General features: G+C 46.8%; 2 protein-coding genes and 1 pseudogene across 6 annotated transcripts; 1 reads left to right on the forward strand and 2 right to left on the reverse strand.

Moving 5' to 3' along the window:
* Positions 1–3,740: 3,740 nt before the first annotated feature.
* Positions 3,741–33,159, reverse strand: AMHR2 (anti-Mullerian hormone receptor type 2). 2 transcript variants are annotated; one of them, XM_081848943.1, is made up of 10 exons: positions 32,583–33,159; positions 25,813–25,962; positions 20,303–20,383; positions 17,581–17,720; positions 16,640–16,867; positions 15,883–15,997; positions 14,432–14,592; positions 12,603–12,750; positions 7,164–7,300; positions 3,741–5,088 (listed from the first exon to the last, which is right to left on the reverse strand). In XM_081848943.1, the coding sequence occupies exons 1-10, from the start codon at positions 32,836–32,838 to the stop codon at positions 4,960–4,962; spliced, it is 1,545 nt and encodes a 514-aa protein (XP_081705069.1). In that variant the 5' UTR covers positions 32,839–33,159; the 3' UTR covers positions 3,741–4,959. The 2 variants fall into 2 exon arrangements, with proteins under 2 accessions (XP_081705069.1, XP_081705070.1); XM_081848944.1 differs by having other exon boundaries at positions 25,876–25,962; positions 32,583–33,158.
* Positions 33,160–36,519: 3,360 nt separating this feature from the next.
* SP1 (Sp1 transcription factor) lies at positions 36,520–65,252 on the reverse strand. 3 transcript variants are annotated; one of them, XM_081848604.1, is made up of 6 exons: positions 65,121–65,252; positions 62,520–62,608; positions 60,252–61,689; positions 47,123–47,291; positions 45,441–45,640; positions 36,520–43,816 (listed from the first exon to the last, which is right to left on the reverse strand). In XM_081848604.1, exons 1-6 carry the CDS (start codon positions 65,125–65,127, stop codon positions 43,503–43,505), a joined length of 2,217 nt encoding a protein of 738 aa, XP_081704730.1. In that variant the 5' UTR covers positions 65,128–65,252; the 3' UTR covers positions 36,520–43,502. The 3 variants fall into 3 exon arrangements, with proteins under 3 accessions (XP_081704730.1, XP_081704731.1, XP_081704729.1); XM_081848605.1 differs by lacking the exon at positions 65,121–65,252 and adding an exon at positions 64,551–64,727; XM_081848603.1 differs by lacking the exon at positions 65,121–65,252 and adding an exon at positions 63,876–64,421.
* Positions 65,253–135,988: 70,736 nt separating this feature from the next.
* On the forward strand, positions 135,989–140,243 carry LOC309336373 (small ribosomal subunit protein eS21 pseudogene; annotated as a pseudogene). Its single transcript has 2 exons — positions 135,989–136,088; positions 139,937–140,243. The product of its transcript is annotated as a small ribosomal subunit protein eS21 pseudogene (transcript).
* Positions 140,244–143,821: the final 3,578 nt, after the last annotated feature.

The raw sequence follows: 143,821 nt of genomic DNA on the forward strand, positions 1-143,821 counted from the left end.
ACTGGTCCTACTAACTAGGGATCATGGGAGTTGTAGGCCAAAAATATCTGGAGGGCCGAGATTGAGGAAGCCTGGCCTAAACAAAACTCCACTGTACCTCTGGCCTTTTGGGGGTTTCCTCTGCCCTCACTGATGTCCTCTTCAGGCTCCTAGAAGGGTCTTCTCATGAACCATGAGAACTCCCCAACTCTTTCTTGCCGTTTCCTGGTTTGAATTTAATTAATTCCCAGCACCAAGCGTATACGCAATCGCACACCAGTTGATCACATGTAAGTTGGGCGGGGGCAGGGAGAGGCCTGTAATAATAATGCAAAGGTGGCTCCCATGTTAGGAGAGGACTCAAAAGTGGGTCCCAAGTCTGAAAAAGTGTGACAGGGTGCTGCAGGAAAGGTAACTCCAGGACAATCTTCCCCTTCCTCTATTTGTAATGACATGACATCATCACACTGTCCCAATTCCTTGTGGCCCACTAGGGCTGGGCGATATATCAATATATCGTCTAAAACCAGTTTGAAGTCCATATTGTGGTATCAGTTTCATAATTTTTGACCTGGCAATACACCACAAATCATGGTTGGTGTGTGTGTGTGTGTGTGTGTGTGTGTGTGTGTGTGCGCGCGCGCGCGCTATGCAAAAATGACAATGTGGGGAAAACCATAAAGCCAGCCAATGCTTCCCTCGATTCCTGCAGCCCCCATTAGCTCTGCCGACTTAGCTCTTCCCTGCCTCCTGCAGGGGCCAGTGAATCACAAGAGCAGGTGCTGGCAAAAATCACAAAGCAGGGAAAAACATGAAGCCACCCATGCCTCTTCTTGTTGTTTAGTCGTTTAGTCGTGTCTGACTCTTCGTGACCCCCTGGACAAGAGCACGCCAGGCCCTCCTGTCTTCCACTGCCTCCCGCATTTTGGTCAAACTCATGCTAGTAGTTTCGAGAACACTGTCCAGCCACCTCGTCCTCTGTCGTCCCCTTCTCCTTGTGCCCTCCATCTTTCCCAGCATCAGGGTCTTTTCTAGGGAGTCTTCTCTTCTCATGAGGTGGCCAAAGTATTGGAGCCACAGCTTCAGGATCTGTCCTTCCAGTGAGCACTCAGGGCTTCAGAATGGATAGGTTTGATCTTCTTGCAGTCCATGGGACTCTCAAGAGTCTCCTCCAGCACCATAATTCAAAAGCATCAATTCTTTGGCGATCAGCCTTCTGTATGGTCCAGCTCTCACTTCCATACATCATTACTGGGAAAACCATAGCTTTAACTATACGGACCTTTGTCAGCAAGGTGATGTCTCTGCTTTTTTAAAAAAATTAAAATAGATTTTTTATTGGAATAATTCAACATTGATAGATTTATACATACATATTATGGATATACAAACAGACATACATTTCATACAATCCTTAAAAATATTCACACATACCCATATACAATCCCGCACATACTTCTTTTTCCCACCACCGTCCCTGACCCCTCACCCCACCCTGTGCTTGACTTCCAATCTACTCAGTTGCAATTTCTTTCCATTTCTATTGCTTCCTTTCACACACTATTAAACCGACTTTCTACTTCTTTTTCTGTTACACATTTTTATCCATATTATTTGATATTTCAGTATTTATAGTGGAACTTGTTTATTCTAATAGTTCTGGTTTTTCAATATGATTTTGCAAATATTATTTGAACACAAGATGTCTCTGCTTTTTAAGATGCTGTCTAGGTTTGCCATCGCTTTTCTCCCAAGAAGCAATGCCTCTACATAGCTTCATCTTTATTTCAGACATTGTAATATATTGGTATATCACAACCTTTATCTGGTGATATATCACAATCTTGAGAACCAGATATCGCTCAGCCCTCCTCCACATCATCAGCTGCAGAACCAGGTTGGGGGGAAAGAAATGGGTGACATAATGATGCCAAGTCGCATGTTTCCCTAAGTTCAGAACATGAGGAGAACATGACACAGGGCTGCCATTTTTAGTAGCAACCTTATGTTCGTTCGTCATTGCGTCTAGTTATGCCCTTAGAATATGCCCTCTACATCACTCTCGATCAACTTCCTGAACATTTAAAAAAAATTCCATATACAACCTTTAAATAGTGTTTGCCAAACATCGTCCCAAATAGCAACCATTGGGGGTGGGGAAATCACTGTGTCGAAAAGGCTCTAAGTCAAGTTTCGTTTAAAAAGTGACTAATCGACCTTCCCAGCTATAAATAAGACGCCAGGCTCCAGTGTGCAGAGCCCAGCCTGTGTGTGCAAGTGAGCACCTGTGCCAAGGACACAGGCCATGCACTTCTGACAGATTCTGGCATGCAGCCAAGCAGCTCGGTGCATAATGTAGGAAAAAGCCACCCTTTCTCTTCTGATGAGGCTGCAGGAATGCAATTCCGCTTGACAGCTGAATGTCAAAAGGAGAACATCGCTGAGCAGCAGAAGCTTCTGCTCTCTTTATTTCAAGCGCTTGAAGGAGATCACAAACAGATCCTTTATTTGATTCCATTTGTACCCCCATCCTCCCACCAAGGACACACTTTTATTTGCACAACAACCCTGAGAGTCAGATTTATTGCAGATATTAATATTGCACACTTTGATGCATGAAAACAGACTCGTTTTGGGGAAATAAAACATTGTCAAGGCCCATAAGTTTAATTAAAGCTTTATTTGCAGAACATTCTTCATAACATAACAGAAACATCCAAATACCTCCCTAAGACATATGCCAGTCCAAGGCATAAACTCAACAACTTCTTACAAAATATGAAATAATTCCAACAGACCTAGAAGCAGAGGTCTGTCTCTCCCCACAGCCTGCACCTTGACTTAGGCTGTTTACCTGGAGAGCTTCATTTTCACCCACACTCTCACAGTCTGGGAACCAAGAACTCCTTCCAAAATGGCGAATTTGTAATTTAATACCTTTCATGTGATCTAAAGTTAAAACACCACGTCATAGCTACCTGAGAACAATAATAGTTAAGTATCAACCCATCAATGAGTTCAGAGACTCCTTTTTGTTCTTAATTTAGCTGCAATGGAATCTTCCAGTTAAACTCTTTCACCGATATACATAGCCATTCCCATTTCAGTGTGAATTAAACCAGTTATACTTACCAAGATTACGTTGACCTTCCCAAAGCTACTCCAGTGTGGTTCTTGAATGAGTGAGGATTCGAACCCAATTATTTCCTTTGCAAGTTTAAAACTCAATCCAGCACACCAGCTTTTACCCTGCCTTGTGTATGGACACAGGCAAAACAGATCCACTTCCATTAGAGTCCATCTTGAAAGCAACTGAATTTCCATGTAACAGGGCTGTCTTTGGGGAAATGTTTATTATATTTGGCCCACTTACTATGTTTATTGCAATTACTGTATGGAATAGTCTTGTACAAGTGCCGCAGCCACTTATTGGCTAGTGCCTGTAACATCAACATGACAAGTTAGCACATGCCCACACCATTTTACGTAGTGTCTTAAAAGTGTATTGTCATTGTGAATGTAGTATAGTGGTCGTGAGACTGAACTATGAACCAGTTCCAGGCTCACCTCTCTCACGAACCCATGAGCAGGCATTAGTCTCTCTGTCACAATCTGTATTATGGGGATAATAGCACCGACCAACCTACAGTACAACGCAAGGAATGCGTTGTAATTTCATTACTTAATTTCATTCAGGGAACATAAGCTACTATCTGGCCATAATATATATATACTTAAATAATTAAGATGATGCATGTGAATGACTTTGTATATTTAATATTTTATTGATTTTGTTTTAAAAAGTGCAAACATTACAAAAAGAGAGAGAAAACAAAGAATAAAAAATGTAAACCATAAAACGTCACAGCCAGGAGGGTCAAAAGCATAAAGATACAGCTCAGCTTCTGAGGGATAATAACAAAGTACTGACTCATAGAACGATTCCCTTTACAAGATATATAAAAATAGAAGTATTCTCCACCTGGGAGTTCCATCCTTATTAAGAATAAAGATTCCACAAAGTCTCAGATGAGCCAGGCATTTTGCATATACCAGTGATACTGGGGGACAATGTGCCTCAATATTTGTGTATGAAATAAAATCATGCCTTATAGCAAAAAATGGTCATTCAAGCTCTGCCCTTTGGACATTTTTAGTTTACGAGATACCTGTTCAAAGAGGCCAATTTGCCAAATCTTTGAGTACCAGCAATATGTGAAGGACTCTGAAGTCATGGCAGCAGTTATCTGGGGTATCAGGCCAAATGCCTTGTATAAACTTACTTTGTTTGTGGCAAATGTGCATATATTTGTTTTATTGCTGCTGGACAAAGAGCGGCAAGAAGCTCCACTGAGCACTGAAGCCCACCCATCAGCCCTCCCTTAACTAGCCATTGCACATATCCTTTTAAGCCTATTTTTACTGCATGAAAGGATAGGGACTTGTATTTTGCTTGACAGAAAAACAGACATTATTAGGATACTGAATTTTGTGCCCAGTACCAGTTTGGCATCTTACACGGCAGTCCTATGTAAATCTACTAAGAAGTTAAGTCCCAGTGATCGTTACTCCTAGGAAAATATGCCTGGGTTCCCAGCCCAAATCATAGTATATAAATGGCTTTTGCAGTGCTGCAGGAAGTGATGTAGGAATGGGAAGATTCAAGTGATGGAAAGCCCAAGAATGGCTGGATGAAACGAGAGGAAGGTGCAGGTTGGGACCCACTGGTAAACAAGTGCAATTCAAGTTGACTAAGTGGACAGAGCTCATTGAGTTGATTAAGTGGACAAGGTTTATAAAAACAAAGGAAACGAAACACACCTATTCCACTCTGATGAGGTCCAAAAGCATGGTGAGAAGCCATGCTTGGTGGGACTTTCCTTCATGGCCGCTCATTCTTGACAAAAGGCAAAAGAACTATTTAAGCAAGGGCTGATGTCTAGGTAAACAGACGGTGAAGCATGATGTGTTTCAGCCTCGTCATAACTCTTTCACAAGGCCCTCAGCATACAGCTTCTGCAGCCTCTGATGGGCACATTCAGCTTGCAAGCGAGCCTCTGGTTCAGGATCCCAGCAGTCCTCGAGGAGCTCCTGTAGACAGGCAGCAGCCTAGGGAGAAACACAGAGAAGCGGCAATGGGTGTCAGGAGACACAGAGAACTGGAAGATTCATTAGAGTGGGAAGGCATAGCAGGGGCAGATGTTTGGGACTGTATGTGCTCCAGAAGATGAAATGTTGCCTTTAAAACAGGCCTGCAAAAGCAAACAACCCACTTGCCTGCAAGTGAGATGGGCCTCTTCTCATCCCTCCACTGGCTTTCTTCCTCCTCTTGCCTCCAGCTCTACAGTCCTTGCTTTTGCCTTCAAGGTTTTCCTCAGGCTTGCCCCACCCTCCTCCCATTCTTATCTCCTTACATATCCCTGCCTTAGACCTTCTCTCCCAGATCTCTGCCATCTTCAGCTTCCGAAAGGTCTCTGGCTGTCTTAAAACGAATGCTCTTATTCTCTTTTTGCTGACCTCAAGCTGACTCCAAGGTTTTGTGTTGGTCCCCCTGCCAGGCAAAAGGCTGGAACAGGAGATCGCTGAAATGTCTGGGGAAATCTGGACATATGGCAACCGATGTCAGAAGTCTAGATGTCTAGGCTTTGGCGGATTTCGAGTTTTGCTCAACAACTTTGTGTCCGGATTTTCACTTTTTGAAATATGACAACCCTCCTTTAATGGCTAGCAAGCAGGCTTCTAAGTAACACAGTGACTGCCATTTTATATATTTAAAAAGACTGGCAGCCATTTTGTCACCCCCTTTGCAGTACCATAAATGACTGACATACTTCCGTGTGGGCAGACAATGTTTTCATTTCAATCATCTGCTAATATCGGTAGGCTGATTCGCAAAGTTGCTATAAACTGCGAAAGATTACGCGTCTTTCTCCCTCCATATTAAAAACACTTCCCTCCCTCCTCTCCCACCCGCAGTTCGAGTTTTCATTATCATTCCTTAACCAAGAATGACTCTGCAGCACTGTGGAAAGATTTGTTGCCCTAGAATGGCAGAGCTCTTTGAATCCACTTTAATTGTGCAAACCCAAAGTTCTGGTTGCTGACTGAATCGCTCCCACAAAATACTGTACTGACGTTTTGCAGGTGCCCCAAGATTTCAAAACCCTTAGCAGATTCTCAAGCAGGACCCTTTGGGAGAGTGTTGTAAACAAAAATTGCCCTTTCCCCTTATGGGGTATCCAAGAGCCCATATAGAGTCCTTACATAGGTTCCCTATTGGTAGGAGAAGATAACAGAGGCCAACCAGAGAATATTGAGAAGCAAAGCAGCTAGTAAGCTTGATCTTTATTGATCTGTTGCAACAGAGGAACCCAGAGAAATGGAGCGCAAGGCCTTATAAAGACTTTTAAAATTGCCACCCTGTAAATCAAGACCACCCCCAGAAACATCATACATACATAACAGAAGGGGTGTAACCTAAGACCACCCCTCAGATACCTGCATTACATCATACCTACATTACAGAAAAGGCGGTCTTAAAACAGAAATTTGAATGTTGTTTTTCTCCTGTCGTTGTTTATCTCCTGTCTGGCAGGTTACTTGATTGGATTGCCTGGGGAGCCTGGCCAGTCTTTTGTAATGATAAATACTGTATTTTTTGCTCTATAAGACTCACATTTTCCCTCCTAAAAAGTAAGGGGGAATGTGTGTGCGTCTTATGGAGCGAATGCAGGCTGCGCAGCTATCCCAGAAGCCAGAACAGCAAGAGGGATTGCTGCTTTCACTGCGCAACGATCCCTCTTGCTGTTCTGGCTTCTGAGATTCAGAATATTTTTTTTTTTCTTGTTTTCCTCCTCCAAAAACTAGGTGCATCTTGTGGTCTGTTGCATCTTATAGAGCGAAAAATACGGTACTCAATTCCTGGGCCAGGTCACAGGCTCACACCCTATTCATATCTTAAATGTGCCCTTAAGACAGGATTTGTGAGGAAAGAGACAATGGGAGGTTTCCCACTTTGACCTTGCAGAGAAAACATTTGCTCAGTATAGGAATCAAAATGGTTCCAGGTCAGTCTTCCTGTGCTGATCTATGTACGTGCTTGGCTGGTACGCTTATGAACATTTAACATATATCTAAGATCTCAAAATTCCTATCACAAGAGCAAAGACCTTTCTTCACCTTACCTGCCCAATTCTCCTCCAAGCAGCTGGAATGGCCGGTCGATCCCTTTCCACCACAGCCAGACCCCGCAGTTGACTATATGTAGGGTTGCTGCCCAGTTCTGCTTCATAGGCCAGCTGGAAGTCAGGGACCCTGTTTTCTGGAGAGAGGCAGAAGCCGGTGAGGTTGAAGATGGGGGATTTCCATCTTGTCAGCACAACAGGCTCACTGCACTACCAGCACCCCACAATCTAGAACCTGTTCATACTTCAGAGTCCCCGTTCAGAGACTGCTAAATATTATTTCCGCATGGCAGCTGTAATGTCTGAAACGGCTTTCAGTGAGCTCAGCCTAGTTGTGTGAGGGCGAGTGAGTGTCCATGCCAGCATCTCTCAGCCCTGCTGTGAGTTAGGTCAAATCACAGAGGTTATCCAGTGTTATAGTTACTGTGTTGAGTGCCACCAAGTGGAAAGGATTTTTTTTTTTTAAGCTTTCATGCAGGAGCTCCATAAAGATTTGGAGGCTTAATCACTCTGCTAATCCAAACAGCAGTGGTAGGTACAGGGCCGGATTTAGGTTTGATGAGGCCCTAAAGCTACTGAAGGTAATGGGGCCATTTATATGTCCAGCTGTCCTTTGTCAACAACAAATTGTGTTGAATATATGCTATATGGTAATTTATGGACCTAATAGGTATCTAGAGCCATTTGCACACAAAAAATAATGTGTATTTGTAATTGTTGAACTGAAATACAATTGGAAATGTGCATCCAGTTTCTTTTCCTTAATTTTTTGGGGGGTCCCCACGAGAGTGGGGCCCTAAGCTATAGCTTGTTTAGCTTATATGTAAGTCCGGCACTGGGTAGGTAGACCCAAAAAACAGGCATCCCCTCACAGAAGCATTTCAGCTTGGAGGATACGGCATGTTCCCAGCATTCAAGCTCCAACATATTGGAGGGGGGGGGGGTTGGGGAGTCCTTCTTTGTCCAACTAGTGGAGCTGCTGTGTATTGCGGTTCCTGTCTTGAATATCCTTGGTGAGTGTCATGAACAAACATTGGATGGTACCTTTGATAGTTGTGGCCTGAAGCAGGGTGGTGTTGCTTACTGCTGGTAACCAAGAGGCAAGGAATCCAGTGCGGTGTGGACACAGCAGCAGACCCAACTAGGTACTCCTGCCACTGCGCTCACACCACACAGACACCCCAACCGCCACTGCTTTGGGCCCTGATCCCTCTTAGCTACTGGCAGCAACTTGAACATGGGGAAGCTTGATGAGCACTACCATACGACTGGCCTTTGACATCACTGATGGCATCCCTGGCCCTCCTGGCTACACACTCTGGGCCAGCTCCAGTTTTGAGAGGACAAAGTGCTCTCTTGGGATCCCTCTGCTTTGCCAGTGAGCAGGCCCAATGGCAGGCTTACCTGGTGGGCAGCAGCTCATCAATGAGAACCAGGTAGTGTGGAGCTGCCATTTACATCTGCTGCAATGCCCTTCCCATAGCAATCATTCTGGGTCATTGTAGGAAATTTAAGAGACCTGCAGATATAGGGCAGTATAGAAATTTAATAAATAATAAATACATTTAAATGGTGGCTCCACGCTTCCTGGTGCTCCCTGTGTGGGATGGGTTTTCATGGGCAGAAGAGGATCTATTAATTGCAACTTATCCCTTCAGGCACCTATATGTGTGGGTTGAATAGTTTCAAAATCCCATCCTTGGCAGCAAAATTAAAAGCACGGGAATTGTTTTGAGCACGTGAAGCTAAGAAAGTAATCTGGTTTCCTTCCCCCTTCTCACCCTGCTTAACAAAGAATCAGGCAAAAACTTGGAGGGACTGGATAATCAATTTGGAATTAATTAGAAAGGCATTATACAATGTATAGACTAGATACAAAGATCTCTTAGTAAGAAAAACACCAAAATGGATTTCACCAATGGAAGCACAGGCCCCAAAAAAGTTAAATATGGAAAACAAATGGTTGAGGTATTCAGATTTGTTGTTAGAGAATCAGGAAGGTTTTAAATTAAAACCATTTGAACAAATTAAAGATAAAGTGAATTGGTTGCAATATTATCAAATTAACGAATTATATAAGATGGATAAGAGAAATGGTTTTGCAACAGAAAAAACCAAATTGGATATGGAGTTGTTAGATACTAATGATAAGGATATGTCTAAAATGTACAGTTTGTTGTTGGAGTGGCATACAAAGGATGAACAAGTTAAATCGGTCATGATTGATTGGGCAAGGGATGTGGGACATAATATAATGATGGAGGACTGGGAGAGGCTATGGAGGAAAGGGGTTAAGTTCACTGCATGTACGATGTTAAAGGAAAATATTATGAAGATGATGTATGGATGGTACTTGACCCCTGTAAAATTAGCAAAGATTTATCACAAAAGTGATCATCTTTGTTGGAAATGTAAAGAAAAAGAAGGTACTTTTTTCCATATGTGGTGGACTTGTCCCAAGGTGAAATACTTCTGGGAGAAGATTTATAATGAACTGAAAAAAAATGTTGAAATATACATTTATTAAGAAACCAGAGGCTTTTCTCCTTGGAATAACAGGTTTAGAATTGCCCAAGAAAGATGTTAAATTATTTTTGTATGCCACAACGGCCGCTCGAATATTACTTGCTAAAAATTGGAAAATACAAGAACTACCAACAGTGGAAGATTGGCAGATGAAGATGATGGACTTTTCGGAGCTAGCTGACCTGACTGGAAGAATCCGCAACCAGAAAGAAGAGGAGTTTCAAGAGGACTGGAGGAAATTCAAGGACTATTTGAACAAATATTGTAATATAAAAAAATAGAAATTACTTGAAAGAACCAAATAGGCCTAGGACAAATTAAGTTATAATTAAATAAATGGGATTCAGAATGTCAAGAAAAGTGAATAAGATGACTATAATTGGAAATTGTTTTAGTTTAATAATGATATTGGAAAGCTGTTACTTTTAAATTACAAGGAAACTCAGAAGGGAGGGATTTAAAAAGTTGGATTTGTGAAGAATTACCGTATTTTTCGTCCTATAGGGCGCACCAGCCCATAGGATGCACCTCGTTTTTTGGGGGGGGAAATGAATAAAAAAAAATTATTTCCCCCCCCCCCCAGCCGCGGCTGCCGCCCCAAGCCTTGTGCACACCTGCCCGAAGCACGGGGCACCCTCCAGAGGGCTCCGCTTGCTTCGGGCTGCAGGCTGCTGCCCCAAGCCTTGCGCGCCCGGCGGGACCTCCCGCCGGGCGCACAAGGCTTGCAGACACTTGCCCGAAGCACGGGGAGCCCTCCAGAGGGCTCAGCGTGCTTCGGGCGGCAGGCTGCCGCCCCAAGCCTTGCGCGCTCGGCGGGACCTCCCGCTGGGCGCACATCGCTTGCAGACACTCGTCGGGGCTGCAGGCTGCTGCCCGCAAGCCTTGTGAGCCCGCGGGAACTCCCGCCGGGCTTGCAAGGCTTGCGGATAGCTTCCTGAAGCCTGGAGAGCGAGAGGGGTCGGTGCGCACCGATGCCTCTCGCTCTCCAGGCTTCAGCGAAAGCCTGCATTCGCCCCATAGGACGCACACACATTTCCCCTTCATTTTTGGAGGGGAAAAAGTGCATCCTATGGGGCGAAAAATACGGTAAGTTTGTTATTATTGTTTATTTGTTTATTGTTCCTCCCTTTTCTTTTCTTTTCTTTCTTCTTCTTCTTTTTTTCCCTTTTCTGTTTCTGTGTATTATTCTGCTTTGTGGCTTGTGTTATTATGGTGGAAAATTTTAATAAAAAATTTCCGATTTCCGCCTGGACACTGTTTCCAGCTATGTCCAGGAAATTCTGGGCATATGGCAACCCTCCCAAGATACCCTCATGCCAGGAGCTCAATCCCACCCCAAAAGCTCAGTGTGTGAGCAGAAAACGCTTCTTTTTCATCAACAGCATGCCATGCCCTGGAACTGTCACCAGGTGGTAGCACAATCCACACCATCACCCTCACTTCAGAAGCCATCCTGTTTCCCTGCATCTGGGAGTGGGACCTTGAGGTGGAAGTTGAGGCCACTGTCACAAGGCGGGAGCATCTGCAAACCAGGTGGCATCTGCAAACCACAGGGAGCAGAACCACCTCCTAACAGTGCCAGTGGATCAAATAGCTATAGATCAGGAATGAGGAATCTGTGGCCCTCCGAGTGTTGCTGGAGCCCATCATTCCTGCCCATTGGCTCTGCTGGCTGGGGCTGATGGGATAAGGAGCCCAACAGCATCCGGAGACAGGGCCGGCTCTAGCTGGAGGCAGAGTGCGGCAGCTGCCTCAGGTGGCAAATTTTGAGGGGTGGAAAGTCTCTAGAAAGGTGCATCATTGTGGTCTGCCCTGCAGCCCCTAAGCTAGCTTGCTGCCCTGGCATGGCCAGTGCACCAATGAAGCAACCCTCCTCGGGCTGCATACTGCTCTCACCCCACCAGGGCGTGGGCCCAGATCTTGGGGGCACCAAAAGGTCTCAGGCCGGCCCTGTCTGGAGAGCACACAGCCTTGTCACTGACGCTGCTGACGGCCAGTGTGTAAGAGAGCCAGACCACTCTGCAGCCATGGGCCAGGGCTTTAGGAGTTAAAAGAGCACTTGTCCCATGAGAGCTTTTTGAACTCCCCAAGGTGGAGCAGGAGGGGAGTGAGCCAGAAGCTGCCAAAACTGCAATGCTCTATGTTCAGCCTCACCATTTGTTGGCTTGTTGCATTTGTGAAAAGCTAAAAACATTTTTTGTGGAATGACAGAGGCTGCTTCCAGATGACCTGTTCATTGGGCCTTCACCCAGACTTGTTTGTCGGGAGATTAGACAACAGTCAGCTATTGGATTTATTTGCAGTGAGGTTAGACGATGTGTTATCCTCCTTATTGCAAAATGTCTAGTGTTTTGGTGGCTCTGTTGTGACATACCCTCCTCCCCAACTCTAACTGCACAACCCAAAATAGAGACAGCCTGGAAGCGCCCAGAAAGGAATAATGTTGATAAAAAGATGCATGGGGTGATGAAAAAAGGACCCCTGGACGGTTAAGTCCCGTCAAAGGTGACTATGCGGTTGCAAGGCTTTCAGGGTGAGGGAGCCAGTGTTTGTCCCCAGACAGCTTTCCAGGTCATGTGGCCAGCATGACTAAACCTCTTCTGGCGCAACGGGACACCATGACGGAAACCAAAGCACACAGAAATGCCATTTACCTTCCCACCACAGTGGTACCTATTTATCTACTTGCACTGGTGTGCTTTCGAACTGCTAGGTTAGCAGGCGCTGGGACAGAGCAACGGGAGCTCACCCTGACATGCAGATTCGAACCGCCAACCTTCTGATTGGCAAGCCCAAGAGGCTCAGTGGTTTAGACCACAGCGCCACCCGTGTCCTGTAATGGGGTGATGACCTTTGGGGCTGTGGATGAGCAGTGCTAGGCTGCCTCTCTCATCCTCTCTCTCGTTTGCTCACCTGGGAAGAGTGCAGAGCATCTCATCAGGCTTTCCCACAGCACCAGTGCCATGGAGTAGACGTCAGCCTGCCTCAGCGCCGAGCCCAAGTCTTGCAGGTTCAAGCTCTCGTCCAGAATTTCAGGAGCCATGTAGCGTGGAGCCCCTGCCTAGGGAGAATGTGGGTGAATTATGACACCAGCTGCTTAATGCAAACTTTGGATAGGAAATGGTTATGCTCAGAGTGGGCACATCCTGCCTTTGTACACCCTGGGCCAAAGCTAAATGGAAGGAATTGAGGGGATGCTCATCAAATTTGCAGGTGACACCTAACTGGGAGGGGTAGTTAATGCTGCAGAAGACAGAATTAGAATTCAAAATGACCTTAACAGATGGGAGAACTGGGCGCAAGCTAACAAAATGAATTTCAATAGGGACAAATGTCAGGTTCTGCACATGGGCAGGAAGAAGCAGATGCACAAATATAGAGTGGGGGATCCCTGGCTTGCTAGCAGTACATGTGAAAAGCATCTAGGGGGTTTGGTGGACCACAAGCTGAACATGAGTCAACAGTGTGATGCAGCAGCAAAAAAGGCTAATGCTATTCTAGGCTGCATCAACAGAAGGATTGTGCCCAGATCAAGGGAAGTAATAGTACCGCTCTATTCTGCCTTAGTCAGACCACACTAGAAATACTGTGTCTAATTCTGGGCACCACAGTTTAAGAAGGATGCTGACAAGCTGGAACGTGTGCAGAGGAGGGCAACCAAGATGATAAAGGCATCATGTTTTAGAGTTCTGTCTTCCAGCCAGAGAGAGACTTGACTTCAAACCCCTGCTGAAATGAATCACATGGTGATGATGGGCCTGTTCTGCTCTCTCAGCCTAAACTACCTCACAGGGTTGTTGTTGTTGCTGTTATCACTACAATTTATTACCTGCCCTTCACCCTAAAGTCCCTGGGCAGGTTGCAGCAATTAAAATACAACAGGAGAGAAAACTGAGTGGCTTGGAGGAAAGTTGGGGTGTAAATGTGAAAAGGAAATACATTCTGTGAACTGAATAAAGGAAGCAGACTTTGCATATTTTGAGCAATTTCCTTAGCCAGAGCAGCAGGCAGTACGTTTTGCAAAGCACTGAGGACTCCCTTACCCTACGCAGCCCAGTTCCAAGGCAGCTTATAGAATCAATATTTATGTCACGTGGCACCAGCGGCGTAGCGTGGGTTGTCAGCACCCGGGGCAAGGCAAGTAATTTGCGCCCCCTAACCCAGGGCAAGGCAAGTAATTTGCGCCCCTAACCCCTAACCTGCCGCCGCTGCCAGCTTCTTCTTGCTGCTGCCTGGGCTGGTTGGGTGTGGTTCTCTCCCGCGCTCAGCGCTGCGCTGGGCGGCCGCTGCACTGTCCCTTCCCCCAGATAGTCCCTCCCTCGCTCTCTCTCCGCTCCGCACCGCAACGCACGCCTGGCACCCTCCCCCTCCACAGTGGGCGGCGACCCGGCAGCTCGGATCGGATTTGCACAGCCAGCACTGCAGTGAGAGAGAGTGAGTGAGCCAGGTAGGGGCAGAGAGCTGCGAGCGCGCCCCCCCAAATGTTGCGCCCGGTGCGGATGGCACCCCCTGCACCCCCCACGCTACGCCACTGCGTGGCACATAGCTGTGTCCTCTATCGCTCTGCTGCTGCTACGTCCCCACAACATCTCCCACATGAAGCAGCTCCCTCTGTCTAATGGTTGAGCAGCCCTGCAATTGCCATCCCCACTATCTTCTTGTGCCCCGATATTGCCAAGCCTTGATGCTACCCCTCTCCAAACTGCTTCTCGTTCTGTTCAATCCCTTAGCGATGCAGGTACCTTGCGGACAATGCCTTCTGTGGGACCCTCTCTCCACGCCTCGTGGCGCGCAGGCAGAGTCATGGCGAGGCCGAAATCTGTGATGACGCAGGTCCTGTCCTCCCGCACCAGCACATTCTGGCTGCTCAGGTCTCGGTGTGCCACCCCAGGTTTATACAGGCCTGGTACCAAGAGGAAGAGCATTAGCTGTGGCATGGCTGACCCAAAGCTCAGGCTTCATCCACCATGAACTTATCAAGACAATGAGCAGCGGGGAGAAAGCAGAGAGAGGAAGAAACAGAGCACAGGGTTGCATGGGAAAAGGTTTGACCCCCAAGCAGATCTCAGGTGGCAGGAGAGGGGAATTTTCTTTCTCCTAGGTGGGCTACTTTCCCAGGTTGACGAGTCCCATCTGACTGTTGTAAGAATTTTAAGGTCCCAAATATAGAATATTCATAAATGCACACATATCTAAATATATGAACCATGTTTTTGAAATAGCATGGGAGAGCAATCCTGAAGCCATTTTGACTCTCCCAATGACCTCAAATATTCCTTTGCAGTAAGGGAGGCAAATGGGGAAAGCCTTCCCATTGTCTTTTTTGCTTTTGTTTTAAGGGCGTATTTGCGTATGAATAAGGTGAGTCTGTGACCTGGATTCAGAAGCTAAAGTATTAGACATCACAAAAGAATGGCCAGTCAGCCCAGGCAATGCAATCAGTGACCATTATCAGGTATCTTGGCAAGCAGGATTTCTGCTGTAGACCGCCTCCTGTGATGGATTTCTGCTGTAGACCACCTCCTTCTGTGATGTATGTATGATATTTAGGGGTGGTGGTCTTGGGCTACAGAGTGGGCAATTTCAAAAGTCTATATAAGGGCTTGCGCACCATAGTTCAGGGTTCTCCTCCCTCCTGCGTGTGGTGAGTGGGGACCCTGTTGCAACAGTTCCTTTAATAGAGATCAAGCTTACTAGCTGCTTTGCTTCTTGGTATATTCTGGTTGGCCTCTGTTATTTTCTCCTACCGATAGGGAACCTACGGTACTTAAGAACTCTATATGGGCTCCAGAATACCCCATAAGGGAAAAGGAGCAGTTTTTCTTATAACATGACCCTCTACAGCTTGTGCAGAAAACGCCTTCTTGTCCATTGGGCCCACTATTGGTCTCGCCCGCTCCTTCCACTGGAACCTGTCCTTGCATGCAGGGGAAGTCCCTGACTCACTGTTTAAGACCCATCAGCTGCCCTCACCTGGTTTAGCCAGCTAGTCACAGATGTTCCCACAGGGTGGCTGCTGTCGCTCACAACTTCTTGGAGCCACAGATTAGAGCAATGAGAACATTGGTGGACGAATTACCCAGAAGGAGCACAACATGTTCCCCACCAGAGGTACCACCCCTTCCCATACATCTAAGGAACAATAAAACACATAATGATGATGATGAGCACCCCTGGGCCCACTGCCTCTTACCTTCCTTCCACAGCTCCTTGTGTAAGAAAGCAAGGCCCCTGGCAAGTGAGGACCCTAGCTTGAGAGTGACATCCCAGGAACAAACATGTTGCATGAGGAAATGCCGTAGAGACCCCTGTGAAGAAAGCACTATGCAACTCAATGCACATAAACTAGAGCAGTCTGACAACTGCAAGTGTGTGAGAATTGCAGAACTGAGAAGACTGCTGAGAGAATAAGGTCTTAGCTGTGGAGTACTGTACTCCTTTAGAGAGATGCAGGTGGCGCTGTGGTCTAAACCACAGAGCCTAGGGCTTGCTGATCGGAAGGTCGGTGGTTTGAATCCCCAAGACGGGGTGAGCTCCCGTTGTTCAGTCCCTGCTGCTGCCCACCTAGCAGTTCGAAAGCACCTCAAAGTGCAAGTAGATAAATAGGTACCGCTCTGGTGGGAAGGTAAACAGCGTTTCCGTGCGCTGCTCTGGTTCGCCAGAAGCGGCTTAGTCATGCTGGCCACATGACCCGGAAGCTGTACGCCGGCTCCCTTGGCCAATAAAGCGAGATGAGCGCCGCAACCCCAGAGTCATTCCAACTTATAGAGCAAGAAGGTAAGCACATAAAATGCACCGTGCTGTGCTTGTAATCAGGCAAATAATGTTTGTGCATTATTATATGCAGGCAAATATTTGCTCCAGACACACACGTATAAATTACCACTTGTGTGCACCATTGCCTGGGCACAACCTGAATCATATCACTAGTTCCTGCGCATGGCACTCACCAGAGGGTACAGCGTCAGCACCAGGAGGCCCCCCTGTTCCTTGTGTGGTCCTCCACACCCGGCAGCCAGAAACTGCACAACGTTGTCATGGCTCATCAGCGGGAGGTTGTGCACAGCCCACTCGGATGCAAATTGTCGGTAGCACAACGCAGGGAAGGCTTTGATGGCCACAGGCTGCTGGCGGAATGTTCCTTGCCACAGCTTGGAGAACTGCCCCTCATGAAGAACCTGTGGGGCAAAAAGAATTTGGGTGAAAAAGCCTTCCCCAACCCGGCACCCTTCAGATGCTTTGGAATACAATTCCCACCACCCTGGCATGAGCAATAGTAAGAACCGACCCGGACCTTGCGATCATCATCGGAGGCCCTTCTTTGTGTGCCTCCTCCATGAGAGGTCCATAGGGCAGCAACAAGAGAATGGGCCTTTTCTGTGGTGGCTCCCTGGTTGTGGAATGCTCTCTCCAAGGAGCTTCACTCGGTGCCTTTGTTAGATATTTTTAGGTGCCTGGCAAAAATATTCCTCTTGAAGCAGTTAGGATTGTAAGGAGAAGGCAAAAACAACACAGGTGTGTGAGAGAGATGTAGCAAGGTCAGATGCCAAAGAGAACCAGGGCCTGCCCACCTATGAAGCAAAGTGAGGCAACTGCCTCAGGCGGCAAGATCCACATGAGCAGCAGATCTGGCCTCCCAGAAATGCATTATTTGCGCTGCCATGGTGCCAGCAACAGCTGCAATGCACTCCTTGGAGGCTGGATCTGCCGTCTCCTCAGTAGTGCTCCCTCCTTTTGGAAAAGAGGAGATGCTACTGAGCGCCATTTTGTGTTTCGCCTCAGGTGCCCAAATGCATTGGGCTGCCTCCGAAACCAGGTTGGCGTTTCCCACGGATAAAGCAAGCAAACTAGGGTGACTCTTAGTGGGCCCAGGGTCCCCCACAACTGATACCTGAAGGAACTGGAGATCTGGAAGTTCCTGTGTGGGCAGTTTCCTCTCAGTTTTTGGCTCCGAGCTCGTAGTGACCTTGGTGAGCTCACCGCTTTCTTCTGGGCTCAGGAGCACAGCAAGGACTTTCCACTGCCTTAGAACTACAAGGAAAGAAAAATGTATTTGCCCCTGCAGCAAGACACACGTCCCAAAATTATCAAACTTCTGCACAAATTACGCAGGTGTTCATGTGTTTGCCTAATTTGTACTGCTGGTGATGGGGAGGGACGAGGGCAATGAAGAGCCATGATCCCTGGCCACTAGAAATCCTGCTCAGCCTTTCCTCACCCAAACTTGAAATTTCAGTGAGGTATATAGTGGTTTCGGGACACGGGTGGCGCTGTGGGTTAAACCACAGAGCCTCGGACTTGCCAATCAGAAGGTCGGTGGTTCGATTCCCCGCAACAGGGTGAGCTCCCGTTGCTCAGTCCCTGCACCTGCCAACCTAGCAGTTTGAAAGCACATCAAAGTGCAAGCAAATAAATAGGTACCGCTCTAGCGGGAAGGTAAACAGCTTTTCTGTGCACTGCTCTGGTTCGCCAGAAGCGGCTCAGTCATGCTGGCCACATGACCCGGAAGCTGTATGCTGGCTCCCTCGGCCAATAAAGCGAGATGAGCGCCGCAACCCCAGAGTCGGCCACGACTGGACCTAATGGTCAGGGGTTCCTTTACCTTTATGTAGTGTCAGACTAGGACCTGGGAGAAGCCAAGGTTCAAATCTTCACTTGACCATGAAGCTCACTTGGTGGCTTTAGGCCAGTCACTGCCTCTCAGCATAACCTACCTCACATGGTTTGTTATGTACTAAGCTTAGATCCTAGAACAATAGGCAAGTAGGATCCTAGAATGCAACAACAGATTGCGTTTTTGAGGCTTTTTCGGTTAATTTGTTTTTGTGACTTTATGGAACCCAGTTCAGCTACTGATTGATTGATTGTGTGACTGCAGAAATGGATAAAAAGCCCCCCTCCCCCATCCAAACAATGATTATCATCAGTGCAGGTAATAAAAAAGTTTGTTTTTAATTTTTATCATCTACAATACTGTCTTATTTATTTTATAGTACAGTACTTTGATTATTGCTTTTATTTGATGGCTCAGTGGTCTTGCTAGATAGTAAAATGCATGTTAAATTGCTGTTTTAGGGGTTGTTTTTAAAAGCCTGGAATGGATTAATCCGTTTTGTATTATTTTCTATGGGAAAGTGCGCCTTGGTTTGGGAACGCTTTGGTTTTGGAATGGACTTCCGGAACAGATTGAGAACCAAGGTACCACTGTATTCAGAAGCATTGCTGCCTCCCATAGACTTCTCTTCCATGCATTTGCCTAATTCTCTTTTAAATCCATTCAAGTTGGGAGTCATCACTGCCTCTCCTGTGGGTGGGAGTTCCATAGTTAAGCCATGTGTTGTGTGATAGGAATTTTGAGGTCTTAGATATATGGTAATGTTCATAAGCGTACCAACCAAGCACGTACATAGATCAGCACAGGAAGACCAACCTGGAACCATTCTGATTCCTAAAGTGAGCAAATGTTTTCTCTGCAAGGTCGAAGTGGGAAACCTCCCATTGTCTCTTTCCTCACAAATCCTGTCTTAAGGGCACATTTAAGATATGAATAGGGTGTGAGCCTGTGACCTGGCCCAGGAACTAAGTATTTATCCTTACAAAAGACTGGCCAGGTTCCCCAGGCAATCCAATCAAGTAACCTGCCAGACAGGAGATAAACAACATTCAAATTTCTGTTTTAAGACCGCCTTTTCTGTGATGTAGGTATGATATATCTGAGGGGTGGTCTTAGGTTACACCCCTTTTGTGATGTATGTGTGATGTTTCTGGGGGTGGTCTTGATGTAGAGGGTGGCAATTTCAAAAGTCTTTATAAGGCCTTGCACGCCATTTTTCTGGGTTCCGCCTCTCTCCTGTGAGTGAGGGGAGCACCCTGTTGCAACAGATCAATAAAGATCAAGCTTTCTAGCTGCTTTGCTTCTCAATATTCTCTGGTTGGCCTCTGTTATTCTCTCCTACCAATAGGGAACCTGCCTTATTTTTCGCTCTATAGGACGCACCAGACCACAAGACGCACCTAGTTTTTGGAGGAGGAAAACAAGAAAAAAAAAATTCTGAATCGCAGAAGCCAGAACAGCAAGAGGGATTGCTGTGCAGTGAAAGCAGCAATCCCTCTTGCTGTTCTGGCTTCTGTGATAGCTGTGCAGCCTGCATTCGCCCCATAAGACGCACACACATTTCCCCTTACTTTTTAGGAGGGAAAAAGAGAGTATTATAGAGCAAAAAATACGGTATGTAAGGACTCTATATGGGCTTTTATCCAGTTCATATCACTAGCCCAATTTGCATTGCTACGCAGGAGCAAAGCCGAAGTCACTGTTTACATGCTTGGAGAGAGCTGGCAGGAGGAAGTGCAAGGCCAATGGGTTTGGGGGGTCATCATCGGAGCCCCTGCTGAGTTTTGGGCATCGGCTGGTGCCCAGCAATGCTGACTCCTGGCGCCCGTTCTGTGTGTTTGGGTTTTCTATGCAAGGCCAGCAGAGAGTCTCCTGTCGCCATTCTCTGAGCAGCCTGTAGATGTGCTACCTTCTTCCCTCGCTTCTAGCTGAATGATGCCGTGTAGCAACCCTTTTTGCAAATGCCTTGCCCCCACCCCCACCCCCAAAGTCACAATACCTAGAAACGCCAGACAGCCCAGGAAGAGCAGAAGAATGCAGGAGGTAATGATCCAGATGTTCCCGCTGGGCAGTGACGCAGCTGCAGAGATAAGAGGGGAAGGTGATCACAAACATCTCCACTGCGGTGGGAGAATCGGTTCAGCGCGTTCCACGTTTCGGAGGAGGAGGAAGGAGAACAATCTCTTGCAAACCCCTTTCCCAGGGTGTGCACTCCCAAGCCTCTTGGCTCCAAGCCTTGGGCTTGGATTCCACCAGCCACTCCTCCCTCCCTCCAGGTGCTCGCGGGCCTCTGGCGTGTCCTTCTCCAAGACCTCTCTGCCCAACCCTGGCATCAGCTTCCCTCCATCTCCACGGCACTTTCCTCTGATGTTTTAATTAAAATTAAAATTGGGCGGGGGGGGGAGGACATCTCCCACTCCATAGGCAGCCCCCTTCTCATCTCGACAGCCAACATTCCTGCATCCTCCCCGTTGCCTTCCCACGTTTGAAGGCCTTGCTGTGGTAACTGCAGTGCTCTGGCGGGGGGCAGCGGGGAGAACCGGGAAAGGCAGTCGCTGCAACACTTTGTGCAAACTTGTGCCAAAGAAGCAACAGTGCAAGGCCCTTACACATTCTCTCTGGGGCTGGCGGGAGTTGCGCCAGAAAGAGTGCTTCAGGTTGAGAACTTTGCTTCAGGATGAGAACAGAAATCGTGCTCCGGCGGCACGGCGGCAGCAGGAGGCCCCATTAGCTAAAGTGGTGCTTCAGGTTAAGAACAGTTTCAGGTTAAGTATGGACCTCCGGAATGAATTAAGTACTTAACCTGAGGTACCACTGTATTTTGGAGAGAAAAAAATTAACGAATTCCTATGCCCCACAAATAACCCAGAGATGCATTTTAAATAAAAGGACACATTCTACTCATGTAAAAACACACTGATTCCCAGACTGCCTGCGGGCCGGATTTAGAAGGCGATTGGGCCGGATCCGGCCCCTGGGCCTTAGTTTGCCTACCCATGATGTACACTGTATAAAATAAAATGCAGCCTGGGTTGCACTCGCTGCAAAGCTATCTTCAGTTTCGCAAAGCAATGCTTAGCTTGTTTCCTTTCTTTATCTCACCAAGGCCTTGTGTAGCACTTGTGAGGGGAAAAGAGTGCCCTGTGTAGTCTAGTTTCTCTGAGGGAACATGGCTGTTTCCTTTTCTCATTCTTTTGTCTCTGGGGATGTTTGCAAAACAGATTGCTTTCAGCAGAGCTATACTGCCAAGACGAGAGAGCCAGGTTCAGTTTGTCCCTCAGCCATGACACTCAGAGGATGGTTTGGGGTCAAATCTCAGCCTAAGCCAGGAGTGAGCAAATTGTCGATCTCCTGCTCACAGATTTCAGGGTGATTCGTGGTCAGTGCTTTTTTTCTATGAAAAAAATGTTTAGGAGTACTCTCATTTTGACTCAAGAAAACCACCACTTTATAGTTCAAATTGGGGGACATAAATACAGTAAATGGACAAAAGTACAAAGATTCACAAAATGTTTAGGGGTATGCATACCCCTGCGTACCCCCAGGAAAAAAAGCACCGTTCGTAGTCGTAACTGTTTCTGCACTCCCAATTGTTTAACAATAGCAACAACGAAAAGATTGTCCCCCCCCCCCCGGGATTAGTTGGCTGAAAAGCAGAAAAAATGGGAAGTGGAGAGGGGGAAGCAGGAGTGGTTTGTGTGTGAAAGGGCTGGGAGGTCATGTCTGGTTGCAAAAATAAATTCCTGGGCTGAGCATGTGTTGTGAGACACCCTGAATTCTAAGCATGCAGAGCTCCCCCTGTTCCATCGTTTTGCTTCTGTGACTGGTTAGTGGGTTTAAGAGTTTTAGTAAAACAAAAACAAAATGTAGGTACGTCAAGCCTGAAATCTGCCTACTCCTGGCTGAACCCACCTCACAAGGTTGTTGTGAGGATAACCATCCACCTGCTTTGTATCCTGGATACACTTCACCTTGCCTCATGGCTGGGCCGACCCAACCATGGTTCTAGGTTCTAGGACTCAGGCTTAGAATGTGTGCTTTTGTTGTGCTTACCCATAGACACCCCTGTGCTTCCAGCGCTAGAAAACCAGAGAATTAGAGCCAGTTCTGCCCTCCCAAGTTCCATGTGAACCCCCATATGGGTTCAGGACATTTCTTGGAGGAGATGTTTTGGAAGGGAGCCCTAGTCCTGCAATCTGATGGTTCCCATCGGAGCAAGCAGCTCCTGCTTCTCCAAACTGTACTTATCAGTCTGACTCAGAAATGTGGTGTGTTCCCTCCCTGCGAGACTCTCAAGGTCTTTGCTGAGTGAGTGGGTCACCCCCACCCCTGATATGCAGGAGTGCACCTGTGGGTGGGATGTGGGAGAGGAGACACAACTTGGAGAAAGCCTGGGCAGGAAACAGCAGCGAAAAGAAAAGAGAACTGTGAGGGAGGAAGAAAAGACATGGGAAGGGAATACAGTGGTCCCTCGGGTTACATACGCTTCAGGTTATGGACTCCCACTAACCCAGAAATAGTACCTCGGGTTAAGAACTTTGCTTCAGGATGAGAACAGAAATTGGCACAGCAGCAGTGGGAGGCCCCATTAGCTAAAGTGATGCTTCAGGTTAAGAACAGTTTCAGGTTAAGTACGGACCGCCGGAACGAATTAAGTTTTTAACCCGAGGTACCACTGTATTAGGGACGCGGATGGAGCTGTGGGTTAAACCACAGAGCCTAGGACTTGCTGATCAGAAGGTCGGCGGTTCGAATCCCCGCGACGGGGTGAGCTCCCGTTGCTCGGTCCCTGCTCCTGCCAACCTAGCAGTTCGAAAGCACGTCAAAGTGCAAGTAGATAAATAGGTACCGCTCCAGCGGGAAGGTAAACGGCGTTTCTGTGTGCTGCTCTGGTTCGCCAGAAGCGGCTTAGTCTTGCTGGCCACATGACCCGGAAGCTGTACTCTGGCTCCCTTGGCCAATAAAGCGAGATGAGTGCCGCAACCCCAGAGTCGGCCACGACTGGACCTAATGGCCAGGGGTCCGTTACTTCACCACAGTATTAGAATTACACCCCTATGGTTGCAATCCTAACTTCTCCAAAAGACTTCTGGGAACTGTAGCTACAATGTCAAGCATCCTTAAGAAAGTATGTTGCCTGGATTTTTGTATAGGGTACACAATGTGCTTTAATGCATGTGGTTAGGATTGTGCTGTTAAGTATCTATTCTAGGGTTGCCATATGTCCGGAATTTAAATGATGGAAGTAGTATTTGCAGGGGGGCGGGACTGGGAAAATATCTGAATTTCCCTCCCCCCCCAAAAAAGCTCAGCAACTTCCCCCCAAAAAAGCTTCTTTTGTGCCCGGATTTCTCTCACTTTAATGGTCCTAACATTTGCCCATCAGGGGACTTCCGGGATAGCGCGAACGGGTAATGGCGGACTCCCTCTGAGCTCCGGAGGGAGTCGGCTCCGCTAAGGACGGGTCTTGCCGTGCCGGCGACACGGGGACCCTTAGAAACCGCAGGCGCGGAAGCCTGCGGACATGGTGACTCGGTGGGCACCTTAAGCGCCCTCCCTGACCCGCGAAGAGCCTTTTTAAAGGCTACGGAGTGGACCGGAGAGTGGCGTGGTGCTGAGAGTCGATCGCTGCCTTGGCGGAGCGAAGCCGCGAGCCATGACCGGAGAGCGCTGTCTTTCTTCTTAAAATTTGGACTGAAAATGTAACCCGTGAGTAAAAGGAAATTTCGGCACTAAAAGTTTCTTATTTACGAATTCGAGTATGATCGGGGGGACGTGTTAAAAAGGAAGTCCGCACTCCCCCTCCCCACCAAAAGATTTAAAGCAAAGAGATAGCACCAGGTCGGAAAGACTTTGGTGCTTAAACGGAGAACTTTCACAAACTGAATTAAGAAGTAATTTGAGCAGGAGTGGAAGAAAGAGGAATTCCGGGGGTTTTGCTTTTTAAGTTGACCCCCCCAGACCCGGGTAGCGCCCAGTGTGGGAGCCCGAGAAACAGAATAAGGAGTTTGACAGCTGTCAAAAAGAGCTGTCAAACGACTAGCCGAAATGTGGAACTGTGTTATAACTGCTTTTCTGGATTAAATGCTACATTGAAACTGAATTGATTGAACTGATTGGAAACAAAATAATTCTTAACAACAAAGTAACTGACTGTTGGGTGAGATTCATGATGGAGATCCCTCTGGAGGGAACGGATGACATTGCAATGGCTGCTGAAGGAAAATTACTGGCAGAGATACAAAAAATGTTTTGTCTGGTGGGAACCTTGCAAAAACAGAACACAATTATGACTGAACAGTTGATGACCTTCAGTCTTAAACTTAACGACTCTGTCAATGGAACTAAACAAGTGGAAAAAAAATTTGCAGCTGCAGAAGGAGAGATAACCCTATGGGGGGAAGGAGAAAAAGAAAGAGTTCAACAAGAATGCAAACAGAAACCTGTAACTTTTGGGAATCAAAGAAACAAGGAGGATGACTATGGGATTGCAGATCTGCAGGGCCAGAGGAAGAGAGAAGCCCCTGGAATAATCAGAATATTGAATCAACAAAGAATGAACAAGTTCAATGGGGACTTCTTTCTGGGGCTGGACTTTGGGAGATTTGTTGTCTTTGGTCAAAAACTGTCTTTGTTTGATTTGGAAGAAAGAAAATATGAGGAGCTGCTGACAGAACTTCATGGAGAAGGGAAGACCAACAAAGAGGACTATAAACAAAATCGGCGGAGAGAGGCTAACTGGGGCCTGAAGGCCTCGGATGTCAGAAATCCAGGCTAAAACTGTTGTTTATCTATTTGGGTAGGGGCAAAGCGGGGGCAGGGGGGAGGGGAATTTGGGGTGGTAAAAACCTGGGATTTGGAACTGAAATATTATGATTTTAGATTTAATATTAAAAAAAAAAAAGAAAAAAAAAAAAGGATGAATTTGTGGGAGAGAAATTACGCCGACCTTGGAGAATAGATCCAATATGGGAAAGGGAACATGTAAAATTATGATAAGTTAAAAAGGGGGAAAAGATAAATTGGAAGGAAAGAATTGAATAATTTTTAAGAGACCTAATAAATAATTTGCTGAGCTATGTAGTGAAAATGGAAGGTGGGCAGGGGAGTGCGGGGAAGTCATTGAAAGAAGGAGATGAAAATTTGGTTGTGTTTTGTTTTGTTTTGTGTTTGTTTTACTTTTGTTTTGACTTTTTTTTATGTAAGTTTGTTTTGTCTTTAAAACTGAAAATTGAATAAAAATTATTTAAAAAAAAAAAAACATTTGCCCATCAGTTGCGATCCATGCCCTGCCTCCTTCTCCTCCTCCTCTCGACTTTCTATCCCAGGCATCCCCAAACTCCGCCCTCCAGTTGTTTTGGGACTACAATTCCCATCATCCCTGACCACTGGTCCTGTTAGCTAGGGATTATGGGAGTTGTAGCCCAAAACAGCTGGAGGGGCAAGTTTGGGGGTGCCTGTTCTATCCTGTAACTCCCCACTGACCACTGACCCCATAGACCTCCTTACCCTTCCTCTTTCCAGGCCCAACATGGTTGATGTTAGCATTACACAAATCAGATCTGCACCTACAGGACAAAGTAACCGTTTTGGCATCCTCAGAAGATCGAGACTCACAGGCTGCAGAATCGCAGGCATCTTTTTCACTGATCCAGCAACCTGGATGGGCAGAAGACAGGGATGGGGGACAGGGAAAGGGGGAGTTCAGATAAACAGTTTAATCAGGGGAACATCGCATCTCCGTAACCTTGAGAGCTAGATTCCAGGCACACCCTCCTTGTGTGCCAGTTTTATCTGCTTTGTTTGCATAGTTTAAATGTTATTTTGTTTTTCTGCTTTTCACGGATTTGCAAGTGCCCCAGACAGCTATAAATTTAACAGATAAACATGGAAAGGGGGAAAAAACAACATTAGAAGCAGCAGCCTACAAATGCAGAGAACAATGAGCAGGAAAAGAGGCTTTAAATTCAGCCTGCAGGTCCTTCAGTGTCTTAAAAATATATGTGGCACTATGAAATTAACACCGTAGTAAATAGGAAAGGGACCAAGAGAGAACAGTTTCTTCAAGGCTATCCCAGGAAGTCCATCATCATGCTGGGGTTTGAATTCAGGATCTGATTTCCACCGTTCCTCCCATTTTCCCCAGCCAGCCCTCACTTAGTCCTTGTGGGACCTGGGGTCCTCCCCCCACATATTTTGTAGGGACTAGAATTCAAATATGATGATAAATTGATTTTTTGCGTCTTGGTCCTGTATACCTGAAGGAGTGTCTCCACCCCCATCGTTCAGCCCGGACACTGAGATCCAACGACGAGGGCCTTCTGGCGGTTCCCTCATTGCGAGAAGTGAGGTTACAGGAAACCAGGCACAGGGCCTTCTCGGTAGCGGCACCCGCCCTGTGGAACACCCTCCCTTCAGATGTGAAGGAAATAAGCAGCTATCCTATATTTAAAAGACATCTGAAGGCAGCCCTGTTCAGGGAAAACAAAACAAATTCCTTCCAGTAGCACCTTAAAGACCAACTAAGTTAGTTCTTGGTATAAGCTTTCGTGTGCATGCACACTTCTTCAGATACCATGCACACGAAAGCTCATACCAAGAACTGACTTAGTTGGTCTTTAAGGTGCTACTGGAAGGAATTTGTTTTGTTTTGACTATGGCAGACCAACACGGTTACCTATCTGTAACTGTTCAGGGAAGTTTTTAATATTTAACGCTGTACTGTTTTTAACACTTGATTGGGAGCTGCCCAGAGTGGCTGGGGAAATTCAGCCAGATGGGTGGGGTATAAATAATAAATTATTATTATTATTATTATTAACCATTGGCCCATATCCTGATTCTCACCCTGCATTTGGACACTGCATTGTGGGCATGCGTCTGTCATCTCCAAGAGTCCACACTGGTTTGCCCTGAATTAGTGCCCAGCCCACACTAAGAATCACGAGAGAAGCCTCTGACTTGAAAGAACCCATAGCAGCATTCTATGGAAACCAACAGCCCAGGGCCAAAGAGCTGGGTGCAAAGTTGTGCTCAATATCGGTCTCCCCTGAGCTACTGTTCCACCTTCCTTGGGTTGCTGCCAGGGCCTTGCAGAGCCAGGCAGAGGCCCAGGCCAGGTAGATAATTTTTTTACCCTGGGGATAACTGAAGACTTATAAATAAAAACAAAATAAAAAATTCCTTCCAGTAGCACCTTAAAGACCAACTAAGTTAGTTCTTGGTATAAGCTTTCGTGTGCATGCACACTTCTTCAGATACCATGCACACAAAAGCTCATACCAAGAACTAACTTAGTTGGTCTTTAAGGTGCTACTGGAAGGAATTTTTTTATTTTGTTTTGACTATGGCAGACCAACACGGCTACCTATCTGTAACTGGACTTATAAATAAGTAAGTACAGTGGTACCTTGGGTTACATACGCTTCAGGTTACACACTCCACTAAGCCAGAAATAGTGCTTCAGGTTAAGAGCTTTGCTTCAGGATAAGAACACAAATCGTGCTCCAACAGCACGGCAGCAGCGGGAGGCCTCATTAGCTAAAGTGGTGCTTCAGGTTAAGAACAGTTTCAGGTTAAGAACAGACTTCTGGAACGTTAAGTACTTAACCCGAGGTACCACTGTATATAAATAATTTTCACAAAAGTTATGCTGACCAATACCGTATTTTTTGCTCTATAAGACTCACTTTTTCCCTCCTAAAAAGTAAGGGGAAATGTATGTGCGTCTTATGGAGCGAATGCAGGCTGCGCAGCTATCCCAGAAGCCAGAACAGCAAGAGGGATTGCTGCTTTCACTGCGCAGCGATCCCTCTTGCTGTTCTGGCTTCTGGGATTCAGAATATTATTTTTCCTTGTTTTCCTCCTCCAAAAACTAGGTGCGTCTTATAGAGCGAAAAATACAGTAATTTTATTTAATGGCTTGAACCGTATCTGCATATAAAATGGAAAATATAGATATACAATAGGGCTTTTTAAAAATACATAGGGAAAAAGATTATTTTAAGTATTTACATTTAAAAATGCTTTCCTAGCTTTCTTTTCTGCGAATTCTTGAATTATGCAGGAAAAATCAAACAACTTCGCCTTGAATATGCTGACCGAGGCCCCCTTTGGAATCGGAGGCCTGGGCCAAGTGGCCCATATGCCCCCTCCCCCCTGCCTGGGCCTGGTTGCTGCTGGCCCACAGCCTGCAAAATCTGCCTGTACTTTTAAAATGTGTTGGGAAGGGGGGGGGGATAATTGGGTGGTTCTTGTTCCTATTATGCATTTTGTGTTTTAATCTTGTGATTTTATCTTGTGAACCGCCCTGAGATCTGTGGGTATAGGATGGTATACAAATTAAATCAATCAATCAATCAATCAATCAATCAATTATAGCAATAGTAATAATAATACTTTCACTACTGCCTGCCCCCAATGGATGCTAACAAATAACAAAACTAATAAAAGCTCAACAACTTTGGTGCCCCCTAAAAAGAACAAAAATCCTGGCTACACCCATGTTCTTCACTGGCCCTATTTTGCATTCTGCATATTTTTGCTTGGCTGGAATGTGCCCTTGAACTCTGATAGTGCCTTTTGCTTCTCTGGATGGAGGAGGGATGGAGGAAGAGAAGAGAGACAGAAAGTAGTACAGTGGTACCTCAGGTTAAGTACTTGATTTGTTCCAGAGGTCCGTTCTTAACCTGAAACTGTTCTTAACCTGAAGTACCACTTTGGCTAATGGGGCCTCCCACTGCCGCCGCACGATTTCTGTTCTCATCCTGAAGCAAAGTTCTTAACCTGAGGTACTATTTCTGGGTTAGTGGAGTCTGTAACCTGAAGCATCTGTAACCCGAGGTACCACTGTAGTAGTCTACTGAAAAAAGATATAGAGTGGTACCTCAGTTTAAGAACAGTCCAGTTTAAGAGCAATTTGGTTTAGAAACTCCGCAAAACCGGAAATAGTGTCCCGGTTTGAGAACTTTACCTCAGTCTAAGAACAGAATCCGAACAGTGTAAGGGCACTGGCGGCAGGAGGCCTCATTAGGGAAAAGTGCACCTCGGTTTAAGAACGGACTTCCGGAATGGATTAAGTTGGTAAACCGAGGTACCACTGTAATTCGCACCTAGTGCTTTGCCCACCGATTGCCTCTGGCCCCACTCACTACTGGCATGTGGCCCTTGGAAGGCTGCCTAGCAAGAAATGTGGCCCTCAGTTACCCAGCCCTGACGCAAGGTTTTCCTTCAGGCCTGCTCTCCCTCACCTGCCATCAGTTTGAGGGAGATGCCCCTCTTTCCTAGCAGCGGCTCTCAACCTGTGGGTCCCCAGATGTTGTTGGACTACAACTCCCATCATCCCTAGCTAGCGAGGCCAGAGCTCAGGGATGATGGGAGTTGTAGTCCAACAACGTCTGGGGACCCACAGGTTGAGAACCGCTGCGAGTCACATGCTCTCCTTAACATCCTTGGGAAGCCTGGGGTTGTGGGGTTTTTTTTTTTTGCAGAGTTGAGCAAGAGAACATCACAGCGTAACTAGCCAAGGAGTGGAAGCGGGTGAGATTCTGTGGTGAGGAAGGGAATGCCAGGCTTCCAGCGGGGAAGTCCGCGACTGGTGAGCTCCCACTCTGAGCCACAGGTAGTTGCACGTGTGGCAACGAAAAGGTTCCTCTCCCGGCCAAACTGCAGGAGGAAAGGTGGGAGTTGCTGCTTTTTTGGTACACGCTTGCGCAAGGTGCACTCTGACCTCATCTTCCTCGTCTCTCCCCATAGCAACCGCCAGCTCCTCAGCCCTCTTTGGAAGGGAGGGAAGAAGGGTCAGCGTGTGTGAGAACGCTGGCCGGGAGCTTTCTCTTCGCCTTTTAAAACTTCGTTTTTATCTTTTCAAACAGCTACAATGAGGGACTAAAGTCTTGCAGCGATACATTTAATAAGCTGGGGTCTGATATATGTTGGCTGGGAGCGATTTCTAAGGCAAACACCCCCCAGCTATCTGTTCTCCACTAGTTTTTTTCTCTCTCATATTCTGAGGAAGGAAGGAAGTGTGGCATAGTGGTTAAAGTGCTGGACTACAGCAGAGGAGAACCCAACTTCAAATTCTCACTCAGCCCTGAAGCTCAGTGGGTAACCTTCAGCCAGTCACTGTCTCTTAGCCCATAACAGAGTTGTTGTGAGGATAAAACGGGGTAGCTGAAGAAAAATGATGTTCTTGGAAAATAATGGGATGGAAAATGCAATAAATAAATAAATGAGGGCTCCAAGTGATCATTGGGCAGATCCACACCACACTTTTAAGGCTCCATTCAAAGCTTGTGACTTCCCACAAATATTCGTGGGAACTGTAGTTTCCCCTCCCCCTCCCCAGCACCCTTAACAAACTACAGTTCACAAGATGTTTGGGGGGAAGCCACATGCTTTAAATGTGCGTTGAATGTGCATTAAATGTGTGGTGAAGTGCAACTCTTTCTGAGCATGACGTGGTTCAAGCACAGTTTGTTTTAGGAAGCCTAGGTACCAAGATCACCACACAATGTAAAACTGAATACGCAGGAAATGTTTGGCATGCTTATAAGGTAAAGGTAAAGGGACCCCTGACCATTAGGTCCAGTCGTGACCGACTCTGGGGTTGCAGCGCTCATCTTGCTTTATTGGCTGAGGGAGCCGGCGTACAGCTTCCGGGTCATGTGGCCAGCAGGACTAAGCCGCTTCTGGCGAACCAGAGCAGCGCACAGAAACACCGTTTATCTTTCCGCCGGAGCGGTACCTATTTATCTACTTGCACTTTGATGTGCTTTTGAACTGCTAGGTTGGCAGGAGCAGGGACCAAGCAACGGGAGCTCACCCCGTCGCGGGGATTCGAACCGCCGACCTTCTGATCGGCAAGCCCTAGGCTCTGTGGTTTAACCCACAGCGCCACCCACGTCCCTGTTCATGGAAGCCTAGGTACCAAAATCACCACACAATGTAAAACTGAATACACAGGAAACGTTTGGCATGCTTGTAACCTGTCATATGTCAGGGTGGGTGAGTCCAGACAAGCATGTATACAAATTGAAAAAAGCCTTTTCACAATTTTAGTTAATCTGAAGGCTCTGCCTTAGCCCCTCAGCTGTGATCAGTTGCACCAACAAGCCATTATGTGACAGTTGCACTCATTTGTACATTGGACTAGATGATCCATGAGATCCCTTCCAACTCTACAGTTCTATGATTTCATATCTTCTCACTTATTATCAAGCAGATAATCACTTCGACCGGGTGGTGGTGGAAGCAATTCACTCATTCAGCAGCAAATCATCCAGCGATGAGACATCGGATGATGAATGTGCTTGCAAATCAGCCAGTAGAATCTACTACGTACACACAGAAACAGGCTCCGTACACACCATACATTTGAAGTGCATTCCCTGACCCAAGACACCTGGAAATTGTAGTTTACCCCCCAAGCTACAGTTCCCAGCACCCAGCCAGAGAGCTATGGTGTGGAGCTGTTCCTCCACTAGCCCCTCAAACCCTTCTCCAACAAATCAACCTGGGAAATCCATCAAACCGGATTATCCCAGAAGCAGAAGGCAGCACACCCCTCTGAAGTCACTGTAAAAACTCTCAGATCTTTTGCGCTACAATCCATGCTGCAAGGAATCACTTTTGATGAATCTCCATGCCTTTTAATTTGGAAGAAATCAACAGCAGCGAGTAGAGGCTGCTGCTCAGTTTCTCCCTTTCTCATGGTGCTAATTTCCCAGGCTTCATTTCCACCCCGGTGCCGATATATTTCTGCTTGAACATTCAGTCTAGCACAGTAGTTTTTAAGGGATGGCGGGGAAGAGATCCTGCATTAGGGACACTCAGGTAAACTTTATGACCCTTTGATCTCTCTCTTGCAGGCTTATGGATCTAGAGATGAAATGCGTGCATCCCTGGGGAAGGCTGTAGCAGAAGGTCCTGGGTTCAATTTCCAGGTAAGACTGGGAGAGAACCGTGTCTGAAATCATGTAGAGCTTCTGCCAAGCAGTATAGACAATACTGAACCAAATGGACCCATAACCGGACATGGCATAAAGGAAACCCCTTTGTTCTAAGCTTGTAGAGTCACCATCATCTCATTCCCATGCAGCAGAGTCCTTGTCTCTAAAATCTACGTGCTCTAAAATCCCACCTCCCTTTGGATCCGAAATCATGTGAGCTTTGGGCGTTCCGTCTTCCTGCCAAACCACCACATACCATCCTGCCTCCTTTCCCACCTGACCCCCTAAGGAAGAATTGTAGCAGCTCCTCCGTCCACCTTTAGTCCTCACCTTGCAACTTGGCTTGGAGATGTCCTTGGGTCAGGTTCCAGATACCAAAGCAGCACTGGTTGTGAGGGCACTGGATGGTTCTGTTGTGGCCGTCCTCCGAAATTAAGCCCTTGAGATGCTCCATACCTTCCATCAGGGCATTAGATCCATAGGAGACGCAGCTGCGGTTTTTACTCAGGGCACTGGTGCTCATCGCTTGGCATCTCAGTAGTATTAGCCAGGCAGACAGTCTCCAAAGCAGCCTGCAGGGCCCCATCTACTCTCCAAGAGCACCTGAACTGGATATGCAAACCTAGCTTGCCCGCCTAGGAGTTCCTCCTCCGGGCCCAGGTGGGAAGGACTTGGCTGGCTTCAGCGTGTGGGATGGGGCTGGTTGCTGTCAGCGAGTGACCGCAAGCTCTGATGCAGGGGTGGGAGGCAGCACATCTAGGCAAGGAGGGACAAGACAGATTTCCAGTGGGTCTGCCCTCATGCCTAAGCAGATTGGGTCTAACAGCTTCCAATGCCACCATACAAAAACACCTCCCACGAGACAGCAAAACAACTCCCTGCAAACTCAAGATCTTAGATGCCCTAGCCTGGGGTGCCCACCCCCCCAGGCAGCTCAAGGACAGAGTTTCAGATTTAAAGAATATTGTTATGGGAGGAGGGGAGGGGGAGAGACAAGGAGGTTTTCAGTGGGTGGAACAAGATTCTCAGCAATATTCATTCAAGGTCCATTCAAATGGGTATGTTCAACATCAAACTGAATACAGTATGTGCAAAAGCACTCAGCACTGCATGTCAAGATACTGTTGGGGTCATTTTTGTGCTTTGTTAAAAAAACACAGAAATCAGATCACATCAACACCCTCCTCCCCCACTCCAAGGAAAGGGATCTGTGCTATAGGCATTAATATATAGTGTGGGCAGGTGGGTAGAGGTGGTTAATTGGCAGAACTGTGTCCTTGCATCCCATTGAATTTCCAAGAGGACAAAAACTTTAAAAAAGAATGGGGGAAATTATATTTTATTTAAAGAGACCACTGCAAGCAGATGAAAACATTAGCAGGATTTTAATCTCACTTGTAATGTAACAAAATTATGGGCAATATGGATTAATATAAAATATAGACTATGGAATAAAATGCAATTGTAAATGTTGACAACAGGACCCATGAAGGGGATGGGGGGTCCCAAGATTCAGAGTAATCTCTGTATATGGATATGCATTTGGATTGTTATAAAATTCTATTTGTAAAATCAAATAAAAATGATTTTTTAAAAAAAGAATTTCCTTTTTTTGGAGGGGTGGACATATCAGCATCCTTGAAGCCTTCCTTCCAGATGTTCAGGAGAGGGTTTACTTTTCATTTGCAATGGTATGACAGTGCTAGGACAGAGCGCATGCTTTGCACCCAAAGTTCAATCCTCAGCATCTGGAGTTCAAGGATCTCAGGCAGTAAACCAGGAAAAGATCTTGAGAACTTATGAGAACTGCTACATGTCTGAATCAACAGTCTGACTCAGCAAATCACAGCTTCATATGATCACAACACAACCCACTTGTAAATGCAACCCAATGAATGAGTGGACTAAACTTTTGTGGGCTAAGGGACCCAGGGGGCAGTGGGGTGGGGGACTCACATGGGGCCCAGTAGATGGAAGCTTACATCTCATGCAAAGTGTCTTGCCCTCTATGTCACCACCCCTGGGCTGGCTGTAGGCTGCTGTTTTGTTCAGAAAACCACCTTAAAACATACTGGTGTCTCCACCAGACTAAATATCGAGCAGATGAAATGATAAAAGCTTCTGTTTTGACGGCATAGATTAACAATCATTTTGCCAACTTTCTCACCCGGGGCAGAGCAATTAGAATATGCAAAAGCTCCTCAGCCTTCTGCTTGAATTTAGCTCAGTTGGTAGGGCATGAGACTCTTAATCTCAGGGCTGTGGGTTTGAGCCCCCCTTGGGCAAAATATTTCTGAATTTCAGGGGGTTGGACAAGATGAACCCTCATGGTCCCTTCCAACTCTAATGTTCTTATGATTCTATATTTAATTACCACCGGTACATGTGAGCAGCACTGGCAGTACTTGGTTGCATACGGTAGACAGTTCTGCTGGTGCCATTGAGACCGCCAGCACCACCGCCAGGACTGCGGCTGACAACTTCAGCCTTGTTTTCAACAACCAGGCTGATAAAGGACTCTCTCTGTAGACATAGCAAAGTCCACTTCCTGGTTGCCTTTTATCTGCTCAGAAACAAGAGATGTCAAGTAGGTACAGCAGATATAGGCTAGACTCTCCCCCTTCCAATCTTCATAGTCCATGACTGTGCTGTAAATTTCAAGCAGGAGTGTAGACTCAATATCTTTGGTCACAGATTATCTATGCTTTAGCTCTTAAGTGACCTTGCCTGTGCATTCTTGCTTAAAAGCATTAGCACCATGCTCATGGATACGAAGACATCTCACATATTATTATTATTATTATTATTATTATTATTACCCAGCCCAGCTGGCTGGGTTTCCCACTCTGGGCAGCTCCCAACAGAACACTAAAAACAGAATAAAACTTCAAACATTAAAAACTTTCCTAAACAGGGCTGCCTTCAGGTGTCATCTAACACTCAGATACGGTAGTACCTTGGGTTAAGAACTTAATTTGTTCCGGAGGTCCATTCTTAACCTGAAACTGTTCTTAACCTGAAGCACCACTTTAGCTAATGGGGCCTCTTGCTGCTGCCGCGCTGCCAGAGCAAGATTTCTGTTCTCATCATGAAGCAAAGTTCTTAACCCAAGGCACTAATTCTGGGTTAGTGGAGTCTGTAACCTGAAGCGTATGTAACCCGAGGTACCACTGTAGTTGTTTATTTCCTTGACATCTGATGGGAGGGCGTTCCATAGGGCAGGTGCCACTACAGAGAAGGCCCTCTGCCTGGTTCTCTGTAACCTCACTTCTCGCAGTGAGGGAAACGCCAGAAAGCCCTTGGAGCTGCACCTCAGTGTCTGGGCAGAACAATGGGGGTGGAGACGCTCCTTCAGGTATACTGGGCCGAAGCAGTTTAGGGCTTTAAAGGTCAGCACCAACACTTTGAATTGTGCTTGGAAACGTACTAGGTCTTTAAGGACCGATGTAATATGGTCTCGGTGGCCACTCCAGTCACCAGTCTGGCTTCCGCATTGACGCTCAAATATTCAAACACGCTTTTGGGAACTAACGGCTTTTAATGGAACAGCTAAGTGGCTTGTTTTTATTGTAATTATTTATATAGTTTTATTAGTTTTTTGTGTATGTGTGTGTGGTTTTAATTCTATCAATGTTTAATTGTTCTTTAATGATCCCCCCCATGTTCTTATTTTTATTTGTAAGCTGCCTTGTGTCCCTGTCAGGAAAAAGGTGAGGTATAATTAGGGTTGCCATATTTTAAGAATTGAAAATCCAGACAAAAAAGTTGATCTTTTTAAAAATAGTAATAATAAAATGCTGCCCTTTTCAGTTAATAAGAATGCAGAGAAGCAGGAGGAATGCAGAGAACACAAAAGGGTCCACAGATACGGATACATTGTTGAATGCAGAAGGCCAGGCTGCAGCAATGGTCGGAAGTGATTTACGTCAACTTTGTTTTGCAAGAAGGTCACAATCCGTCCACTCTCTCCCTGGATTTTCACTAGTCCTTTTAACACTACATGGGTCTTACAGGAGGAACATCAAAGGGCAAGGATGGAGCTAAAAGGACAGAGAGTCCTGCTGTCAACATGGATCCTGACCTAACATGTGAGGACTGGAAAAACAGGGCTAAAGAAGCCTAAGAAAAAGGTTAGAAACCAGAGTTATTCAAGGCGGAAAGTTTGGGGGCTAAGCACGCATACCATAAAATATTAAAGGAAGGCACATGTTTATGTTTGTGTGTGCAATATATACTGCTCGTGTGGCTAGGCAGATTAAAAACAAACTCTGTAAATACTTGTTTTATTCCTTTCATTTTAAAAAATTGTAATCAGTATACAAAGGAGCCAAACTACTTTAATCTTTGTACAAAAATAGCACTTTTAAAAAGTGTTTCAGACATCATTACATCGGGAATTGGATTTTTTTTTTTAAAAAAAGAAGCACATACATTATTACAAGATAAAACAAACAGTCTTTTACACAGCTAGACAAGAATTATTTTATTGCCAGTGTTACAGGTTGGCTTTAAGTGTCTGCAGAACTGTGCTGTTAAGCACCAAAGACGACTTAGATCGCTACCCACCTTCCCCCTTCCTGGGAGAGGTGATAGAGGCAGCCAGGTTACTGCAGAAGAGGATTACAAGTCACTGAACATAATGAAAAACGTTTATGAAACGTTAGCGGAACCTGGGAATGGCAACTGGGCAGATACTCTCATTCCCCTCCACAACCGCCCCTTTCCATTGCAGAGCATGCAAAAAGTCAGCCCTCTCGTCCTTTTACCTTTGGACCGGGGTGGGTCAGTGGGTGGGGGAATAAGTTAACTGCTGAACTCCAGCTGCCCATTTAGACTGGACTGTGACAAGATTAAAGCTAGACAAAGCTGTTCGAAGGCACAGAATGCGACAGAAGAGCCACTGAAGGCTGATGGCACTGGCTTGGCTATATAGAACCCTTGTATATAAAGGAAAAGGCACGTCTGATTCCAGAAAGAACATTGTAAGTTATTTTAAGAAAATATAAAATAATAATAATATACAGTCGTCCCCCCTCTCCTTTCGCTTTGCACGTTTTGGATTTTGGGCCACTTTACACAAATCAGAGGAATCAAATAGTAAAGCTTTTCCTAGATCCACTTTGCAGTTGCATCTCTGAATGATTCTCCATGAATAAAGCCACCCGAACCTAAAATTTATTTAAAGTAACAAACAAAAAGCCACAAATGATCCAGCATGTCAGGTGTGGATTCCTCTCCTGGACATGCTAATTTCCTAAAGACATGGATCTTCCTCCGCCCTCAATTGGGGGAGCAATCAATAAGGCAATTCTCCAACACACCCAAACCCCATCAGCAGCCTGAAGAGGTAGCCCAGGGGAAAAAACCAACCACTTGTGACTTGTTTCGAGTCTTTTGTTTTCAGTGTGCGTACAGCAAAGGATGCTTCTATCTCAAGTATGCCATCAGACAGTGTGTGCATGGGCTCAAGGAGTGACAAGTCATGAGAGACCCTCACAACTGGCACAGACAGGCAAGAGTCATGGTGCCATTCTGGCATAGGTCATAATCCTGCACTAGCCATGAAGTAGACACATGTGCCCATTTGGACTGGCGTTCTCCAGCCTTGAGGTCCCTAGATGATGTGGGGACTGCAACTTCCATCATCCCTGAGCGTTGGGCTACGCTTGTCTGGGGATGGTGGGGAGTTACAGTCCACTATCGTACTGGGGACCCCAAGGTTGAAGAACACTGGTGCAGACGAATCCCTTTTTGAAACCTCACAGGAAGTTTAAGATGCTTCCGATCTCTCCCCACCCCACCCTGTTGTGCCTCAGAAGCAGGCGGTGTGAGCAGGCATGGCTAGGAATGAAGACTTCCAGAAACAGAGCCCTGACCTGTGTGGGGGACAGGGAGTAGACCAGGGGTCAGCAAAGTTTTTGTGGCTTGGGCAGGTTCATGGTCCCGCAGACGCCATGGTGGGCCTGAGTGCGGGTGCGCGCAAATGCTTTTTCCAGCGCTCCTTCTGGTGCGGAGGAGGCGTGCGCAGCTTCCTGTAGCCAACAGGAAGCTGGCTAGTGTCGTGGAAGGCAGTCTTCACTCTGCTCCGCGCCAGTTTGGTGTGGCGCACAGGAGCCAAGCAGGTGGGCGGCGGGGGTCCATGGGCTGGTTAAACGACCCCCATGGGCCTTAGATTGCAGACCCCTGGAGTAGATGCTAGGTAAGTAACATCAACTCCAGCTTGGCAACAGGAGAAGCAGGAGAGATGCGGAGGACACAGGTTGAAGTCCATATCCCCTGGGCACTACTGGCACGATGCAACCACAGCACGATGCTACTAAATAGTGCCACTCTGTCCTTTACCAGGCTGTCTCAACTTAACGGCCACTTCCATGAGAAAACTAAAAACTTTAAAAAAGCAAGCGTCATTTTAGAACTCCCCACAAAAGGCACTCATAGTATGTCTTTTTCTTTACAGTAAGCTGCTGCTCTGCTTAAAGATGGGGCACGATAACACATTTCAGATAACTTGCTATATTGAGAGGACAGGTAGGTGGGATACTACCTGAGTGGAGGGCGTTTTCTAGGGAATGGGGATGGATAAAGGGTATTACTTGGGAAAAGCAACATAAGTCTGGTAAGAGAGCAACCCTGGAGGTTCTGCTAAATATTTGGAATACTGCCACAGATAAAGCCACTTTGGAAGATGCCTAGAACACCTTGGCTTGTTTTGGACTTCAGTTCTTGCAAACAGATGAACAGAGAGAACCAGTGGCATTCTGCAAGCAGGTGCAACAACTGCTGCCCCTGGGGCATCTCAAGTTAAGGCACCGTTTGTAAAACATTGGGAGAAAATTAATACTGCATTCTACCAAGGGATCTAGAATTTCCGCTATTTCCAAAACATGACCCTTCCAATGCATCTAGTTTTGAAAGATCATTAAGATTGTTGGTTTTTTGTTTTTTTTTAAATACAAATACTTTCAATAAAGTAGAGGGATTTATAGCAAGAGCTACTTCCCTTCCTTAGGGTTATAGCCAATGCCAATCATACTCAGAGCAGAGCCACTGAAATTCATAAACATGACTAATTTAGGTCTATGCATTTAAATGAGTGTACTTTGAGCAGGACTAGCATTGAACAAAACAACCCTTAGTGTTCAAGTTTCACAGTTTTCCTATACTTCTATCACGGGCTGAAAACACCTGGTTTCTACTTTGTGACCCCTGTGGTATAAGCTGGACAATATTGCTCTTTAAAAAGAAAAAAAACACTGAGAAGATTCAGCAAATAAGACCAATATATCCTTTGGGATGGGCAATTTGCTACACAACACTCCTGATATAACTGACAACATGAAAAAATTCTAGCTATTGTCTACCAATGGATTCTTCTCCTATGCCACACTGAGCCTGAGACTGAACAAACCACACTCAGAATAAAGAAGAAAATGTCCTATGGATTTTAAAAGAAAACAAGTTTCCTTAGCTGCAGAAAATCTGTACAAGATGATGAATAGGCAAATACTTTTTGTGCAGATTGACAAGGCAGCAGACCTATAATGCAGTCCACAAGGATGACTGAGACAGGCCACAGCGATGCTCACTGTTTTCTAAACAGTGAACACCTGAAGTTCCATTAATTCCTTAAGGAAAAGCAGCTTGAAAATGGGTGCTGAAGACAACTGATTGGAAATCAACACCTTCTGGGCATTCTAGAAGACACAACATGGCTCTCTGGCAAAAGGGGAAGCATTCAATGTACAGCGTATTAAAAAGAGATCCTTACCATCTCTGACAATATAAATTTGAAGCACTGGGACTGAAATGGCAGACCCAGAGAAAAACTAAAATTAAGGACCAGAGGTTTCTGTATTATTGCTTATCATGTGGTATTTTACTTACCTAGGACATATCCTGTCTCCACCTTCCCAAAGCCAGTGTTCAGTCATTTCAGTAACAACATGGTTAACCTGACTTTCATGGAACACTTAAGATCCATCACTGTAAAAGCAGACTTGCTCAGAATAAACAGCCAATCATACTTTTAAAATCCTTACTTCCTTGGGACAATCTATCTCTGACCTGACTGTACCCACAAAGTCCTTTTGGCACAGAAAAAACATCTTGCTTTTGAAGCAACACTGGTTTGGAAAAGGTGCCATATAAGCTGATCTTGCAGCAAGATCAATCTGTTTGCCAGATCAAATCCAGCAGAGATACTAGAACGTTTTCAAGAGACAGTTTTCATTCACCCATGCTGAAATAAAACCCCTTTAGGCCATAACATTTACTACTTACAATTTCACTGGTCTTTCTACAAGTGAGTGAATGCATAGCGTGTACAAAGTGATAATCATACTTGCTTTCACACTGGGGTCCAAGTTTTACAGGTGCAATTCCAAATCTTATAAAACTGACAGAAGGATGTTTCTAGCAGAGGCTCATCAATTTATTTTGATGTGCATCTCTGAGGATTTGGTGCATATACACCGAAGTGAAAATCTAATCAAAAGTTTTTCACTGGTATGGAGGAAGAAGCCAAGGTATTGGCATGCCAATGCCTTGTTTTCTATGCTGGCACAGGAAGTTCCTTTTTAATAATGCTCAAAACATGCACACAAAATTTTGGCATGAACTGTTTCCTATGGTACAGCCCTGCTCTTTGCAACTCAATATCTGCATGACAAGATATAGTGACTGAACTTAGAGCAAAATGATAAAAGGGGGTGGGCACCAACCTTCACAGAACCATAAGCAAGAGGGGGGAGTCCTTAATACTTCTATCTCAATGAAAAGAAAGCTAAACCGAAGAGCCACGCTCATAGGGCAAAAAAACTGGATAATTCATCCGTGCTGCAGAACTCACAACATAATCTCATACCAGTTCCTTTTTCCCCTAATACGGACAGTTTCCTGTCTTATACCTTTGATCTAAAGACGGGTTTCCATTCTCCCTCAGCTCAACAAATACTGCAGGTCATGCAGGAGATGTCCTTATGTTCTGAAACTGAAGATCATGAAAGCATGACTCTGTGCACCAGGGGCCTTGCAGCCACAGCCACCCGGTCAGCAGCAGCAACTACAAGCTTGATTCTGGCAAACTCCTGAGGAAGTGAGATGGCAGAGTCATTTCCTCCACCTCTGCCCAACAGAAACACAGCTCTATGCCAGTCTTGCTAAAACACTGCATGCTAGCATCAAGATCTGATGGCTGGATTAGGGACAGAAGAGAAACTGGCCGGTAATTTAGAGCATAGTGTGTATTTTCTGGTGCTACTGGTGTGCAGGGGGAGGTGGCAAAGTGAAATAAAGCTGGAAGACAGAGGTAGAACAAGGCAGAGAAAGGAAGGCAGCTGGGGGTGCCGGTGAGTGGAAAAGCAGGTGGAAATCATGTGACCTGGCCACTGCTCTTGAAAAGCACACTTTAGGCAGGACTTGGGGCCATGGCAGTGGCAGCTAAACATAATGGCTGGCTGCCAAGTCACGGACCCCTGTGAGCACTCTATGGCAAAGAAGAGTGGCCTAGGCATTGCAGTAAGCATCATTCTCCTGCTGAAGGATGTTAAAAAGAGACAGGATGCCTGTAAAAGCTGTCACCTTCCTGAAATTCAGTATTTACTATTTTCCCTTCACTACTTGAAGCGAAAGCAGTTTGCTTCAATAGCCCAAGGGGAGAAGAGATGACTTTGAATTAACAGCTGGGTAAGACAAAGAGGAAAAAGAAAGGGTAAGGCACTGGCGGAGTTTGGCCAACTGTGATGCTGCATAGAATGTCAGGCTGGTTCACACTGAAGCCCAGGGCTCTGGGGAAATGTCCAAATACTGCTAAGTACAGAAGATCAAAAGGCCCTGTTGCTCCTCAAAAGGCACCCTCTTCCTTCTTCATTTATTTTGGCCCTCACACATCTTCTGCAGCTTGCTGAGAGCCAACAACACCCAGTTCCAGCTGCTGCATTTCCTATTCATACTGCACCCACATGGGAATGCACAATATTGCAAGGGAGCTGAATGCTACCAAAGGCAGTTTAAATAGAACTGGAGAAGTGCAATGCATTTGCTTGAGGTTTTAAAAAATAAACACAAATCCAAGATACCCATCTTCCTTTCCTATTTGGTATAGCATTCACCTACCAAACCGACAAAAACACAACGGGATACAAAGCTCTAGATCTATCTTGTCCCACAGTACACACTTCCTTGGCTGAGTAAAGAGCTCACCCTTTCAAAACACACACCACCATATATGTAACATGCTTGGCACATCATCTGCATGCGTTACCAGGTTACTTGGGCCTCAGTTCCATTGCAGGTTTTATTATATGAGATTCTGACTGATTCAAATCAGAAAGTGAATAGGGCTTGTGCCAAAGATACAGGCCTAGAAGTGACTGCAGCAGCAGAATACATCTTAATTGCTTAACTCCCGCAACAAAATCAGAATAGAATATGTTTCAGGTCATGGACCCTACCACATGGCGGCGTGTGGGGTGGGGGGAATAGCTGATGTGCACAGATGCACTTCTCTTCAAAAGGAGAAAAAATAAGAATTAAAACCAAACAAAAAAACCCCAAGGAAATAAAGTTAAACAAACAAACAAAAAAGTACCCAAATTATTGTTTTTTTTTTAAAATGGGGGTTGGAGAGAAGAAAGACAAACCTAAAAGCCAAGCATACAAAAAGCTAAATTTATGTTTTTATACTTACAATGTAAAATGCAATATAGCATCTGAACATAGGCTTGAGCACCACCTAACAGCTCAAGGAGTTCCAAGTTAAGGCATCTGAACAACGACCAAAGACTTTGGTCACAGCAATTTTAACCTCTCATCAAAATGAACATATTTTATAGCTTTATATAATTACAATAATAATAATAATAATATAGATTTTTTTTTTCTGCTAAAAAGTATTTCAATGATCATATACATTTAGAACCAAGGCATGATGGCATCTGGGGTACCTAACAAGGGGGTGGACTTTTATGGGGGTGAGGGGAAAGCAAAACAAAACAAGTCAAACAGTTCAGGACCATCTCCATCATTTCCCCAGGTAATCACATCAGGCATCTGAGGGCTGACCTGGACAGCAAGCAGGCCTTATTTTGCAAGCAGTATTCCTGGGAGACCACAATGGGGGTTGGAGGCTGGGTGGTGCAGCTGAGTCCCTAATCTTTCACCTTTTGTGTAATGAAAGATCTCATCCCTTGGACCCATTGCTACCTTGAGTATCCCACGTTTGCACAACACCACCACGCAGTCCGCGGTGCCTCAAAATCCATTGCCGCTGATGTTGATTGACTGGAGATCTGCCACTTGCATGACGTTGATGCCGCTGCTGGCAAGGCGCGCAATGCTTTCGGAGCAGATTGCCTCCATGGCCACCATGTTGGTCGCAATTAGGGTCGAGGGTGTTGCCCCACTGGTGCCCTCTGCTGAAGCACCGGTGTCCATGGAGACGGCAGAGACGTCCATGGCCACATTGTTGGGCCCCTTCTTGTTTTGGTGGGTCTTGATGTGCTTGGAGAGGTGGTCACTCCTCATGAAGCGCTTGGGGCACTCTGGGCAGGCAAACTTCTTCTCCCCTGCAGAAAGGAAATGAGGATGAGACTGCATAGACCCCCCTCCACACTCAAAAGGCTAGAGATCAAAGCCCTTCCACCAGCAAGCACTTCCTTATCGAAAGTGAGCGAGTGGTGCTCCAAACCAGCTGGAATCTGGTCCCTACCACCATCCATGCTCTTGTGTCCTTTTCTAGATTACTGTAAGACACTCACAAAGTGGCCTTTGAAGATGGCTCTAAAGCTTCAACTAGTGTGGAATGCAAGTGCTTGTGTGTTGACAATGCCTAGCTATACACTGCACACAGCACCTATTTTAGCAGATGAAATTCTTCCCCATTTCCTTCTGTGCCCAAGTCAAGTGCTGGTTATTACTTTTATAACCCTAAATAACTAAGACCCAGTGCTGTCTCAAGAGAAGCCTTATCCCAGCAAACTTCCTTAAGATCTGCAGAGAGGGCTTCACTTTGGGGAACACCCATGTGCAAAGTGAGATGAGCTAGCACACAAGGCATGGCCTTCTCTGAAACAGCATCCATTCTAACTGTCTTTCTCGGTGATATCTGCCTTATGCCATCTGCATATGCCTGTTGCTGGGTGTTGTCTTTTTTAAAAAAACCAACAACATATTTTCGTAAGTTATTTCTAATTACGTTTCCATTATTGCTCAAGTTTATTTACTTATTTACAGTAACTTTCATCTACCATTATAGGAAACACGTTTTTAGTAGCATTTTTTTTACCTTCAGCAAATTTTGGAAAGCAACTGTGTTTTTACAAATGATATGCAAAGCAGCATCTGAAAAAGAAGCTTCTAAACGAATGTGTGTAGTGCAACATTTAAAATGCAATGCTCTGGCATACTGTTACTCCACTAGCTGTAGTTCTTAATGCGTTATATTTCTGCTCTAATTGGGACACAGCTGAAATGTGGAGTGGACAAGGGTACGGATGCTATAAAAATAACATCTTCCCATTTCTTAAACCTGGGCAATATCCAAAAAATGTGTTCTGTCAGCACAATGATTTCTGTTTGTGAAACAAAACTTCCCCCAACTCTGTTCTAGGGGATCCCCCCCAATTCTTCCACAGCAGATTTAGGGAGGATGCAGTGTATGGGGGGGGGAGTAGGAAAGTGGGGGGATTCCTCACTGCACAAGCAGTAATCCTTGTGCTGGCAGGACACATTTGCTGGATACTGTTCCTGTGTTTGTGAGACCATAGCCTAAAGACTCACTATATTTTAGTAAGATCTAATTTATATATTTTAACTGCTGCTATATCTGTACTGTCCCTGTTATACCAAACTGCAAGTTTAAATATATCCCTATTGTGTTTCATGACTTCCCTGATTTTGTATGTGAGCTGGAACTGGTCTGTGACCAAAATAATTCATTCATTCATTCATAGCCTGAAGAAGGGTCTTCAATCCATAGCAGAGAGGATGACTATCTGCCCTTTAACAAGAACTCTGTAGCAGCTGGAGTCCGGAGTTTATAAGAAACACATCACTAGGGAATTCTGGGGTTCTGCTGGATGAGATCAGCCTTGCATTCATGAAGGGTTCCAACATTCCTTGTTCCAATCATTCCTTTGCCCTGAGCTGATGGTGCTGCTTGTTCAAACCACACCAGATCCTTGCACTTACCTGTATGTGTCCGCTTGTGTCGCTGCAGTTCATCACTGCGTGTGAAGCGCTTGCCACAAAACATCCAGGAACACACAAACGGCCGCTCTCCGGTATGCCACCGAAGGTGGGCACGCAGATGAGATGTCTTCCCATACACTTTCCCACAGCCTGGGATGTGGCAGATATGCTGCTTCTTTTTCCCTGGATCCCCAGTGCCCCTAAAAATAGTTCCATACATAGAATCTTTTTAATATTTTTGGAAATATTCAGTGTATTTTCACTAGACGTGCTTAAGTGAATAAATCCCAGTTATACGTCTTCTGAATCCCTTCCCAATTCTCAGTCTTTACCTTGAGACCAGCATCATGTTACATCCTGCACGTCTCTAAAATGTGTGTGTGTTTTTTGTGTACTTCTAACCCACTTTAAACCAATAAAATAATATAACATGGATCTCCCTTTAAAATTTAAAATTAGATGCTCTACAGCTACACAAATAATAAGGCCAACGAGAGCACTTACTATCAGCTTCGCTATCAGATTCCCACATTAGTGGACAGTTATTTTTCAGTTCTCTCGAGCAGATTTATAGACCAGCCTGTTCTAAGAGATTAGGAAGAGAGTCAATGGCTCCTGTAACTACAAGGAGACAATTCCCTATCTCAAATACGTGTGCTTTAAATTTTTCTTTGCTGGTTTAAGTGATGGTTATTTCAATTGCAAGCCACCTTGAGAGGCCTCTAGTGGACTGAAAGGCAAAATGCTGAACAAACATATCTAAGCAGGTGCTCTCTGCTCATCTATGGCTAATAATTTAAACAATGGCCATAAATTACCTCGTTCCCACCCCTACCTTTACTTTGCACTAATTGCTTGTGCAAGTTTCATGTCCTGAATACAGGCAGTTTATGTTTAATTGCTACAGCAAGGAAGTTGAGTTTCTGTAGCACAGTTAATTACGCTCATTCATTGGATTGGTATAGGCAGATGCTACATTATTCGGCTCTGGAAATGTGATTTATTTATTTTAAGCCCAGATCCATAATTGGGCGAGGAAATGTAGGAAATAAATGGGACAGCAAAATAAATGCAGATGGTAATGGAGGAATCATGCTGGATATGAGTTGGAGGAAAGAATCCATGGGTACTGCTGGAAGGCTCCCCATTGGTTCCAGGCACCCAGAAAATGAACACTTCATTTCCCATGAGACCATGAGAAGCTTTATTTAGTTAGTATTGCAATCAGAAGCAAAGGCAACAGAAGCCTGATTGTAGCTCCCCGTCACGTAACCCTGGCAAAACTTTGGTCTACATGGAAGCACAAGACGCACAACTTCACCTGAAACCACCGCCATCCTACCCAGGCAGCTCTAAGCACTGAAATCTTGCAGCAGGGTGATTGTGGCTAAGACTCTTCTCACAGAAAATAAACTGGTTGAACAAATCATTCTCCCCCACCCCAGCTACATGGAACCCAGGAACTGTAATTTTGGGAGGGAACAAGGAGGGCTGGCTACCCTCCTGCAGATATTTCTCCACCTCCTCAAAACAATTCCCAGTATTCTTTGAGGATGTGTACTTGCTGCTATGAAAGTCCTGGATGCAAAAGGTGACAAAAGAACTCCAAGCCAACTCCATCCCTCACTTGCACCACAGCAGACAACACATTAATGACACATGCTATGCCTGCGCAACCTTACCTTCCTTCGTTGTCTTTGCAGTAGGGGCAAGTGCATGCTTCTCTGCGCATCCTTCGACCTTGCTGCGGCTGAGCGTCCGGGCTGGCCTCTCCTTCTTCAACGGTTGCCCCATCATCAGCCAGCCCGTCGCCACCAGTGCCATGAAGGCTGAGGTGGGTGTTATGATCACCTGCGGGAAAACAATTTTGCTTTGGATTTCATTATCAAAATGGCAATGGTACACACAACCTACAGAAAAAGAACAACCCGGTTAAAACCAACACCGCATTTGGCTTTTCAGTTTAGCTGTCTGGGTAGTTTCTCTCCCCATCCTGCCCCAAAGGAAATGAGAAAATTACTCTTTGGAGTAGTGAGCAAATGGAGAGCTTTCACATTTTCCAGTGAGGGACAGTTCTTGCATCTCCCACAGGCAACTTCCAAAAAAATCCCCATACGCATGTTGCCCAATGGTTCTTTCCCCTCCTCTCCCCTGCAGCCCCCAATGCACTCTCAAAATCTGCTCTAGGGGCTTGGAGGTCCCTCCAGAGCAGATTCCGAGTGCCTGTGCAAGGAGGAAGGCAAAGTCCTGCTGTGTGCACAATGCTTCTCTGTTTTGACTAACTGCAGTTCATCATTAAGCTCGAAACGGTGGTTCATCTTCACTATGGTTTTTTTTTTTTTTGAGATTAACCGCAGCTTGTTGGGTTCAGAAGACACAAACTGCTGCTGATCCAAAACGAAGTGAACACTTCCTAACTCCTTGTAGCCACCCTGGAGGACAAAGTAGTACTTAGTAACTGTTGTCTAAGAATATGAAAACTATCTGAAGCTACTAAATCCCCACCACTACAGTAGGTTGCACTGGGGCCTAGATTCTTTTGAAGTCTAAAGTTTTTACCTTATGTATTACACATTACAGCTTTGTTCAAGTTTCTTTGTTTGGGAACTTACAAAGTGCTGGGCTTAACAGAAAGATTTTTTAAAGTATCCGTTTAACGGGAAATGATTGTAGTAGCACCCGGGGAGCTAATCTGCAAAACAGATGCGAACCATCCCAATAATAGAGAGAGAAAAGGCAATAAATACAGCAGGCTGGGAGAGAGAATAGTTTAAGTAGTGCTTCTCCTAAGGAAGATATCAGGGTTTTTTTTTTCTGGGAGCCTGCTAGCTGGCTAATTACTATGATCACAGAAAGCATACATAAAGTTGAAAAATCATCTGTTAACAGCCCATGCACCATATTCTCTCCTCTTTTCTCTCAAAAGCCAATATCCAATTACAAAAACCATAGGAATTATAGCACAACACTGATGAGTTTTCAAATGCAGGCAAGGATATAAAACATTTTGTAAAGGGAGGGGAACCCTGAATGAGTGGGACACTTTCAAGCCTATCAATTTTAGTTTCCATTTTATTGGGCCATTCTTATGCTGTCATCTAATTGCTTCTTCCATAACTCCCCACTACACTTCCCAAATAGTTTATTTTCCTACAAGCTTCGCTGCTTGATTATTTTCACGCATTGGGGGGAGTGAGGCGGGGAGAGGAGTATCACGCAAATCGTAACAGATGCAAAACGCAGCAGGCTGAGCAATCTGTTTTCAGAGGCAATTAGCATATGCCAGTAGTATGGTCCAGCTCACTCATTTCCATCGGACCAAGGCATACATAAAGCCGTTAGGAGTCTGCAATACAAATTGTGCAGTTAGCTCTGCAACGCGGCTTCCATTTAAAAGAAGATACACAATCGCTCCTTAAAGCCATTGCTGTCAATCAACCTCCAATGCATATGCCATCGCAGTACTCAAGAGTATGGGACAAAAATGCACCGTTGTCTAAGGTGGGTGCGATTCTCAGGTAATGCTGGGTGGGGGTGGGGGGCCGACTATGCCATAGGGGTTATCTAGTAAAACGCAAGCACCCTCTGGTCCCAGGTTAGACACTCAGCATCTTATATAGTGCTTTGAAGTTTTTGAAATATTTCACATGAATTATCTTGATAATCTTGTAACAGCACAGGCCAAGCCTAGTATATTATTCTACACTGAAAAGGGGGTGGAGGGCTGGACACCCTGACAAACAACTGGTGCATTATACGATTGTGAACTAGGCGTTAGGAGACTCATCTCCACTGCCAGCTATCAACAGCTACCTCTGACAACCCTTTGTTGTGGGACAACAGAAAGAGAAGGCTGTTGCCCTCATGCCCGGGCATCTGAGCTTACTAGAGACATCTGGTTGGCCACTGTGAGGAACAGGATGCTGGCCTGCATAGATCTTTGATTTGACCCAGCAAGGAATATTTGTTTATGCCTGGGTTGCTGTTTTTTTGAGGGGGGGGGGGATTTACTGAATACAAGGGTGTGTTGGAAACATAGAATTGTAGCGTTGGAAAGGATCCCCTGAGGGTGATCTAATCCAACCACCTGCACAAAGCACAGCCATCCCTGGGTGGGCTCGAACCACCAACTTTCTGGTTAGTAGCCAGAGACACTGACCTATTGCACCAATGGAATTATTTTATCTCTTCACTGCATTTTGGTCTAAGTAATATGTTCTCGCCTCCCTATTAACAAGCTTATGTGTTGCCCTGAGTAGTCACTTGCCGCACAAGGAAGTTCTGACATCGGTAACACTGGATAGTTGCGCAAACATGAGACCTGCTAAACCAGTATGTCTGAATTGTAAACTGGACCAAATTACAACTCTCAAGTTTTTGTTTATTAGCTCACCACACTAAAGAAAAATCTGGTTCCAGGTGGAAATTTAAAAATGGTACAATACCAGGACTGTAAGCAAAGAGACATAGAATAAATGTGAGGAAATGACGCATTAAAATAAATTAAGTACTGGTGATGAGGCAGAAGATTTACATTAATACATTAGCCGCCCTGAGCCCGGTCTTGGCTGGGGAGGGCGGGATATAAATAAAAATTTACTATTATTATTAATACATTATTTTAGGAAGATGCAAGCATATGAAAGAAATACTTATTGCTGTGTAAAACTTTATTCTGTTTACTTTGTGCTTGAAGTTAATAAATAGTAATAATGAGCTTCAAATCTAGTTTGATTCATGTGCCAAGCAAATTGCAATATTTGGTACTGGGATCCAACACGAGTTAAAATGTGCTCATTTTTTTTTATTTGCTGTTTCTTGTAGCCATAGAAACAGCTGACAAAACTAGTGGAGCTGGTTCTGAGTAAGATTACTTCACTTTAGTTACTGAACCTTTTTTGAGGACTACAATGAGATTTGAGACCTACTGAAGACAGTGACGTTGTCATACACCAGTCTTCAAAATCTGTGCTGGGGTTCTAGCCATTCTAAGCAGGGTTTTATCATTCTCAATAAAACTTATTTGTGTCCAGATGCCTGACTTAATTTGCTTAAGTTACTCAAGATTGCGTATCTTATTTCTAACACCAGGGGAGAGATTGGGGGGGCGGGAATCTATGGAATATGAGAACCCGACGCTGGCTTCTAGGAATCTGAATTCTGCCCTCCAGCGTCTGTTGCTGTACACTTATAAACAAGTTGCATTTTAAAGCTTATTTGCTTGCCTTTTGTCCCCACATTACCTTACATTAGAGGCAGGAACCTTTTTCAAATTGAGGGCTGTATTTCCTTGTGGGTTACTTGGGGGGAGTGCATGCCAGTGGTGGGCGGGCAGGGCCAGAATAAAGGCTGCATTCCAGCCACAGATGTTTCTACACACCTCTCCATCCAGGCAAGCAAAGTACTTAAGGAGGGCTGGTAGCAGATATGGATTGGAGAGAATCCTAAATGACACATACAGAATTGTGGAGGGCCATGCCTGTCACCTGCTCTTGCACCTAATGTTCTCAGTCCATACCTTTGGTGCAGATGGTAGTTGTTTCTTGACAAATCCTCACTTATCTCTGGGCAAATTGCCCCAGATTGTCTCTTTCTTTAATTCTTATTTTGTTGAGAGTTTATCTTGAAGTCAAAACTGGCAATGCCCTCTAGCAGCCAAGGGATAAAGTGCAGCCTCTGCACAAGCCCTGGCATGCCCCAACTCCTGTTTCAATTTCCAAGCCTCAAAATAAGATACGCAAAGAGGGGTATAGAAAATTCTAGATCCCACTTACTCGACTACCTTCCAGCACTAAAGTAGAAGTCACAAGTGTTCTCTTATCAGGCATTTGCTCTTCTGCTTTTCACTTGGAATGCCTGTGTACCTCTGCACATTAACACACCTCACTTCCTTAAGGTTCCCTATACCAGCTCACAATCCAGGTCCAATTCATTGCAAGTAGCAGAGATGATGGCTGAAGAAAAAATATTATGAAAGCAAGCTTTAAACCGCAGATTTATCAAAGCTTTGGCTGATTCATCTGCAGGGGCAATTCTAAACAAAGTGAGGCTGAGAGTTAAGGGCACACACATTTTTATTTCTTAAGGCTATTTCCATTACATTGCATAATCATTAAATAGAATGGAGACAATATTATGTCCTACACCCCAATACTCTTTGCTTATAAAGTTCCCAGTTCCCTTCCTTTTTAATATCTCAAAAGGAACCTATATTGAAGTCTGACTTGTAAGAGGTAGATGACAGATCAGTTAATTTTTTTTCCAGGTGACAGCTCTACGGAAAAACTCCATAGTTTATAATCAATGAGAACGAGAGAAGCTACCAACTCAATTCATGGACTTTTCAAAACCCTCTGTAGAATTCTGTGACAGCCAGAATACTCTGATGGCAGCAGATTTTCTACACCCATCAACCTTGAATTACCTGCACCATCAAGACAAAATGAGTCTTGAAGTTTGCCACCACAGTTTGCCACCCAGAAACATTTAAAGAATAATGAAGCTAGGAAGTGCCCACCTGGCTATCAATTACATGCCAACCCTTCCAGCAACGTCATGGATAGTTTTTGGCTAGTTAGACCAAAGTAATAGCAAATGGCTAATTGGATAGAAATCAGATTCAAAGCAAGTGGAGCTGGAAGAGAAGCAGGATGCCCTAGGGAAGTCTGAACTCTAACCTCTTAGGGTGAGGTGGGGCTACGGTTAAATCCAACAAGGGCATCTCTAGAGTTGGCCACGGTGCAGGGAGGGCTGCAACTCGAGGCCTTCAAAGGCTACAGCTACTAGCTTGGAGAGGTCAGGAACAAGCAACTTCCCCAGTCACTGTGGCCACTTCTCTTCCAGTAGCACCTTAAAGACCAACTAAGTTAGTTCTTGGTATGAGCTTTCGTGTGCATGCACACTTCTTCAGATACACTGAAACAGAAGTCACCAGACCCTTAAGGTGCTACTGGAAGGAATTTTTTTATTTTGTTTTGACTATGGCAGACCAACACGGCTACCTATCTGTAACTGCCACTTCTCTTGTTAGGCAAGCTGAAACCAGCTAATCCTCAAAACCAAGAAGCCTAATTCAGCTATCCTCCCTCTCTCATGGTGTCTTTCCTGCTTATCATCCACTGAGTAGAGAACTGAAAGGCAGTTCTTGCCCAAGAATCCTCTGGTCAAAGTTCACAAAGTTGCTAAACACTGATCTCTCTACTTTATTGCATGCAAACACAAAATTAACACTTTCTTCTTTCTGAATGAAGTGCTAGACTCCAAGCCTAAAAGTTTGCAGAGTCATCAATAAGAAAAATTTGGTAACTTGGGACTAAAAGCCCAAAACCTGTCAACATTGTGTCAAATGACTACATGTTCTGAGAACCTCTCCTCCAAATAAAGTGAGTTTTGCTCAACTGCTTTATTTTAGGGTTGGTGCCAGCACACATGTACACAAAGCAGACTGGAGTGTTACAACAACAAAAGAAGCCAGTATTGCCCCATACTTCAAGTATGAGTTAAGGAAGAATACAAGAGGAAGGATTAAAATGTGTCAGGTTGTTATTGTTTTTACCATGTGTTACCAGGATTCCTTTAACTTTTTGTTTACTGCGGTGATCACGGCCAGCCGTCTTGGAATGTTTGCCATGAGCAAGACAGCACGAATTCAGTACTTGCTGTGTTATATACGAACTCTCCCCCTGCCAACTGCCATCCAAGACATCAGGAGAGTAAAGGCAAAGGTAAAGGGACCCCTGACCATTAGGTCTAGTCACGGACGACTCTGGGGTTGTGGCGCTCATCTCGCTTTATTGGCCGAGGGAGATGACATACAGCTTCCGGGTCATGTGGTCAGCATGACTAAGCCACTTCTGGCAAACCAGAGCAGCGCATGGAAATGCCGTTTACCTTCCCGCCGGAGCGGTACCTATTTATCTACTTGCACTTTGACGTGCTTTCAAACTGCTAGGTCGGCAGGAGCAGGGACCAAGCAACGGGAGCTCACCCCGTTGCGGGGATTCGAACTGCCAACCTTCTGATCGGCAAGCCCTAGGCTCTGTGGTTTAACCCACAGCGCCACCTGCATTCCTATCAGGAGAGTAGATGGGGGCAATTCTGTGTCAATGCAAAGCTCCTGGGTCTCTCTCCTGCACTCCAATCCAAGGGAACCATGTGGCTTCCCATTGATGAACTCACCCAAAGCACATCCCTTACAGAAAGCATAGAATCATGGCATTGGAATTGACCCTGAGGATCATCTAGTCCAACCTGATATGCAGCTGTTTCATATGGGGATCAAATCTATGACCTTGGTATTATCAGCACTATGCTCTGACCCAGAGGTATTCAACCTTTTTGAGTCCACAGCTCCCTTTACCAACTGCATTCTTTCTGTGGCACCCCTATGGGGCTCAAGAGTCCAGTTATGTCACCCCTTGCCTGCACAGCTGGCAGCCTCTCACCCTTTCTCAAACACCCTCCCTTGTGGAATGTTCCCTCAGCCTCCTCTCCCCTTTCATTGGGAGTCCTCTGGGCAGCTGCTGCTGCCACCCCTGGTCTCTGAACTGCACCCCCACCCCAAAGAGAGGTGCATCCCAGAGACACCATTCGTCTGTGGAGCTTATAGCCAGGGCTGCTGCAATAAACAGCTGTGCAAGCCTTTCGGAGGTAGAGATGTGAGAAGGCATCAGAAGAGGGAGGGAAGGAAAGAGGGACAGAGGCTAGTGTTGCCCACGGCACCCCTGACCATCATTCAAGGCACCCCAGGGTGCCACGGCACACTGGTTAAAAACCACTGGTCTAACCAACTTAGCTATCCAGCTGTAAATAAATATCTATGCAGAGATAAATTTTTAAAGTCTGCACAGCAGTTATACAAATCAATGTCTTCCACTGGACTATCAACACAATCAAATGCCAACATACCCAAATGTCACCTATAGTTAAAATGCAGGCGTGGGCCTTCAGCTGTTGTTGGAATACGTCTGACCATGGGCCATGCTGACTATAGATGATGGGAGTTGCAGTCCAATAACATCTGGCGGGTCACAGATTCCTAGTCAACTTTGGGTTGAAAGGAAGCAAGCACCCAAACTAGAACACAGTCATGCAATGTGCCTTAGCACAATGAACGTTTGTGCAGAGCCACTGAAAGAACAGAGTTGTCTTCGGGCCTAGACATTCTGTGTACTCAAACACTCTTTCCTTATTTAAAAAACACTTCACTTATTAAATATCTTGTGCACTAAAAGAGGCAAGAGCCCCACATCTCACCACAGAGCAAGTTGAAAGTTGCACTGTTAGCTCTTGAACAAATGACTTGATTTCAGAAGCTTAACTTTCTGGTTTGCTTTATTTGAAGAACCATGCCAGAAAGAATTAGGACTCAACGCATATGTGTTGTGATCTGCAAAACTTACTTATTTTTTCACAAGCATGATGAACTGCAGCTCATATATATGCTCCCTTTGATGTATTTTTTTAGTTTTTAAATAAAACATAGTAATTGTTCTAAACAATTACACATGGCTACCATGAATTATCCCTTAGAATACATTTGCTCTCTAGTTGAGCAGAATGAATTAAATATATTTTTTGCCTTTTGGCTCACTGCTCTTTCTTTAACCGACATCCTTGTCTCTCGTCAAACTTGCTATTCAGTGTGTTTTAATTTCGCAAACTAGCTCAGTGTTGGCTAATCACCATGCTGAATATTAGTAAGCCATACTCAATGTGGCGTTCTATCACCAGAAGTGGCCTGGATTACACTAAAACAGTAGTTTGACTAGTCTTACCTACATGACAAATCACACCTTAAGATGGCGAAAAGTGACAGGTGGATGGGACCCCAAATTTGGGTCTTCAGCTGTTTCTGGACTACAATTCCAATCACCCCTGCTAGCTACGGATGATGGGAGTTGTAGTCCCAAAACAGCTGGAAACCCAAGTTGAGAAACCCTGCATCAGGGCAATAGGATGCTGGCAACTCCAATGGAAGTCAGAGAAGAGGAAAGGAAATGAACGGCTAAAAGCAGCTATAAACATGAAAGACTGTGTCAAGCATTCAAAGAAACCAAAAGAAGGCATGTACTGGAGGCACAACAACCATGTCCTGTTCTCAACTACCCCATAATCTATCATCACATTCAGTAGGCTCAAAACGGGCTGTGCACATGCAGGAATGCAGAAAAGTGGCAATGTGGCACTGGGCATTGAATTCAGCTTTGTAGGGAGCTGAGCTCCCCCCCCCTTTTTTTTAAAGGTGTTTTAATCTACCCCTTACGGCTGTGAAGATATGTTTGAAGTGTGTGGGCAATGCCTGCTGAAATCTCAGCAGCCAGAGGAATTGCTCAATATGGCTTCCTGTGGTCAGAAGGCAGAACTTTACTGCCCTGGAAACATCCTTGCCCACGATTTGCAGAATGAGAAACTGTTAATCAAAAATAAATTAAGTAAATATGCCATTTTTGTGGGCTACAGAATTTCACTTTTCTTGGTGCAGAGTTCAGATTGCCTCAACGTATTTTTGAGGACACAATATTCTTATAATAATCTAGCCCTCTCAGCATGAAAATCTGATACACCACAATGTGAGAGAAGCAGGATATACACTAAACCATGACTACTAATGAGGGACACATTTGCAAACAAGCGGCTATGTGGAAAGATGCCAAGAACAAAAACCTCACCTGCAGTTCTGCACGTTACAAAAACAGTTTCCCCAAAGCAGCTTAATTACCCTTTGTGAAAGAAAGAGAAGCTAAACTAGGCAACACTTAAAAATCATTCTCTGGTTCTCCAACTCACTGGAGAGACTTCTTTTCAAATGCACTACTTAATGTTTAAACATGCACCATTCCCAGAAACCAATGCAAAATAGGAGCAAAAACAAACAAGACAGGCTTTCTAAACAGAATTACTTTTCCCAAGCAGTATTAGATCTCTTTCAAAACAAGGCTGCACATTTGGAGTGCCAACAGCTAGTTTTAGAGTACCTTTATACAAATCTATGGTCTTGTTTTTAATCTACTGTCTTAAGAGTAGACTGTTTGCAACAGAATCATGTTTTTTGCTCACCAGTGGCCCTTTGTAACAAATGGCAGCCTTTGTGCCATTCTGAATGCTACACATTTCAAGAGTGATATCATAGCCATACTGCATCCTTCCTTTGTCTTTCTAAATATACATTCAAACTACCTCCACACTGTATAGCTGCGTAAAAATCTCCTTTATCTTATTAATTTACTTAAAGCATTTGTACCCCATGCCCTACCCACAAGCTTACAATAAAAAAGTGACACTAAAGGGAAGAGGAACAGGGACGGAAGAAGAAAATCTAAACCTGAACTAAGGCACCAGTTATTCAACAGTTGTTCCTATGATGACCAGCTGTCACAGTTCAGGGGCAAGAAGGTGCCTGATGGAGCTGGTCTCTCACCCCAGAACTGATGGAGTAAGCAAGGAGGCCTGATGGAGTTGGCCTGTCCAATATGGTTCTGGGGCTGATAGGAACTGTAGTTTGAAATATCCGGAGGGCACCCAGTTGGCAAAGGCTGCTGTATGCAATGCCCTGTCTCTGCTGGACTGATTATGAATCTGAATGGTTAATGTCACCAACTGGTGGGGGGTCAGCTATGAGTCAGCCATTCCTAGTTCAAATATCAACTTAGCTCACACAACTATCCTTTGCCCAATTGCCTAAGAGACTTGTAGGAGAAAGAGATGGAAACTGCACAGCTCAGGACCAGTGGTGTCCAAACTTTTTTAAAAGAGGGCTAGATTTGATGAAGTGAAGGGCTCTGAGGGCCAACCAAAGTTTTTGACCTTTTTTTAAGGGTTGAAGTTGTTAACCTTTTTTTTTAGGGTTGAAGTTGTTGAGGGTTTTTTAGGATTTTACCCACGAAATAAACTGCCACAGGAGCCGGATTAAACTGACCGGCGGGCCGAATTAGGCCCCCCGAAACAGACTTTGGACATGCCTGTACTACTGGAAAACTTAAGGTCAGACACTTCCGTGGTGGCCAAATTTGGCCCTCCAGCTGTTTTTGGACTAGAACTCCCAGTGGCTAACAGGACCAGTGGCCAGGGATTATGGGAATTGTAATCCCAGAACAACTGAATGGCCAAGTTTGGTCACCACGGCTTTAGGGTTTATTTTGTCTACAACCAAAAGGGCTAAAACACTTTATTCTCGTTTTTAAGAAATGCAAATGCAAAACAAGGGTTGTATTTGCAGATAATGTGACACCAAAACCCACAGTTATTACCCACAACCTGACACCTATCATATGTAACAGGCAGGCTGAGGCTGGGCTGCATTGCAACCTAGTGTTATTTATACCCACATCTGCATTCATGAGGGCAATGCACCTACCAGCTACATCTTAGCAATAGCAACCTTCCTTGATTTCTATGCATGTTTCAGAGCAAGTGTACGGAACCTTTGGCCCTCCAGATGTTACTGGGCTCCAGCTCCAATCAGCACTAGCCAGAATGGCTAACAGTCAGTGGCGATGTAAGTTGGGAGTCCAGAAACATCTGCAGATGCAATGATTCCCCATCCCTGTTTAAGCATTACAGATCCTGGGAGTAGTCATGGCCAAGGACAATGAGCTGTTGGTTCACACATTATTTTGTTTCTATGACTGAAGACATAGGTCAGACATCTACAACAACAAAGAGCATCACAGTGACATGTGGTCTATCCTTGGACTATCTGACTATCAAGGTCTGGCGAAGGACATAATCTTTTTTCAGTAAAAGCAGCACTCCCCTCCAATCGTCCCCCTGGAGCTCCTCCTCAGAGAGGAAAACTTTTTGGATTAAACCACTTGAAGTCCACAAGTTTTTCCACTTATAATCAACAGCAGCTGAGGTGTGTGAGTAATAGCTGAGTAACACTAAGGCAGGCACCCCCAAACTCAGCCCTCCAGCTGTTTTGGGACTACAACTCCCATCATCCCTAGCTAACAGGACCAGTGGTCAGGGATCATGGGAACTATAGTCCCAAAACAGCTGGAGGGCCGAGTTTGGGGGTGCCTGCACTAAGGTATAGGGGAGATTATATCCCCCTCTCAGCAGCCCATACCTCAGACTTTAGAAAAGGGGAATTATGTTAGGAACTCTAAATACTAAGCTTCACTGTAACATGAAGTTTAGCCCTGTGTCAACAGCATACAATTTATTCATTTTTAAAGATTCAATTCTGCTCCTTCCAAGTCCCAGAGGTCTAATCCTAAAGTTAATGTAATAAATATCTATTATCTTATGGTTTCAGATCTTTTGAATTCCACATCACGTCACAAGAATGAATGTAACACAGCTAGGCTACAACCCTGGACACACTTATTTGAGTGTTACTCTGAGCTCATTGGCATTTGTGACTCAACACAGCATGTTTATTCTTTTCCCCCACCCCTCCTCTTCAGCTTCTGGAATTTCTCTTATTCCTATTCCCTATGTGCAATCCTGAATTCCCAGGCCACAAGGGTTTTACTTGCACATTCTTTGCCATCCACTGATATCACTGAGCAAGGGAGGAGTTAACAATGCATAAAGCATCCTCAGTGAACTCTGGAAACAGTGATCTCAGAAAACGGGAACACAGTGACTGGATCCCTAACCAGTGGCTGTATTTATAAATCTTGTGTTATACTGTTACGTTACATGAACAAAGGGGAGGGAAATTCCACATTTAAACGACTGATTGTACACAGGGAGCCTCAAAAAGAATAAATAAACCACAGCTTGGTTAATGCAACCAGGCGGAGAGCCAATCACTTATGGCATCAATTTCTCCCCATGCCCTCAGACCCTCCAAACATGGCGAAGCCTAAGACACTGAGCTATCTCTGTAGATCTTGGGGGCAGGGGTTTACTTTGGACATTTTCTGCAGCTGGGTGGAAGGTGTTTCCCTGTAGCACTACTTAATCATACTGTGGGGTGTGTGTGTGTGTGTGTGTGTGTGTGTGTGTGCGCGCGCGCTGCAGCTTTGTGGATCCAGCCAAACTTGCGGGTCTTTTCCATCCGGTCATCACTATCAGGAAGGAGGGAAGTGACTGGATGGAAAAGATCTAGGTGTTGGGTTCAGATTTGGTATTTACACATTTTGCAGCTACATGAGATCATACTACACAAAAGGAGCTTCTGTGGAGAAATAAGTAAGAGAAGCATTTTTTAACACTCCTCCACAACCCCATTATTTCAAAAATGGTTGCTGGGAGTGTGCCAGATCTGCTTTGCCACTTAGCTGGTCACTCCAGAAATGGCCAGCTCTCTACACAGTCGCAAGCATTATAAAGTATATTTATAGGCAGGCAGCCATCATAGCATTAACAGCCATCTAAATCTACCTAGAATATTACTGGGGAAGCCCAGCCAGATGGGCAGGGTATAAAGAATAAATTATTATTATTATTAGTGAAAGAAAATGAGAAGTAATAAATAGTCTTCCGTATGGAAGGTCCCAACGTAAATTTATGATGTTATTATAACTGGCATTAGTGCTATAGTATACTGCAAGATATGGACATTCTACATTTTTTAAACTTTCTGAAACAGTGGTCCTCAAATATGAAACAACCCTCAACTAGGCATATCGTAATAATACGGCAAAGCCTTGAAAATTCTGATACATTTTCAGAACTGGAAATGCAACTGTAAGTTTTGTAGTTTGTGTCCTCATTTGCAATCTTCAGCATGTTTGCACTGACACTTCCAATGCATTTCCACTAGCAATGAAGGGCAGAAACTTGCCCTTCTAAAATAGAAACTGATCTCAACCCCAACCTTGCTTTAGCAACCTTGCCTTGCTAAAATCTCCCACTTACCTGTGGCATTTGTTATAGTGAGTGGAAGCCCTTGCAGCTGATGAAGCTGGATCCCAGATCCCAGGGCCCCCAGGTTAATGGTCTGAAGGCCTGGCACAGAGGAAAGCTGAGCGGCATTTACAGTGACGGTGCCACTGGGTAGAGAGGCAGAAGCGATGGGGGTCAGTGTCGTGTTGGTGCTCCCTGTCTGCCCCAGGGAGACTCCTTGCACGGGAGCCAAGGCGATTGTCTGAGCTTGAGGGTTCTGAACCTGGAGATTCTGCAGCTGAATCGTCTGCCAGCTCACCTGCCCGTTTGGCCCCATAGTGGGTGTTCGAATAAAGATTGGACCAGCATTGGGGAGAGCCTGGATCTGCAGGTTCTGCAAGGCATCTTGGGTAGTAAAAGTCTGGCCAGCTTGCCCTCCTTGAACAAGCTGAGGCTGCACCAGGATCTGCTGCTGCTGCTGCTGCTGGTTTTGATCAGCATCTTTCTGCTGCCCTTGCTGGACTGTCACTCCAGCCAACTGCAGAGCATCAGTATTTTGAGCACTTCCTGTCCTCTGAGGCGCCTGCACCTGAACGTTTGTTCCCAGAGTGCCGCTGGTGGAAAAATTCATGATGCTCAAATTACCTGTTGTGGTAGTGGTATTGTAGCTGTTGGCATTGGTAAAGAAAGCGGCAGAATTGGCCTGGGACACAGCCGTGCTGGAGGAACTGACAGAGGCGCCAGATGTTGCTGGTTGAGAGCCACTCTCGCTAGAGCCAGAGGTGCTTAGAGTAACCGACTGAGAAGTGGGTGCCAAACTGGCTGCAATGCTATTGACAGGCAACAAAGTGATATTGCCATTCAAAGCCAGTGGCACATTAGTGACATACTGAGTCTGCCCTGACAGGGCATTCACTCCCTGAATGGGGACAGCCTGCTGCAGAAGATTTGGCATGGCAGCCAGGATATTGCCTGTCCCCGACTGATTTGCAATGAGCTGCTGGTTCGTCCCAGGGATGATCTGCAATTGGCCATTGGCATCCTGTTGGACGCTGACTTGGGTAGGGGTGGTGGCAAACTGCAACTGTTGGCCATCCACAGTTTGAAACTGGGGAATCACCCGGTACTGAATACTGGGTATCATTCCTGGCAAGCCCGTGAGGACTTGCTGGCCCTGCATGTTAGGGGTGGTAGTAACCACATACTGCCCTGTGGTAGCAGGTCGGTTTTTGGATGACGAATCATTCTCATCATTGCTTGTGTTCCCTTGGTCTCTGGGGGAGTCAGAAGTCCCAGAGGGAGTAGAAATTAGTTGCCAACCATTTGCATTCTGGGAGATATGAGTTGCAGCAGTGAGGTCCAGTTCATTTGAGCCTCCTTGTTGTCCCTGTGATCCATCAGCATTCTCATTGGGAGATTCAATCCTGCTGCATGTTGCAGCCAGCAAAGCCAGAGGGGAAGGCTGGGACTCCTATCAGGAAACACAAGACAGAGAGAGGAGGAGTCAGGCACTTGCCTCACTTTCCAGGGGTTTGTACAAAACAGGAAAAGCTAAGGAGGAGCATACAAGCAAGACAGCCTATTGGAAGCTGTTGAGCCACCCACTACAAGCAGCAGAGACTGCAAACATCGGACTCACAAGCACAGTACAGATCAGCTGCAGTGAGAACAGCTTTCACCTCCAAGAAGATTTCTAACAAATACATCCTCCACCATGGTGTGACTTTCAATCACAAACAGCCTTCAAAACCCACACGAGGCAGTGATGGCCACCAACCTAGATGGCTTTAAAAGAGGATTACAGTAGGTAGATTCATGGAGGATGGGACTATGAAAGGCTACTAGCCAAGATGGCTATGCTTTGCCTCCACAGTTGGCGGAAGCAATACTTCTAAATACCAGGTGCTGGAAGCCATCTTCTTGTGCTCAAATCCTGCTTGCTGGTCTCCCACAGGCTTCTGATCAGGCCCACAAACCAAAGGCAAGACAGCTGCACAGTCCAACAATTCTTAAATGAGGAAGTTCAAATTATAAAGCTCACAGGGGCACTGCTAGAATTTGGAGGAGCAGCCTTTAATTAACACACCATCTTCTATGACTGCAAACACTGCTCTATTTCCCCCCCTACTCAGTCTCCAAGCACAAAAGGCTGCAAGAATTCTAAGATTTTAGAGCATGTTCATGAGTAGCTGAAACGGTTACATCCAATGAAACTGAAAATGAGAACGTTTCATCATAATATTCTTCAAAGCTCCCCGCATACAAACAGAAACCGTTGCCTATTTTAGAACCCACACTTACCTGGCCCTCACAGTTCCGTCCATCATTACTGCAGCTTTCTTCTACCTTCTCAGTTTTGACAATAACCATTTCTTCTGAAATATCATGGTCTGCATGGGAATTGGGGGTGCAGGAAGGAAAAAAGAAAAGAGTGAAGACAGAATGGTCAAACACGTACGACAAAGCAAGCAGCTCTACCAGGAGGAAGAACACAGTTTGAAAATACAGATTTAAAAAATAGGGACTTTCAGCATTCTTAGTTACTGTTAAGTAATTCACTTCACTGCAGACAACTCAAAGTATTATGGTTAAGCACCTGGTGTTGTATTGGATAATGGAAAATATAAGTACCTTGCCTTTGGAAAATGTGCTGAAAAGCATCTAGCACCCTGAAGAGCTAACCTTCAGTTAAGGTCTGGGGGTGGGGGAGCAGAAGGAAGAGAGTGTGTTGTGGGGCAGATGTTAGAGAAAACAGACAGCACTAGTGTGTAGTGAACAGTGCTGGGACTGGACCAGGAAGACCCATACTCCAATTCCTGCTTAGCTACAAAGTTTATGAGCATCCCTGAACAAGTCTCAGCTTGACATACCTCACAGAACTGTTCAGAGGATGAGAAGGAATGATATCATGAACTCCTTCAAGAAAGGGCAGGGTACAAATACAACAATAACATCTCAGTTAGCCTTTAAAGGGCACCAACCAACATACCAGAAAGGGGTGATATGCATCATGTATCATCAATGAAAAATTAAGTCAGATGGTGGTGGCAGGGTAGTGGGAGGAGGACCTGCTGTCACATATGTGAAAATAAGATGGCCTCTCCTCACTGAACCAAGCTGTTGTTAATCATAATTGTTGGTGTACAAACTCACAACCACCACATAAAGCAGGCTAGGCAAAGAAATTGTGACTCAAGGATTGTCATATCTCTTGCACCACAAGGATCACTTCCTCCTCATTACTGGTATAGAAGCAATTTTTCAAGCTCTAGAGACACACATTAAATAGCAAATCTGGCAAACAACTCAGGCTGAAAGCCAGGTGGAAAACAATCTTCTTAGCAGATCCAATAGACTCTGTGCTCCCATACTACCATATACAACACGAACAGCTTTTTCCGTGTTTCAGTATTTAAAACTCAGTTGGGAATACCACCCAGTATTCTCAGAGTGCCCTTTACATCTGCATATTTGGGGGGGGGGTTTGCCCCCAAGGGGAATTATCAAGCCTATTTTTAACAGCCTTCCTCACAACATGTCACTAAAATTTTAATTTTCAGTGGCATGCCACTATAAGAAAAAAGGTATCCCCCTTGCTGAAACACACTTCTTTATTTGGTAGTGATGTATCAAGATACCCTGGAACCCCCTTCATACCTTTCAGGTATGAAGCCATTTTTTTTTAAAAAATCATCTGTCTGGACCTGGGGAAGCAGCTGCATGAGTCAGTCCCAAGTGGCGCAGGAGTTATGCAAACTTCTGACTTGCAGTTGACCCAACAAGGAGCTCTGCACCGCTCTAAGCCTTGCATACTTAGTGTATAGCAAAGCTTGCCAAGCAAAGTTTCAAGTCCTAATCATTGAAGAGTTCCAAGTGAATACAACCTTGTTTTAAGGCCCCAAACAGTTTATGGAAAAGACAGCACAGGAGAAATTATCTGGGAAATCCAAGTGTGCGTGGGATCGTTTTAGAAAACAACCAGCAGTAAGTTACTGAAGACTGCCTTCCTGTATTTAGGAGATGTGTGTCTGGCATATGGGCCTAGGCCTCTCTTGAGTTTCTGTCAACCAAATCGCAGAGTTGGAAGGGACCACGAGGCTCTCCAGCCCAAACCCCATTGCAATGCAGGAATCTTTCGCCCAACGTGGGGATCGAACCCACCACCCTCCTGCTCCACCTCGGAAGCAAAGTGCTTAGCCCAGCTATACTTACTCCTGCCGCCCTCCCCCCCCCCGCCCCCGCCCCATGCGGGCAACCTCGTGAGGGAAACCCACGCGCGAGGGAAAGCAACTCTGCACATGCTCAGGAACGCCCCGCCGCTCCTTCACTAACCTCGGTTACTCTGAGAATGACCGCAGCTTGAGCCCCAGCTCAAGTCGCGCAGTGAAGGAAACCTATTTGCCCTTTCCTTTAAACACACACACCCCCCGAGAGACAAGCGCCAGATTCTGCCTCACGGCTTTGGGCCGCACGGCGACGGAGGCTCCTCCGGTGGTGGAGGAGGAGGAGGAGAAGGAGCGGCTGCGGCTGCTGCTACGGCGGAGGCTGCTCCTTCCTTCCCGCCGGGAAATTCCCACCCCCAGCCGTATTCCTGCCCCCACCTGGTCCCGCCCTGGACACCCCCCCCCCGGCACACCCGCGCGCTGGGCCCTGCCCTGGTCCCTGAGGCGACTTGCCGCCCTCCTCCAGCTGCGCTTCCTCCACCCCCCAATGCACGAGCCCCGCGGGCCCCTCCCCGAAGGGCTTCCCCTGCCCTCGGCGGCTCCCGCCCGCCCGCCTTGCCCTCCCCTCAGCCGGGCTCGTTACCCCTCCCCCGCCCGGGTCCCTCCGCCCGGGGGGCTGGGCGGGGCGGGGCGCGGGGAGGGAGGCGGCGCCCCCCGCCCGCGATGGTCCCGTCCTTACCGCTCATGTTGGCCGACGGGGGGAGGCGAACCCAAGTGGCGCCAGAGGGGTGGGCGGGGCGGGGGGCAGCGAAGTCGGTGACGAGGCAGCCTAACCCCACCGGTGACCGCCAAAGGGTTGGCGAGGGGAGGGAGCTGGCGCCGACACGGCCCCGAACTCGAGGGCACGCCTCCTGCCGCGGCGCCCAATCACGGAGCCGGGAAGGGATGGCGGGAGGCGGAGGTTAGCCGTGAGTGGCGTGGCGCCCGGCCATTAGGGCGGAAACGAGGCGGGGTTTTGTCGCGGGGCGGGAGGGGGAAGTGAGAGAGGAGAAGGAGTAATTTACGAAAAGCTCCGCGGCGGTAGGCCTTTCGGGAAACGCCTCTAGGCGAGGCCCCACCCAAATGGCGGGAGGGCGTGGGAGGCGGGGCTTGGCCGAAAGCTCTTCTGAACTAGCTGTTCCGAGTGGGGCGGGCAGGAGGCAAAGCTAATAACAGGCGGCGCCTACGGCCAATCGCGGGAGGGGGGGTTCTGAGGCCTGAACGGGCGTGATGAACTTGTGCGGCTTAACTCGTGATTGAATTGCCTGTAATCCAATCACGGCTGAGGCTCTCCCCTCCGCCCACAAGACCGTTTCGCAAAGTGGGTTTGGGGAGGCCTGGGATAATGCGGGGAATGACACGGAATGTAGCCAATCAGCTTCCGCAGAGAGAATGGTGAGGGAAAGACGCGTTTCAGAGTGATGGAACGCTTAGCCAAACAGCGCCAAGAAGAGACAAGAGAAAAACAGTCTGCCCCAATGAGGAAGAGGGACCTCCTTAAATTGGCCAATGGGCGAGGCGGTCCCTGCGGTGTGTGGTTGTTTTTTGAGGAAAAGGTGACGGATGTTGGCGCCATTTTAGCTCAGGCGGAGAGGGCGACGTCCCGCCTTTTTCCTCCATTTAATGAAGCGGTTATGTAACAAGTGACGCGAGTGGGGTTTTTTTTTCTTCCTGGGAATTGGCGAAAGGTCTCACATCCGGTCATAACTTGAGGGGCTGGGCGAGACAGTTAATTTTTTTTTTTTTTTTTGCGCTAATTGCCAGCGAAAAGAAGATGGAGACACGGGGAGGAGGAAGGGTCAGGTGTTGTTCTTTTCTCACGTGTTGCGCATAACACGCTTTTTAGAGCAGCAGCCACAGAAACTAGAAACGGTGCCCTTCAGAAAAGGAGCGGGTCACTCTGCACGTGCCCAGAGGCACGTGAGTTTAAGGGCCAGGGTTTCTAGCCGGATCTGTTTCTTCTGTATTATTTTTGTTACCAAGACCAATAGTTAAAGGTGTTCGTTTTCCCCACAGCCTCTCTTTCTCCTGGTTTCATACCTGTGCTGGTCTACACTGAAACCCCACTGTTGTCAGTGGAAGCTGAATTTCAGTTCCACACGTTTACCCAAATACCCAGTGGGTCAGTTACAGTTGCATGACAATTGTAAGAAATCAATCTTACAGTGTGGCAGCACCTAAACTTTGTAACTCGCTGCTGGTTGACATTAGGCAGGCATCTTCACTGTACCCTTTTCAGCGCCTGCTAAAAGTATTTTTGGTTAGACAAACCTGCATTGCAGGGGGTTGGACTAGATAACCGTCAGGATCCCTTAATAATAATAATAATAATAAATTTTATCAAGCTGTACAACTGTGCTTCTACACAGATGTCTGTTTTTATCTGATTGTAGTTTATCACTGGTTTTACTTTTGAATGTTGTTTTGAATAGCTGTTTTTAATTGTTTTACCAATAATTCATTTGAGGTTTACAGTAATAATAATAATAATAATAATAATAATAATAATAATTTTTTATTTATACCCCGCCCTCCCCAGCCAAGACCGGGCTCAGAGCGGCTTACAAGCAATAATAAAAACAAGATGAATGATTACAAACTTAAAAACAAAATAAAATACATTAAAATAATGGAACATTAAAATATTAAAATGTAGCCTCATCGCAGGAGGAGAAGAAAAGAAAAAAAGGGGGGGAAAAGAGAGGGAGGGAGGGAGGGAGGGAGGGAGGGAATCAAATAGATTCCCTCAAATAGAATAGAATAGAATAGAATCAAACAGTAGAGTCATATCCAATCAGAGCCACCTTATGCAATAATTTCCTTTTGATTGGATAACTTTGGCTAATGCAAACTGGTCAGTGTAGGGTGAAAAGGTCAGCAAAATGAAATCCATCTAAGCAGGCGTTTAGATAACCAGACTTTCAAGGATTGCACAGAGTTTTCCATATAATCGGAACAATCTCTTCCCATAAAACTTTAGGTGTTGGTCAGGTAACTCATGTCTGAATCCTGTATTTGTTATCTCACCTTAAGAATGTAAGAAAACTGCTGCTGGACCAAAGACCCGGCCTGTTCTCAGTGGCAAGCCAGAAGTCTATAAGAAGCCCAAGAGCAGGACCTGAGTGGAATAGCACCATCTCTACTTGTAATTCCCAGCAATTTTTATCCAGAGATTGCCTCTGGCACTAGACATAGAGCCATCATGACGAGTAGTCATTGATAGCTTTATCCTCCATGAATTTGTTTGATCCTCTTTTTTTTTTTTAAATGATATTTATTAAAGTTTCCATTAAAACACATAAACACACAAACATACACAAACAAAATACAGGTATAATTTCAATCCCTTTTTTTTTCTTAAACCTTATTTCCCCGACCTCCTCACACCTCCCCCTTCTGTATTATAATTTCATTATTATCCGCTCAACAAGTTCTTATCTTATTTCTCAACCTTAACTTAATAATTTGTTTAAATCATGCTATTATTTTCCTTTTCTTCTTTCTTCCGTTCCTCAATTTATTTTTAAAAACCTTATATCTATTTAATTTAAAAAACCCAATTTTAACTTAATCTTAAACCTTTTTCCTAAAGTCGACCCAAGTTTCCCTTCCACGATTTTCCCACATTCCATAAAATTGCAAAGAATATATATATAAAAAAGAACTTAACAGAATTTGTTTGATCCTCTTTTAAAGCCATCCAAGCTGGTGGCCACCACATCTCATGGAAGCAAACTCTTAACTATGCACTGTGAAAAAGTACCTTCTTTTGTCAGTCCTATATCCATATCATGCATTGTCTTACAGACTTCTATCATCTCCCACCCCCTGTTGTTTTTCAAACTAAAAAGTTGCAACCTTTCCTCCTAGGGAAGTTGCTCCAGTATCCCCCCCCCCCTTTCTGAACCTGGTAATCCTTTCTTCCTCCAAATTGAAAGGAGGATATGACCAAATAAGTGCCCTGCATTAATCTGTAGCTGGGATTTCCCTGCTTGGACCCACTTTGCCTTCCTCTTCCATTCCAGGGATGGATAAATCATTTCATATGGACTTAGAAACTTTGTATACCACAAGGTCAAATATTTTCATCCCTGGATAAGTTAAGGGAGGAAATGTTGAGCTAAGAAATAAGTATCCATGCAGGCCTTCATTTGCACCCGTGTGAACCAAATGTAAAAAGGTGGTGTTAATGTAAAAACAAAATAAAAGTGAGGCTCTGGTGCCCTGCAGCAAAAAGAAATATAAGCAGGATAGTTACTGCTTCATAAACTTTATAACGCAGATGAAGTGAAGTTATTTCCCCCCTTGTAAGTGTTGGAAGCTTCAGGAAAGAAGCAAAGGATAGGACAAAATTCTGCTATTCTTTCAGTGTTGCACTGGATATCCTCTTGGAGAAAGCTCAAAATGCAGCGTGAGAGCAGCTGCTGTCTATGTTAAACCAGCAGCTGGAAAATTCTGCCTCTACCAAGTATGACCTCACGCCCCCATTCCCATCCGAGGGAATTGTTTTCATTTCAATTCTGGAGATCAGAGGGCAACCAAAATAACAGTGTTTCTTAGTCAACCATTCAAGTTTTGAAGAGAAGGAAAAGCCTCTAGACAGAAATGCAGAGGATGCAGAACCCATAAAAGCAAAGAAACAGCAGCTATAAAAAAACAATATGGAAACTTCTGCTGCTGCCTAGTTTCATATCTAAGTGCTTTGAAGAGTTGCGAGGGGCAGGGCTATAGATGCTGATCCAGAGACATCATCGAAAAGCTCTGAAGCAGGAACTGGAGCCACTGGTTAAGTGGATATAAGCAGATCTGCTTGAGCTGCAGGCCAGCGTGATATTCAGGATCCACTTTGCCCCGTTGGTTTCCTGGGTAGAGGGCCCTGTGGCGCAGTTGTACTGTCCCCAGTTTGTCATGTTAAGATTACCCAGCCCTCCATCATGTATAAGCAAATGAGAGGAGTCAAGTCAGTCAAGTTCTCAATACACAACCAGAAGAAAGGCTTCTGTCTCACACAGTGACAGCCCCTACCTCCTGGCATTGTCACCCTTCTTGCTTCATCCCTGAGCGCCCCCTGGACATCTTCCTGACTAGGTGACTGCCTGGAAAATGACACCTGTCAATCAGCACCCACCTGGGCCATGGATCTTGAAAGTCACTGATTACCAAAATACTGTGTTTTATTTCAGTTTTTATCTACATACTTGCTATTTCTCCCCATCTTCCTTGTTACCTATACTTTTGAATAAACTGGGCCAATTGGTGCCAAAGAAGGATAGGACTTTCTTTATGTATGCTACTACTGCAGCAAGAATTCTTCTGGCAAAGTATTGGAAGATGCAAGAACTACCTACTCTTGAAGAATGGCAGACAGAGGTGATTGACTTCATGGGACTGGCAGAGATGACCGGCAGAATTCGTGACCAGGGGAAAGAGGCAGTGGAAGAAGACTGGAAGAAATTTAAAATATATCTTAAAAACTGTTGTAAAATTGAGGAGTGTTAAGATGTCAAGGGGTAAGAAGCAGAGAACTACAGCTGTAATTAACAAATTTATGGGAATTTAATGAAGGGAACTAAATGGATAAATTGACTAAAGGGTTGCTAAAAAATTTTAAAATAAGGATGCAGCGAAAGGGTGGTAAGGGGAAGTCGATTGAAAGAAGTTATAAGAAAATAAGATTATGAATTTATTTATGTTTGATTTGTTTATGTTTGTTTGTATGTTGTGATGTGTTTGTTCTTTAATTATGTGTTTTAAAAACTGAATAAAAATTATTATAAAAAAAAAAATACTTTTGAATAAACTGATGGATTGGATTCTCGGGGTGTACTGGTTTCTGGACACACTCAAGAGCTGGTTGTCCTCCCACATTCGTTAGACATCTTGGGCTATGTAACTGGTAGTCACACAATGCTGGGAGAGCAGGAGGGGAAGCAGACTGAAGTTGCTAAGCAGGAGATTTGGAATTCAGCTATCTGTTAACCTACCATAACCCCTTGCTGTGTGAGACATAAGCAGGTAGTGGCAGTAGCAAGAATATGATGGGCTACCGAGTGCTGCTAGGCTATCTTGCAGGGTTGGTGCTGGAGCGGGGCCACCCTACCATTACAGCGCAAACACAATGAGCACTCAAGTTGGTTGGCCAGCTGGCATCCCATTACCATGCAACTCTGGTTCAGTAACTGATCTTGCTAAACTTGTGTCTGACAGACTACAAAATGGATGATTTCTTGCAAAGGGACTTAATTGCTTTTCTTTATTAGCTTACTTTGGACTCTCAGCATCTGATAGGATTCCAGTTTTTAAAAGATTTGGTAGAATGCTTGTGCCAAAAACAGCATTGTAGGCAAAAAAGAACAACAGCTTTTCCTGGCATTGCATGAAGAAGGGGGAGTTCATGTTGGTCTGTCATGCAGCTTTTAAAGGCACAGGACCCTTGTTTTTGGAAGGAGATTGCCAAGATGGTTTGTAACACTTCAGGACTACTGCCACAAGAACTATTGAACCAGTTGCTGCATAATCCTGGGCTGAGGCCTAACCCAGGCAGCTACCTAGAAGCAGCTGTGCTTTGGTCCCAGAGCTTCCTGTGGGTACAGAAAGGAATCTAACATCATCCAAGAACTGGAAAGGAAAACGAGGATCTAGAAATTGGAAATGCCTTATATAAATAACATTTCTTCTGCCCTTTGCTTATCAAAATGGCAAAGAGTTCTGCACTTCAAGCACCTAGAATGATGAATGTACACCCTAGGTCCAATACCTGTTATGGTTGCCTATGGCCCTAGCTTGGACTGGCCTGGATCTCGACCAAAGTAACTTCTACAGTGGTGCCCCGCAAGACGAATGCCTCGCAAGACGGAAAACTCGCTAGACGAAAGAGTTTTCCGTTTTGGAGGTGCTTCGCAAAACAAATTTCCTATGGGCTTGCTTCGCAAGACGAAAATGTCTTGCGAGTTCCTGCGGGGTTTTTCCCCTCCCCCCCTTTTTCTAAGCCGCTTATCCGATAAGCCGCTAAAAGCCGCTAAACCGCTAATAGCGCTAATCTGCTAAGCCGTCAATGGGCTTGCTTTGCAAGACGAAAAAACCGCTAGACGAAGAGACTCGCGGAACGGATTCTTTTCGTCTTGCGAGGCACCACTGTATCCAAGTTTCACTGGCTGCAACTAGATTTTTGCTTGTTTCATAAGAAGAGCCCCACTGGTTGAGACCAAATGCCAGTCAAGTCCAGCATACCTTCCTCAGATGAAAACAGGGACATTCTGTTCTCCATCGGTAATACTGATGGCTTCCTGATCTTATGGTGGCCAACCAGATATGTACGTCAGTTGTTCCCAAACTCCCCTTTCCCCACAGGCCACCTGAAAATGGCTGAGGGTCTTGGCGAACCACTTAATGGTTTTCCTGCTCGTCATAGCAATTGCAATGTGCTCTGCTAGACATTGCATGATTTTTAATTGTCTTTTAGCGGACATGCTGCAAACCACACAAATGAGGCTCATGAAAGACCAGCAGACCACAGTTTGAGAGCCCTTCACTGATGGGAAGCCTGCAAAGCAGAACATGAGCACAACAGCACTCTCCCTGCTGGGTTCTCCCAGCAACTGGTATTCAGCAATATAGCAAGCAGCAGAAGGCATGAGAACAGATCATTCAAGCACCAGGACTGGTGGGGGCTGCTGCTATCTCTTGTCTCTGGGTCAGATCTTGTAATTCTGCTGTAGAACTGCCCCATTGACAATTCCAGCTTGGGAATGAGACGCTTAAAGAACATTTTGTCATCTAGCTTGCGGTTAAGTAGCTTTTTGATTAGTCTGGAGCCGATGAGTCATAATTACAACTAATTGCCTGTTTACTGAAAATGCAGATTTTACTCAGCATCTTCTTCAGCAACTAGTTCTCACCGGGGAGGCGGTTCAGAAACTTAACTGATTTCAGTTATCTTCCTCTGTTATTATTACATTAAATAAATATAATTGAGGAAAGGAAGGATGCCGTCTGTGTAAAAGAAATGGGAATCAGCGGACCACATCTTGTTCATTTTCATAGAGGTGAGAGAGAGGGAGATTAACACATGTATCTATTTTTATTTAAGTTGTATACCAACTTTGTATTTCAAGAAATCACAAAGCAATTTACATCTCAACAAAAACCAAAGTAGATTACATATATAAAAATACAGATTCTACACAGCAGATGGCAATAATAACAAAAACAGCATTATACATTTTAAGTAACAAAATTGAGCAATAAATCTCTAAACATTGGGCTGTATCCAACATTTTCTGTCCACTAGCATGGATAGGTGAGTTTTAATGTTCTGCTAGTAGAAACTTGTTGTGCAACAGATTGCACAATTTATTGTGCAACAGAGTTACCAGCAAACTGCTTATGCAGTCTCTTACACAACACCATTCTGCTGACGCAAAAATCCATAGAACACGTTTACCATTAAGTGACTTTAATGTAGCACTACATTGGATACAACCCAATATTCATGAGTATGCAAGTAAAATGAACGCAAAAGTGAATCATACCAAATAAAGAAGCAAGAGCGTACAACATAATTACAATATATAGCTTTTAAAAGTCCCTGAATATTGCAAAAAAGCATCCTCGCATTTAATAATACAAATTAGGAATTCAAGAACCCTAGCAAGAACCCACTCATTAAACAATCACCTTTCACCCACTCACATTTTATTCACTTATTTATCGCTCCTCTCAATTCTCACTTCAGCAAACCTCTCATAGATTCAACAGCCAATGAGCATGTCCAAATCCAACAGGTGAAAACAACTCTCACTTAGGGAGATCAGGAGCCCTTCCTCCTTCAACCCACTGTCACCCCAGGAGGATTTAGGTGTGGCCAGCAACAAACTTGTGGGTCACAAGCTCACAAGGAGCATCTCAGTTGATCAAACAGCAATAAAGCATGTCTCTCTTCAAAGAACAATATTGCCCCAAGGAAAAAAGACATTGGCAAAGGACAAATCCTAGCAGGACTAATCTACACGCCATTTATAATCCTTTAATCTTGTTTATGACTAGAGACTGGCTGTGGTTGTACTAACTCAAAAGCTGCTTGTGAAAATTCATGGAAAATACAGAACTATATTTATTTATTGTAAATAAATGTACAGTGGTACCTCAGGTTAAGAACTTAATTCGTTCCAGAGGTCTCTCTGCCTAGCCTACAGGGTTGTTGAGTGGATTAAAATGGGAAGACAACCATGTCACACACCACCTTGAGCCTGGAGGAAAGGTGGGCTAGGAATGCAATAAAGAAACAAAAGATGACCTAACCTAACCTAACCTGGGGAGAAAACAGCAAAGACCTGATGAAGAGAGCACAGCAGAGGCAATATTTTCTGAGATTCCTCTGGAAAAACAATCTCTCAAAGGACCTGTTGATGGCATTTTACCATTGCACTGTGGAGAGTGTATTAACTTATGGTCTGTGTGTGTGCTTTGGGAGCTGCATGGCCAGGGAAAAAACAATGCTGTCCATGGTTGTAAAGACTGCAGAGAGAATAATTGGGTGCACTCTTCCCACCTTAGATCAAATCTATGCTGCCAGGTGCCATAAGAAAGCGGCAGAGATAGCGCAGGAGAGTACGCACCCCGGAAATGATCTCTTTCAGCTTCTGCCTTCTGGAAGAAGGTATAGGGTTATAAAGGCCAGGACTAGCCACCTGAGAAACAGTTTCTACGCAAATGCAATTCTGGTTCTAAACACAGCATAAGGGGTCTCTATAGTATAGTGTATTTTAAAATGGGGATTCAGATTTTTTAGGGGTTTCTGAATGTTTTATGTAGTTTTTCGATTTCATTGTTCTTCATGGGACAATGACAATAAAGATATCGTATATCGTTTATGAGTATGCCCATTAAATACCAAAGACAGAATTCATCCCATGACAAGCCTAGCTTGAGGATCTTTATCAGAAAAATGTCACCAGGGCAGGTTGGGGGTGGGTGAGGGAGTAATGCCGCACTCAAGCCCCTCTGCCTATGGTGTTCCATACCTTAACTATTAACAGCAGTGATGTGGGATGAATCCGGGGCTTTTTTTCAGCCGGAACTCCATCGAACGCCTTTCCGGTACCTCTTAGGTGGGTGCCATTGCCATTATAGGATAGCAAGGGAGGCGTTCATGTTCTAGAAAAATAGCACTGGATCAATCAATGGAAAAAAGCAGCTCTCACAGCACCTCCATGAAGTTTTAAAGAGTTTGTTGCCTAGGGCAGCACAATAGCCCCCCTTCCCATGACCCAGGCAATCAGTGACCATTGTCAGGTATCCTGGCAGACAGGATTTCTGCTGTAGACCACCTTCTCTGCTGTAGATCACCTCCTTCTGTGATGTATGTATGATGTTTTAGGGGGTTGGTCTTAGGCTACAAGGTGGGCAATTTCAAAAGTCTGTATAAGGGCTTGCACACCATTGTTCAGGGTTCTCCCTCTTGTGTGCGGTGAGTGAGGACCCTGTTGCAGCAGTTTAATAAAGACCAGGCTTACTAGCCGTTTTGCTTCTCAATATACAGTCATACCTTGGAAGCCACCTTCCACCGTGTAGAGATGGGACAAGACAGTGGACAAAGTCTATTCCAGTATACCTGAAGGAGTGTCTCCACCCCCATCGTTCTGCCCGGACACTGAGGTCCAGCGCCGAGGGCCTTCTGGCGGTTCCCTCGCTGCGAGAAGCCAAGTTACAGGGAACCAGGGAGAGGGCCTTCTCGGTAGTGGCACCCACCCTGTGGAACGCCCTCCCACCAGATGTCAAAGAGAAAAATAACTAGCAAACTTTTAGAAGACATCTGAAGGCAGCCCTGTTTAGGGAAGCTTTTAATGTTTAATAGGTTATTATATTTTAGTGTTTTGTTGGAAGCCGCCCAGAGTGGCTGGGGTATAAATAATAAATTATTATTATTATTATTATTATTATTATTATTATTATTATTATTCCACCTCCCTGCATGATGACAGAATTGGAGAAGACTAAGTGGTCTGCTTTTGAGGTGGCACTTGTACCCAGATTTTTCAGATACGAGCCCAGCTTCCTGCCTCTTCTCAGATCCTAGAGAAATAAATTCTAAATTCTCCCCAGTCCAAGGGAACACAAACCAAGCTGCTGCCTTCTCCCTGTGAAGAGCCTGTAATTTAAACCAGCAGTTCAGATCTATGGCAATTCTCTGCTAAGGAAGAAAACAAACCCATGTCAAAGCAGTGCCAGCCCACAGAGAGGAGGGCGGCCTCGTTTAGGGGTTGAGCTTTCTCAGTCAGCTACCCTGGTGTGCCCTGAGTTGCGCTTAGGAACATCCCTCTGGGGTGTGGCTTGTTTGCCCGATCTGCTCCAACTTGCCCAGAGAGAGGCTTGCAGATGCGGGCCGGCAGCTACTGGGTGGCCTAGGAGCTATTTTAGGGAGGCTGTTTTGTTAATGTTACCTTTCAGAAGGAGGGAAGGGCGTAGACAGCACGCCAACCCCAGCAAAATGCAGGCATAGAATGTGCTTGGCAGCCAAGCTCAGATTCCTATTTGACAGGCATAGGCTTGTGTTTGTCCCCATCCACGAGACTAAAGTTACCAGATCAACAATTTGAAATAAGGGAAGTCAGCGAGCTGCGGCGGCGCCGTGACCCACCATAGCATTGCAGGAGAGGTTCGGTAGGCAGCAGTCCTGACCCCACTTCCCTGGGAGTTAGTCTCTTTGAATTCAGTGGAATTTCCTTCTGAGTAGGGCATGTACCCTTAAATCCAACTGGGAATCACTGGAGTTCAGCCTGCAACAATTCCTTGAGGGCTGCAAGCTAACAGAGGCACGTGAAAAGTCACAGGCTTTTTCATTTTGTGTGGAGTAACTTTTTTGCTCGCCTTAATCACACATACAGCAGACCCACCTGCTTGTATTGGCTCCTGGGCTCCTTGACTCTGGCCCCTGACTCCAAGGGCTGCATTTCTGAAACGAAGACCCAGCTGCCCTACTAGCAGCGGTGGGTTAGCAGTCAGGGGATGGAGATACATTTGGGCTGGTGGAAGAGAGTGCAGCCAAACCCCCATGGCCTGGGGAAGGAGCTTGTGCTGAGCTGGCAGGGGAGCTTGATACATAATAACAATATTAATAATAATAATAATAATAATAATAATAATAATAATAATAATAATAATAATTTATTTATTTATACCCCGCCCATCTGGCTGGGCCTCCCCAGCCACTCTGGGCGGCTTCCATAAATACAGTAAAATATCACAGATTAAAAACTTCCCTGAACAGGGCTGCCTTAAGATGTCTTCTGAATCTCAGGTAGTTGTTTATCGCTTTGACATCTGCTGGAAGGGCGTTCCACAGGGCGGGCGCCACTACCGAGAAGGCCCTCTGCCTGGTTCCCTGTAGATTTGCTTCTCACAATGAGGGAACCGCCAGAAGGCCCTCGGCGCTGGACCTCAGCGTCCGGGCTGAACGATGGGGGTGGAGACGCTCCTTCAGGTATACACTCAATTTCAGCTCACTGGTAGAGCATAGGGCTGAGATGGACTTACATTGTGCTTTCCAGAATTGTTAATGTTTTGAACCAATGCTGTTTTTAACACAGTAGCCTACTTACCATATTTTTCTGCCTATAAAACGCCCCTATGTATAAGACATATTTGTGGGGACTCCAGTTTAAGAAAATGGTGGGGAGATACTATCCATGTATAAGACGAGCCCAGATTCTGAACGTTATTTTAGCGTAAAAGAACATAGTCTTATACACGGAAAGGTACGGTAATTGTTTTTAAAAAATATTTACAACTGGTGTGTTTTTAGTTCTTAAAGGTAAAGGGACCCCTGACCATTAGGTCCAGTCATGGCCAACTCTGGGGTTGCGGTGCTCATCTCGCTTTACTGGCCGAGGGAGCTGGCGTACAGCTTCCAGGTTATGTGGCCAGCATGACTAAGCCGCTTCTGGCGAACCAGAGCAGCGCACGGAAATGCCGTTTACCTTCCCACCGGAGCGGTACCTATTTATCTACTTGCACTTTGACATGCTTTCGAACTGCTAGGTTGGCAGGAGCAGGCACCAAGCAACGGGAGCTCACCCCGTCGCGGGGATTCGAACCACCAACCTTCTGATCGGCAAGTCTTAGGCTCTATGGTTTAACCCACAGCGCCACCCACGTTTTAGCTCTTACCTGTTTTTAATTCAGGTTGGGTCCTGCACAGGGAGAAAGGCAGGATGTAAATAAAAACAAAAAACAAAAGCATATACATAAAATGCAGGTTTCAGCCCCCCCCCCCTTAAAAAAGAAACACTGGTTTGAAAATTGTGGGGAAATGCACTGATGCAGTTTGGAAAGGATGGGGAAATGTATGTGGGCAAGCAACTAAGAGGAAGTCTATATATAAACACCCTGCAAGCAAATCAGAAAGAATGCTCAGTAAAGAGGTCATCAATGGTGCTTTAGCCGAAGGCTTACAGAAATGACCGATGTTGTTTTGGAGAGAGTAACTTATCAAAAGAGAAGTGCTGGGGTTCAGCCCGCATGGACTCAGGTGCACCCTGACTGCTTCGAGGTGGACTTCACTCCCAGTCTCCTCCTGCTCTCAGTTCAGGCAGGGCATTTGCCTGGAGTTCAATCTCAGCCTAAGGGATGTTGCTGATGGGTCCCGGGGCATCCCCTCTTCTGGAGCTGTGATATTTTGTGGGTTGGCCACTTCACTGCGGTTTGTTGCTTAGGAGCCCCTGACATGAACCACTCCGGCAACTTTCTCGATCACTGGCGCCTCACTTTATAGCTCTTTCAGCCACTCCTCTCTCCTGTTAATCAGCAGCAGGAAGGGCAGGCAAGAGAACGGATCCAGCGGCCTTATCTTCCCCCAGCACAGGACCAGGGTGTGGCATGGACTTCCCCCTAGGCTGAACATGCACTCCCCCTGGCCTGAAGAGAAGGAACCAGGGAGGCTGGCTCAGAGAGAGGCGTCCTGCCCAACAGCCATGTGCTGTTCCTTCTTCTGCGCTCTGAAAAATGGCGAGGCCTGCTCACACTCCCTGCTGGATTTCAGAATCTTCTTTAAAAAAAAAAAAAAAAAATTATTAGAATTTCCAATTTAATACAAAAAGCGAACAAAAAACAAAAAAGCACAAGAAATAACAAAAATACAGAAATACACAATTAAAAAAGAAAAAAAACCGAACAAATATAATTCCCATTACTTATTTCCATTACCTTGTTTCCCAGACCTCCTCTCACCTCCCCCTTTTGTATTCCAATTCACATTCTTAACTCAGCAAATCCTTATTTAACTTATTGTAACTTATTTTAACTTATTGCTCAACCTTTACATTACAGCTGGTAACCACTTAATTTCTGTCCAACATCATTCTAACATTCATTAATTTTACAATATTTCTGCAAGTAGTCTTTAAATTTCCTCCAGTCCTCTTCCGCCGACTCTTTTCCCTGGTCTCGGACTCTGCCACTCATTTCTGCCAATCCCATATAGTCGATCATCTTCATCTGCCATTCTTCCAGAGTGGGTAAATCTTGTGTCTTCCAATATTTTGCGATAAGTGTTCTTGCGGCTGTTGTCGCATACATAAAAAAAGTTCTGTCCTTCTTTGACACCAATTGGCCAACCATGCCTAGGAGAAAGGCCTCTGGTTTCTTCAAGAAGGTATATTTAAATACCTTTTTCATTTCATTATAAATCATTTCCCAGAAAGCCTTAATCATTGGGCACGTCCACCAAAGGTGAAAAAATGTACCTTCAGTCTCTTTGCATTTCCAACATTTATTATCGGGCAAATGATAAATTTTTACAAGCTTGACTGGGGTCATGTACCACCTGTAAATCATTTTCATAATATTCTCTCTTAAGGCATTACATGCCGTAAATTTCAAACCGGTGGTCCATAACTGTTCCCAGTCAGCAAACATAATATTATGTCCAACATCCTGTGCCCATTTAATCATAGCAGACTTCACCGTTTCATCCTGGGTGTTCCATTTCAGCAGCAAGTTATACATCTTTGACAAAATCTTAGTTTTAGGTTCTAACAATTCTGTTTCTAATTTCAATTTTTCCACCTGGAATCCAATTTTCTTGTCCAATTTATAAGCCTCCATAATCTGATAATAATGAAGCCAGTCACGCACTTTGTCTTTTGGTTTCTCAAAACTCTGCAATTTCAATTTGTCTCCCTCTTGTTCCAAAATTTCCCAATATTTTGGCCATTTGGACTCCATATTAAGTCTTTTGAAAGCTTTCGCTTCCATTGGTGACAACCACCTTGGGGTTTTATTTTCCAATAAATCTTTGTATCTTATCCAAACATTAAACAAAGCTTTCCTGACAATGGATTTCAGAATCTTTAGCGCTGTTGCTCTGCCAGAATATCAGGCTCTCTGTCCTTGAAGCTTGGGTGCTTGAGCTGGAAAGGGGAATGCAGGTGCCCAGCACAAAAGCACTCCAGGCATGCTCAGAGGAGCTGGTTTTCTTAGTGCAACTTTGTAAATTATTATTACATTTTTCAAGGCTGCTCCTAAGATTGGAAAAGAGGTGTGGTGGTTTTCCAGGAGAACTCCTTCTTTGCATACCTCAGCTTCAGCTGCAAAGCGGGAAGCCAGGCAGGTTTTGGGAGGGTGGCAGGAGGGCTCTTGGACCCTGTCAGAGCATCGCACATCCCTCCCGAAGCTGGACAGAAGCTTCCTGGGCTTTGGGGAGGAGGTGCCAGGGGAATGTTTAGGGGACTAGCCTAGTCCCCCTAGTCCACTGCCTGCACACCACTGTTTTAAAGGATGGTATGCAAAGTGGAGTGGATTGTATGGTGGCAAGAGACATTCCATGAGGTTTAGTTACCAAAAGGTTATAGAGTACACCCTAAGGCAGGTGTACTTTATAAGGTGTACAGGGACGCGGGTGGCGCTGTGGTCTAAACCACAGAGCCTAGGGCTCGCCAATTAGAAGGTCGGCAGTTCAAATCCCGGCAAAGGGGTGAGCTCCTGTTGCTTGGTCTCTGCTCCTGCCAACCTAGCAGTTCAAAAGCAAGTAGATAAATAGGTACCACTCTGGTGGGAAGGTAAATGGTGTTTCCATACTCTGCTCTGGTTCACCAGAAGCGGCTTAGTCATGCTGGCCATATGACCCGGAAAAACTGTCTGCGGACAAACGCTGGCTCCCTCGCCCAGTAAAGTGAGATGAGGGAGTCGTCCGCCCCTGGACTTAACGGTCAGGGGGCCCTACCTTTAAGGCAAGGTAACCAATGCTGCTTGGAGCTGCTTTGAATTACCACTTCTATTTGCCCCATTCAGCATGACCAATGATCAGGGGTGTCTGGAGGGCAACATGCCCTGAAGCAAGGTCACAGGCAGGCTTCAGGTTTTCATGACCTACCTTGGTTTTTTGCTAGAAACCACCAAGTCCGACAACTGGAGCCAGGCTCCTTGGCCACACCCCTCACACAACAAAGGAACTGTAGACCTGCTCCATCCAACATCTTTAAGAAAAGAGGTATTTCCACTTTGAATGGCAGACTATTATTATTATTATTATTATATTATCAATCGCCTCCCCTTATTTCAATTTTGCATCTTCCAAACAAAAAAACCTTTAATCTAACTTGCTCCCAAATCTCTGTTCTCTGGATGCCGGCCATTCCTGTTCCTCCCCCAATTCCATGTCCTCTCCAAAACAGTAATCATTGTTTGCGACCATGGAATGCCAGGTGGCCTGATTTGTTCTGCCCCGCGAATGCTCACACAAAGCTAGACTCTAGTTGAAGCCACCACAGAGTTCCTGGTCTGGAGCATCAGTGCGTTGATGGGGATCTCTGTGGATGGGGGGGGGGGGTGATGGCAGGGGAAGCAAGTTCAATGCGAAAAGGATGAGCCTCCCGCTTTGATCTCTCGCCAGAGTTGTAAAGCATCTGGGGCTGCCTTGTCAGCTTCCTCCTCTCCCCCTACCATTTTTGTGTGTGGCTCTGTTCAGTCTCAACTTAGTTTTGTAGCCACAAGCATGCTGGCAATATCAGGGGAAGTTGCCCTGGGAATGAACTACGTTTGATGGCCTTGGCAGACCTGTTGTGTGTCTGCATCAGTTAATGCTCAGTGATGAGGGGGTTCCATTTAAAGAACAGAAGGGGGACACTGAGTTGCGGGGGGCGGGACCAGAAGTGACCTGGATCCCTTATTTTTTTTTTTTTTTGCAGTGGTGCCATCAGGGCAGGAGTTTGGAGCAGAATAACAGGAGGGCCCCCAAACACAGCAGAGCTGGCTTAACATACTGTGAGGAAGTACACATTACCATCTAAAGAGGGTGGCCCTACAGGAGAATTAAAAACGGGGTCACTGTTCCCATAGGTGCCAGGGTATTCATGAGCACCTCCTACGGCACCTGCAAAATGTTTCAGTAAAGATCCACTCAAAAAGCCACAATGCCATACCCCACAACATTTCTCCAATGAAAATTGGGACATCCTATTCAATCACCACCACCACCACTATTACCCTGACCATCTGACTGGGCTGCCCAAGCCACTCGGGGCAGCTTCCAACATAGTGGTACCTCGGGTTACATACACTTCAGGTTACATACGCTTCAGGTTACAGACTCCGCTAACCCAGAAATAGTACCTCGGGTTAAGAACTTTGCTTCAGGATGAGAACAGAAATTGTGCTCTGTTGCTGCAGCGGCAGCGGGAGGCCCCATTAGCTAAAGTGTTACCTCAGGTTAACAACAGTTTCAGGTTAAGAACGGACCTCCGGAACGAATTAAGTACTTAACCCGAGGTACCACTGTATATAAAAACATAATAAAACATTAAGCATTAAGAAACTTCCATACACAGGGCCAGTGAGGTAGCGTGGGGGCTGCAGGGGGGGCTGGCCGCACCGGGCACAACATCGGGGGGGGCACGCTCGCCGCCTCCGGAGTCGCCGAAGAGCCTCGGGCGCAGGCTGCAGCAGAGCCCCATGTCTCGCGGAACTGATGAGCTGTGCGCGCGTCCGGGCTGAAGGTGTCCGGCAGGCAGTGGCTCTCAGCGCTCACCGCGGTCCCCGCGCGTCAGGGCCACGGAGGGTGCACCAGGCAGCCCCTCCTCACAGCCCCGCTGCTGCTGCTGCTGCTGCTGCTGCTGCTGCTGCAGCTGCTGGGCCATGTTGCATTTTCCTCGCCTCTCTGCCCTCCTCCTCCTCCGGGCAAGCGGCGTCGTTTGGGCGGCAGCGCCAGTGGCAACTCGCCTCAGATCACCTGACACGGACCCGCCGCCGCCGCCGTGGCTACCTTACCGTAAATACCCCAGCCCAGGCAGCAGCAAGAAGAAGCTGGCAGCAGCGGCAGGTTAGGGGTTAGGGGCGCAAATTACTTGCCTTGCCCCAGGTGCTGACAACCCACGCTACGCCACTGCACAGGGCTCTCTTCAGATGTCTTCTAAAGATTGTATAATGTATCTCCTTGGCTCAGGGGTCACATAACTCCATACCTCCCAACTTTTCTCCAATGAAAACGGGAAAGTGGGGCATTCTGGGATCCAATCAGAAACTGGGATGGCTTCTGTAAATCCGGGACCGTCCCTGGAAAACAGGGACACTTGGAGGGTCTGCAATGCATGAGAGACTGTTTGCTCTTCCTGTTCAGTTTCTGTTAGCTTAGCAGCAACTCAGTCTCTCCTACATTGAGCATGCTCCTTTAAACATGGCCACATTCCACTGGATGCCATGATTGGACACCCACCTTCTGAACAGACGAGAGGCACAAAGAGCTTCTCTCTGTGAGCAAGCGTGGTGATAGCTGATGTCGGTGCCCTTCTCTGCATTGGCTGATGGGGGAACGTGACCATACAATGTTGTAGCCTTGTCACTTCTTTGGCTCTTTTTAGATGTGGCATTCATTTTGTGTTATGCCACAACCTCCGCAGCAGCCATTTCGTGACTTGCTCCCATGGCACATTCCCCAAATTATATGTCGCCATTGGCCCAAAAGAAGGTTGGTGACCAGTGATCTGAAAGATCACTACTGGTATGGCTTTCAAAAGCTACAAGGGAGACACGATATGGACAAAATTGCAGGAACGATGCTTGTAGATTTAATTACGAGTCCCCTCCCATCATAATTTGAACACAGGACACGTGGGTGAGAGCTTCTGAAGAAATGCAGTCCATTAGGGCAAACAGAGCAGTGCCCCATAACCTCAGACAGCCTCCACATGCCTGCCTTCTTATTTACCAATCCAGGGGAAGAATCTGTCTTGCATCACACTTATGCTGTGTCCATACCACACCTTTACAGCACATTCAAAACACTTTCTTTCCTTCAGAGAATTCTGGGCACTGTAGTTTGCTGCTGGGAATTGTAAACTAGAGCATCCAGAATTATTTGAGGGGAAGAATGAGCTTTGAATGTGCTTTAAATGTATAGTGAGTACGCAGTCTCAGCCTCATCATTCCCATTGTCCTCTAAACATCAAAGCTAAGAACACAAAGTTCATACCACATGAGTAATGTAGGTTGCAATCCTAATTGTGCTTACTGGCGAGGAAGCCCCAGTGGATTCAATAACACTTAGCTGTGTGTAGTCATGATTAGCATTTCACTGTTACTTATACAGGTACTTAAAAAATAATAATAATAGCAGTACACCAATTCTCATATATGCCTGTTGTCTTTGTCCATGGAGTTTTCTTGGCAGGGATACTGGAGTGGCTTGCCGGTTCCTCCTCCAGGTTGATCACGTTTGGTCAAAACTCTCCACTATGACCTGTTCATCTTGGGTGCCCTGCTTGGCATAGTTCATAGCTTCTCTGAGTTATTCAAGCCCCTTCGCCATGGCAAGGCAGTGATCCATGAAGGGGGATCACTTAAAAAGTAGAGACATCACCTTGCCAACAAAGGTCCGTATAGTAAAAGCTATGGTTTTCCCGGTAGTGATGTATGGAAGTGAGAGCTGGACCATAAAGAAGGCTGATCGCCGAAGAATTGATGCTTTTGAATTATGGTGCTGGAGGAGACTCTTGAGAGTCCCATGGACTGCAAGAAGATCAAACCTATCCATTCTTAAGGAAATCAGCCCTGAGTGCTCACTGGAAGGACAGATCCTGAAGCTGAGACTCCAATACTTTGGCCACCTCATGAGAAGAGAAGACTCCCTGGAAAAGACCCTGATGTTGGGAAAGATGGAGGGCACAAGGAGAAGGGGACGACAGAGGATAAGATGGTTGGATAGCGTTCTCGAAGCTACCAACATGAGTTTGACCAAACTGCGGGAGGCAGTGGAAGACAGAAGTGCCTGGCGTGCTCTGGTCCATGGGGTCACGAAGAGTCGGACACGACTAAACGACTAAACAACAACAATTCTCATATGCTATTAACATCTCCTAAAAATAGCAGCTGCAAGATTATTAAATGACACCCTCATTCGCCAGCTGAACACATCCCTCAGTTAAACCCTCCCTCCTAAAAGGGGGAGCCAACACATTTCCAAATAGCTGTTAAATAGATATGTCATTCTTCAGGTAGCTACATGCCTGCATTCTAATTTCCATGTATAGCTAATAGATTGCTGTTAATTCAGCATCTAAAAAGTGTGTGTGTGGTTATATTCCATATGCTCAGTTGTGGGGTGTCAAAACATACATACACACAGGGCTTTTTTCAGCTGGAACTCACTGGAACTCAGTCCTGGCACCTCTCAGGTGGATGCCATTGCCATTCTAAGAGAAGGGAGGCGTTCAGGGTGAGTTCCAGCACCTCTTTTTTTCTAGAAAAATAGCACTGCATACATATTAGTTGCCCCACAAGATGCATACTATAGAATCTACTCACTTTTTTTCCTTGTTAACTGCATTATGAAATAATCTAATCCATGGGTAGGCAAACTAAGGCCCAGGGGACGGATGCAGCCCAATTGCCTTCTAAATTTGGCCCGCGGACGGTCCGGGAATCAGCGTGTTTTTACATGAGTAGAATGTGTCCTTTTATTTAAAATGCATCTCTGGGTTATTTGTAGGGCATAGGAATTCGTTCACCCCCCCCCAAAAAATATAGTCCAGCCCCCCACAGGATCTGAGGGACGGTGGACCGGCCCCTGCTGAAAAAGTTTGCTGACCCCTTATCTAATCTGTGTTCCACAGGAATAATGCTCCAGGGCTGAAGCAGACATTGTGAAAACTAATTTCCCCCTCCCACATTGGTAAAGAGTAAATTCAATTAACTGTGGGTGTAGCCATGAAAACACGCAATTTAAATGTTTGGTCACACCTTGAAACCGAGCAAATGGGTCAGCTGAGCCTGCAATTATTTTTGTCCAATGGGAGGAAGCCTCAAGGCTTACTGGCTGGCACCCTAGGAAGGTACACAGAAGATTTGTCTCCTTCACTGAAGTCCTGGATGGCCTGGGGCTTTCGTCCTCCTCAGCTTATGCTTCTCACTACTTTTATATTTGTCACTTCAGCTCTGCTTTCGTGAAGTGAACAGGCTGCAGATTCATGAAGCTGAATCCAAACAGCTCTGTTGAAGACAGATCTGAGTTAATGGTTATCCACAGTTACCTTTCCTCTGCTCTTTCCGGTCCATGATTTAAAGCGCTGTATCCGAGCGCTTCACCCTTCTCTCTCCTTCCCTCTCCCTCTCTCTCCCTCTCTCTCTCTCTGGAGCTTTCCCCACAAAAACCCACTCTTTAAATCTCAGTCGGAGTTCACATCAGTCCACAGAAAACCCGAATAGACGTTTGCTCCGATTCAGCTTTAAAGAGCAAATTTTTGCAGGGAATGCTTCGGGGCAGAAAACCACACGCTCGGACGTGGAGTGTTAAAGTGCAGGCCCCTGCCTGAAAAGATAGGGGCAAATGGTTAGTGTGAATAAGCCCCCGTCTTCTAGGCATGAGGGTGGCGCTGTGGGTTAAACCACAGAGCCTAGGACTTGCTGATCAGAAGGTAGGCGGTTTGAATCCCTGTGACGGAGTGAGCTCCCGTTGCTCGGTCCCTGCTCCTGCCAACCTAGCAGTTCGAAAGCACATCAAGTGCAAGTAGATAAATAGGTACTGCTCTGGCGGGAAGGTAAACGGCGTTTCCGTGCACTGCTCTGGTTCGCCAGAAGCGGCTTAATCATGCTGGCCACATGACCCGGAAGCTGTACGCTGGCTCCCTTGGCCAATAAAGCGAGATGAGCACCGCAACCCCAGAGTCGGTCACGACTGGACCTAATGGTCAGGGGTCCCTTTACCTTTACCTTACCTAGGCATGAAATGATTTGCTGCCACCTCGGGTACTGTATATTACTATCATAGGCTGGCGCCTTCTGGTGCCTGGCATTTGGGTATGGCTAATGCTCCCTTCCAGAACAGACTGAGTGTGGGGGAGCCTGAAGGAAGAAAGAATCATCACCCAACCATATTTATAGCGTGTCCTTTATATGACAATCACAGGGCAGAAATACATAAAAACAAAGCAAAATGGTAGTACTATTAAAATGTGCATAGTAAACATGAATTTCATACAAAACAGCATCAGGAATAAAAAAAGAACCCAACAGTCCAATATACCTCCTATGCATGCATGCCTCTTTGTCATTCGCATTTATCCTTGTTTCATTGTTCCTATTATTTTTTAGCTGCCTTGAAGCACTGCCTAGCCTGTCTAGATGTGAATGTAAATTTCTATAAAGAACAGTTAAGAGCTTAGATCCTGAGCTATTTTAGGAGAAACAATCAAAGAACCTTACAGACTAACACATTTTGTTGCCTAACCTTTGGGAGTGGATAGTGTCTTTGAAGCTACCAGCATGAGTTTGACCAAACTGCGGGAGGCAGTGGAAGACAGAAGTGCCTGGTGTGCTCTGGACCATGGGGTCACGAAGAGTCGGACACAACTAAATGACTAAACAACAACAACAACAACAACAACAACCTTTGGGAGACATAAGCCCAGGCATATAAAGGAGGTGGGAGTTGAATGGCAATGAGATGCAAATATTACAGCCGGTGATCATTAGAGCTTTGTTGTTGTTGTTTAGTCGTTTAGTCATGTCCGACTCTTCGTGACCCCATGGACCAGAGCACGCCAGACACTCCTGTCTTCCCTTCATGGATCACTGCCTTGCCGTGGCGAAGGGGCTTGAATAACTCAGAGAAGCTATGAGCTATGCCATGCAGGGTCACCCAAGATGGACAGGTCATAGTGGAGAGTTTTGACCAAACGCGATCCACCTGGAGCAGGAACCGACAAGCCACTCCAGTATTCCTGCCAAGAAAACCCCATGGACAAAGACAACAGGCATTAGAGCTTAAAGATATGTTAAATACGTCCACCTTTGACCTTTTATGTTGGCTGATAAGGGATGGTTGTTGACTTGATTGTATTAACACTTGTAAGGAGTCAGGTAATCATCTGCAGGAAGCAGTCATAGATAGTAAAATGCTGACTGAGTCAATCTCATTTTTCCACCAGGACCAAGTTTGAAGGGGCTCTGGACAAAGGGGCTCCATGAGCGCCTTGCTAGTTGATTCTCGCCACCAGAGATGGGCTTCCCTAGCTGCAGCAATGCGGTAGCTACAAGCATCTATTTAAATGAGAGAGGGAGAGAAGGAGGAGGAGGAGAAGAAGAAGAGGAGGAGTTTGGATTTGATATCCTGCCTTATCACTACTGTAAGGAGTCGCAAAGCGTCTAACAATCTCCTTTCCCTTCCTCCCCCACAACAAACACTCTGTGAGGTGAGTGGGGCTGAGAGACTTCAGAGAAGTGTGACTGGCCCAAGGTCACCCAGCAGCTGCATGTGGAGGAGCGGAGACGTGAACCCGGTTCCCCAGATTACGAGTCTGTTGCTCTTAACCACTACACCACTCCTTCATGACCTGCACCTTAGTACACAGACACAGAGGAAAAACTCAGGCGACAGCATCCCTTGGCCTGCCCCCTTTGTGGACCCAGGAGTGAAGGTGCTCTGTGCTGATCTGGAGACCAGTGGAACAGGGCAGCTGTAGCACACAAGAGGTCTTGGTTTTGACGCCTGGCTAGGGTCTCCCAGAATGTGCACACCTGAGGCAAGGCAGTGTGATGACAGCCCATCTCCCTAGAGGCCTGGTATGAAAGCAGTAGAGGAGACTTTCCAAGACATCAACTGGAGTGTTTATGCCAGGAAGATCCAATCCTTTTGGGTCCAGGGTCACCTTTGGGAATCAAAGAAACTGTCATGCATGGGCATAAACAGGATTTATGATAGGGAGGGGACGGGACAGGACACCCGCCCGTCATCATCCTCTGTCTGGCTCTGCCTAGCAGATTCGGAATGAAATGTCTCAGCGGCGGTTGTGTTAAATTGCTTTCTTTTGACCCCAAGTGCTCAGAAAAATCTGTCAAAATCTTTCTACAATTTCTACTTTAGTTAAGTATTTTTATTTACTCACTTGATTTAGTGGGGGCAGCTTCCCCCCCCCCATTCCTTCCTCTCCCCCCCCCCCCGGCTATGGCCATGCTGTCATGGACAGCACAGAACGCATGTTTCACAGAAGAAAATCAGGCGATGCTCAGAACCCCACCTTCCCCCCCCAAAAAAACCCAGGCAAAACACCTCTACCTAACAAATAAAACACAGACAAAAAAAGTGGGCAATACTTGACAAGAAACAGAGTTCCCCAAACAGGCAACCAAAAAGGGGAAATTGCTCATTTTTTAAAAAAAATGTTGAGCAGGAAAGCAAACATATGGTAGCCAACCCCTAGGGGCTGAAGTCTCACTCCCCCCATAAAATGGTTGAGGTGACTGCCCCCCAAAGTTGATGGGCATTCCAGTGGTGTGTGTGCTGTGTCTTGCAATCAGTTATGCGAGGCAGGGCTTCCCTCCCCCCCCATACTTTATTAAAAGATGGCACCTCTGAAAGCAGATATCGCTAGGCACCAATTAGGGGGCATCTCCGGGTGCCATTCTGCCCACAGGTACCATGCTGGGGACCCTCAATTCAAGTTGTGCCTCTGCCTCACCTGTATTTTTGTAAATAAACTCAAACGTTACAAAATGCCTGTAAACCTCCTGTGAGCGAACTCCTTCCAAAGGGAACCGAACCTGGATGAATGTGACAACTTCTCGGGGCTTGGAGATGTGAGGTGCACATAACTATATGCCAAAGGTTTCTTCTGAAATCTGTGGGACTTAAAAGCGCTTAATACAGGCTGGATCGTGTGCTATGAGGAATTGTGTTTCTGCTATGAACAGATTTGGCTAGAGGCTGGTGTTTTCCTTCAAAGCTGAGAGTGCCTCCCACTCTTCTCCCCCTGTTAATTTGAGGAGGGAATGTGCGCATATATATTTGCATTGTTTGATCTCTAGCATCATCCATTTTTTAGTGTTATCCACTTCATCTCAGAAAATCCTCCCCTCTCCGACCAAAGAGTTTTGGAAGAGCTCTTTGAAAGCCGCTTGCTTGAGCTCCCAGACACTGCTCCCCAAAGCTGGCAGGGGGATCAATGAGCTACTCAGCCCTGCCAGATCGATGGTTGCATTCATGTGTCAGTGCTGGGACGGAGGCCCGCTTGCACTTGGCTCACAGAGTGGCGCCACAGATGGATCCTCCTTCAGAGCTGTCTGCGCACAGCCAGTGTTTATGAAAGAAGGGGGGAAAATCTCCTGGAAATTGTGCAGAAAATGAATTTGGCGCAAGAGGATGTGCCACTGTGCTCCTTCCAAGCCAATCCCTGGCTCACATACAAAGTGGGCAGTGTGGTGCTATCCTCCAAATTGCCAGGGCAACCCATAAATTCATTGGCGGGAAGAGAATTGAGCACCTGCCTCTGTTTCCCCCACTTTCCAAAATGCTGACCAAGTTCAGGAGAGAAACAAACCAACCATAGGAAAGGCAGGTCAACTGAGCAGCGATATTCCTCATGCGACAAAATGGCAGCTGTCATACAACAGCTTGGTTGTGTGAAATGGCTGTCACAGATAAGCCCTCCTGGGCAGAGTTTTCTTATCAGGGCAAACATATTTGTTTTATTTGTCCTAAAGATCTAAGAAGAGTCCAGCCGGCTGGAATAAAACTTAGTCTAGTCCTGTTTTCTGCCAGTGGGCCACCAGACAAGGGTTTCTGGACAGCTTACAAGCAGGACATAAAGGCAGCTGGTTCCCCCTGTTATTTGTCTCTTGTGCCTGGTATTCTTCTCTTGAGCATGGAGGTTCTACACCATGAGGCCAGTCGCTGTAGCATAGCGATTGGAAATAGCTGGGTCCAAATCTGGACTCGGCATCCATGAAGCACACTCAGGAAGTCATTATCTGCCTGAGCCACCATGCCACACTTCATCCTGTTCCTGTTAAACAGAGAGATGGAATCTGTGACCTTCCAGCTGTTGTTAAACTCCAACTCCTATCTGCCCTGGCCAGCATGGCCAATGGTCAGACATGGGAGGTTGGACGGCCATCTGTCATGTATGATCTAGCTGAGATTCCTGCATTGCAGCGGGTAGGACCCTGAAGACCGCCTTCCAACTCTACAAGTCTCTCTTGAATTTGTAGTCTAGCAATGTCTAGAGGGCTACAGGTTCTCACTCCCTGCTGTTAATGTCTGGGGCCGCCTCTAAAAGGGTTTGTTCTGCCAGATTCCACAATGTCACAGAAGACTATTAACACTTGTAGCATAAGCTCTTGAAATGTAACTTCCTATATGGAAAGCTTCTCTATAGGGGTGCCAGTGTGGTGTAGTGGTTAAGAGCCGTGGACTCGTAATCTGGTGAACCGGGTTCGCTTCCCCGCTCCTCCACATGCAGCTGCTGGGTGACCTTGGGCCAGTCACACTTCTTTGAAGTCTCTCAGCCTCACTCACTTCACAGAGTGTTTGTTGTGGGGGAGGAAGGGAAAGCAGATTGTTAGCCACTTTGAGACTCCTTCGGGTAGTGATAAAGCGGGATATCAAATCCAAACTCTTCTTCTCGTGTAAGTCCAGTAGACTGTTGTGGCTGTTTGCTTTTAACCATTTGACACTTGATCAAAAAAGCCCTGCCACCAAAGGGCAGCATAATCATTGCTATTTTGAAGAAAGAGAGTAATGAACGTAGTCTAATGGGTTTCTGAAAACTGTACAGTATTTTGTTATGCGTCACATTGACGACAGCCTTGCCTTCAGATCAGTAAAATTTGGCAACCAGGCGCCAACATGAGTCCTAAACGTGGTGCTGGCGGTGCTGTGCAATGGTGGAGGCAAATAAACATTTGACTCATACTGCGTTGAGCAGAGGAAACAGCAGTGCATTTTGAAACAAAAACAAAAGCAAGGTCTGGTGGGGAAATATGATTTTCTAGCCATATCCCATGGTTTTGGTGACATCTACTGGTCAGGTCTAAAACTGGCTCTGAACAACTGAACGTATCTGAAATTCCTTTTTGTTTATCCATTGTGGAATCAAGAAAAATAAAGGGGTGGGGGAAAGAAACAGAGAGCGCCTGAAAGAGAAGGTCAGCATTTGTTTTTGTTTTTAGTAAGACATTTTTGGGAGCAGTTTATTAAAACAACCAAGAGGAAATAAGCGGAACACTTCTGGAAGTAAAGTGATGGAAGACAAGCCAGCAGTTTGCTTCCCTGCCCTTCAGGAGAACCTACTATAGACAATTTTTTTTTCTTCCTTTCCTTAGCCCCCGCCTCAAGGACTAAACCAAGAGGTGGAAGTAAGAGGGAACCAAAAGTAGTTTCAGACACAGATAAAAAGGCACAAACATTTTAAGGATGAACTGGAAAAGGTTATCGGGAGAAGCTAGAGGTGATCTTCAGCTGCTCAGAGCCATCCGTACCAACTCTTCATAGTGAATGCAGCCATTTCTGTCTTCATGGCCGGCCGCAAGCATCTCTACTTCTTCCTCGGTCATCCCCTAGGGTGACAAGCACATGGAGTATCTCCGCTCCCATGACCGTCCTGTTGCCCTCCTGGTCAAAGACCCTCAGCCCCTCCACATAATCCTCAAAGCAGCCTTGATCCTTGTTCTTGGCAATGGTTTGCATCATGGGCAGTGAAATATACTCAGAGTCGAGTGTGGATTTCATGCTCTATATTCCACTCATAGTAGTGAGGAATGGAAGTTTCCCCGAACTGTCTGCTTTATATACATTATTCACACAATGGGCCCCATGTGATTGGCTAATTCCGGGATTCTCCTGTAGGCCAATCAGGTTGTGGATTCACTTCCACCTGGAGTTGGATTGGGTGGTTCCTGCTGCATTCTGGATCCTATTGCTCTAGGACCAATCAGACTGCTGCATTCTGAATCCTATTGTTCTAGGACCTATCAGACTGCTGCAATTTGGATCCTATTCAACTCAGTACATAACAGCAGGAATTGCTCGAAGCTCAGGGCCTTTACATTCATTTCATCACTCTAAAGGTAAAGGTAAAGGTAAAGGTAAAGGGACCCCTGACTATTAGGTCCAGTCATGACCGACTCTGGGGTTGCGGCGCTCATCTCACGTTATTGGCCGAGGGAGCCGGCGTACGGCTTCCAGATCATGTGGCCAGCATGACTAAACTGCTTCTGCCGAACCAGAGCAGCGCACGGAAACGTCGTTTACCTTCCCACCGGAGTGGTACCTATTTATCTACTTGCACCTTGACGTGCTTTCGAACTGCTAGGTTGGCAGGAGTTGGGACCGAGCAACAGGAGCTCACCCCATTGCGGGGATTCGAACCGCCAGCCTTCTGATTGGCAAGTCCTAGGCTCTGTGGTTTAACCCACAGCACCACCCGCGTCCCTCTTAGGATTCTTAGGGTTCGTAGAACTCTTAGGGTTCCCCAGAACTTTCATGACTTCAGCATTGGTAGGATTCTGGCCCAGGGCTCTCATGACATCACCAAACTGGCTGTACAGGATCTTGCCATCTTCAGTTTTGTCAAAGAGCTGGAAAGCCGCCTTGAGCTCAGCGGTCTGATCTTCCGAGAAGTCACACATAATTCCAGCTGCTCGCAGTTCTCTCAGCCTGGTGCTCTGATGCTTCCCTCCTTCTGCTCTGAATGCGTCTGTCAGAGCTGCCTCTAGGTCCCAGCTCACAGAGGACCAACGCTAGGCTGTGGTAATGTATAAAAGTCTTTATTGAAGTTCAGTTTCCATTTCAAAGCCACAGCGTGCAGCCCTACGTCTTAACCCCTAGATCGGCGAAGTCCCGTCTGAGTCTCCTCCCCTCTGACACCAGTTTAAGATCCTAGCCCTGCTCCACCTTTTCCGCTGCTCTCTCCTCCTCTGGGTCCTCCTGCCCGCTGGGGCATTGCCCTTTCTGGACTCTTCCGACGCTGAGTCGCTTAGCTCCTCCCCCTGCCTCCGTCGGGCTTTAGGACCCGGTTCCCAATCCTCATTCTCTGCTGTCCCGCGCTCCTGTACATTTGAACTTGCCTCTCGCGCCAACCCAGTGACCTTTCTCCTAACCGTTACACTACTTCTGTCACTGCTTCCCTCTTCCGGGACACTAGCCGGATCTGACCTCCCCTCCGTCGCCCGACTCTCCGACGGAGGCGTGGTCAGCTCTGCCTCGTCTTCTCTCCCTGGTGGGGAATGTACTGGCCCCGATACTTGGGACTCTTCCCCCCCACTCTGCTCTGGTGGGGAAGCTGGTCCTGATTTCCAACTACTGCTCTGGGAGTCCCTGCTGCCCCCTTGCTCCTGGGGCGTTCCCCCTGGGAACCCCCTGCCCCTGGCCACTGGCGCCCCCTTCTGTGAATCTTCCGATTCGCTGGAGAGGCTCATGGAATCCCTCGGACCACTGTCCTCTTCTCCTACGCTCCCCTCGGATTCTTCCCCTTCGCTCTCCATTTCCCCTCTTCCCTGTGCCTCTGCTCCTGAGCCCCTGACAGCGTCCAAAGTCTTTCTGCTAGTTGGGCTCTGAAGTCAGCACGCAGACACTCGCCCCGGACTGGCTGACGCGTAGCAAAAATGGATCGACTGAAGGTCAGCCTTTGTGTAGTCGTAGAGAACGAAGAACACAGCAGCACAGCACAGAGATAACACCTTCCGTTTGACATCCTGATGTCGCTGAACCCTCGGCTCCACGTTCGGCCTGAATAGTGGGGGGCCTTCAAGAAAAGATTAAGGGGGCCTAAAGAGCCTCAACCCCCTGGAGCCGGTGAGCCCCCTTCACTTCCCTCTCTGAAATCATCCCCACTGCTTTACAGCAGTTCAACACAGCCTACATTTTAAGAGACATTTCCTGTGACGGTCATGTATATTGGTTACCCAAACAGCTTTTCCGACCCGGACCAATAAGACACAATTCCCCTATGACCTGAACTAAGCATCCCTAAGCATCCCTTTCCCGCCCCGACTTGGCCACAGTGATCCATGCAACGGTCACCTCCAGGCTTGACTACTGTAATTCGCTCTACGCGGGGCTGCCCTTGAAGCTGTCCCAGAAACTCCAGCGGGTGCAGAATGCTGCAGCGAGGCTCCTCATGGGGTCTCTGCCATGGGAGCATATTCACCCAGTGCTTTTCCAGCTGCACTGGCTCCCGGTGGAGTACAGGGTCCGATTTAAGGTGCTGGTTTTGACCCTTAAAGCCCTTCACGGCCTAGGACCCTCATACCTATGGGACCGCCTCTCCCGATATGCCCCACGGAGAGCCTCAAGGTCCATAAATAGCAACACCCTAGAGGTCCCGGGCCCTAAGGAAGTTAGATTAGCTTCAACCAGAGCCAGGGCCTTTTCAACACTGGCCCCTGGTGGAACGCTCTGCCTCATGAGACCAGGGCCCTGCAGGATCTGATTTCTTTCGGCAGGGCCTGTAAGACAGAGTTGTTCCACCTGGCCTTTGGCTTGGAGCCAATTTGATTCCCTCCCCCTCTTTCTTTTTTCTTTTCCTTTCTCCTCCTGTGATGAGGCTACATTTTAATATTTTAATGTTTCAATATTTTAATGTTGTATTTTAATTTTGTTTTTAAGTTGTAGTCATTCAACTTGTTTTTATTATTGCTTGTTAGCCGCCCTGAACCCAGCCTTGGCTGGGGAGGGCAGGGTATAAATATAAATTATTATTATTATTATTATTATCCCCCCATTATTTTGGGGACTACATATCAAGTGGCACTGGGAACAGGCGCATGGCGACTGCAAGCCTAGACGCACCTGAGAATAGGGCCCGTGGGGCAAAGTGGGACTTACTGCTGAGTTAGCAAGGATGGGATCAGGTCTGGTAAATAGAGATTTGGGTTCAACCCCCACCTCTGCCCTGGGCCTGTTAAGCGCTCTTGGGTAAATCGTAGCTCCTCGGTTCCCCATCTGCGAAATGGGAATAATGGTGATCCACCTCAGGTAAAAGCGATAAAGATTGCCAAGTATCTGTGGGATTAAAGGTTCTATATATAAATGGCTAGAAAGGATAGAATTATCCCAAACTTTATCCTGCCAATATTTACAATTGGAGAATGGGTTGAAAAGTAAGCCTTTGCTGCCACCTAGTGTACAAAACTAGAACAATACTTTGCAGACATTGTTGTTGTTTAGTCGTTTAGTTGTGTCCGACTCTTCCTGACCCCATGGATCAGAGCACGCCAGGCACTCCTGTCTTCCACTGCCTCCCACACTTTGGTCAAAAACATGCTGGTAGCTTCAAGAACTCTATCCAACCATCTCATCCTCTGTTGTCCCCTTCTCCTTGTGCCCTCCATCTTTCCCAACATCAAGGTCTTTTCCAGGGAGTCTTCTCTTCTCATGAGGTGGCCAACATATTGGAGTCTCAGCTTCAGGATCTATCCTTCCAGTGAGCATTCAGGGCTGATTTCCTTCAGAATGGATAGGTTTGATCTTGCAGTCCATGGGACTCTCAAGAGTCTCCTCCAGCACCAGAATTCAAAAACATCAATTCTTCGGCGATCAGCCTTCTTTATGGTCCAGCTCTCACTTCCATACATCACTACTGAGAAAACCATAGCTTTAACTATACAGACCTTTGTTGGCAAGGTGATGTCTCTGCTCTTAAAGATGCTGTCTAGGTTTGCCATTGCTTTTCTCCCAAGAAGCAGGCGTTAGAATGTTATAATTAAACTGCTTGTCATTTTGATAAGTGGAGCTTGCAGGGGAGAAAGTCCCGGGTATTACAGTGATTCCTGGAGGGTTGTTGCAGTGCCTAGGAAGACACCCCAAACCCACTTGCAGACAGCTCAACAATGTCAGGGATGGAAAGCACATTTTGCCCTTACTGCAGTGCAGTGATCTACAGTATTTACCCCCCCCCCCCGGCAACAAACCGATACCAGTCAATATGAGTATTTAAAGTACATTTTTATTTAAAGTACATATTTAAAGCACATTTAGGCTGTTTGCACACTGTATCTTTAAAGCCCACTCAAAGCCCATTCGTTCTTGCAAAGAATTCTGGGTGCTGTAGTTTGTTAATGGCTGCTGGGAATTGGAACTCTGTCAGGGGGGGAACTACAGTGCCCAGAATTCTTTGCAGGAAAGAATGGGCTTCTTTAAAGGTATATCATGTGTAGACAGCTTAAGGACAGTTCCCAGGATTCGAGGTGTGTTCTTTAAATGTATGGTATGCTATCAGAGTCGAGTCTGCTTCTTTTTTACATAGCAGCACCCCAGATTCTGGTTTGCCAGAAGGTGGTGGCACGTTGTGGAAACTAGCTTTAGATAACAACCACCCTACTAGTTGCAATTGAAATACTTTATTGTCACTTGTACAACTTGTATACAGTGAGATTACACGAGCACCCCCCACTCAGCTCTCTTAGTCTTAATTCCCCTCGTTTACTGACACACACACACCAAACCTGAAAGTCAGTTGCCCTGTTGTTATCTTTTCATTCAGCAGCCTAACAGCCCACGGATAGAAGCTGTTCTTTACCCCGTTGGTGCGACTAATCATGCTTCTATATCTTCTGCCTGAGGGCAGGAGATCAAGAAAGTGCCGGCCAGGGTGTGAATCATCCCTGAGAATTTTCCTCACTCTCCTGAGGCAACGTTCTTCCGCTATTTCATCCAGTGGATTCACGGGACAGCCCATAATATATTATGCTGTATTCACCACCCTCTGTAGGCACTTCCTATCAGATGATGTCAAACCAGCGTACCACACCGTGATGCAGTATGAAAGGACACTTTCTATTGTTGACCGGTAGAAGGAGATCATCAGATGTTGATTGACATTGTTCTTCCACAAGACTCTGAGGAGATGGAGTCTCTGTTGGGCTTTCTTAACCACCAGGGTTGTATTTATTTTCCAAGTAAGGTCTTCACTGAGATAAACTCCTAGGAATTTAAAGGAAGAGACTCTCTTCTCTATAGTACTAAGTTCTATACCACCATCAACATACCTTTGCTTTACAGAGCAACTTGAACTAAAAAAGAACCCACAGCAGCTTGATCTGGGCGGGGGGGGGGGGGGAATAAAAATCCACAAGACAAAGTTTTTCACAGCCTGGAAAGAAACTTTACTGCCTGCTGACATCTATAGCCATTCAGCAACTTTGAGGCAAGGAAGACGCCATTGGTAAAAGCCACACATTGTTTCAAGCAATCAGAAAGTTGACCTGGAATCCTCTTATGTGGGTCGGAGAATATCGGAGCAAGGAAGTTTGCTGGGCTAATATTTATGCCTCGCCTTGCAGTTTAGCATGGGCTAAATCCTGTGTCTTCCTCAGGAAGCTCAGCTCCTGACAGCAAGAAGTTAACATCTCAAGCTTCTCTTGGCCTCAGACGGTGACCAGAGAAAACAGACTGAGGTTTCTCTAGGATGTAAAGATGATCTAATAGGATTAATCCCACAGGCTTGGGGGTTATGTCACTGCTCAGCAACTGGAAGGAATTCCAAGCCGAGGCCAGAAAGATTAGGCCGCAGGGCAGACTTAGGGGAGAAATGAAGTGGCCCTTGGCCATCTCTGAGTTGTCCTCAGCAGTGGAATATGTGAAGCTTGTCTTGGTGGAAATCAGGATGCTGAGCAGGGAATTTCTCATGTCAGGACCTTGCTGAAGCTTTGCACTTTTTAAAGAAACCAGAGACCATCCCGAGAAACTGTGAGATGCAGAGCAAATGGGGTAGCTAGCTTTATTTGCTGATTTTTATGAACAGGGTGGCCACTTCGTGTAGGACAGTCCTCTGTGTTGATGGCCAGTCAGAGGTGCATTCCTCTGTTTGAACACACCCTCTGTTTGAGGGCTATCCAGTCCAAGTCTGTTTTAAAGATGAGGAATGATAGAAAGTGAGAGCAGGAGCCACGAAGCTGCCCACCGACAGTAAGGCTGCGTAGACAGCAGACATTTTATTCTAGAATCAATGGAAACTTCTTGTTTTGTGTGTGTAGTCCACACACGATCTAGATCCATTGCGTACCTTCCAACATTTCTCCAATGGAAATAGGGACGTCCTATTCAATAGTTATCATAATAATTTTACTCTTTATACCCCAGCCACTCTGTGTGGCTTCCAACATATAAAAAAAAGATAATAAAACATTAAACACTAAAAAAGCTTCCCTAGACAGGGTTGCCTCAGATGTCTTCTAAAGGTTGTATACTTACTTATCTCCTTGGCTCAGGGTGTGTGTGTCACATAACTGATATATATAATTTAAAATCCAGGAATCATAGGGGCTGAAATATACTTGGAGTCGAGAGTGGATTTCATGCTCTTTATTCAGCTCATAGTGGTGAGGAGGAATGGAAATTCCCCCAGAATGTCTGCTTTATATACATTATTTACACAATGGGCCCCACGTGATTGGCTGATTCCGGGATTCTCCTGTAGGCCAACCAATCAGGTTGCGGATTCACTTCCACCTGGAGCTGGATTGGGTGGCTCCTGTGGACCAATCGGACTGCTGCATTCTGGGTCCTATTGTTCTAGGACCAATAAGACTGCTACCTTTTGGATCCTATTAAACTCAGTACATAACAGGGGATATGAGTTTTAGAGGAGGCAGCAGCTATAATGGCTTTATAGAGCAAGACTGTGATGGGCTCTGCTGCCATCTGCCCTGGGGGGAGGGGAGCCCTGTCCCACAACACTGGGCTTTTCCAGGTGACCTATTTAGGGAAGAGCTGTAGTTCAGGGATAGAGCACCAGGCTCCCGTTTCAATTCCTGGTATCTCCAGGTAGGGCTAAGAAAGATTTCTGCCTGAAATCCTAAAGAGCTGCTATTAGTCATTGAAAACAGTATGGACTTGGATGGACCCAGTGGCCCGACTCTGTGTAAGGAAATTCCCTATGTTTATAGAGCTTTCATCCTGATTTGCTTACTTGAAGGATACAGTGGTACCTCGGGTTAAGAACTTAATTCGTTCCAGAGGTACGTTCTTAACCTGAAACTGTTCTTAACCTGAAGCACCACTTTAGCTAATGGGGCCTCTTGCTGCCGCCGCGCTGCCGGAGCACGATTTCAGTTCTCATCCTGAAGCAAAGTTCTTAACCCAAGGTACTATTTCTGGGTTAGCGGAGTCTGTAACTTGAAGCGTATGTAACCTGAAGCGTTTGTAACCCGCGGTACCACTGTATATCCTTCCAATTCCTTCCAATCTTCCCACTGTTCATCCATTCATTCTGCACTTTTCAGTGTGTTTCCCCATCACTTTCCTAACCTCAAAAAAGTCCATTTTTAGTTTTTAAGTGGATTTGTTTTACTGAGGTGGCAGATGCCTTTAACCCACATCAACTGCACAAACTTACATTTCCAGTATGTGCATGTATCCCTCACGCGACCTCTTAAGGGTATAGGGACTGCCTGTAGTAGCTCAGTGGTCAAGGGAAAGCCACTCTGCACATGCTCGGAAGTACTTTTCCTCTATGTAAAAGGAGGATCTTGTGCTTCTTTCTTTCTTTATGGAAGTGGTGCGCCCGCAGATGGGATTGAGTTGTGATCAATGGGTGTGGCTAGAGGAGGAGGGGCGGGGCTACAAGACAAAGACTGACAGCCCTTGCCAGAGATGCCCCTTACCAAACCCACTGGTTGCAACATGGCATGTATTCTGTATATATCACAAGGAATGCACCTCTGATTAGAGCGCTCTCTGCAGAGATTTATCCCGCTGGCTGCCTTTGCATTAGCGATTTCCTATGCGTGTCGGATATTAGTGCCTGCCTTTGTGTGTGTGTGTGTGTTGTCGTACAAGCATGTCCCCCTCCCTGTCGTCTCCCTGCCCAGCCCACCATCTGGCTTTGATCACTCTCCCCTCCCCGCTGGCGGCGGGGGCCCTCTCCTGTGGTTTCGGATGTAGAAAATGTTCCAGGAAGTGGCTTCTCTCTTTGGATTGATTCAGGCAGCCCAATCGGAAATTGTTACAAAGGCAAAGGGGTGCAGAGTGTGGCCTGCTTGGCGGCTCTCCCCGGCTCATGCACTCCCCATGGCTTGTGGCCTGGGCTGCTGGTCTTCCCCATTTGCCCAGGGATTGTGGCTCTGGAAAAAAAGCTATTCCCCTTGGCATCAGTGCAAGGGAACTCAGGGGAAGGGAGCAGAGTATGGTTGCAGGATCCAGACCAAGCGTGGGGTGGGCAGCCCTGGGTGGCAGTCCTCCCTGCTCTCCCTCTTTGGGTGGTAAAGCAACGCTACAAGGCCAATCTGTTTGGATCTTATCGGCTACCTCCCAGAAGATCTCCGGTCAGCAATTTATTCTGCTGGCTGGCCATTTTGCATATTGTTATAGATTGAAGTGGAGACGACCCCTAAACCAGGGGTAGGCAACCTAAGGCCCGGGGACTGGATGCGGCCCAATCGCCTTCTCAACTTGGCCCACGGACGGTCTGGGAATCAGAGTGTTTTTACATGAGTAGAATGTGTCCTTTTATTTAAAATGCATCTCTGGGTTATTTGCGGGGCATAGGAATTTGTTCATATTTCCCCCCCAAAAATATAGTCCGGCCCACCACATGGTCTGAGGGACAGTGGACCGGCCCATGGCTGAAAAAGGTTGCTGACCCCTGCCCTAAACCACAGAAATTAATACAGTGGGACACGGGTGGCGCTGTGGGTTAAACCACAGAGCCTAGGACTTGCCGATCAGAAGGTCGGAGGTTGGAATCCCCACGACGGGGTGAGCTCCCGTTGCTCGGTCCCTGCTCCTGCCCACCTAGCAGTTCGAAAGCACATCAAAGTGCAAGTAGATTGCTCGGTCCCTGCTCCTGCCACCTAGCAGTTCGAAAGCACATCAAAGTGCAAGTAGATAAATAGGTACCGCTCCGGCGGGAAGGTAAACGATGTTTCCGTGCGCTGCTCTGGTTCGCCAGAAGCGGCTTAGTCATGCTGGCCACAGGACCCGGAAGCTGTACGCCGGCTCCCTCGGCCAACAAAGCGAGATGAACGCCGCAACCCCAGAGTCGGCCACGACTGGACCTAACGGTCAGGGGTCCCTTTACCTTTACCTTTACCTTTACCTCTGGATATGAAAGGGATCCGTTCCGGAAGGCCGTTCGCATCCAGAAGTGAACGCAACCCGCGCGTGCGCGTGCCGCGATTCGCCACTTCTGTCTATGCGTGTGACGTCATTTTGACTGTCTGCGCACGTGCAAGCGGCAAAACCCAGAAGTAACGCACTCCGTTACTTCCGGGTCGCCGCGGAGCGCAACCCGAAAATACTCATCCTGAAGCTACTTCAACCCGAGGTATGACTGTAAATGCTAGGATTTTGAGTTTTGGGGATATGAAGGAAGGAAAGAATCTGCAGAGGAATTCCTGGGCTCGCCTATGCAAAATGACCTGGGCAAGCTAGGGCCATTAAGGGCCACTGAGGGCCAATGGCAATGCAAGAGAACTGTCCTTCCCCCCTTGTCCTGAAGTGTGAACAGAGACTCAGTTTGGAAGGTTGCCAAGGTAACCGAGTGTGACGTGACAGGAAAAGAGAGTTTTGAGGAAGGGTTGCTGGGACGAAGAAGGTATGGGATCCATGTTGGGCAGGCTGGCTGAAGGGCTGGCTGCACAGCTTTGAGGGACAAACCCCTCTTGAAATGACCACGCTGTAAGATGGTCTGTTTGTGGTCTAGGTAGCTCTCTATAATCGCTGGTCTTATGAAGCGCCCATTATCCTAGGTGGCAGGATATGATAGTTCACCATAGGTATGAGAGTTCCAATGTTAGAAGCCGGGCGAGTACTCTCAGAAAGTGGAATTGCTTTTTCTGATTTATAACCAAGGTAGATGGTAAATGGTGAGCCAATTGCAGGTAAGCCAAGAGGAAATAGGTTTTAGTTATAAAAGGTAACTGCAATGCATTGAAGAGTAGCTGATTGAAACTGACTGTTTCATTGTAACAACAACAACAACAACAACAACAACAACAACAACAACAACAACAACAACAACAACAACATGTTTTGCTACTGCTACTTCCAGCATGGATTCAGGAGTAGCTATGCTGCAGACTGCACAGGAAAGAAGATTTCAGGCTGAGTTACGCCATCAGCAAACTCCCTGGATGTAATTGTTGCTAGACTCCTTATTGCTATTGCTATTTATTGCTATTATTTCTTGCCCACCCTTCTCAGTCCAGCCCAACGAATAAAGGAATAAATATAGTTTATATACAAATATAATAAACAAGTAAAGCAATTCCAAACAAAGGCAGCAAAGTGTAGTTGAACCAAAACGAAAGTCTGCTTTTGACTGCAGGTGTCAGCGTCCAGGCAGTCAATAAATACATCATGAGATTTTGCTGATCGTGTAGCTCAGGTCATATAGCCCTCCATAAGGATTTGTTAAAATGTTTACAACAGTCCATCAAGCCCAGATTCAGCTTAGAGAAGTGTTTTCATGTGCAAGGGCTTAACATCTTGCTTACTGTTCTTTGCTTTTCACACATAAAGTCCTTTCATACTGATTGTCACGTGGATATCTAATATGCACCCCACTCCCCCTTGCAGGAACGCTTCAACTGAGAGTGCTTCCAGACTGTTCCTACTTTCGGGTACCTTGCGTTACATACGCTCCAGGTTACATACGCTTCAAGTTACGGACTCCGCTAACCCAGAAATATTACCTCAGGTTAAGAACTTTGCTTCAGGATGAGAACAGAAATCGCGCGGCAGTCCCCATTAACTAAAGTGGTGCTTCAGGTTAAGAAGAGTTTCAGGTTAAGAACAGACCTCCGGAACGAATTAAGTACTTAACCCGAGGTACCACTGTACTGGCATATGTAGGCTGTGCAAGTAGAGTGGACCGAGCCTGGGGGTGATCTTGCGCAACAAACCCACATTCCTCCAAAGACTGGACTTTTTGCGATAAAGGAAAGCGGCAGAAGAATGCGCTGGAAATTGTGGGGTTGCGCTTGCTTCGATGGGACATCAGCTGACTTCCTTGCAAACAAATCAGAATGGGATGGTAGCTCAGAGGCAGAGGTCTGCTTCGCGTGCAGAAGGTCCCGGGTTCCAGTCCTGCTGGCTGGGTACTTGCCCTACCTGAAATCCCAGAGGGCTGTTGCCAGTCAGAGTAGACCTACTGAGCTAGGTGGACCAATGGTCAGACAGATGAATGCTCAATAAAGAGGATGTTTGGAAGCGCCCTGACTGTCGCTTGCAGGTCTGCAACCAATGCATGCACTTGAAGAGAAGAAAAGGTCCCTGGTGTTTGTTCCTGCATTGCAGGCGTTTGGACTAGATGACCCTTGGGGTCCTTTCCAGCTTTACCATTCTATGATTCTATCTCTAGGTAGGACTGGGACTGCTGCTGCCCATCAGTGTCAGAGGACAATACTGGGCAACAGAGACCAGTGGAGCAGTGGCGTAGTGTGGGTTGTCAGCACCCGGGGCAAGGCAAGGAATTTGCGCCCCCTAACCCGTGGATTTTAGCACTCGAGTCTCTTCCACTAGATTAGCGCCCCCCCCCTCAGATGTTGCGCCCGGTGCGGCCGGCCCCCCCTGCACCCCCCACGCTACGCCACTGCAGTGGAGTGACTTAGTCTATGCAAGACAGTTCTTTTTTAAAACACACACACATGCACACACACAACAACAACAACAACAACAACAACAACAACAACAACAACAACCTTTTTTTACTTGAGTTTCACATTGCACATTTAAATTCAAACATTAAACATCATCATCATCATCATTTAGGCTTCCTTCCACGGTTACCATTTCCAATCTTTTTTAACTGCTTCACATATCTTCTCTATTTTTCATAAATAATGAATTTTTCCTTAGTTTTCAGTTCATTACAAGCGTTACTCAAATCCTGCCAAAGTTTTTAGTTGTTTACAGTGTTCTTTTAAGTACATTGTAAATTTTCCCCATTCCTTCTTACAGTTCCTCTCTTCCTGGTTTCTGATTTTCCTGGTCATTTCCGCCATTTCAGCGTAGTCCATCATCTTCACCAGCCATTCATCTCTGGTCGGGGCTTCTTTCCATCTCTGGGCCAATAGTATCCACACTGCTGTTGGCGCATACATAAATACAGTCATACCTCATGTTACATTTGCTTCATGATACGTTTTTTCAGGTAGTGTCCCGTGGCATCCCAGAAGTACTGGAAAGGGCTACTTCCGGGTTTCGCCGCTTGCACATGCACAGAAGCGCTAAATCTTGCTTTGCACATGCGCACAAGCGCCAAATCATGCTGCGCACCTGCGCAGATGCGGCACTTCAGGCTGTGGGCTTTTCATGTTGCAGACGCACCTCCCGAACGGATCCTGTTCGCAACCAGAGGTACCACTGTAATTGCTTCTGCTCCTTTGGTATCTCTGCACCTAAAAAGGCATCTGGTTTTTTCACAAACTTTATTTTAAACATTGTTTTCAACTCATTGTATATCATTTCCCAGAATGCTTTTGTTATCTTGCACGTCCACCACATGGGGTAGAACATGTATGCAAGGCAGTTCTTAAGCTCTTGATAGCTTTGCATCTGCAGTGCCTAAAGGAAGGAACTCTTAGCTTTCTTGGTCTAGCTAAGCGCATAAACAAAGAAGGAGCATGTGCAGACCAGCCAATCCCCCACAGAGGTGCATCACTCACAACCACTCGATTTTAGGCTGTTAACCTATGACCCTCCAACTCCCATCAGGTCCAGCCAGCATGGCCAATAGCTGGGGGGAGTTGTAATTCAATGGGAGTTGTCATTCGACAGCTTAGTAGCCACCCTTAATTCACAGAATATACCTGCACAGCTGGAGAGGCTGTTTGCAGTCATGTGCCCTTGAGCTGCTTCTCTGGTGCTGCAACGAGAGGCAAACAGAGGAGGATTCGCTGTTGCAAACTGGGGGGACCCTTTCCCATTATTTGAAAAGGAGCCTGGGGGTTGGGAGGGAGGGAGGGAGGGAAGGAGAATGCCTGGTACTGGGGCTGTAACCACCAAAGGCTGGGCCGTGGGCAAGGCAGCGCCATTGGGCTCCGCCACTTGGTTCCAGCAATTTTGGTTAGAACCACAGAAATGCAGTTCCTGGATATATCAAGAGTCAGAACCCCTCCCCTGTGCTGCTGTTGGCAAGAGTTTCACAGGGGGTGTGTGGAGAGAGACAGCCCTGAACCCAGTCACTTTAGCTTTCTCGTGAGCACAGAGAGAGGACAAGGACTCTCGCACATCTGGAGACCAAATAACCGTCTAGAGAGGGAACACCTCTCCTAGGCTGGAGGCCCGTGGGAGCAATAGTCACTGTTGCTGCACACGCAATGGAATTTAGATATGTGCATCTTTAAAAGGACGGAGGGGAGATAGCTCTGCTGGTTAGTGTGTGGTGCTGATAATGTCAAGTTTGCAGGTTTGATTCCTGTATGGGACAGCTGCATATTCTTGCATTGCACGGGGTTGGACTAGATGACCCTCCAGGTCCCTTCTAATGCTACAAAAACAGCACTAATTGTTATTATGGCATAGGACGTTCCTATTTTCATTGGAGGAATATTGGAGGTTGCAGTCTAGCCTGGGTTCCCGAACGCTCCATTATTGTATGCTTCGGCTCCCAAACACCAAAAACCCGGAAGTAAATGCTTTGGTTTTTTAACGTTTTTCGGAACCCAAATGTCCAACGCAGCTTCCACTTGAGGGCAAGAAGCTCTTGCAACCAATCAGAAGCCACGCCTCGGCTGTCGAATGTTTCGGGAGTCGAACGGTCTCCCAGAACATACAGTGGACGCTCGGGTTGCAAACGTGATCCGTGCGGGATGCACGTTCGCAACCCACAGCGTTCGCAACCCACAGCAGCGCGTCTGCGCATGTGTGGCTTGTGATTCGGCACTTCTGCGCATGCACAAGGTGTGATTTTGCGCTTCTGCACATGCGCGACCGCCAAAACCCAGAAGTAACCCGTTCCAGTACTTCCGGGTTTTGGCGGGTCCGTAATCCAAAAAAACACAACCTGAAGCATCTGTAACCTGAGGTATGACTGTACAGTGGTACCTCAGGTTACATACACTTCAGGTTACATACGCTTCAGGTTACGGACTCCGCTAGCCCAGAAATATTGCTTCAGGTTAAGAACTTTGCTTCAGGATGAGAACAGAAATTGTGCTCCAGCGGCACGGCAGCAGCAGAAGGCCCCATTAGCTAAAGTGGTGCTTCAGGTTAAGAACAGTTTCAGGTTAAGTACGGACCTCCGGAATGAATTAAGTACTTAACCTGAGGTATAACTGTATTACGTTTGACAACCGAGGTTTGACTGTATGCAGAAATGGCCTTCTTGCTGGAAAGTTAGTTGAGCACTTCTTCGCTGCTGAGATCTCGCCATGCACGCTCCCGCCTCTTCCTCCTCACCCCACACCATCACTGTCAGGCCCATCTTGGGGGCTTGAAGAGTTGGGAAATGTGCTTCCTTGAACGTGAAAGCTGAGATTCTTGGGATGCTGGGTTTTGCACGCCTCCGCACCCCCCCCCGAATCCCAGTTCCTCCTGGGAAGGGGCCTGGCTCTTGCTGACAGGCTCACAGAAGCAGCCCATTGTCAGAAGAAAGGGTGGAAAGCTGCCAAGGGAATGCTATTTTGCGAAAGGAAAGTTGCAAAGCGTTGGGATTAACACGCCGGAGAGGGACACGCATGTGCGGGAGTCTCTGCCTGTCAACATGTGGCTTATAATTGCAGGCTTCGCTCTCCTCCTGACATCGGCACTCCTCTTAGCCGAACCCTTCAGGCTGGCTCTCGATCCGATGTGTTACAGCGCGAGCGTGCCTCAGCTGGTGAAGGCAGCTTCAGATGAGAAGGGTGTCAAGCCTTTGATCACACGGCAGTCGTAAATAAATGCGGCGGCACTGCAGAGGGGCTAGAGAGGCTCAGGGGTTTTCCACGGTCAGGGCCGGCCCTACCATTAGGTAGAGTGAGGCAGTTGCTCAGGCAGCAGATGCTGCAGGGGGAACAGAAACAGGGAGACACCTGAGCATGTCACACAGACAACCCTAATCTAGCCAGCATCTCTTGGATGTAGCGGAGGACGCTGCCCCTTCGACGGTGTTGACGTACAACACAGCTGCTTGGCTTTTGCACATGGACTAGGGTTATCTTGCCCTGCGCCTCAGGCGGCAAAATATCTTGGGCTGTGCGGAATTGGTTGGTATGAAGAGGCATATATAATGTCTGATAGAGTCCCTACGGCCCTATGGCCGGCTGAAGGTATTTTGTCGCCTGAGGTGGGAAAACACATGCCTTCCCTGAGTTTAGGCGCATATTATTGCATGTGTTTATAGATGGCATGTGTTTATAGGCATGTGTTTATTTTTTGTTGTTGTTTAGTCGTTTAGTCGTGTCCGACTCTTCGTGACCCCATGGACCAGAGCACGCCAGGCACCCCTGTCCTCTACTGCCTCCCGCAGTTTGGTCAAATTCATGCTGGTAGCTTCGAAGACACTATCCAAGCATCAATTCTTCGGTGATCAGCCTTCTTTATGGTCCAGCTCTCACTTCCATACATCACTACTGGGAAAACCATAGCTTTTACTATACGGACCTTTGTTGGAAAGGTGATGTATCTACTTTTTAAGATGCTGTCTAGGTTTGTCATTGCTTTTCTCCCAAGAAGCAGGCGTCTTTTAATTTCGTGGCTGCTGTCACCATCTGCAGTGATCATGGAGCCAAAGAAAGTAAAATCTCTCACTGCCTCCATTTCTTCCCCTTCTATTTGCCAGGAGGTGATGGGACCAGTGGCCATGATCTTCGTTTTTTTGATGTTGAGCTTCAGATTGTATCTTACCGGCCCAGTGGTTTTTCCTACTTTCTTCAGTTTAAGCTTGAATTTTGCTATAAGAAGCTGATGATCTGAGCCACAGTCAGCTCCAGGTCTTGTTTTTGCTGACTGTATAGAGCGTCTCCATCTTTGGCTGCAGAGAATATAATCAATCTGATTTCGATGCTGCACATCTGGTGATGTCCACGTGTAGAGTTGTCTCTTGATAGATGGCTATAATTTCTGACCCCAGAAGTGGGGGCAGTAGAATTGGGGCATGATAACTGTGGCATACTTTTCAAGCCTTTTATACTCTATATATATTTGTATCTGCTTATTTAATGAGCAGGGACGCGGGTGGCGCTGTGGGTAAACCTCAGCGCCTAGGACTTGCTGATTGTCAGGTCGGCGGTTCGAATCCCCGCAGCGGGGTGCGCTCCCGTTGCTCGGTCCCAGCGCCTGCCAACCTAGCAGTTCGAAAGCACCCCCGGGTGCAAGTAGATAAATAGGGACCGCTTACTAGCGGGAAGGTAAACGGCATTTCCATGTACTGTGCTGGCTCGCCAGATGCAGCTTGTCACGCTGGCTACGTGACCCGGAAGTGTCTTCGGACAGCGCTGGCCCCCGGCCTCTTAAGCGAGATGGGCACGCAACCCCAGAGTCGGGCACGACTGGCCCATACGGGTAAGGGTACCTTTACCTTTACCTTTATTTAATGAGCATGGACGCGGGTGGTGCTGTGCTCCACAGAGCCTAGGACTTGCTGATCAGAAGGTCGGCAGTTTGAATCCCCGTGACAGGGTGAGCTCCCGTTGCTCGGTCCCTGCTCCTGCCAACCTAGCACGTCAAAGCTCAAGTAGATGAATAGGTACCGCTCCGGCGGGAAGGTAAACGGCATTTCCATGCACTGCTCTGGTTTGCCAGAAGCAGCTTAGTCATGCTGGCCACATGACCCGGAATCTGTACGCCGGCTCCCTCGGCCAATAAAGCAAGATGAGCGCCGCAACCCCAGAGTCGGTCACGACTGGACCTAATGGTCAGGGGTCCCTTTACTTTTATCTTTATTTAATGAGCAAATAATAAAGCGATAAGCTATCATGTTCTTATCGCAATCATGTGCAAGCATGCATAAAGAAATAAATAAATCTAAGAGCTAGTAGCTGATCAAAGCAGAAATTGCAGAACATCAGTCAGCCTTCCTGCAGCAATAGGAGTCTTTTGTTGTCTGATTGTCCCTGGCCCAGTCTTAAGGGAATGGGGCCCCCTCTGGAGTTCACGGCTCTGCAATAACATATGCAAAATAATTGGTGCCCATGTATTGGTATTCTGCATATGCCTCTCATTTGAGAAAGATTTTTGGTGCTTAATCTAGATAGGGAGATAGAAGGGGAGACACAGGATGAATCACAACAGCAAGAGTGTAAGGGAACCCAATCATTTAATGTACAGTGGTGCCTCGCAAGACGCAAAACGAATTTCCTATGGGCTTGCTTCGCAAGACGAAAATGTCTTGCGAGTTCCTGCGGGTTCCCCCCCCCTTTTTCTAAGCCGCTAAGCCGCTTATCCAATAAGCCGCTAAGCCGCTAAAAGCCGCTAAACCGCTAATAGCGCTAAGCCGCTAAGCCGTCAATGGGCTTGCTTCGCAAGATGAAAAAACCGCTAGACGAAGAGACTCGCGGAACGGATTCTTTTTGTCTTGCGAGGCACCACTGTACCTACACCATCTAGATAGGGACTGAATAAGCTTTGGCCCTCTGGATGTTGCTGAACTACAACTCCCATCTGATGGGAGTTGTAGTGCAGCAACATCCATGAAATATACTCATGCTTTTTATCCAGCTCATAGTGGTGAGGAGGAATGGAAGTTCCCCCAGAATGTCTGCTTTATATACATTATTTACACAATGGGCTCCATGTGATTGGCTAATTCCGTGATTCTCCTGTAGGCCAATCAGGTTGCGGATTCACTTCCACCTGGAGCTGGATTGGGTGGCTCCTGTGGACCAATCAGACTGCTGCATTCTGGATCCTATTGTTCTAGGACCAATCAGGCTGCTGCATTCTGAATCCTATTGTTCTAGGACCAATCAGACTGCTGCATTTTGGATCCTATTCAACTCAGTACATAACAATCCAGAAGGCTAATGCTTCCCTGCTTCTCATCTAGACGGTGTATGGTGCAGATTCAAAACCAGCTGGTCCTGTACATGTATACGCAAAAAAAAATCCCAATCTATGCTTTCTTTGCACTTCTGCCCTCTAGAGGAAGTTATTACACTAGCTCAGCTGGGTGGAAAGGAAGCAGGCAAGCACCAATGTGAGAGACAGTGCTTTTGTGTGTGGGAGTGGACGTCTAAATTTTTTTGGAGCAAATAGGGGTCCGCCCAATGAAGATGCAATGTCCCTTTATGCAGGCGGTCCTGGCTCCCCATGCAAATAGTTTGCCAAAATGAGCCTAGGTGTGCCTGGCCACGTGGGGTAGGACCAAAGGCTGCAGACTCAGGAAACGCTGTGTGTCAGATGTGCACCTGGGCAGGTGGGCAGAAGCTAGTGAGAGGCTTGCTTGCTTGCCCCGCTCCACCCCCCTGCAGCAACAGGCCCAGGACCCAAATACATTGGTACCTCGGGTTACATACGCTTCAGGATACATACGCTTCAGGTTACAAACTCTGCTAACTCAGAAATAGTACCTCGGGTTAAGAACTTTGCTTCAGGATGAGAACAGAAATCGTGCTCCGGCGGCGCAGCGGCAGCAGGAGGCCCCATTAGCTAAAGTGGTGCTTCAGGTTAAGAACAGTTTCAGGTGAAGTACGGACCTCCGGAACGAATTAAGTTCTTAACCCGAGGTACCACTGTACAGTAGGAGCAGAGCCAGGGCAAGACAAGAGGCAGGAAGAGGGAAAGTGGCGTTGAATGCGAAACACCCGTGCCAAAAGGAAATGATTTGCTTTGCTTAGGGAAAGCTTCACATTTTGCCAGGGTATCTGGCTAGCACGCACACAGAAGCACTTGTTTCTTTATAGCGACTCTACCCTCTCCAAGATACAGTTTGTCTTGCTCTAGTGAGAAAGGCGGCAAGCAAACGATCTCCGTGGGTCGTTCAGGCACCGTTGATGGGCAAACTCAAGATCTCCCTGTTCTCTCTTTGTACTGTATGCTGTCAATCTTTTAACTGGACTTGGACTAGTTAGGCAGCCCTTGAAAGGGAGGAAAGCAGGGCTACTCTATCTTCCTTGAAAACATTAAAAAAAAGCCCAGAAAAACTGCAAGGAGAGAAAGTTCTGTCTCAGCCCTTTTGCTTAGTTGCTTTTCTATCTGCAGAGCATTTTTAACCTAGTGGGGAATTAAAACAGGGTGAAGGAGTTGCACCCATTCCGCCAGCTTAGCACTTTACCATGTTGTCGGCTTTGCTGATGATATTGTGGCAATTTAACGTATTTGTTTCATTTAAAGTTGCGATCGTTACTCCCTTGCGATGGAGGGCATCCAGTCCATCAGTGCCGGATTAAACCCTCTGGAGGCCCCTAGGCTAAGGTTACCAGACGTCCCCGTTTCCCGGGGACAGTCCCCAGATTTACAAATCAGTCCCGATAGAAAATCCATTGAAGTTGAAAAGTTTCCCCGGATTCATTGAAAAAAATCTGGTAACCTCACCCTAGGCAGTTGAAATCTCAGGGGATTGGGGCTTGCAAATTATCTCCTAATATGTTTGTTTAAATCAACAATAAAATAAATTACCGGTAATTTCATTACACAAAACAAACATTAACAACCATTAATGTTATTAAACAAATTGACATACAGTGATGCCTCGGAAGTCGAACGGAATCCGTTCCGGAAGTCCATTTGACTTCCAAAACCAAGACGCGGCTTCTGATTGGCTGCAGGAAGCTCCTGCAGCCAATCGGAAGCCACGGAAGTCGCATCAGATGTCCGGGTTCCAAAGAACGTTCGCAAACCAGAACACTCAATTCCGGGTGTGTGGCGTTTGGGAGCCAAAACGTTCGACTCGCAAGGCATTCGGGATCCAAGGTACGACTGTATTATGTTATTGAACATAATTGTATTGTAATTTTCTTTCAAGATCAAATCAATATTATTTTGATCTGTTGCCACGGGGCCCCTAAAAGGCCCATAAGTCTGTGCCTACTTTGCCTCTTTGATCACCCAGCACCAATGTCCATGTTTTGGAACAGAAATGCTTTAACAAATAAAGAAATATATGCCTCCACATTCAGTTGCATGGGTGGAGGCCAAGTTCAAAGGATGCCATTCATGCTCATCAGAGAGGCTGTGTGCTTCCAAAGACCTTCAGTGCAAATTCTGCTGGGCGTCTAGTTTAGAGGTCAGTCTGATGTTACTGAGCTCAGCAGAAGGATGGCAATTTGCCCTTCTGAGGACAGTTTAGGACATCAGGGGTCAGCAAACTTTCTCAGCAGGGGGCCGGTCCACTGTCCCTCAGACCTTGTGGGGGACCGGACTATTTTTTTTTTGGGGGGGGAGAACGAATTCCTATGCCCCACAAATAACCCAGAGATGCATTTTAAATAAAAGCACACATTTTATGCATGTAAAAACACCAGACAGGCCCCACAAATAACCCAGAGGTACATTTTAAATAGGACGTGGGTGGCGCTGTGGGTTAAACCACAGAGCCTAGGACTTGCCAATCAGAAGGTCGGCGGTTCGAATCCCCGCGACGAGGTGAGCTCCCGTTGTTTGGTCCCATCTTCTGCCAACCTAGCAGTTCAAAAGCCCGTCAAAGTGCAAGTAGATAAATAGGTACCACTCTGGCAGGAAGGTAAACAGCGTTTCCGTGCGCTGCTCTGGTTCGCCAGAAGCGTCTTAGTCATGCTGGCCACATGACCCGGAAGCTGTACGCCGGCTCCCTTGGCCAATAAAGCGAGATGAGCGCCGCAACCCCAGAGTCGGCCACGACTGGACCTAATGGTCAGGGGTCCCTTTACCTTTACCTTGAGTTCTGCAAGTGCATCCGAACTCCCCCTTCTTTACCTCTCCTCCTCTCCTCTACCCGCACCTCCCCAAATCTTCTCTGGGTTTTCCACCATCCCTCCAGAGCAGATTTTTTTTGGGGGGTGGGCACAGGGGCACATAGAGGGAGGAGACAGAAGGCAAGGTCCATAGTACAGGGAAAAGTTATTCCGCTTTCACCCTGACTTAGCTGGATTCAGTCCTCTTTGTGTATGTGTGATCACAACATAACAACACATTTTAAAAGCCATAGAATGTTAATCCGTGAAAGGCATGGTTATCTTCACCTGGCACCTGAAGATATGTAATAAAGGTGCCAGACTGGCCTTCCTGGGGAGAGCATTCCACAAACAGGGAGCCACCACAGAAAAGGCCCATCTTGTGTTGCCACCCTCTGGACCTCTTGTGGAGGAGGTCCATGAAGAAGGGCCTCAGAAGATGATCTGGGTTAGTTCATAAGGGGAGATGCAGTCTTTGAGGTTGTGTGGTCCTGAGCCATTTAAGGCTTTATAGGGTAGAATCCACAACTACATGTTACAGGGAACCAGGCAGAGGGCCTTCTCGGTAGTGGCACCCGCCCTGTGGAACGCCCTCCCACCAGATGTCCAAAAAAACAACTACCAGGCTTTTAGAAGACATCTGAAGGCAGCCCTGTTTAGGGAAGCTTTTAATGTTTGATGGACTACTGTATTTTAATATTTTGTTGGAAGCCACCCAGAGTGGCCAGGGAATCCCAGCCAGATGGTCGAGGTATAAATATTATTATTATTATTATTATTATTATTATTATTATTATTACATATAAAAATGCTGTGAAAATGCTTTTTTAAAAAACATTTTGAAAAAGGCATTAAATTTGGCACAGCTCGCTCTCGCCACCTAGTGTCACATTTGTATACTGCACTCTACAACACATTTAAAACATTTTATTTGCAGCTGTGTAGCTGAGTCCTGTGTAGCTGAGGGAAGCGGGTGGCGCTGTGGGTAAAACCTCAGTGCCTAGGACTTGCCGATTGTATGGTTGGCGGTTCGAATCCCCGCGGCGGGGTGAGCTCACGTCTTTTGGTCCCAGCTCCTGCCCACCTAGCAGTTCAAAAGCACCCCTAAGTGCAAGTAGATAAATAGGTACCGCTTTATAGTGGGAAGGTAAAAGGTGTTTCCGTGTGCTGCGCTGGTGCAGGCTCTCCAGAGCAGCTTCGTCACGCTGGCCACGTGACCCGGAAGTGTCTTCAGACAGCGCTGGCTCCTGGCCTCTTAAGTGAGATGAGCGCACAACCCTAGAGTCGGACATGACTGGCCCGTACGGGCAGGGGTACCTTTACCTTTTACCTAGCTGAGGTAATTGGCAGACAGTGCAGTTGGGCCAGGATGAGCGTAATATGCTCCGACTGTCTTGCCCCCTGCGAGCAACCAGACTGAATTCTGCACCAGCTGAAGTTTCTGAACCGTCTTCTGAGGCAGCCCTACATATAACACGTTGTTACATGTGAAGCTCCCTTCCACATGCTTTTACAAAGAAGCTGTTACAAGAATTCTAAGGTCTCAAATATAAATGAAATGTTCATAAATGTAAAGGCAAATACATACATAAGTACCATATATAAACCATGTGTCTGAAATAGTATGGAAGGGCAATCCTGAAGTCATTTTGACTCTCCCAATGACCTCAGCTATTCCTCTGCAGTAAGGGAGGCAAATGGGGAAAGTCTTCCCATTGTCTTTTCGCTTACAAATCCTATCTTCAGGGTGTATTTGTTTATGAATAGGGTGAGCCTGTGACCTGGATTCAGCAGCTAAAGTATTCACCATCACAAAAGAATGGCCAGGCTGCCCAGGTAAAGCAATCAGTGACCATTCTCAGGTATCCTGGCAGACAGGATTTCTGCTGTAGACCCGCCTCTTTCTGTGATGTATGTATGATGTTTTGGGGGGTGGTCTTGGGCTACAGGGTGGGCAATTTCAAAAGTCTATATAAGCGCTTGTGCACCATTGTTCTGGGTTCTCTCCTTCTTCCTGCCTGTGTGGAGTGGGACCCTGTTGCAGCAGTAATAATAATATTAATAATAATTTATTTATACCCCACCCATCTGGCTGAGTTTCCCCAGCCACTCTGGGTGGCTCCCAATCGAATGTTAAAAACAATACAGCATTAAATATTAAAAACTTCCCTAAACAGGGCTGCCTTCAAATGTCTTTTAAAGATAGGATAGCTGCTTATTTCCTTCACATCTGAAGGGAGGGCGTTTCCACAGGGCGGGCGCCACTACTGAGAAGGCCCTCTGTCTGGTTCCCTGTAACCTCACTTCTTGCAATGAGGGAACCACCAGAAGGCCCTTGGCGCTGGATCTCAGTATCTGGGATGAACGATGGGGGTGGAGACGCTCCTTCAGGTATACAGGACCGAGGCCGTTTAGGGCTTTAAAGGTCAGCACCAACACTTTGAATTGTGCTCGGAAACGTACTGGGAGCCAATGCAGATCTCTCAGGACAGGTGTTATGTGGTCCCGGCGGCCACTCCCAGTCACCAGTCTAGCTGCCGCATTCTGGATTAATTGCAGTTTCCAGGTCACCTTCAAAGATAGCCCCATGTAGAGCGCATTGCAGTAGTCCAAGCGGGAGATAGCCAGAGCATGCACCACTCTGGCAAGACAGTCTGCGGGCAGGAAGGGTCTTAGCCTGCGTACCAGGTAGAGCTGGTAGACAGCCGCCCTGGACACAGAATTAACCTGCGCCTCCATGGACAGCTGTGAGTCCAAAATGACTCCCAGGAAACGTACTGGGAGCCTATGCAGATCTCTTAGGACCGGTGTCATGTGGTCCCGGCGGCCACTCCCAGTCACCAGTCTAGCTGCCCCATTCTGGATTAATTGCAGTACTGGACACGTGTGGCGTTGTGGTTTAAACCACAGAGCCTAGGAGTTGCCGATCAGAAGGTCGGTTGTTCGAATCCCCGCGACGGGGTGAGCTCCTGTTGCTCGGTCCCTGCTCCTGCCAACCTAGCAGTTTGAAAGCACGTCAAAGTGCAAGTAGATAAATACGTACCACTCTGGCGGGAAGGTAAACAGCGTTTCCATGCGCTGCTCTGGTTCGCCAGAAGCAGCTTAGTCATGCTGGCCACATGACCCGGAAGCTGTACGCCGGCTCCCTTGGCCAATAAAGCGAGATGAGCACCGCAGCCGCAGAGTTGGTCATGACTGGATCTAATGGTCAGGGGTCCCTTTACCTTTTTACTTTCTGTTACAATAAAGATCAGGCTTACTAGCCGCTTTGCTTCTCAATATACTCTGTTATTTTCTCTTACCAATAGGGAACCCACTTAAAGGATTCTATACGGGCTCTTTGGTTCCCCATAAGGGAAAAGGAGCAGTTTTTTTCCCCTTAGAACAAAGTGATAGTGGCAGATAATCCCAGTTCCTAAGAATGCGGATGGCAGTAGGTCCTTTAACCCTTTCAGCTGAGCTGCCTGAATGTTGTAGTCATCTCTCTCTCTCTCTACCCCCGCCCACCCCAGTTCCCCCCCCCCTGCTGCGTATGCAGCTTGTTGTGCACGGGGGACCGTGGCTTTGATGAGGTCTTGCAACCACAGCTCAATCACTGCCACATGACGTCTGCGATGGGGGTGGGGTGGGGGCCGCGAGCCTCCGCTTACCCCGGTGTCGCTTCTCATGTGGCTTGCAGAAGCCTGGCCCGGCCGCCTCTCTTTGGAGCCTGCAATTAGGGAACCATTCTCAGCATGCGGTGAACCCTGAGATGGGGCTGAATGAGTGTGGCTTGGAAGCCTTTTTTGGGGTGGGGGGGGAGGAAGAGGGAGAGAGATTGCCTCAGCTCTAACTGACATGATCTCACTTCTGCTCCCCCTGTGTGTTCGCACCTTTTGAAAGTCGATGGTCCTAAGTGTGTCGCACGCACAAAAGAATTGCAGCGCATTTAAAATCTGTAGCTGGTTTGTGAGAGATCGGAATACAGTGCATACCCTCCAACATTTATCTGATGAAAACAGGGACATTCTATTCCATAATAATAATAATAATAATACTATTTATACCCAAACCATCTGACTGGATTACCCAGCCACTCTATGCAGCTTCCAACATATTAAAAAAAAAACCACATTAAACATTTTTAAAACTTCCTTGTACTTCGGAGAACTCAGGGGTCCATACCCTCCAACATTTATCCGATGAAAATAGGAACATCCTAAGGAAAAGTGAAGGATGCAGGTGGCGCTGTGGGTTAAACCACAGAGCCTAGGACTTGCCGATCAGAAGGTCGGCGGTTCGAATCCCCGCGACGGGGCGAGCTCCCGTTGCTCGGTCCCTGCTCCTGCCAACCTAGCAGTTCAAAAACACGTCAAAGTGCAAGTAGATAAATAGTTACCACTCTGGCGGGAAGGTAAACGGCATTACCATGTGCTGCTCTGGTTCGCCAGACGTGGCTTAGTCATGCTGGCCACATTACCCAGAAGCTGTGCGCCGGCTCCCTCGGCCAATAAAGTGGGATGAGCGCCACAACCCCAGAGTCGGCCATGACTGGACCTAATGGTCAGGGGTCCCTTTACCTTTAAGGAAAAGTGGGACATTCTGGAATCAACTCAGAAACCGGACGGCTTCTGTTAATCTGGAACGGTCCCTGGAAAACAGGGACACTTGGAGGGTCTGTCAGTGGAGCCAAACCCACTGGAGAAAGAGCAGCTCTAAGGTGTCTTTTCAGGGGCACCGTTTATGAAAGAAATTTTGGGAGGGAAATTAGGCTTCTGTGTGGAAGGTGGCAAATGCCAGCCTTTTCTGGAGCTCAGTGTTTTGGGGATGTTTTCACACATATATCATTTGACTTTTCTGTACTCAGTGACTGGCAGTTGAATGTGTGAAATGACGCCACTGAAATGCATTGTATCTCAGGTGCTATGAAAGTCTTTTCTGTCATATTGGATCAGCAACAGCCAGTTCATGCAAGTCATCCCCTGACGTTGGCAGATATTATTCTGTGACTCAGCTCAGTGTCTTTCCCTCATTCATCCTAATTCTCCTGAGCAACCCTTTTGAATGACTCCATCATCTTGTCAGCTGGCAGCAGATGGCATATCAGGTTGTTAGCAGATCTTGATGGCTCTTCTCCTTGAAATGTTTCCAATCCTGGCTTATCATTAGGACAGCGTGTAACTAAGACCTTGAACCTGAGTTTGCTCGTCTCCTCCTCCCTCCCTAATCATTTTCCTTTTGTGCTGTTTTCAGATTGTGAACTTGAGGGCAGCAGCTACCTTCCCCCCTGGCTAAACTCTCTGTAGAAGGTTCTATTTCTGAGACAGATGATTTCAGGGCAGGTAAAAAGGCCGAAGGAAAATAAGTACCGTATTTCTTCACACAGCACCTAGGGTGGGTGTTTGGGTTGGCAAGCAGAGCGGGGAGGGGCAGCAGCCTCTAGTTTTGTCATTAATTTTATCTGTTTAAGAATAGCAATAATTTATAGACTGGCTTATATGCCAAAATGCCAAAAATTGCGTTTTGCGTTGCTGTGTTTCCCTGGGACCTTTTGGTGAAAGGCAGGTAAGAAATCTAGCTAAATAAAGAAGTGAGTTATAGCATGTTCTCCAGGAGGAAAAAGAGTTTGGTTTACTTTTTTCGTTTGGAGAAAAATATGTTTCAATAGGAGGATAGACGTACAAAAAATTATAAAGGGTGTGGAGAAAGGGTATATACAGTGGTGCCTCGCAAGACGAAATTAATTCGTTCCGCGAGTCTCTTTGTCTTGCAGTTTTTTCGTCTTGCGAAGCACGGCTATTAGCGGCTTAGCGCTATTAGCGGTTTAGCGGCTTAGCGCTATTAGCGGCTTAGCGGCTTAGCGGCTTAGAAAAAGGGGGAAAAAAGGGAAAAAGCTCTCAAGAACTCGCCCGATGTTTCGTCTTGCTAAGCAAGCCCATAGGGAAATTCGTCTTGTGAAGCACCTCGGAAAACGGAAAACCCTTTCATCTAACGAGTTTTCCGTCTTGTGAGGCATTCGTCTTGCGGGGCACCACTGTATATAGAAATGTGCCTCCCTCTCTCATAATACTAGGCTGTCATTCGCCCAATGAAGCTAGCATGGCGGGAATCAAAGAACTGTAGAGTTGGAAGGGACCCTGAGGATCATCTAGTCCAACCCCCTGCAACACAGGAATCAAGTCTCATGCTAAGAGCATTATGGTTTCATTGAGCCTCCATATTCAGAGGCAGTGTACACAGGGCCGTCTTAAGCATATCCGGCACGGTGGTGCAAAGATCCCCCCGGTGCCCCCTCCCTTTCCCAGAATTTAGAACTCGGGGCCCAACTTGCAGGCCACCTCATAGCCCCGGGAGTCGCTGCCCATAGAAGACGGCGCCGATGTGGTGGACGCGGCGTGGCTGGCCAGACCGCCGGAACCCCTCGCTCGCTTGCGAGGCTGCGGGGCGCCTCTTCCTCCTCTGCTGCCTGATGACAGCCCGCTGCCGGCGTTCTTGCTGCTGCCCAGCGGCCCGAAGAGCAGTAGGCGGTTGCCACGCCACTGCCTGTGTCCTAGGGAGTGGTGGTGGGGCAGGCACCGGTGACACGGAGGAGAAGAAGAAGAGAAGAGTTTGGATTTGGTATCCCGCTTTATCACTCCCCTTCAGGAGTCTCAAAGCGGCTCACATTCTCCTTTCCCTTCCTCCCCCACAACAAACACTCTGCGAGGTGAGTGGGGCTGAGAGACTTCAAAGAAGTGTGACTGGCCCAAGGTCACCCAGCAGCTGCATGTGGAGGAGCGGGGAATCGAACCCAGTTCACCAGATTACGAGTCTACTGCTCTTAACCACTACACCACACTCCCGCCACCGCTGCTCCTGACGCTTCCTCAGGTGGCGGCGACAGCAGCTCGCGGGAGGCGGCTGAGGAGATTCCCATGGCCGAGGGATAGGAGGTGGCGGAGGAGGAGGAGACGGCCCGTCTTCGGCCACCGCCTCAGAGTCGAGGAGCGGCTCCTCGGCCGCTGCCGCCATGCCACTGCCACAGAGCACTTGTGGGAGCAGCGCCAATGCGCCTGCCTGCAGAGTGGGGCGGGCCGAGGAGGGTAGGAAGGAAAGATAGTTGGCGGGGTGCAGGGAAAGGGGAGGCCACTGGCAAAGCCGCGCAGCTCCCCCACTCGCTGGGGCACCCCTGGGAGGACGGCACCCTGGCGCAACGAGCCACTAAGCCCTATGGGAAAGACGGCTCTGAGTGTACATCTGAATAACAGTTGCAGTTTGGGGAGGGGGGTTGTTCCCTTCTGGCTTCCCAGAGACATTTGGCTGACCCCTATTGGAAACAGGATTTTAGGCAAGATGGATCCTTGAGTTTGTATGTTTTCAGGAAGAACAGGCAGAGAATGAGAGAGGTGGTGCCATTCAAGGTGAGTTGAATTTCTGCCGGGGAATGACAGTCTGAGGTCACAGCCACACCATACATTTATAGCGCTCTTACCACCTTAACAGTCATGACTTCCCCCAAAGAATCCTGGTAGCTATAGTTTAACCTGCCCAGAACTATAATTCTCAGCACTCTTAACAACCCCCCCCCTTCTCTACTGTATCTGAAAAGGGAAATTTACAAGCACCCAAAGCAAATATATCAGTCTGGTACTTGAAGGAATCTGTATCACTGTTATCCAAAAATGAAATAAAGTTTTAAGAGTGCTTTAAATGTACGATTTGGGTGTGACCCGAATCACTTTCACTCACTTTGGCCCCCAAAGCAGCCTGCAGTGTGTAAATCCTCAGCTATTCTCCTGCCCCATCTATTCCTCCCTCCGTCCAAGACTGAGGAGCCAGGATGAGCTCTGCTTCTGACTTCTCCTCAGAGGGAAGGATTCTGTCTCCACAGCGGCTACGCTGAACAGCCAAGCATCTCCTCCTGCTCTGCCATCCCTCTCCCAGCTTCTAAGTCTCATAAATCTCCCTGAGCTTTATTTAAATAACTGGAAAGTGAAGCGAAGCCCTTTGTTCAGAAAATAGCTGTGTGGAGCAGCCCGGGTGCAGATAATGAGCCGGGGAGCTATATTGGTCAGTAACATTCGCCGAACTTTCCATATTTATATTCCAAAGCTAATTATGGTTTGTGTGTTCACTCAAAATGATGATTCATCTAAACCAAGCCTAGGCCACAGAGCGATGGCAGGACCAACACAGAAAGGGGACTGCCCTGGCTTCTCCACTAAAAAAAGAAACATACCCCCTGCCTCCCCTCCCCACCCACTCCCATGTCTGCACAATAAACACACCCACTTCAACACATCCTGCTTGCCAGTTTCCCTGCACTGAAAATTAAAAGGGTCCCAGGATTTAAAGGAGGATAAGACAGATAAATAACAGCGATTCGATAACATTTTTTGTTGGGTGCCCAAAACAACTTTCATATATTATCTCAATCTGTACAACAACCCTGTAAGGTAGGTTTGGTGTCCGTATTATAAAGGTGAGGAGCTGAGACTAAGAAGAGCAGCAGTTTTTCAAAGATAACATGAACGCCCGAGATAATATTTGGATAAGCTCTCTCTCCCCCCCCCCCCCCGTTTAAGCATTTCCCCAAAATCAATCTATCAGCTCAGATGAAGAGGGATAGGAATCTTTAAAAAGCCTAAATGCTAAACTGTGAGGTGCTTCTCTGCAAGTTATGTTTCTTTATCAGAAGCCTTTCCCCCCCAACGTGGAAACCAGATTCCAGGGTGAAGCTGTGATGAGCCCTGGCTCAAAATGTTAGACAAATAAATAGATAGGCAGATAGATAGAGGCACTGTTCCACAACTGATGTAATTTACTGCTACAAAATGTGGTACAGGATCAGGGGTTCCCAACCTATCTGGGCATGGGGGCTCATCTGACAATCAAAGAAACTGTGGACACTACAAAATACCCATTTCACAGAAGAAAGACTAATAACACTCACTCCCCTCCCCAAACAATAGGTAAAACACCTACATATTTCCAATAAATAAATAAAACACAGGCAAAACAACCACAGCAACCAGACAAGCTCCCCAAAACCAAATACAGTGGTACCTCGGTTTAAGAACAGTCTGGTTTAAGAACGATTTGGTTTACAAACTCCGCAAAACCGGAAATAGTGTCCCGGTTTGAGAACTTTACCTCGGTCTAAGAATGGAATCTGAATGGTGGAAGGGCACTGGCAGCAGGAGACCTCATTAGGGAAAGCACGCCTCAGTTTAAGAACGGTTTCTGTTTAAGAACGGACTTCCAGAATGGATTAAGTTCGTAAACCGAGGTACCACTGTAGAAAAAAACCACCATTCAAAAATGAGGGTTGAGGTGCCTTGGCAAGCACCATGGGTGTGTGGAGCTGGTGTCTGAGGCTGTCTTGGTGCCAAATTGGGGCTAGAGCATGTTGCGTGTTTTTGAAAGCCTGGGGCAAATTTGTTAAAAGCCACAATCAGATACAGCAAAATGGAACCTCCATTGACAGAGGAAGTATGCTTCTGAATAGCAGATGCTGAGAGGATGAAATAAGGGAAGAAGAATATCTTCATGACCTGCTAATTGAGCACCCAGAAACATTGGCCTTGCTGCGGACGGGCAGATATGCTGGACTAAATGCAGGGCCCTCTTAAGTATATCCGGCGCCATGGTGCAAAGATCCCTCCAGTGCCGCCGCCCCCCCATTTCCCAGAGTTGCCCACCTTTTTACGGCGCTGCTGGCAGCTTTGCGGGGCTGGATGAGGCGGGCAGCGGCTGGAGGGTGGCTCCTCCGGCAGGGAAGAGTTGGAGGCTCCAGGCGTGGCGCTGCTTCAGCGAGGAGGAGGGCGAGGGCGGTGAGCTGATGCCAGGAGGCACCACGCCCAGCCTCTGCCTCTTCCCTGGCGCCCTGGCCCCCCGCGCCACTTGCCTCTATGGGCAAGATGTCCCTGACTAAAGGGCCTCTTAGCTTGATCTAGAAAGGCAGGCATTAACTCATCCTAAACATCTGTTTCTGGAAGTCTCACTTGAAGCTTCCACATGAGAATGTCTCAGCCTTTGACTATGGGCCTGAGTGCAATGTCTCAGCGACTGGCTTGGTCACAACAACAACAACAACAACAATTTATTATTTATACCCCGCCCATCTGGCTGAGTTTACCCAGCCACTCTGGGCAGCTTCCAATCCAGTGCTGAAAACAATACAGCATTAAATATTAAAATTTTCCCTAATCAGGGCTGCCTTCAGATGTCTTTTAAAGATGAGATAGCTGCTTATTTCCTTCACATCTGAAGGGAGGGTGTTCCACAGGGTGGGTGCCACTACTGAGAAGGCCCTCTGTCTGGTTCCCTGTAACCTCACTTCGCGCAATGAGGGAACCGGCAGAAGGCCCTCGGCCCTGGATCTCAGTGTCTGGGCTGAATGATGGGGGTGGGGACGCTCCTTCAGGTATACAGGACCGAGGCCATTTAGGGCTTTAAAGGTCAGCACCCACACTTTGAATTGTGCTCGGAAATGTACTGGGAGCCAATGCAGATCTCTCAGAACCGGTGTTATGTGGTCCTGGCGGCCGCTCCCAGTCACCAGTCTAGCTGCCCCATTCTGGATTAATTGCAGTTTCTGGGTCACCTTCAAAGGTAGCCCCACATAGAGCGCATTGCAGTAGTCCAAGCGGGAGCTAACTAGCGCATGCACCACTCTGGCGAGACAGTCTGCGGGCAGGTAGGGTCTCAGCCTGTGTACCAGGTGGAGCTGGCAGACAGTCACCCTGGACACAGAATTAACCTGCACCTCCATGGACAGCTGTGAGTCCAAAATGACTCCCAGGCTGCGCACCTGGTCCTTCAGGGGCACAGTTACCCCATTCAGGACCAGGGAACCCCACACACCCGCCCTCCCTCTGTCTCCCCAAAATAGTACTTCTGTCTTGTCAGGATTCAACCTCAATCTGTTAGCCGCCATCCATCCTCCAACCGCCTCTAGGCACTCACACAAGACCTTCACCGCCTTCACTGATTCTGATTTAAAAGAGAGATAGAGCTGGGTGTCATGTACCCAGAATGGAAGATGGCAGGATCCCCAAGGACGTTCTCTACAGGGAGCTGGCTTCAGACACCAGGCCCATTGGCAGACCAACTATGCACTACAAAGATGTCTGCAAACGTGACATGAAGGCTGGCAACATGAACCCCACTGTATGGGAATCCCTTGCAGATGACCACAGTGACTGGAGACAGGCAGGCCGTGCACCCAGAGCTGTGACCAGAGGCAGAATGACCAGAGAGAAGAAACACCGTGGTGCACCTGCGGCAGCACAACCCAGCGCCTCTCTCTGCCCCAGCTGCAACAAAACATGTCTCTCCCATATCAGTCTCTTCGGCCTCTGTAACCTTACGGCAGGCGCTGTAACCTTCCAGCAGTTTGACTCCTCCATTGCCTCCTGAGACAGACAGATGCCAGCCAGCGAAAATTAATGGCAGGACAGCCAGACTCTTCCTTGTTCTGAATTGATAGGATGGTTATCTCTTGTTTCCAGGGCATTGGCAGATACGCTGCTGTTCTCTGCTTTAAGCCTGTGGGCAATTATCCATTCATCCATCAATCCCAGGGAAGGGATTCTCTATGGTTGCCAGCTTTTGGTTGAAGAATGGGTAGTCTGAAGTGCAACCTCTTAATTCTTTTCTATCTGGGGCGGGTGGATTCTGAATTCCTTTCTATATGGGACATCTGAGGCCACTAGTACCAGAATGGGCCAGTATTTATTCCACTGTCAGCAGCAGGAATAATTTCCCATTCCCCCCCCCCCCCATGGTGCATGCAGCAATGCGGTGATGGATTCCCTTGATTTCTCATGACCATGTTTGGAGTGTGCGGGGAAAATGAGACACGGTCTCTTCCTGTTGTTTTCTAATAAAGAGCACTCATCCTTTTCTGAAAGGAAGAAGACAGATCTTCTGATATTCTTCGTGTGTGTTTCTCATGATGTTGTCAAGCTGCTTTTGAGAGTCCTGTAAAACAGTGGGAACCAAATGTTATCCATCGGTTGATATTGCTCCTGTAAACTTGTTCACGTGTCATACTGAATACATGTGCAAGCTGTCACCACCCACACAGACGTTCTTTCTTTGCACAGCTCAGCTACTGTGTACACAGCCACACAGACTGCACACTCCTTAAACCTGACCTGCGAACAACTGCCCAAGTGTGCAGCTCAAGTATCTGTGTGCACAGTTTGTACGCTTACTGAACGCAACGTGGGAACGCCCTTCTGGTCAGAGCTGCTTCGTAAGGCGCACCCAGAGCTCCGCAGTCTCTGTCCATGTGGCTTCTGAACCAGGGATGGAACCCTGCAAACAACCCAGGCTGGAGGACAGCGAGAGCCAATGCAAAGGGACAGAAATAACTTCAGTGGTGCATGGCTTTGTGGCCAACGTTTGCAATCTGCCAGGTTGGCATGGGGAGGGCTGGGTGGGTCTCGCCCACTCCCCGTGGTGACCACACAGCCTGCAAAACAAGAAAGGAACAGAGAGGAGCTTGCCCAGCCCTGCGCTCAAAGGTATTTTTAGCCCCAGGCCTTGGTGCTAATTAGACAGTAGGTCAGAGGGAATCAGGGAAGGGGAGCAAACCACAAAGTTCCAAAGCCCAGCTTCCAGAACTTCAGAGGCTGTATCCAACCGACTGACGGACAAGTGTGGCAGCCTATGAAAACGCACCTCTCTGCAAAGCACAGGGAGTTGATGAATCTGTCCTGGGCGTTGGCGGACGCTGAGGCTGTTTTTCGGAGTGTGCAATGGTTTGTGCCTGACTCGGCATTCTTCCTGAGCACATGAGATGCTGCAGCCCAATGAAACGGTGGTTCAGAACAGGGAGGGGGAGAACATAAGACTCCCAGTGTCTGCTAGGCTAGCCTGGGTTCTGGAGCCTGCCTCCAAAACACCCATGGCGCTAGGGCGGTCAGCTCCCGAGAGAGGGAGAGCTGTTCAAGGCCTATCAGTTGCCCACGTTTCTACTTCTATTTCCAGAGGTTACATGGGAGAATAGGAGGCATGTAAAAAAAGGAACGCTTTTTAAAAAAGCAACAGGGCTCTGCTTGTCAATTAAAGAGGGAGTTGAGCCAGAGGTTTTGGAGAAAGATCCGAGCCAGCTCTGGCCAAACCATCTGCGGATTTGCCATGGGAGAGGCAAAAAGGGATACATTAGTAAAAAGCAAACAAAAAGACTCAGTGTGGTCTGGTGGTCAGTACCCCCCCCCCCCGGCCCTAGGCACCCGAAGTCCAACTTTATGGCTTTGCCCCTACCCTCCGGGTTGACTTTGGGGCTGCCTATTCTGCCTCCTGTGCCAGAGGACACACAGCCACAATTTAGTCTGTGTGTCCACCCGTATGACTTGACAAGCGCACACTGGTTTTGTGCGTCAGCCATAGTCAAACCATGAAAAAGGCAAAGGCCTTTGGGGACATGGTAAAGAATGATATAAAGAAAAAAAATTAAGTGACTTTCCCCAAGACGCCAGCATCTTTCCTGCTGGGGATACTAGCAAAACCCCAAAGGAAGCCTTAAAGCCGGTATTTATGTATGTGACTATAGTGGCGAGGATTATTAATGCACAGAAATGGAAGGAGGAGAGAACGCCCTCAAAGGAAGAATGGTTGGTGAAAATCTTGGAATATGCAGAGATGGCAAAATTGACAGCACTGATAAAATGTAGAAACTTTTAAAGGAGACTGGAAACCCTTTCTAGTCTATCTAAAATGTTATTTTCCATATGCGAAGACCACATCAGGGTTTGAAGCGCAAGAAAACAGCAGAATATATTACAGAGGATGAAATTAGATACAACACAATTGTACACAATTTGAGTTATAAACATCAATATTGGGTAAGTGGGAAGTCACTAGTTTTGTTGAACTGGAATATAATCGTTGAGTAACAAATGTAACTTTCTCTATGGGAAAAATAATAATAAAATATAATAAAATAAAATATTATTACTAAATAAACCTGCAAGGGACTGTGCATTGCAATGTACATCATCATGATCTCAGTATCACAGAATCATAGAATTGGACCACTTGCAACTTTCTCAGGTGGAATCGCAGCAGTGCAGCACTGGATGGTGTTGTCATCTCCCATCAAACTGCCTTTGAAAGGTTCAAATGCTCCCAAAAGCAGATAAAGGAATTGGGGGTCCAGTAAGATGTAGGGCATAGAGACTGAGTGGTGGGAACGTGGCCTCCCAGGCCTATCTCTCTGACCCCCAAGCTTCCTACCCAGTCCCACCACCGCCCACCAACCCTTGGGTGTTTTCACCTGGCTGGAATGGATCCATGAACTCTAATAATACTTCTTGCTTGCCTGGATGGCGAACAGAGACGGCTGTGGTGGCGAGTGCAAAGAAACCAGCCTACTGTTGTTGTTATTGTTTAGTCGTTTAGTCGTGTCCGACACTTCGTGACCGCCTGGACCAGAGCACGCCAGGCACTTCTGTCTTCCACTGCCTCCCGCAGTTTGGTCAAACTCATGTTCGTAACTTCGAGAACACTGTCCAACCATCTTGTCCTCTGTCGTCCCCTTCTCCTCGTGCCCTCAATCTTTTCCAGCATCAGGGTCTTTTCCAGGGAGTCTTCTCTTCTCATGAGGTGGCCAAAGTACTGGAGTCTCAGCTTCAGGATCTGTCCTTCCAGTGAGCACTCAGGGCTGATTTCCTTCAGAATGGAGAGGTTTGATCTTCGTGCAGTCCATGGGACTCTCAAGAGTCTCCTCCAGCACCATAATTCAAAAGCATCAATTCTTTGGCGATCAGCCTTCTTTATGGTCCAGTTCTCACTTCCATACATCACTACTGGGAAAACCATAGCTTTAACTATACAGACCTTTGTTGGCAAGGTAGTGTCTCTGCTTTTTAAGATGCTGTCTAGGTTTGTCATTGCTTTTCTCCCAAGAAGCAGGTGTATTTTAATTTCGTGGCTGCCGTCACCATCTGCAGTGATCATGGAGCCCAAGAAAGTAAAATCTCTCACTGTCTCCATTTCTTCCCCAAATGGGAAAAGCCTCATTGGTTGCAGACACTCCAAGGGCCCCTATTTTCCAGGGGCAGTCCCAGGATTACAGACGTCCCAATTTCTGATTTGATCCTGGAATGTCCCGCTTTTCCTTAGGACATCCCTATTTTCATCAGATAAATGTTGGACGGTATGGAATTATGCGACCCCCGAGCCAAGGAGAGAAGTAACTATGCAACCTTTAGAAGACATCGGAAGGTAGCCCTGAATAGGGAAGTTGTTTAAAAAAAATGTTTAATGTTTTATTCTGTTTTAATGTATGCTGGAAGCTGCCCAGAGTGGCTGGGAGAACCCAGGTATAAATAATAAAATTCTTCTTCTTATTTTTTTGAAATGGGACATCCCTATTTTCATCGGAGAAATGCTGGAGGGTATATGGTTGCTACACCCATTCCACCACCCCCAGGCCAGGCCTGGCATGTGGCCCCTATAAGCCAATATGGCCCTCGGGTAAAGAATCGTCCCGGTTTAGGTTGTGAGAGGACAAAAAAAGAACGGCTTTGCGCAGCCAGTGCCTTTGAGCGTCTCTTGTGTGTGCTGTTCATGTGCACAAGTTGACGGTCTGTACCAATCTAGTCCTCTGGGTCAGAGGGCAAATGTGCGCTTCTTTGTTTACAACTTAAGCCCTGGCCCAGGGCTGTAGGTGAACCTCCGTAAACTCCTTCAGGGATCCTGTCAGCTCCCACACCGTGCATTTGTGTGCGTCGTTGCAGGAAGCCCTTTGCGGGCCGAAGTTATCCTTCCTCTCCTTCGCCTCTGGCACCCTCCCTCGCCCAGTATTTCTGTCCTTGCTCCAGCAGGGAAGAAAGCGATGGGAGGCAGCTTCCACATGCTTGTGGCCTTCCCCATCCCCTCCGCTGCTGAGCTGTCTGGAGCCCAGTGGCAGCTGGCAAAGGCAAGTGGGGCTTTGGGTGGAGCGAGCGGCCGCCACAGCCCACACACCCATTAGAGGAGCTTATTTCAGGGCCTCTGACCACAAGGGAAACATCCGGGGCTGAGGGAGGCTCCTTGGACGGCCAGGGATTGGCCTTTTTCAGAGAAAGAGGGAGAGAGAAGGCAAGAGAGCCGAAGGGGTGTGCATGAGGACAGGCAGGCAAAAAAAGATGCAGGGATTAAACAAGATGGAGGCAGCCTGCATCTCACATCGGGCAGATTTGTATGGCCATATGATGCTTTTCAGTCTGGACAATTAACTACGAAACCCAAAACTTTTAGTCTAAGGGCTGAACTAGGCTAGGAGTGATTTGTATGTCCAGATAAGACTTTTTAGTCTGGATAATTAACTCCCAAACCCAAAATGTTTAGTCTTAAGGGCCGGACTAGGCGTCATGTCACACACTTCTTTGTATTTAATGTGCAAGTTGTTTCCCCCTAAAAATGCACGTGGGTGGGAGGGGGGAATTAATAATTGGTGGGGATGGAGCAGGCATGGAAGGGGGAAGAATTACCCCTCCTGCTGTGGTCTGGGGGGAAATCCCACCTCTGAATCTCGTCTTAGAATTGAGAGGAAATTCCCTGTTGACTCAGAGGCAGGCAGTCCAGAATAGCTCCATGCCTTTTAGAGGCAATCAAGCAGCAGCCCCGGAGGTATTTTTTATCTGGCCTCTGATGGCCCACCCACCAAATTTTAATCACCTTTCCCCCACCCCCTCAAAAAATAAAAAGTTTCCGCATAAAGAATAGGGGGAAATGGTTTCCAGTTGTAGGAAACAGAGGCGCCATCCTAATGTTCGATGCGACATCCTTGGCTTGAGCTGTGTACACACGTAACCAGTTTGTAGCACAAAAATATAGGGTGTTCCCCCCCCCATACAGAATTGTTCCTGCTCATCCTCAATGTGCTGCTTTAAATCTAGATTGATTCTAGATCCTGCTGTCCGCAAGGGGCGGGGTGGGGTTACTGGATACACCATGGGTCAGCAAATTAAGGCCCGGGGGCCGGATGCGGCCCAATCACCTTCTAAATCCAGCCCGCGGACTGTCCGGGAATCAGTGTGTTTTTACATGAGTAGAATGTGTCCTTTCATTTAAAATGTATCTCTGGGTTATTTGTGGGGCATAGGAATGCGTTCTTTCCCCCCCAAAAAATATAGTCTGGACCCCCACAAGGTCTGAGGGACAGTGGACCGGCCCCCTGCTGAAAAAGTTTGAAAAGCTTCTAATTTGTTAAGGTATCCAGAGTTTTCCTCCCTTTATTTGCCCTGGATGAATGAAGAAGAAAGGGGGAGGGGGAGAGACCGTGACCTTGGACAACATCACTGGGCAGGAATGGACACACACACTAAAATATACTCGGAGTATATTCAGCTCATAGTGGTGAGGAGAAATGGAAGTTCCCCCAGGATGTCTGCTTTATATACATTATTTACATAATGGGCCCCACGTGATTGGCTAATTCTGGCATTCTCCTGTAGGCCAATCAGGTTGCGGATTCACTTCCACCTGGAGCTGGATTGGGTGGCTCCTGTGGACCAATCAGACTGCTGCATTCTGAATCCTATTGTTCTAGGACCAATCAGACTGCTGCATTCTGAATCCTATTGTTCTAGGGCCAATCAGACTGCTGCATTTTGGATCCTATACTCAGTACATAAAACACCCCCCCCCCCTTGCTGGCATCATCTGCATCTGTTTTCAAATGGACACACTGCAGGGGACTGCAGAATTAATCTGCAACAAACTTTTATTATCAGAATGAAACCAGTTTATCGGCTCCCACATCTCCATAGCAGATTTTCTTTGTGTGTGCTCTCATGCAAAGACACACACTTCGGGGGGCAACGCTCTGTTCCCCGCCTCCCCCTAATTATTTGCTTCTCTTTGCCATATTCTCTTTCCCTGATTCTTGGGTGGGACCCATCCTGCCCGGTGCCTTGTGGCTTCACTACTCATCCCAGGAGCCTTTCATACTCCCCACCCCCCAACTCCTTCCCCTAAACACACACACACACACACACACACACACACACACACACACACACACAGCAACCTCTGCACATGGAACTCATTCTACAGTTTATTTTGCTTCCTCTTTGAAGGAGAAGCGCCTGTTCGGGCGAGGAGTTCCCTCAGATCTTTAGCCCCTAGGGGTAAGATGGTTGGAGGGAGCCCCTCCTACACACACACACACACACAGAGAGAGAGAGAGAGAGAGAGAGAGAGAGAGAGAGGAATAACTCCATCATAGGCTTCCTATGATTTCTAGGATTGCTTCAACAGTGTAAGGCTGCAGACATACAACAGCTCTTAAAAGAGGCATGGCATGTGATTGTTCCTCATTTATAATTTTAATATTTCTTGCAAACCACTCAGAGGTGTTGCTACAATCAAGTGGCATACAATTTTTTTTAAAAAATAAAAGTAAATATCAGGGGCATAAGGGTGGCGCTGTGGGTTAAACCACAGAGCCTAGGACTTGCCAATCAGAAGGTCGGCGGTTCGAATCCCTGCGACGGGGTGAGCTCCCGTTGTTTAGTCCCTGCTCCTGCCAACCTAGCAGTTCGAAAGCATGTCAAAGTGCAAGTAGATAAATAGGTACTGCCCCGGCGGGAAGGTAAACGGCGTTTCCGTGCGCTGCTCTGGTTCACCAGAAGCAGCTTTGTCATGTTGGCCACATGACCCAGAAGCTGTACGCGGCTCCCTCGGCCAATAAAGCGAGACGAGCGCCGCAACCCCAGAGTCGGCCACGACTGGACCTAATGGTCAGGGGTCCCTTTACCTTTACCTAAATATCAGGTGCAAGGAATTTGTGGTGTTCCAGATGTTTGCTGGACTACAGTTCTCATCATCCCTTGCTTTCTGGGGCTAATGGGAATTGGAGTCCAACCAGAGCTGGAGGGCTTCAGGTTCCCCATTCTTGTAGATGCCCGTGTCTTTTTCCCTACTGTCACTTCTGGTCAAACAGGTTTTCCAAGTTTTTAAAGCACCACAAAAGCCTGAAAAACCTGTTGGCCAGAGAAAACATCAAGACCAGTGTACATAAGCAGCAATGCCCACTATGTGCCCCCATCCAACTGTCTGGAGAAGGTGTTGTCTGCCTGCAACTTAAGACCTGCATCAGCTGTGGGCAGAAGAGCTAAGATATCTGAGTGATGCACCTGCTTGGCAGGGCTACATACACCAATGTCATCCTTGTTTGGAAATCTGCTCTCCTGTGTTCATTAATCACAACTCTTTTTTTTTTTAATAATATTTATTAAAGATTTTCAAATACAACAGAAAAAGAAAAACATCCAAATTTAAAACCTTATTTTCATTGGCATCTTCCCAGGACTTCCCCTCCCCTCCCCCTCTTGTATTCCAATTCTTTCAAATAGGTTCAGCAAATTCTTACCCCAAGTTTTAAAATTATTATCATTAACCCAATTTAAAAAATGTTTTCCCATCCCCTAAAATCGACCTGTTCCCTTCCACGAGTTCCCCTCTTTAGTATGCAATACAGATTAACATAAAAAATAGAAAAAAGAATAAAATGTAATTTAACACCCTTTGGATTCCAAATTTCCCTCCCCCCTTTCCCGGTTGCGTTCCCAATGTCCGTCAATGTCTACTGTCATCCTGGAGCTCCCACATCTAAGCCATAGTCCTTCGCCAGTCCGCTTTGCCGTCTTTTTAATAGTCTTTGCCGTCCTTTAATCATCTTTGGTTTCGAATGTCCAATCTTGGAAGGAGTCTATCTTCCAACTTTGTCCAATTCTTGTTATTCTTGTTGTTCTTGTTGTTCTCTCTCCTCCTCTTTTTTTTTTTTTCCCCCTGCTCTCCTGCACAAATGTTCTAATTTCAAAAAGCTTCTAATTCCTCTGCAGAGGTTTTGTTATTCAGGAACAAAACATTACGTCAAGTCCCTTCCATTCTTCAATAGATAAATCTATTGTCTCCTTTAGTGTATAGACCTCTGTAGACAAAATAGTGTTCCATTTCTGCAGTTTCCCAGGAGATAAAAAATCCTATTCAAATTCCATGCCAGCAGTACTTGTAGTGTCCCACAGCTCCTCTAGAGGGATTTATAGTAACACAGTTTCCTTCCCGATCACACCCAGCAGTCAAAATAACTTAGTATTCCTTGTTTTAAACAGTTTATATCCAATTTATAACAAATGTAACCAGCAAAGTCCTCGTAACAAAGTTCTCTTTTTGTTCTTCCTCTTTGACAGCTCCTTTGGCAGCTGTCAAAACCTCTATTTCTCCTCTCCCGGCACTCTCACAGATCGCTCCCGGGGTTTCGGGGGGGGGGGGTGCATTTTAATTCACATTCCAATTTTCTCCTCCAGCCCAGCTTATAATTTTCCATCGCGAAATTAATAACTTTATCAAAAAAAAAAAAAAAAAAAAAGGTTGCACTCGACCTTAGTTGTCAAATCCTTTGCTTTAGCTCCTCTACAACAGGGGGGAGGCTGACTTCCTTTTTGCACCTCCCCCGCTCGCTCCGAATTTTTTTTATAAAAAAAATTCCCCTTTTTAATCCAAGTTCCAGTTACTCACGGGTTATTCTTTTAAGTCCAAATTTTCAATGGAAGAAGTCAGCGCTCTCCGCCAAATGGCATGCGGCTTCACTCGGCAGGGGAAGCGGAGGACTCACAGCACTACCACCCCCCTGTCACCCGCTCCGTAGCCTTTAAAAAGGCTCCTTCGTGTGGTCGGGGGGGGCGCAAACGGTGCCCGCCGAGTCACCATGCCCATGGGTTTCAGCGCCCATGGTTTTTGAGGGTCCCCGCGTCGCTGGCGCGGTAGAACCCAGCCCCTGCCGAGCTCGGAGGGAGTCTGCCATTCGGCGATGGCGCCAACCCGGAAGTCCATTAATCACAACTCTTGAAGGTTAAGAAGGGTCCCTAAGCCATCTGACTTTGACCAGGGACTGGGCTGACAGTTGTGTATTTCTCAAAGTCGCTGGGCGAAAGATTCAGCTGCAGATTCTGCACCAACAATTGATGCCTCCTTAGATTTCCTGGTAAAGCTAAAGGGACCCCTGACCATTAGGTCCAGTCGTGACCGACTCTGGGGTTGTGGCGCTCATCTCATTTTATTGGCCGAGGGAGCCGGCGTACAGCTTCCGGGTCATGTGGCCAGCATGACTAAGCCACTTCTGGTGAATCAGAGCAGCGCATGGAAACGCCGTTTACCTTCCCGCTGGAGTGGTACCTATTTATCTACTTGCACTTGCACGTGTTTTCGAACTGCTAGGTTGGCAGGAGCAGGGACAGAGCAAGGGGAGCTCACCCTGTTGTGGGGATCCGAACTGCCAACCTTCTGACTGGCAAGTCCTAGGCTCTGTGGTTTAGCCCACAGCACCACCTGCTAATTCATTAGTAGGATTAATTTAGTAGGATTAACTAATTCATTAGTAGGATTAATTTAAAACAAGCGGTTAAAAATATAATGGAGAGAAACAGAAGATTAACTTGAAAATGGAACAAAGTAGAAGATGCAGTGTAAAAAACTAAAATTAAGAAAGTAACCACAAAAGAGGGGAGGGAAGTCAAATATGTATTTGTATTGGATGTATGCAGTGCTTTTTTGGGGGGGACGCAGGGGGACGCATACCCCTTAACATTTTTTGAATCTAAGTTTGGCCTCATTGAGGGACAGTATTTCAATGTTTAGAGAGTGCCCCTAAACATTTTTTTAAAGAAAAAAAGCACTGGATGTATGTGTTTATAGTGTGTCTGTTTGTAAACTTATGAAAACTTTAATATATATCTATATACAGTCATACCTTGGGTTACAGACGCTTCAGGTTACGTTTTTTCGGGTTACGGACCTCCAAAACCCGGAAGTACCAGAATGGGTTACTTCCGGGTTTTGGCTGTTGTTCATGCGCAGAAGCGCTAAATCGCGCTTTGCTCATGTGCAGAAATGCCGAATTGCAACCCGTGCATGTGCAGACGCGCTGCTGCAGGTTGTGGACGCTGCAGGTTGCGAACGTGCATCCTGCACGGATCATGTTTGCAACCCGAGCGTCCACTGTATCTATCTGTCTGCCTGTCTGTCTGTCTATCTGTCTTTCTATAATGTGTTAGTTTCTATGACTTCTGGCCTTGCACACCACTGGCATGTGACTGGCTCCTGGAAAGTTGCCTGCAAGGGAATGTGGTCCTCGGACTGGAGAGGTTGCCCACCCTTGATGTAGATGGATGTGTGTTGCATCTCTCAATAATGTTGTGTGGGTACCACACAGTAAGTGCCTTTCACACTTGTGCAGCTATCATAGATGCAGCAAGAGTCCAAGAATAAGTAAAAGTCCCACCTCCTGGGAAAGATGCACCCATTTACCAGCAACTTGGGTTAGCTTTTTTTTGGGGGGGGGTGAAGGGGCTGGTAAACAGGATATCCTCCATACATTACCACAGCCACGTGGAGCCCTGAGCACGTGGAAACGATTTTTGGTGGAAGTGATTATCGGCAGCAGCTACGCGGTTGAGATAACATTTGGATTTCCCCTCAGCTGCTTTTAATTTCCCAGTTTAAGAAGCAGAAGGAAAAGCATTCGTCGCAATCTGCTACTGTGGGTGTCTTCACAGAGGCTCTGCCAGTTTTCTCCTGCCTCCCTTTTATTTCGCTCAGCTGCTGGTGTGTAGCGACATGCGAAGCCGTGACTCAGACATCATTCCTGCTGACGGGGGGCCAATGCCCAGATGTGCGTGGACTTCATTTGCCGCCTCCTCTGGGAGAGGGGCTGGAGGTACAAAAAGAAGGTGCCAGTGTAAAGTGTAAAATGTCCCCTGTCAGCACTGTTTTTTTAAACCAGCCCTGTTCCCATGCAGCTTGAGACACTGAAATGGCACATTCTTCCTCTGTTGCTTAGCTTATGCCCATTGCTCAGACAAGCTTTCCTCAGTGGTGCCATCAGGGGGCAGGACTTCAGGGCAGAAATCCAGCACTCTACACACACACAAAGCAGAAGCCACGCCCCAAATTTCAGAAGCTGAAGAGGTAACAGGTCTTAGTGAGCTGAGAGAGTCTGTGACAGAGAACAGTCCAGAATCAGAGGCAGAAGCTGAAACAGGAGGGTGGGAGGAGAGAGGCCAAGAGGCAGAGATGGACCAGGCAGAGTGTCTCCCCCTCCTGTGACAAGCTTCCCTCCCCACTTGCCACTTCCCAGAACCAGGAGAGGCATGAAAAGGGCGGAAGAGCTGCTTGGCTGCATGAAGGCTCAGTCTCTGATTGCTTGGAAAAAGCCCTGAGAAGGTGGGGAATTTTAGTCTCGGCATCTGATTTTCTTCCGACTGCCAGTAAGGAGATACTCTGCCCATTAGGCCTGACATTCAATCAAGTCTATGGAGATCATGTTTTTGCTAATAAAAGTTAACTCCATCTTTGAACTGGGTGATTGCTGACCGACAGGCTCCTATGACATCTAGGCAGCCAGAGTCTCAGGCCTGTGCCTCTCTACTCTGGCTTGATAAGGCTAGGAGCCCATCCTAGCTTTACCAAGGCAGAGTAGAGAGGCACAGTTTTTATGCCCCGTTAGCGGAGGCCAAACTGGCCAACCCTTGGTATGCCCGGCTCTAGCTGTCTGCATTGTGTCCAATTAACACAAATATGGAGAAAGGGAAATGGAAAGGTGCATCAAAATAATATATATTTGCACACAGCTAACTAATTCATGCAGGGACGTGGGTGGCGCTGTGGGTTAAACCACAGAGCCTAGGACTTGCTGATCAGAAGGTCGGCAGTTCGAATCCCCGCCATGGGGTGAGCTCCCGTTGCTTGGTCCCTGCTCCTGCCAACCTAAAGCACATCAAAGTGCAAGTAGATAAATAGGTACCGCTCCGGCAGGAAGGTAAACGGCGTTTCTGTACGCTGCTCTGGTTCGCCAGAAGCAGCTTTGTCATGCTGGCCACATGACCCGGAAGCTGTACACCGGCTCCCTCGGCCAATAAAGCGAGATGAGCGCCGCAACCTCAGAGTCAGTCACTACTGGACCTAATGGTCAGGGGTCCCTTTACCTTTAACTAATTCATTGATGAATGTGTTGGGTTTTGGGAGTCACCTACCCGCTGGTCTCTTCTCTTTCCCCTTCAGACCCCCGGAGGAGAGACAGAAAGAGAGAAAGTGCATGTCTGTTCATGCTTTCCCAAGGGATCTGCACTGAAGTCACATCCAGTGGAATTAACATGAACCTTGAAAAGCGCATAGAGTTGAAAAAAGAAGCGCGAAACTGTACCACTCTTTCAACTTCCTCCTCCCGCTCTATGTACTTTTCAAGGGAGAAAAAAATAAAATAACCACCCCTGCCACCAGATGACCAAGGGGGCAGTGATGGGCAGCTGAGAAGCTTTTGGGGCACCATTGTAACCCTAAATGACCCTGATTTACAGGAACATAAAGGTAAAGGGACCCCTGACCATTAGGTCCAGTCGTGACCGACTCTGGGGTTGCGGCACTCATCTTGTTTTATTGGCCGAGGGAGCCGGCGTACAGCTTCTGGGTCATGTGGCCAGCATGACTAAGCCGCTTCTGGCGAACCAGAGCAGGGCACGGAAATGCCATTTACCTTCGTGCCGGAGCGGTACCTATTTATCTACTTGCACTTTGATGTGCTTTCAAACTGCTAGGTTGGCAGGAGCAGAGACCGAGCAAAGGGAGCTCACCCCATTGCGGGGATTCGAACTGCGACCTTCTGATCGGCAAGCCCTAGGCTCTGTGTTTTAACCCACAGCGCCACCCGCGTCCCTTTTACAGGAACTTACACTTTGCAAAATAGAAAAATGGGGTACTGAAAATTCAAGATTCAGGTTTCTCCAAGATTGGTAGGCTGTGTTCAGCTCAGTGGGTCACAAACTTGTGCAGGAATGTTTTAAGCATGTATTGCTAGTGGCAGCTCAGGTTGCCTGTGAGCCCTGCAGGATTATTCTGGAGCCTCCAAGAATTAAAGATTCATTTCCAGGGCCCTATTGCTACTTAGAAGAATTAAAACCAGTAGAGGGAATTCTCAGGATGAATACAAACGGAGAATCAGATCGACTTTTGTTATCAGCAAAAAAAATCTGATTGCTACTCCGCAGCAAATTCGTCTCTGGGTCTCTTAGTCTCTGAAAGACATTTCTTCATGACACGAAACCTCTAGGAAAGCATCCAAAAAACAGGGTTGCCAAGCCCAGTGGCAAAGCTGGGGATAAAGCCCAGGAATCTTCCCAACTCTCATTCTAAATATCTAAATCCTGCTTCCCTTCCAGGGCTTTACGCCATCCTGTTCTAAACCATTATACTTAGTTCCTTTCTCAGAGCTTAGAAATACAACCCCAAAATCTCTAACCACCAACTTCCACTGCACAGATATCCCGGTCCTGAACATATTCAACGGTCTCACTGGTTTCAACAGAACTTTCTTCCAAGTAAATGCAGTTTACATCAGAACAGTAAGCCAGTTTTCATTCATGGTCCTTGTTCAAATTCTGTCTCTTTGGAATCTTTCGTGGAATGGGAACGATCAAAGAGTCTCTTCAGTCATTGAGCTGTAGAGCTGGAAGGGACCCCAAAGTCCATCTAGTCCAACCCCCTGCAATGCAGTAATCACAGCCTGAGGTTCCCCATTCCTGCCCTAAGCGATTCTCTGAGAGATGGTGCCTTCACTGTCCCAAGAGCTAACCACAGAATAATAGAATTCTACACTTGGAAGGGCCCCTAAGGATCATCTATTCCAACCCCTGCAATGCAGGAAGATTGAACCTGCAACCTTGATGTTGCATGGCGAGTTCCTGACCCCCCCCCCAGGTGGAAATAATGACACATGACACAATTATTAAGGTTAATGGGCTAAAAAAGGCCACAACTTTATTGGTTACAGGTGATGAGCGGCATTGGCTTAGGCATTGGTCCTAACCGACTATATCCGACTCCAGCCCGTCTGCTTGAAGTCCAGGAAGGGTTGACCACCAGTAGGGGGAGTCCTACTGATGCACATCAACCAGGAACTCCCCCAGGGTCACCAATAGGAGGTGTGCCTTAGGCCCTCACCTCCCTAGACTTTGGATAGGGCCACGCCCCCCGGAATCCTTTAGCGGACTACCCTTCAATATGCGGGGCAGGTGATGGCGCTACCCCCCCTCGTCCATCTACAGAACTAAACCAATGCCTAACCTCCAATACCCAGGAAGTTGTGATGATTTGCTACGAGGTAGGCAAAAAACCAAATGGCAGCTGCCAATTCGCCAAGTGGAAAAATTCCTACCAGGCCCCTCAATGGCGACCAACCAAGGTCCATAGCAAGGTCAAAAAGAAAACCTTATAGGGTGGGTGGCAGAGAGGGAGATCCCCAGCCGCGTCCTGCCTTTATAGGGTAGGCCCCGCCCCGAGCCAGCCGATTGGCCAGCTAGCGGGTGACACGGCCGGGAATCCCCCCAATCGTGTGGGGCCGTCGCGTGTGTGGAGGGGCCGTGAAGCCTGCAACCCCACCTCCTTCTTAGTGTGGAAGTGGCTTTATCAGCACCACACTCTAACTAACTGAGCTGTCCAGGCTTTCCGGCCTGGGCTCGTGGCGTGTGAGGAGCGATTTCTGGTTGCACGTCACTTGTGGCAAAACCCTAGAAAAACACAATGCAGAACGACGCTGGGGAATTGGGGAATTTGTGGATCTCTACGTTCATCTCTACGTTGCTCTGCTAGCAACCGGATAATTGGTGCTAAAGACCATGCCTCCATCCAGATGAATATTTCTGAGGCTGATAAAGTCACAGGCAGAGTCAATGGCCAATTCAAAACGTAGGCAATTTGTGGAGCAATTCGCAGAATGGGGGAATCTGAGGACTCAATCCTGCGCCTTGCAAAGAACGATGGTATAATATCCAAGAATTTCTAAAGCACGGTGAAGAAGCATGATGTGAAATTTGTTATACAGTGGTACCTCGGGTTACATACGCTTCAGGTTACATACGCTTCAGGTTACAGACTCCACTAACCCAGAAATAGTGCTTCAGGTTAAGAACTTTGCTTCAGGATGAGAACAGAAATCGTGCTCTGGCGGTGCGGCGGCAGCAGGAGGCCCCATTAGCTAAAGCGGTGCTTCAGGTTAAGTTTCAGGTTAAGTACGGACCTCTGGAACGAATTAAGTACTTAACCTGAGGTACCACTGTAAAATAAAACTGTTGGAAAGCAAAACAAAAAACAAAAACTGAGCTGTCCAGGCTCCTGAGCCTGAAGACCAGTGGGGCGGACATGCTTGAAACCCCAGATCAGGCAGAATTGGGCCCAGCCCTGACAGAAGAAGCATGACATGGGAGCTATGCATTCTGAGAAGTGATGCGGCTTCCTAAGCGGTGCTGCCCATGCGTCTTTCGATTGCCTTGAGCATCTCAGTCGAGGCTGAGGGAAACGCAATGGCTTCACTTCACCGCAGGGCTTGTTCCCCCCTCCCCAAATCTGCAAATGCCCCACTGAAGCCATTGCTAAATCAAACCCATCCGCCTTGCAAGCTGAGCTGGCTGGCAATTCCCACAGAATGAACATTAGAAGGTGCAGGTAATCGAGTTAGTAGCTGTCAACCCGGCGCTGTCTGCTCCAAATTGGATTCCACTAGAAATCTAATTTACAAAGTATACCCCGCACAGAACACTCCCTTCAATTATATTCCCTTCCCGCGCCACCCGCCCGCCCCCCCGGGCCCCCTACCACCCAAAGATGTACCCTCCACAGTCCTTGCCTCCCCTGGAGAGAACGGAAATTGACAAAGAGGGAGGAAGAAAAGTCTATTCATGGCTGAAACCAGAGAGTCACATTTGAAAAAGCGGACAGAATTAGGGCATATCAGATATGCACATCCCATGCATGGGTTGAAATGCCACATTTTGAAAAATAAGGGACATATCAGAGGTGATTCGGGCATCTGTGATAAAGGAGATTCACTGAGCTGTATGAAACTGCAGAAAACCAATGGCAGAAATGTATTGTAGTCTACTAAGGGTGCTGGGGGGACACGGGTGGCGCTGTGGGTTAAACCACAGAGCCTACGACTTGCTGATCAGAAGATTGGCAGTTCGAATCCCCACAACGGGGTGAGCTCCCATTGCTCGGTCCCTGCTCCTGCCAACCTAGCAGTTCGAAAGCATGTCAAAGTGCAAGTAGATAAATAGGTACTGCTTCGGCGGGAAGGTAAACGGCGTTTCCGTGCACTGCTCTGGTTCACCAGAAGCGGCTTAGTCATGCTGGCCACATGACCCAGAAGCTGTATGCCGGCTCCCTCGGCCAATAAAGTGAGATGAGCGCCGCAACCCCAGAGTTGGCCACGACTGAACCTAATGGTCAGGGGTCCCTTTACCTTTACCTTTAAGGGTGCTGGGAATTGTTGCTCTATTAGATGTGAGCAACAGTTCCCAAGATTCCTTGGGGCAAACCATGTGATTTAAACGGAGTAGTTATGATCCAATTCTTGCTCTAGTGTCCTCTAACAAGCCTTGGCAGAGCAGAAGCTTGGGCAATTAGTGGTAAGAGAAGCAGCGTCACTTGCCACTTTGAAACAAGTCCCGGTCGACAAGATGTGCAATATAAACACACATACACACACACACACACTCTGCCTGGACAGAGCTTTGCACAGATGTAAAGTTTTCATGAAAGATGCTGCAATACATACAACTACCGTATTTTCGCCCTATAGGACGCACCTTTTCTCCTCCAAAAATGAAGGGGAAATGTGTGTGCGTCCTATGGGGAGAATGCAGGCTTTTGCTGAAGCCTGGAGAGCGAGAGGGGTTGGTGCGCACTGATCCCTCTCGCTCTCCAGGCTTCAGGAAGCTATCTGCAAGCCTTGGGAGCCCGCGGGAGTTCCCGCTGGGCTCCCACGGCTTGCGGACAGCAGCCTGCAGCCTGAAACCCGGGGAGCGCAGCGGAGCACACCCCGGGCTTCGGGCAGGTATCCGCAAGCCTGGGGAGACTGGCGCGACTTCCCGCCGGGCTCTCACGGCTTGCGGATAGCAGCCTGTTCTGGGGGCTGGGGTTGGGGGAAGCTCGTGCTTCCCCCGCCCCAGCCCCGCGTCTGGGGGGGGGAAATAAATTTTTTTATTCCCCCCCAAAAAAACTAGGTGCGCCCTACGGGCCGGTGCGCCCTATGGGGCGAAAAATACGGTACTTTATCCCTGCACCATTTGAAGTTCTGATGAAGATGAGTTTTTGACACGCTTTCATCTAAACCTGGGAATAAATACCCAATTCCTTATCCATGAAGGGACCTGAAAGCTCTTTCAGCAGATGTGTATGTCCTTTTGTTTCTTAATTATGCTTTTCTAGTTATCCCCTTGCCGAAACGCGCCTAGAGCTACTGTATTAAAAAGAGGGGTAATAGCTCTGAAAATGTGTGCACAGCCTCGCCTTCCCATTGCTGCTCAGGATACTACCTCCTCGGTTCATCCTTGTGTTAGTCCCTTGCAGTCGATTCCTTTGGGAATGACCTTTGGCCTTATTTTGACCTGTGATACTGCTTTCTGCCTTTGGCCTGTTTCTAGTACCTGCCCAACTCTGTTTAATTTTAGGACGTCGATGCACAGAATGCTGTTGATTCCAGAATGGGGCTGTTGTACCAAAAGCAGAGGAGAAATGTTATTTTTTGACTGAAAGTCTACATTTTACCTTTTCAAAAATGTGCGCTTTAAGAAATTTAAGGCAGAGGAAAAATGCAACAGTACATTTAAACATCACTTGTGAATGTAGCCTCATTTCTCTTGGTGGCTGCTGTGAGGATTACAGCTAAGTTTGGCAATAAAGGGCACCCCATGTTGTTGTTGCTGACGGCCTGTTTTTCGCCCCTAGGTACCAGGGTGGATTACCACCAGCTTAAAATACAATTTAGAAACAATTTTTGAAATATACTCGGAGTCCTGTAGTGATTTCATGCTCTTTATTGCAGCTTGTAAAACAGTGATTTAATTGCCCCCCCCCAAACCTCAGGCTTTTATATACATTATTTACACAATGAGTCCCGTCTGATTGGCTGATTCTGTTTCCCTCCTGGAGCCTGATTGGTCTTTTCCTGCAGGCCAATCAGTTGTTGCGTTCTATGATCCTACCAGCCTAATAGGCTGATTAACTGGAGCCTGATTGGTCTTTTCCTGCAAGCCAATCAGTTGTTGCATTTGAGGCTCCTACTTGCCTATTGTTCTAGGATCTAAGCTTAGTACATAACAATTTTTAAAACTCATATTGTACAGAAATGCTATGATTTGGAAGCAGCAGCATGCCTTTCAAAATGAAATCACAAGTGGGGAGATAACTGCCTTGCTTGTGAGCTGCCTATCATAGGGACATCTGGTTGGTCACTGTGAGAAATAGGATGCTGGACTGGGTGAGCTTTCAGCCTGACCCCACAGTGATCTCCTTATGAGGGGCATCTGGTAACCTCATCCTGTGAGTGACACCTCCGTTCTGGAGACTGTCAGCCCGTTACTCTCTTTGCCTCTGTTGGTCCCAGACATATTCTTCACT

Source organism: Podarcis erhardii (assembly GCF_964252035.2).
Source record: "Podarcis erhardii genome assembly, chromosome: 2".
NCBI lineage: Eukaryota > Metazoa > Chordata > Lepidosauria > Squamata > Lacertidae > Podarcis > Podarcis erhardii.

Bases quoted from the DNA above. Each gene is read 5' to 3' on its own strand.
- AMHR2 (XM_081848943.1), bottom strand. From the start codon at position 32,838: ATGGGGCCCTGCAGGCTGCTTTGGAGACTGTCTGCCTGGCTAATACTA. The intron at 12,751-14,431 runs GTACCTGCATCG...CATTCTCCCTAG, and splicing joins CAGAAGGCATTGTCCGCAAG to GCAGGGGCTCCACGCTACAT. The intron at 5,089-7,163 runs GTAAGGTGAAGA...GTTTCTCCCTAG, and splicing joins CTTGGAGGAGAATTGGGCAG to GCTGCTGCCTGTCTACAGGA.
- SP1 (XM_081848603.1), bottom strand. The intron at 61,690-62,519 runs GTAAGTGTGGGT...GTTTCCTGATAG, and splicing joins GACGGAACTGTGAGGGCCAG to GAGTCCCAGCCTTCCCCTCT. The intron at 47,292-60,251 runs GTAAGTGGGAGA...GTTTTCCCGCAG, and splicing joins CACTATAACAAATGCCACAG to GTGATCATAACACCCACCTC.